General features: G+C 38.8%; 2 protein-coding genes across 3 annotated transcripts; one reads left to right on the top strand and one right to left on the bottom strand.

Annotated features, from left to right (window-relative positions):
* The first annotated feature begins 72,953 nt into the window (after positions 1 to 72,953).
* ECI2 (enoyl-CoA delta isomerase 2) lies at positions 72,954 to 103,814 on the top strand. Of its 2 annotated transcripts, XM_054591905.1 has the most exons (11): positions 72,954 to 73,171; positions 74,711 to 74,826; positions 75,054 to 75,216; positions 86,925 to 87,023; positions 87,254 to 87,442; positions 89,421 to 89,490; positions 96,240 to 96,342; positions 97,103 to 97,223; positions 101,094 to 101,183; positions 102,550 to 102,693; positions 103,282 to 103,814. In XM_054591905.1, the coding sequence occupies exons 2-11, from the start codon at positions 74,711 to 74,713 to the stop codon at positions 103,435 to 103,437; spliced, it is 1,251 nt and encodes a 416-aa protein (XP_054447880.1). In that variant the 5' UTR covers positions 72,954 to 73,171; the 3' UTR covers positions 103,438 to 103,814. The 2 variants fall into 2 exon arrangements, with proteins under 2 accessions (XP_054447880.1, XP_054447881.1); XM_054591906.1 differs by lacking the exon at positions 74,711 to 74,826.
* A 9-nt stretch (positions 103,815 to 103,823) lies between these two features.
* Positions 103,824 to 143,241, bottom strand: LOC129085561 (testis expressed protein 56-like). Its single transcript, XM_054591996.1, has 6 exons — positions 143,114 to 143,241; positions 138,790 to 138,844; positions 138,433 to 138,634; positions 129,617 to 129,815; positions 105,665 to 105,887; positions 103,824 to 103,967 (listed from the first exon to the last, which is right to left on the bottom strand). The coding sequence occupies exons 1-6, from the start codon at positions 143,239 to 143,241 to the stop codon at positions 103,824 to 103,826; spliced, it is 951 nt and encodes a 316-aa protein (XP_054447971.1).
* Positions 143,242 to 144,179: the final 938 nt, after the last annotated feature.

Genomic DNA, 144,179 nt, shown 5'->3' with positions numbered 1-144,179 from the left:
AGCCTAATGGCAAATTCTAGTTATCTTAAGTGAAGCAAGTCTAAAATCATAGCAAGGACATGACATTGTGCTTGTAACAAGGTAAGGAACCAGGTGAGGTGAATCACAGAGCAAAAGTGAGGAGAATCAAAATGCTAAGAATGCTAAGGCCAACAGATAAAGAGCATACAGCAGAGAGCAAAGTTGAGGATAACATAAGGATTTCAGCAGCCTGTTCTTATGTAAACATGCCATGTGATATGGGGGTGAGTTTAACAGCTTTAGGAAACTGAGTGTGGCAATGACAGACAAATAGAACAATGGGACAGATTAGAAAGTCTGGAAGGCCTTCTAACGTATGCACACACGTTAGTTTACTTCCTCTAGAAGCAAGTTCTGACAGTAGAATTTGGGGGCAAGCAGTTTATTTGGGAGGTGTGGGGAGCTGAGATAGGGAGACAGGCAGTCTATAAACGGTGAATAGCTAACTAAACCAGCTACAGCAGTGAGCTATGGAAAGATTTTTCATGGGAAAATGCTGTGAGATCTTACATGAGTGTCTAATCTTTGGCGACTCTGTGCCACACTAGAAGTAGAGTTGTCTTGGGAAATAAAAGAATTTTCAAAAAAGAGATGACAAGATCACAGGGATATGTCTCAATTTCAGTCCAGAACAGCTTTGGTAACTGGTGTCTCTGTGGGGTGGGACCCCTGTTTAAAGCCGCAGAAGTCAGGCAGAGCTGCCCAGCTGGTTTACTCTAGGCCCACAAGCTGGAGCTGCCAAACTCTCAGTGTGGGGAACCTCCCGTTGGGAACATAGGACCTCACTGCAGGGAATGTTTCAACTGCTGTTTCCTGCCTTAACCCCATTCCGCCTTCCCTTATGTTACCCCCATTTTTATTCCCCTAACAGCTCATGGCTTCTGCAAGCTGAGACAATTCTTGCCCCAAGTCGTCTGACACTATGTTACTCAGCACCAAGCCCCCTGTGCTGTTGCCATGTCTAGACCCTCATACCTCAAACCTGAGAGCTTTATTGTCTGTGATGGAGCCCCAGCCTGGCGCCCCAGGGGCCCACCTCTTGTATTCTGGGTTCCCTCATCTGTCCATAGGTTCTTCTGGGCACTACTCATGAGCCCTGGCTTGGGAGAAAAAACCTTCAGTTTTCCTTCTCAGTTCCTCATCCTATTAATGTGCTCTGTGACTTTGAGCATGTCACTTCACTTTTCTGGCTGCAGTTTCCTCATTCGGGAATAGAGATGATAATAGTATATTCCTTAGGGTTATTGCGAGGAACCAATAAGGGATGAGAAGTGCATATTAGTACAATATCTGTCACTGAATCTCATTGATATTATTATTAGATTTTCATTATTGTGACTGTCAGGCTTCACTTCTCGTTGCCTTCAGACTTTTTTTCCCCTTGGTTCTGTTCTGTCCACCTGGGAGGCCCTTCTACCAGCTGTGTAAGGATACATCTTGTCCATCTCCACTGCCTTCAGTTGCTCTCTTATTTGTACTGTTGGATTTTCTTTCAGGATCTGTAGCTTCTTATGGCCTCTCAGGGCCTGCAGTACTCCAAAGGGCCAAGACAGGAACAAATATTGGATTCTGGAGTCTAGTCTTTGTCCCATTGTGCCATAGCAATTAGATATCTAAGCTAGACCTTGGCCTGAGATATAACAGAAATGATGACATGCTGGTGCTGTTCTGTGAACAGTCTGGTTACCTTAAGGATAGCAAATTAGAGTAGGTGTGGCAGAAACCAAGCTCTCCGGCCACTTAAAGGAATGCAAAACGTTCTACAATGCAGAGGAGTGAGATCAGGGTTTCCCGTCCTTGACACTATCAGCATTTTGGACTAGATAATTCTCTGTTGTGGGGACTATCCTCTGCATTGTAGAACGTTTTGCAGGATCCCTGGCCTTTACCTAATAGATGCAAGTAGCATCGTTCTCCTCTCCCCTCTACCCCTCATCTCATGACAACCAAAAGTTCCCTGGGGGGGCAAAATCACTCCCAGTTTAGAAACCAACGCATGTTCAACAAAAAGAGGAGAGATGTAATCATGGGTGAAAATAAAGCAATCTAAAAAAACTCAATTTCTAAGATCTTTCAGGATCACCAAGGTTGAAATTGTTTTCCCTTTTGTATAGTCAGAGTTCCCGAGAAATACTATCACCCACACTGGTGTTTTCTTAGTTAGGAAGTTGCTGAAATAATGCACTTGGTTTACTTGGGGCCACATCAATAATGCTCTAGATCCTGGTCAAGTAAGAATGCATTTTCTTTGGTATGAATATGCTGGCTGATATGGAAATAGCTGATAAAACTCTATCATCCCAGATAATTTTCATTTTCTTGTTTATGCCCACTTGTATTTTTCATCTTTTCTATATTAAACATGTTTTATTTGTATGAGTTTTACCTTTATGATTTATAAGGCTTTCATCATAAAATGTGATTCACAGAAATTCAAGAAAAGACTATAAAAGGGGAGTAAACCGTATCTACTTTGAGCTTCAGATATCTCATTCATAATAAGTGTGTGCATTATCTGTAAGATAGATGGGTAAGCAAAAGCACATAGAGGAAGAAAAAAAGTGTTTTTACTAAATAAAAATAAATTCAAACATGTTTCTTTCTTGTGGGAAGGAAGCAGAGCATTATGCTATATAGATAGCATGGCAGACCCCTGGCGTGAACCCTAATGAGTCACAACCCCTTTCCTTAAGGACAGATGTGCCACTTGCTTTTAATAGTAGAACTGGCAAAGGTGGATGGGATATTCACCCTTTGATTAGATTACATTATATGGCAAAGATGATAGGCTGTTAACTTCCCTGAGTAAGTTACACTATTGGCAAAGATGACAGGCTATTACTCTCATAGCTACATTATATTGTATAAGACTTGGTAGACCAAGATTCTTCTGCTGGCCTTGCAGAAGCAAACAGCTTTGTTGTAAACTGCTTATGAAATGGGACTGATTCTTCATCACTCCCTGTTATCCATACCCTTTGTTATGTAGCTTTGTAATTCCTCAATACATTGTACTAGAGGGACAATGTATTTCTTGCTCATTTATATACTCAGCAAAAATATCCTTAAAAAATAAAAACAAAATATATCAATAGTGTAAAAACTGTAAGGAAAGAATGAAGTGTAAAAATTCAGGAAAGAATGAAGAACACTGGAAAAGGTATACATATTTAAAATATACATGAATATTTACCATATGAAACAATAGTAATTATGAAGTTTTAATATATCTAGAACTAAAATTCAAGATAACAAAAGTCAGGAGGAAAAATAAATAAAGTTAAAAATTCTAAAGTCCCAGCATTATCAGGAAAGTAGTAAAAGTATTTGTGTTTAGTCATAGATGTTTATTATAACCTCTAGGACAGCTACTAAAAGAGGAGGTATAACGGCAAATCAAATGTTTTAATTTAGTAATTTAAAAAAGATTAATTCAAAAGAAAGCAAAGAATAAAAGAACATAAACAGGTGGGTCAAATAGAAAACAAGCAGTATATGGCAAATAAAAACCCAAATACTTCTCTATTAGGCTGAATACCTCATTTAAAAGGCTAAGATTATGAGACTAAATTAAAAAAAAACATAACAGAGCTACATGCTATTTTCAATAAAGCCCTGTAGCTATTTTATAATAATCAAATAAGCAGACTTTATGACAAGAAGGACTGCATGCAATAAAGAAGGGTCGCAACATAAAAATGAAGTCTTGATGGTACTAGGAAGATTTCACAATTCTAACTCCATATGTATCCAGTAACATAGCTTCAGTACACATAAGGCAGAGACTGAGAAAACTAAAAGAGGAAATAGACAAATGCACAATCATAGCAGGAGATTTCTAAATTAAATTTATTGGGGTGTCATCAGTTAATAAAATTATATAGGTTTCAAATGTACAATTCTATAGTACATCATCTATATTTAATACATCTATATATAACACATTATTATGTGTTTACCACCCAAAGTCAAATCTCCTTCCATAGGAGGAGATCTTAACACATCTCTCTCAATAACTGAGAGAAAAACTGAGACAAAAATAAATATCAGTAAAACTATAAATACTCTGAACAACACAGATAATTGACCCAATGAGCATACATAAAACACTGTTCCCAACGATGACAAAATATAATGACAGTGAAACCTTCAGAAAATTCGCAATAAAACCTTCTAAACTGTTTAAGAAGAAATATTGTCAATCACATAAAAACTCTACCAGAAAATAAGAAAAGAAGAAATATTTCCCACATCATTCTATTAATACAACATAATCTTGGTATCAGAATCTGAGAAGTATACTACAATAAAGTAAAACTATAGGACAATCTCATGAACACAGATTAAAATTCTATAATAAAATATTATTAAAATAAATCCAGTGATGTGATACTATGTATATATACATATATATATATGTATATATATATATATAGAAGGGGTGGGCAAAAGTAGGTTTACAGTTGTATGTACTTGAAACTGTTTATTCCTGTATTATTATTTATTAATTATTGTATTATTTATTTGTATTATTTCCATACAAACAACTACAAACCTACTTTTGCCCACTCCTGTATCTATCCCCAGAAACTGATGAGGTTTGTCCTAGGACTAAAATGTTGGTTTAACATTTAAAAATCAATATAATTAAGCACATTAAGAGAGTAGGAGAGAAAAATCATATGATTATCTTAATAAAAAAATAAACACTAGATACAATTTAATGATCCAAAATAAAATAAGATTAAAAATAAGTCTTAGCAAACTCAGGAAAGAAGGTAATATTTTTAATAACTAAAAGTTACAGCCCCAGCAGGTGTGGCTCAGTGGATTGAGTGCTGGCCTGCAAACCGAAAGGTTGCCAGTTCGAGTCCCTTTCGGGGCACAGGCCTGGATTGCAGGCTGAGTCACCCAGTTTGGAGCATGTAAGAGGCAACCAATCAATGTTATCTCTCACACATTGATATTTCTCTCCCTCTCTTTCTCCTTCCCTTCCCCTCTCTCTAAAAATTAATAAGATCTAAATACATAAGTAAATAAAGTTACAAAAGTTCTACAGCAAACATGATATTTAACTGTAAAATATTGAAACCTCTTCTCCTGACAGAAAGAATGAGACAAACATGTCTGCTATCACTTTTATTCAACAGTGTATTAGGGGTCTTAGCTAGGGAGAAGGCCTTACAAGAAATCAAGAAAGGGGAGGAAGATAAGGCTAAGAAGAAAGAGAACTATCATTATTTGCAGACAACAAGTTTGTGTACATACAAAATCCAAAAAGAAAAGTTTATAGATAAATTATTAAAATAAAGAAATAAATTTAGTAATGTTGAAGACTACAAGGTCAATATGCAAACATTAGCTTAATTTCATTAGTACCAAAATATATTAGAAAAAATATGTAGAATAAATCAAACAAAAGATTTATAAGACCGCAATATAGAAAACTACAAAATACAACAAATTTATTCAAAACCTAAATAAAGGAAGAGACTTTCCATGTTCATAGACTGAAAGAACAGTATTGTATGTTATTCTCACTAAATTGAGCTATAGATGCAATGTGATCCCCAATCAAAATCCCCACAGAGTTTTGTTGTTTGATTTTGTTTTTGGATTGGTTTGGTTTTGCATGGAAAGAGACAAGTTATTCTAATGACATATGGAAATGTAAGGCCAAGACTATCTTAAAAACAGAAAACATACACCAAGGTCTACTATAAAACTACAATAATTAAAATAACATGATATTGTTGAAAGAATAGACAAATAAACCAAATGGGATAGTAAAGAGAGTTCAGAAACAGATCCACACATATAAATATAAGAGGGTAAGTATTCTTTTTAACAAATGATACTGGAACAATTGCCTATCTTGATAGAAAAAAATAAATCCTGACTCTTACCTTACACAAATACCTGATCCAAGGTTTGGTATTTTTGTGTCTTTTTTTAACTAAATATGAGAGGTAACACAATAAAACTTCTTAAAAAATAAAATAGAAAAGTGTCTTCATGACTCCTGGGTAGACAAAGTTTTTTTAAACAATACATTTAAAAATCAACCTTAAAAGATAAGTTTGATAAATAAGAAATGCTAAGAATTTTCTGACATTGTGAAAAAGTAAGTCATCAAAAGAAAAAAAAAATGCAGCCATGCAGCTGAAAAAAGACTCATATCTAGAACAAAACAAACTATTGCAAATCAATAAGACAGATAACCCAAGAGAAAAATGAGCAAAAATTCATATATACACTTCATGAAAATAGACATAAATAACCAAAGATGTGTAACATCATTAAGTTAGTCATTAAGTATTGAAACCACAATGAAATACTGCTATGTACCCATTAGAATGGCTCAGATTTTAAAACTGACACTATCAAGCACAGGTAAGACTGGAACAACAGAAACTTCTGGTGAGAGTGTTAGTTGCTGCATTTATTTGGAAAACTGGCAATATCAACTACAGCTGAAAAAACCCCTTCCATTCCTACATATGTGCCCAATACAAATTCATACAGTTGTACACCGAATACCATAACATAATGTTCACAATGGCTTCATTTGTACAACAAGAAAGGCATGACATCCAGGAAAGGAGGAATACATCACAGGAAAGAGACAAAGGGAATTCCAAGAATAAGAGCAAAGAAAAATCCCTGGAAAACAGGGGAACAGAGGGCAACCAGCACAGGGAGAAGAAAAAGGGTTGTCTTCGATAGGTGTCTTTAGGAAAAAAATGGAACCAATAGGTTATTTGATATGAACCACCCTGAGGAAAACTGCACTGTGAGGCCATGACATGTTGAGATGTGTACAAAGAATTAGCAATGAATGCAAAGAAAACTAAGCAAATAAAGACACTGGTAACTGCTACTTTCAGTGGGGGAGCAGGAGTGGAACAAAGGAAATGATTAAGGTACCCTACAACTGTTAGCTGTGAAAGTTATCTGCACATGTATATTAATATCTTGAATATTGTTTATGACTAGTTGAGGGACTATGTAGGGGTGCGTGGGAGGAGATTCAGAGACAAGGACCTTATAAGAAAGAAAAATCTTCATTTGCCACAATAGGCAGTCAACAGATACTGTCTAAATTTTGAAAATAATTTGATGTGCAAGAAGAGCCCGAAGAGATGGATAAAAGAACTGAAAGGAACTGTCTCTGGAATGTAATTCCAGAAGGTGTGGGGAAGGGAGAGAAAGGGAACTTCTGCATTTTCATAAGCTTTTTAGAACTATTTGATTTTTTAAAATTCTGTGCTCATATTAACTTTGATAAAATAAAAATTAAGTAATTAAACAAAGAAAGAATAAAATGAGAAGTCTAAAAGAACAAAAACCAAAATATTAGTAGAGTGTGTCTCTAGGACATATGATTTTTTTTTTCCTTTGGGCTTCTCTGGTTTTTCTACAATGGATATTTTTAGCAGTAAAAAGATACAATGAATGCTTAAGCAGAATATTTGACTTCTTGAGGTTATAATTGTCTAACCTCAAGGTTCTCCCCAAGGAGCCATTACAAGTTGCTCGGCAATAGAATCAGAGCTCAGCCATTGAGCTGGGACCTGGACAAAGGTGGCATTGCTGAACCAGGAGAGAGCAACCAAGTGGTCCCAGCAGTGCCCCAAAGGGCACACCAGGCTCAGTTCTTATTCCTGAATCAGTGAGTGCACAAGTCTGACAGTAGGGTAGGGGGCATAGGGGTAGATGGTGGCCCTAGAAGGCAGGGTGAGATTAAGCACTCAGGAGCCCAGCAACAGGCTGCCATCGTCCACAAGATCTGTCCAAACAAGAGGCTCTGTCTCTCAAGCCTTCGGTGCTCAAGTAGGATCTGGTTCAGGTACAATCTAGGTAGGAGACAGATGAAACCTCAGTCTTAAAAGGGGAAATTAGAGAATAAGGCAAGTAATCATTTTATACTAAGTGAATTCTGAAAAAGCCAACATGGGAAGCTGAGGGCTCTCCCTGCTCTCCAAATTCTAGGCTTCCTGGCAATGGAGACATTTAGGGGCAACAAAGGAAATCCAGGCATTGTGACCAAGCCTCTGGAACCTGGGCCAGAAAGGGTAAGCTCATTTACAGCTTTTATTAGTTTCTTAGGGCTACCATAACAAATTACTACAAACTGAGTGGCTTAAACAGCAGAAATTTATTGTCTCACATTTCTGGAGGCTATATATCCAACATCAAGGTGCCAGCAAGGTCATGCTTCTCTGAAGGTGCTAAAAGGATCTGTTCGAGGCCTCTCTTCCAATTCTGATAGTCCTTGACTTGAGGCAATATAATTCCATTCTTCACACAGCATTCTCCCTGTGTGCATGTTTGTGTCCAAATGCCCCCTTTTTATAAGGACACCTGCCACAATGAATTTAGGGCCTACTACTGCAATATGACTTTATCTTAACTGATTACATTTGCAAGGACCCTATTTCCAAACAATGTTATGGTCTGAGGTCATGGCAGTTAGGACTCTAACATATGAATTCTGTGGGGACACAGCCCCACATAGCTATGGATGATACCATCTGGATTTGACCTCAGGCAACAGTGCAGCACACCAGTTGGTCTGATTTCAAGATGCTGAGGAAAGCAGAGACAGGATAAAAGAGGAGAGCTGCACCACTCTCAGGCACATATGTAAGGATGGCTAAAAAGATGGCATTGTTCATTTGATTTCAGATGACATGGGAGTGTAGCACAGCAGGTTACACAAAGGAGTTATTGTCAACATTGTCATTGTGGACATTATCAAAATCACAGTTGGTAAGTGCTGAGCACTTATACAAGTGTGCTGTTTTACATGACTAGACACAGTTAATCCTCAGCTCAAAGCAATGGGATCAGTGAGACTATTATCCCCATTTTGTAAATGAGGAAAGTAAGTCTCAGAAAGATTGAGTAGTTTTGTATAAGCTCCCAGCAACTAATGAAATGACCCAGGATTTGCTCTCTATTTGACTCTAAAGTCTGTACTCACCTTTACAACTTTTCTTGTGCTGACGCCAACCAAGTGAAAGGGTTACCAGGTCCCTCATGGAAGAAAATGGTGAGGTTTCTTGGAAACTATTATCTGTGGATGTCTGCCACGGACATGAAAGTGGGGAACTACAGCCTATGTGTGTTGGGAAATGCCCAGCCTGGTTTCAGGAGCCATAACCCTGACAAGAGGCTGGAGGTCCCCAAGGCTGAAGATAATCAGGAGGCCTTGGAGAAACAGGCTCCTGAGGCGACTTGACCTCTGTCCCTGCCTCTCTGCTTTGCCTTGGGATGGTCCCTGCCAAGGACGGGTAAGATCCCTCGGGGGAGGGGCAACCTAAGACAGACATCAACCGATATGAGCAGCAGATAAGAAATTGGGGGACACAGCAAAGGGACAAAAAGGCCCCCACACCTCTCAGCTTGGCTTGGATACACAGCCGGAGTCCTCATTGCAGCCGAGAGGCAGCCTCCCTATCTCTTGGTGGTTCCCTCCCTACACCTGGCTCAGGCTTGAAACTGCAAGAAAAACAGCTCTAAATCAGATGTGGCAGGTCCTGGGGTGATCAGGCCTAAAAGTAAATTCTTTAGAGTGTGCTCTGTTTCTCCCTCAGATCTCTGGACAGCTCACACTGTGAAGAACCTTCACATTATTTACACCTCTTACCCTTTATCATTAAGCTGCTTGCCCTTATCCTCATTCTCTTTTGTTTAAACTGGTCTCCTCTCAGACCCATGTAAATCAGTGAAATCCTGTCACTTGTTTTCTTAAAGGTACCTATTCTCTGTGAAACTTAACATGCTAATGTAACAAGTGTACATATGCATTCCTGTTACCTAGCCCACTGGTAAGTTTTTCAATGAAAGCCTTGGAACAAAGTCCAGTAGGAGGGAAGTGCCCCTGTCTGCTCTCCAGCAAACAGAGAAGTGTTTGTGATGTTTTGTGTTTATTCCCCCTCATCTGCGACAACCCCCAAGGGGCTCTGCTTCAGAGCCCTGCTCCCACCTCAGCTGGCCCCAGCCGGTTTCCCTCAGGTTTCAGGGAGCGCTGCACTCTCTGTGGCACTCCCCGCAGCAGCATGCTCCTATAGCCCCCACGAAGTGTGACATGTGTGCTGTTGTCTATGCCACTCTAGTGGAAAGATCTCTGAATGGGAAATCCAGGGAGCAGGGCTCTAGGCCTGGGTCTGCTTTGTCCATGAGCTATAGGTATCATTCATCTTTCTGTGTATCAATGGCCTCATGAGATGATTTAAAATTTCCCTCCTTGCCCTAAAATTGTATGATTTCTATAAAGAAAAATGATTCAGTTATTCTTCCTGTTTCCTAAAGAACAATTTGTAAATGTGTAAATTTACTTATATGTACATATTTACATAAAGTAAAAGATTTTATTTAAAAAAATATACATTTCTCTCTGAACAGAATTACCTAGAGAGCTTGCAGGATTTCCTTCCCAAAAGATGTACAAGTTAGCCAGAGAAATATCTGTCTGGCTATTAGCAAGAGGCTGTTTTCTGGACAACTAGCACTAAAAATAATATGTGGTGGGTGTTCTTGGGTGGGAACTCTGGGTCCCCCATTAATATCTCCCTAACACATAAGAAGGGGTTCTTCCATCATTCACTGTTCAGTTTAGGAATGGGTGAGCATAGGTGGGAGACCCTTAACATTCATTTCAACTATTCAACTATATTCTTTATTGCATGGGCTTTTTTTCTTACGGATTAATGACTGTCTGGCAATTTATCATTTGTAAAGCATTTTGTAATCCTTGAAGAAAAGACACCATATACATGTAAGGTCATTGGCAGTCTGGAATAATAACCTTGTCTCTCCTCTCCTACAGAACCTGCCAATAAACTTTCTCTATATACAAATCCTGTCTTGTTGTGGAAGAATTTCAAAGAAATCCATTGGAAATTATCCTACCCTCTTCATTTGTGATTTACCATCATTCACAAAACTAGTGTGTCTTTGTTTGAAATGTTTAGATCTTGAGAAATTTAAACAAAATCTGACCATATCTTTCTATTCAGAAGTGGCTCCATCACTACAAGCAAACACCCTTCAGTCAAAAACTCTTCATGAAGAAAGGGCAGGCTGCTTCCATCCTCCTCTCTCCCACACGCTCCTCTAGACTATCCTGGGGGACAGGAGAATTCAGGTAATGTGTGAGCAGGGAGATGAAAGGGATGGTTCTGCCCCCTGAATCTCTGCCTCTGATTTAAAAATTAAAATTATCCTCACCTGAAGACATTTTCCTATTGTGTTTAGAGAGAGGGGAAGGGAGAGAAAGAAAAGCATTGATATGCCAGAGAAACATCAATCAGCTGCTCCTCATATACACCCTGACCGGAAATCAAACCCACTAGCCCTCTTATGTGCCCTGACCAGGAATTGAAGCTGCAGTCTTTTGGCCCAGGGGACAATGCTCCAACCAACTGACCCACACTGGCCAAGACTTTGCCTCTGATTTTTGAGTGGTTAGAGAACACCCTGAAGGAACTAGCATGAATAAATATCAAGACACATTACAACCCCAGACAAAAGGAATATGATGTAGAACAGCAAAAACACTATTGAAAAGCAAAGACAAACTCTACCTGATTTGAAAACTTATTTAAAATCTACAATAAATAAGACACTGCAATTTTAACGTAAAGGTAAATTGATGCATAGAACAGAAGAGTTTAGAAATGGACCCACATATATACAATCGATTGATTGTTGACACTAATACCAAGGCATTTTGATGGGGAAAGGATAAAGGGTCCTAGAAAAATTAGGTATCTATATGCAAAAGAATCAACCTGGACCATTACCAGGCATCATATGCAAAAATTAACTGGAAATGAATCATAAACCTAAATGGAAAACTTAAAACTATAAAATAAAATTTTTAGAAGAAAACAGAAAAGAAAACCTTACTGACCTTGGCCTTGGCAAAGATCTCTTAAACACAAAAGTAAAACATAAAATGTAAAAAATAAATAAATGCGACTTTTTCAAAATTAAAAAAGTTGACCTTCAAAAGGAAATGAATATGAAAATTAAAAGGTAAAGAATAGGATGTGAAAAAATATATAAAACATATATGAATAAGACATATCTTGGTTATGTAAAGAACTCTTACAATTGAAAACTAGTTTTGGTTTTGGAACTTAATATTTGTTCACACGGAGCAAAAAGGGATCTTGGAAAGAAAAACTTCTAGGAATAAATGAATTAAAACTGAAACTGGTCAAGATAGCAGAGCAAGTGGATGCTGTACTCCCCTCCTCCAATGATCACATCAACACTACTGAATTATGGAAAAATTAGCATTGAGAACCACAGGAAGACCAGTTAAACAGAAGTTCTACAACTAAGGATTTAAAAAGAAGCCACATCAAGACTGGTTAGCAGGGACAGAGACAAGAAGCAGGCTGGCCCCACGACCACATGTGGTGGTTGAGAATCAGAAAGGATATATCTCAGGTAGCAGCTGATTTTCAACAGAAACACTACAAGTCAGAAGGGAATGGCAAGAAATATTCCAAGTCATGAAAAGCAAAATCCTGCAATTAAGACTGCTTTACTCAGCAAGGCTGTCAATTAAAATGGAAGGTGACACAAGGAGTTTCCCAGACAAAAGGAGGCAAAAAGAATACATCTCTATCAAAGAAGCACTACAAGATATGCTAAAGAGACTGGTTTAAGAAGATGAAGAAAAAGCGTGAGAGAGAGAGAGGAACACAGGTACAAAGGGAAAAAATGAATAAGTCCCTATCAATAATAACTTTAAATGTAAATGGACTAAATGCCACAATCAAAACACACAGGATGTGTCTATGTTTGTTTATGGTTCAATATAAATTTTTGAAATGTCTGTTCTATGTCTGTGAAATACATCATTGGTATTTTAATAGGGATTACATTGAATCAATAAATTGCTTTGGGTAGTATGGACATTTTAATGATGTTAATTCTTCCAATCCATGAACATGGTGTATGCTTCCATTTATTTGTGTCTTCCTTAATTTCTTTCTTCAGTGTTGTATACTTTTCTGCATACAGTTCTTTTTTCTCCTTGGTTAAATTTATTCCTAGATACTTTATTTTTCTTGTTGCTTTAGCAAATGGGATTTTCCCCCTGATTTCTGCTTCTGGTATTTCATTGTTGGTGAACAAAAATGCCTTCAATTTCTGAATATTGACTTTGTATCCTGCTGTTTTACCAAATTCACTCATTAGGTTGAGTAGTTTTTGGTGAAGTCTGTAAGGGTTTTCTATGTACACTATCATGTCATCTGCAAACAATGATAGTTTTACTTCCTCCTTTCCTATTTGGATGCCTTTTATTTCTTTTTCTTGTCTGAGTGTGGTGGCTAGGACTTCCAATACTGTGTTGAATAGAAGTGGTGAAAGCGGACAGCCTTGTCTTGTTCCTGATCTTAGTGGGAAAGCTTTTAGTTTTTGCCCACTGAGTATGATATTGGCTGTATGTTTTTCATATATGGCCTTTATTATGTTGAAGTATGCCCCCTTTATTCCCATTTTGCTGAGTGTTTTTATCATAAATGGGTGCTGCACCTTATCAAATGTTTTTTCTGCATGTATTGAGATGATTCTGTGGTTTTTGTCTTTCCTTTTGTTTATGTGATGTATTACATTTATTGATTTGTGAATATTGAGCCATCTTTGCATCCCTGGGATGAGTCCCACTTGATCATGGTGGATGATCCTTTTAATGTATTGCTGGATGCAGTTTGCCAATATTTTGTTGAGGATTTTAGCATCTATGTTTGTCAGCAATATTGGCCTGTGGTTGTTTTTCTTTGTTATGTCTTTATCTGGTTTTGGGATTAGGATGATGCTGGCCTTATAAAAAGAATTTGGGAGTCTTCCCTCTTCTTGGATTTTTTGGAATAGTCTGAGAAGGACAGGGGTTAGCTCTTCTTTAAATGTTTTGTAAAATTCTCCTGTGAAACCATCTGGTCCAGAGATTTTGTGTGCCAGGAGTTTTATGATTACTGTTTCAATTTCACAAGCTGTTATCAGTCAATTCAGGCTTTCTGCCACTTCTTCACTCAGAATTGGAAGGCTATACTTTTCTATAAATTTGTCCATTTCACTGGGGTTTTCAAATTTTGGGCATATAATTGCTCATAGTAATTTCTTACAATCCTCTGTATTTCTGTGGCATCAGTTGTTATTTCTCCTCTTTCATTTCTGATATTATTTATTTGGGTCCTCTACCTTTATTTCTTGATGAGTCTGCTTAAAGGCTTGTCAATTTTGCTTATCTTTTCAAAGAACAATCTCCTGGATTGGTTGATCCTTTGAATTGTTCTTTTAGACTCCATGTCATTCAATTATGCTCTGATCTTGATTATTTCCTTCCTTCTACTTGCTCTGGGATTTGTTTGTTGCTGTCTCTCCCGTTCTTGAAGTTGTAAGGTTAGGTAATTTTTGTGAAATGTTTCTGTCTTTTTGAGGTAGGTCTATATTGCTCTGAACTTTCCTCAGGACTGCCTTCCCTGTGTCCTATAGATTTTGGACTGTTGTGTGTTCATTTTCATTTGTTTCCAGAAACTTTGATTTCTTCTTGATCTTATTGTTGACCCATTCAACAATAAGAATAGATTGTTTAATCTTTCAGTCTCCATGACTTTGACTGTTTTTGAGTTTTTTCCTTGATGTTCATTTCTAGTTTCAAGCCATTGTGATCCAGAAAGATGCTTGATATGATTTCAATTTTCTTGAATTTGTTGAGGCTTGTTTTGTGTCCTACCGTGTGGTCTATCTTTGAAAATTTCCATATGCACTTGAAACAAATGTATATTTTGCTTCTTTGGAATGAAAGGTTCTGTATATTGATCTAAGTTAAATCCATTTGATCTAAGATATCATTCAGTGCCACAATACCCTTGTTGATCCTTTGTTTGGAAGATCTATCCATAGTTGAAAATAGGTGTAAAAATCCCCTACTATCAGTGTGTTGCTGTATATATCTTTCTTGAGGTCCTCCAAGATTTTCCTTATATATTTAGGTGCTCTTATGTTGAGTGCATATAAGTTTACAATGTTTATGTCTTCTTAATGGATTCTTCCTTTGAGTATTATACAGTGCCCTTTTGGGTGTCTTTGTATGGTCTTTGTTTTGAAATCTATTTTGTGTGATATAAGTATTGCTAACCTGGTTTTTTTCTTTTTTATGTCCATTTGCTTGAAATATATTTTTTCCAACCCTTCACTTCCATTCGTTATAGGTCCTTTGTTCTGAGATGGGTCTCTTGTAGGCAGCATATGTGCAGGTCATGTTTTCTTATCCATTCAGCTACCCTATGTCCTTTGATTGGAACATATAATCCATTTAAATTCGAGGTTATTATCGATAAATACTTATTCACTGCGATTTTTTCTATACCTATTTTTCTCTCTCCCCCTATCTCTCTGTCTCTCTCTCTCCTTTTTATAGCAGTCCCTTTAGCATCTCTTGCAGTGCTGGCTTGGTGGAGACATATTCTTTAGCCTTCTTTTGTTCTGGAAGCTCTTTATTTCACCATCTGTTTTAAATGAGAGCCTTGCTAGATAGAGTAGTCTTGGTTGTAGTTCCTTGCTTTTCATTACCTAGAATATTTTATGCCAATCCCTTCTAGCTTGTAGGTTTCTGTTGATAAATCTGCTGATAGCTTTATTTGTACTCCCTTGTATGTTACATGCTACTTCACTCTTGCTGCCTTTAAGATTCTCTTTTTGTCTTTAACATTTGGCATTTTAATTATGATGTGTCCTGGAGTAGTCCTCTTTGGGTTAATCTTGACTGGGATCTTCTGTGCTCCCTGAACTTGCATGACTTTTCCCCTCCCTAAGTTATGGAAGTTTCTGTCATTGTTTTTTCAAATATGTTTTCTATCACTTGCTCCTTTTCTTCTCCATCTGATATTTCTATGATGTTAATGTTGTTGCATTTCATGTTGTCATGAAGTTCCCTTAAACTATCCTTGTACTTTTCAAGTCGCTTTTTTTTTTTTTTTTTTTTGGCTCTGCCTGGATATTTCTTTCTACCTTGTCTACCAGCTCACTGATTCAGTCCCCTGCTTCACTGAGCCTGCTTTTAATTACTTCTAGTGTATTTTCCTTTTCAGATATTGTGTTCTTCACTCCTTCCTGGTTCCTGTTCATAGCTTCTATGCCCTTTTTCATGCTGCTGTATCTCCCACTAAGTTCCTTGTAGTTGTCACTGAGTTTCTTGAGCATCTTAATAACCATTTTTTAAAATTCTATGTTTCATTGATTGCTTGCCTCAATTTCATTTAGTGCTTTTCTTGGGGATTCCCCTATTCTTTTCAATTGGGGGTTCTTTCTTTGTCTCCCCATTTAGGTGACTCTTTTTGCTATTTTCCATGTCTCAGGTTTCTCTGCTTTGTCTGTCTTCATGAGGTGGACTTCTGAGGTAGGAGTGCTGTGGGACTCAGTGGTGCAGCCTCTTTGATCTCCTGATCTGGATGCTCTAGGGTTGCCCTTTATTTAGTTTGTGTGGGATCTCTTGTTGTTCTTGGGCTTTGCTTATTGGTTGCTCATTTGTTGGTTCGTTCTCCAATCCAGATGGCTGAATGGGAGTCACAGCTCCCACCACATCTTGTATGCTGTTGTATAGATGCTGGTTAGCAAAGCAATATTACCAGAAAACCAAATCCATGCCAACATAAATACTACCCCCACTATATCAGTAATATCAACAGCAATTGAGCAAAGATTAATAAAGGTGGAGAGAGAGTAATAATATTATAAGATAGGAAAAAGGGAATATGAGTTAACTAAAGAAGAAAAAAATGATTTTGAGTGGGAAGAGGGAAATAAAAATAACGAATAGAAACAAGGCAAAGAGCCCTGGCTCAGTGTGGCTCAGTGGATTGAGCACCAGCCTGCAAACCAAAGGGTCACTGATTGGATTCCCAGGCAGGGCACATGCTTGGGTTGTGGGCCAGGTCCCTAGTAGGAGACGCTTGAGAGGCAACCACACATTGATGTTTCTCTCCCTCTCTTTGTCCCTTCCTTCCCCTCTTTCTAAAAATAAATATGTAAAATTTTAAATAAATATGTAAAATATTTTTTAAAAAAGAAATGAGGCAAATAAAGGGAGAGAATAAACTTTAAAACACAAGTAAAATAGGGCAGGGCAATGGCAAAATGGAGTAAGGAAAGGGAAGAGTATACTATGAGGTTTCAAATAATATTAAAATGGTAGTGAACCAAAGGGAACAAAATTAAAGAATAACCACAGCAGGATCAATAACAACAGCTAAGCAAAGATTAATAAAGGTAAAAAGGGAATAATAATATTATACAAAAGAGAATATGAGGTTCCTATAGTACAGAAAAATGATTTTGAGGATACAGGAGGAAAACTAATAAGAGTAAGGCATAGAATCCAGGCTAAGAAAGGGCAAAAATTTTTTTTAAAATCCTAAGTCAAATGAGCAAGGGCAAGAGGAAGGCAAAATAGAGTAAGACAGGGGGATATTAACCTCTGAGATTTGAAGTACAAAAAATAGTAAACAAATAGGAATACTGTTGAAGAAGAATAGCAATAACCATAATATCCATGCCCAACAAGTCACAATTTATAAAGATGGAAAGCAAATAATATTCTAAGAGAGGGGGAGAGAATGTGAGCTGACTACAGGAAGGAAGAATACTTTTGAGAGGTTAGAAGGAAGAGAAATAGTAAGAGTAAGGAATAGGAACAAGGCATAGTATGGGGGGAAATAAAATTTACCAAGAAAATAAGAGAGGGCAGGGAGAAGGCAAATGGAGTAAGACAAGGGAAAGGTGCAATGTGAGATTTGCAATAACAATAAAATAAAAAATATATAAAATCTGAATACAAAGAATAAAAAGTAAAAGACAATGAGTAATGAATTAGTTAAAATACAATTGAAGCAAAAGAAGAAATATTAAGAGGCTATGTGAATGGAAGAAAAGCAAAAAACCTACAAATTATAAGAAGAGCAAGGTGAAATTTATCTCAACCATTTCGTGTTCACCTTCTGACTTCTATTTCTGGATCTGCCTCTGGTTTTTTATCGGCTCAAGATCCCAGGTAGGGTCATCCAACTTCTGGCAACACTGCCTATATCCCCTTCACCTGCCTCTAGAGGAAGCTTCTGTTGCAATTGGGAGAGAGAGGCCCTTAGGTGTCCCCTGGGAGGTACTTTTCAGACTTCTGGGAAAAATTGTGGGTGTTTTTCCCCTGGCCCTGCACTACCCATCTTTGTCTGTCCCAGTTTATTTCCAATAATGTATAGTTTCTGATTAATATAGCTATCCATTTCACAGCAGTGGGAACAGTCTGTTGAGAGGGTCGGCTCTTTTCTGCTTGGTGTTGAGGGCAGCTCTGTGTGCACACTGCGGCCAGGTGGTGCCCTGCATCCCCCTTGCTGCACTGCTTCTCATGTCCTTGCTTTCTTGGCATCAGTGAAATAGGGCCCTAAGAACCAGTGTATTTTGCCTCCCTGAGAGAAGTTCAAAATAGGCCTTTTATGTATTCCTCTTGCTGTCTTTCTCTTGCAGAAATGCACCCTGCAGTGTTCATGAGCCTGCCCAGCTGGTTTTGTGGATCTCCCCTGCTCCTGTAGGAGGTGGGGGCTGGATGCAATCTTCCCTTCCCAGAGGTTCCTCCAGGGAAGGGGGCTCTGTCCAGCTTTAAATATTCTCAGGTGCACAGTCCCCAGTCCACTGCCCTTGCAGCATACACTCTCCACTCTGCTCGCACTCTCACTCTGCACAGCCATGCCAAGCTAGGGCGAAGAAATCCCCTCACTTTGCACCTTTCTGATAAATCTGCCCAGCTGCACTGAGTGGGAGAAAACTGGGCCCCCAATTCTTTCCCCTTGCTGGCAGGGCAGCTGCATGAGGAGTCCCTGCCAGGTGTGCCTCAGCTCCCCTTTTAAGTAGTGTCTCTGGGCACTCCTACTGCAGCACTGTCGCACTGTCCAGCTTTCTGTACATGCTACCTCTCCAAAAAGTCAAAGGATTCTCACAGTCACCGCTGGCCATGGCCAGCCTCCTCCACCTGACCCAGGTGCAGATAAATCCCCCCGACTCACACACTCTCTCCCTGTTGGTGTTTGCCACTGCAGCTAAGGGTGTGCTGCTTGGTGTGTATGTGTGTGTAGCCTGGATCTCCCCTACTTTGTGTATCCAAGATGTTCCTGGCCTGGATCTGGGTATTCACTGCCCTGGGAGGGGAGGGAGCCACCCTGCTGTGATCTCTGACCAGGCTTTCCATGGATGCAGGTGCCAGCTGTAGGCACTGTGGGCTGCTGGTGTCTGGCCTGGGGAATTTCCCTGTCCACCTATATAATCTTCTTACCGCCCATTGTGAAGCATCTTCTGTAGTTCTTGGCTTCCAAACTTCATATCAGCTAAGATTCTACTGAATGTTCAGTTTATTTTTCAGATGAGCCCAGTGTTTGAGTCTTGCAAGAGTGCAAGAGCAAGTGGGCTTGGCTTCCACCTGCTTGGCCACCATCTTCCAAATCCCCCTGGAAAACAGTTTTTTCTTGAAGATTAAACATATACATACCATACAACCCACAAGAACTGAAAGTATTAATGTATGTGCACAAGTTTGCATGTGCATGTATGTTTGTAGTAATGTATGTGCATGAATGTTCATAGCAGTTTTATCTGTAATAGCCCAAACTGGAAATAATCCAAATGTCCATCAACATGTAAATGGTACATTCCACAATAAATAGTACTCACCAATAAAAAAGAAATAAACTATTGACACATGAAAAAACATGGCTGAATCTCAAAATCAAAATGCTGAGTAAAAGAAATCAGACCAAAAAAAGTACATACTGTATGATTCCATTTATGTAAAATTCTAGAAAATATAAACTCATCTATAGCGACAAAAAGCAGAATAATAGTTTCTCAGAAAGAAAGGATTCCCAGGCACAAGGAAAACTTTGGAGGTGATAGATATGTTCACTATCTTGATTGTCATGATGGTTTCATGGGTGTTTATTCAAATTAAACATCATCAAACTGTACACTTTAAATACATGCCATTTATTATATATCAGTGTAATACTGTTTTTAGAAATGCTGTCTTGGCCCACTTTGAGGCCCTGGCTAAAGGCCAGTCAGTTCCCTTTTTTGAGCAGCTAATTAAGTCCATACCCCAATCACCTCTACTGGGGACTCTCAGACTCTGGGCCACTGTCCACCATTCTAATTATCCTGAACTAGGTACAAGACATCTAGGGTCAGTTCCTTTGCCCCAGAGCCTGCTGAAATTATTCAAATTGGCCAATCCTGAGCCTGCTCACCCTGCCTCACCTGTTTCCTCCTAAATATACCACAGTGAATCTCTTGGCCCCTCCTTCTGCCTTCTGACTGACTCTAGTTCTTCCCCATGTGGCTCTGCATGACAGGCTGTGTTCTCAGGGAGCTGTGAAAATAACAAAACGGTAGAACTCTTTCTGATTTCTTTCCCTTGATCTGCATCATTTCCCCATAACTTTATTCAACATAATTTGGTTACAACAGTCTATTATACTTTACTAAAGATATTTTAAAACAAAAAAAGAGAAAATATAAATATATTTAAACATACCCCCGTCATTTTACAGAAAAGGAGAAAGCCATCTTCTTCCCATGGGGGGGTGAGGGTTGGCAGGTACAGTGATGGAAGTGAGCCTGAGACAGCTCATGAGCTGCACATATGGAAGAATTTTTAACTCAAAGTGTCTGAACTTCACTTAATGAGAGTGAGAAAATACAGGCATCTCGAGAGCAGAAAGCATTTCTTAGCAAAGAAAATGACAACAACAAAACCCAGGGCAAATAGAATAGAGCTGATACACAGATTCAAGCTTGCCACGAAGGGTGAATGAATGAATAGCAGGAATAACAGGCTATTGGTGGAACCCTCAGGAGGCAGACCAGAGGGAGCTGGTGAGTACAGACAGTAATCAGAGCTTAGGACTAGCATGACAGGCCTGACTGACCAAAGAACCTTTTCCCTTAGGCGAGATTTGGGCAGCCACGTTGTCTCAGATAATGATGGTCTTAACAAGCAAAGTACAGTGAACACAGGAGCTAGGCTACAGGAGACTCACCCACACACCTGCCACAGTTGTAAGATACAGAAAGTTCTGTTTGATTTGTTCACTTCCACCAGCAGTTCAAAGCAGTCCTTCCCTCTCTTCTTGTTCCCAATCCCCTGACTTTGTGTCATTCCCAGAAGCACTTCTCTGACACACACCTTGTTCCCCCCACCCAACTTGTGCAGCAGCCCAGCTACTGCAAAGTCCCAGCTTTGGGCCATGGAGGACTGGAGGCCATAGAGGCCTCAAGAAAATTCTGCCCTCCTCCAACCTATCTCTTTTAAGCTCCAACTCAACCAAAAAGCTAAACGGAGCTTCTCTGTCTAAACTTTCTGACCTTTATCTACTAGGCTGTCACACCCTTGAGGGTACCATGCATTTCTCCAAAAATCAATTCTTCAAAACTAATTTACCAAATGGCCAATTCACTAAAAAGCTAATTCACCGAAAGTCAGTTTGTTGAGCTGTTGACTGAGGCTCACAAATTATTGATTGGGGCCCAGCAATCCAGGGCCAGAGCACCTCATGGGACCCGGGCACCGTGTATAGAGTAATACACGGAGATTGTGCTTGGGTGTCCACTCCTCCCTGTGTAACTCTCCCTATTGAGCCAAGGATTTGAACATCTTGGGTCCCCACAATTGCTATCTCTGCCTCTTGCCCAGGAGATGTGGCCTCTGGTCCCCGTAAACATGTCCCAAGTGATCTGTAGCAGCACCACGGGCCTCTAGGATGGTCTAGGCTTGCAGTCACCAATGTAAATAGACACAAAACCTTGTTTTCTGGCTCTTTTTTTTTTTTTTTTTTCATTTTAGCCTGCGATCTGCAGAGTGACACTTTGGGCCTGTTATACTTAATAGATCAGCCTTGGAGAGGTGCAGCTGTTGTGTACTGAGCTGGATGTAAGGCTTATCAGCTGAAGCTTCCCACTTCCTCTGGTCCTGTATCTCACCTCTATGTTGCTGCCACCCTCTAACCCCCACTGTATTGCATAGTCTCAATCTTGCATGAGATGAGCCTGTAGAAGCAGACCTCACTTTATTGCACTTTGCCCATGTTGTGTTTTTTTAATTGAAGGTTTGTAGCAACCTTGCCTTGAGCAAGTCTGTCGGCATCAATTTTTTAACAGCTTTTGCTCACTTCATGTCTTTGTGTCACATTTTGGTAATTCTTGCAATAGTTCAAACTTTATTATTATTGTCATATTTCTTGTGATTTGTGATCAGTGATCTTGGAGATTACTATTGTAACAGCTCAGATGATGGTTAGCATTTTTGAGCAATAAAGTATTTTTTAAATTAAGGTATATACATGATTTTTCAGACATAATGTTATTGTACATTTAATGGACTATAGTATAATATAACTTTTAAATGCACTGGGAAACCAAAAAATTGTGTGACTTGCTTCATTGTAATATTCACTTTATTTTGGTGGTCTGGAGCTAGACCCACAATATCTCTGAGGTGTGCCTGTATATAATTTAAATAATAATTTTGAAATATTCCTTTACTTCCGATGGAAATTTGTTCTGCAGACTTTCTGATGGCTTGCTCAGAACTCTGACCCATTCCCTTGGAAGCTGAAAGGAATTTGTCACTCAGAGCCATGCTGCCTAGATTTGACAAATATCTGCAGGCTACCTGGCTTCCTGCAGTCTGAGCTGCACTGAGGCTGATTCTGTCTGATTGAGATCCAGTGTCAGCTTCTCCTGACAATCAGCTCACATTCTTTGCACTGGCTCCTTTAAGGCTTCTGTAGAGATTTGAGAACCTGTTTTACTGATTTCTTTCATGGTAGGTCATTCATTACTAAGCATTTCCCCAGATTTTTTAGAGCTTATCCTAGCTGCAGTGTTTTATTAACATAGGGGCTGATTCTGTTGGAGAACCTCCCAGGCTATTTTCACTTCCCTCCTGTTCCCTCTGGCTGTTGCCTCCCTCCACTCAACCACCTCACTACTCTTCTGAGCTTGTTGAGACCGCAGAGATCTACAGGTTCCCCTCAGGCTCCTTCACCACAGAGAAAAGAGATCTGACTCCACAGTTAAAAGCTGAGCTGCATCACCAAAATACCTTGCCTCTGATCTCTCCTCCAAATGTTTACCTGCAATGTACTGAAAAGAGTGAATCTGCAAGGTACTGAATCAGGTAGGAGCCCCAGAAACAGTGCGGAGAAGGTAGAGGGCATGTTGTTAGGTTCACATCTCTGTTATTCCTCACTGTCTCCATTAAGGTACCTTTCCAGAAAACTTTTCCAAACAGTAAGACACTCCTTGTGTTTTACAATGAGAATCTAAAAGGGAACAAGAACTTCCCTGCTGGTGTACTTCTGTCTAGGTGAATATGAGCATTGAATATCTATTCAACTTTGGGCTCTGAAATGGAAGTATCTCAAACGACCTGCTGCTTTCCTGACACTTTTAGTGCCTCTAAGAGGTTTGGAGTGTGAGAGCACAGTTCAAGGACAAACAGAGTCAATACTGGTATTGAAAATAAGACTTAACTTCATTTCAACCATAAGGATTGAAATCAACACCTTTGTTGGACTTTTCTATCAACAACTGGGACTCAGAGATTTGGGAGTAAATGTCCTCCAGAGATGCCTGGACAAATCTCAAAAAGGTGAACTGATGTAAGTCTAATTTTCCCCAGACTATATCAGTCTTGGGACAATCAAGGACATGGGTGACAAACTCACCATGGTTTGGCCCTAGTAACTCCCCTCATCCCCCCACCTTTATCCTCCTCCCCCTCACCTTATGGACTCCAGATGCTTCTTTTAGCTATTTTTACTTTTCACTCTTCAGAGGATTCTTTATAATTCTTTGTGCCCTGCTGAGATTCTCCTATTCTTAAAATTCAAGGATTGCCTTAAATTGTCACAGGTCTTTTAGCCAATGAGTGTCTGGGTGGCTTGAATAGCACTAGATAGGTTGGGCCCCCTTCTGGCTCAAAGATGCCTTTAAGTTTTCAGCTTGGATATAAAAAAATCAAAACTAAAGCCCTGACCAGTGGCTCAGTTTATTGTAGCATCATCCCATGCACCAAAAGGTTGTGGGTTTTATCCCTGGTCAGGGCACATACCTAGGCTGCAAGATTGATCCACCATCAAGGCTCATAAAGGAAACAACCAATTGATGTTTCTCTCTCACATTGATGTCTGTCTGTCTGTGTGTCTGTCTCTCTGAAATCAATGAACTTGTCTGCAGGTGGGGATTAAAAAAAAGTCAAAATTAAAACAGAGAATGGTCATATGCTAGTACAAGGGTAAGTATACCTTCTAAGGCTATACTAAAGGGCAAAAGGTTGGTGCCAAGGACTGAATAACAGTAGAGAGCTCTAAGCTGGATGAGGCTAATATGATTTTCAAACCCAAGGGTAGTCTGACATTTGAGGTGACAAGGCTCATAAAGAGGCAAGGGAAGGCAAGAGTGGCCAGTGCATAGTACAAAGGCACAGGTCTCTGAACTGAGTGTCTGACAGCTTCTCCTTTGATGATTGTTAAGCAATCTAGGCTGTGTACAGCCTCCAACATGGCTCTAATAATTCAGATTTATAAATCCATCTGCTTAGGAACATCAAGCACTGCTGGAGTGACAACATCGACTGTATGCGTAGAAGTACTCCTTTATCATGTGGGCCAGCTTTTTAATAAAGAGCACTTGTCTTCGGTCTTTCACTGACTCATGGTGGTTAAGTGCACCACGGATTAGGACATTGCCTTTGTCAGAACCTTTTTGTTTGTGTATCACAGAAACCTGACTGAGAATAGTTGAAGCTATTACTTAGGAATTTTGTTATTTATTTAAAATTATTTATTAAGTAAAATTTATTGGAATGTATTAAATGCATCACTTAATCAAAGGAATGGTTGACCAGCTAGCTATAAGAAAAATGAGGATATATTTGGGTCTCAGGAACACATGGAGTCAGAGTCTGGATGCACCCAAGACTCTTCATCATTACCTCTGTCTGCATCCCTCAGTAGCCTTCTCTCTCCCTGCCAGATAGTTTTTCCACAGGTCAAGAAACATGGAGGCCAACTCTGGAGTCCCACAGCTTGTTGCTCTTACTTCCACAAAGAGTCTGTATTTCACCAACAGCTCAAAATATTCCAGGGGAGAGGACTCTCCTAGAATCAATGTGACAGTGGACCCACCTAACCAACCCACTTGGCCCACTCATAACACAAAGTGACTACAGGAGGCAGGAGAGAGAACTCCATGAATATAACATCTCCCAGAACCACAGAGCTGGAGTAGAGAAGCAGCCATTCCCAGGGGAAGAAAAGGGGCTAGGCATCCCATAACAAAGATGTCTGATGCAAGTTCAGAAAATCCTTTATCTGGATAGCTCCCATTTTTTGTCAAGACTCAGCTAAAGAAGACTTTTTCTGCCCCTAGCCTAGAGTAAGTGCCCTGCCTATGTACTTCTCAGCACCCAGCACATGTGTATCTACCTCTATACTGGGCTTCTAATCAATTGCTTGACCTCCTATCCCAGACTCTGATTTTCTTGAGAATAAAACTGTGTCCATACATCTTTGCATTTCTAATACATAACCCAGTGCCTGGCACATGACATATTTTCCATAAACATTTGTTGACTAATAAATGTATCAAAGAAACATTGAAAAATAAGGGCTAATATAATGGTGATGGGAGAAAGGCTACATACCAACCAACTATAAAACAGCTCTTGGGCCATTTAGTACAGAAGAGAAGACACTGGAGAATATCCTAAAGGCACTCACCAGTGCAGAGCAATTGCAACTGCTCAGTCATCAAGAAGTAGCTGATTTTCTTCCTTATGTTCCAAATTACTGATTTGATTCTTGGCTTCATCCACTGTGCTATTGATTCCCTGCAAATTGTTCTTTGTTTCTGTTGGTGTATCCTTCATTTCTGCCTGGGTCTTTTTTATGCTGTTGAAGTCCCAACTGAGTTCCTTGAGCATCCTTATAACCAGTGTTTTTTAACTCTCCATCTGATAGATTGTATATCTCCATTTTGTTCAGTTCTTTTTCTGGGGTTTTGTTCTGTTCTTTCATCTGGGCCATGTTTCTTTGTCTCCTCAATTTGTCAGCCTCCCCGTGTTTGTTTCTGTGTATTAGGTAGAGCTGCTTCAACTCCATTTCAACCAGTACAGCAGAAGGAAAAAGAATTTTAAAAAAATGAGGATTGTACAAGGAGCCTCTGGGCTATCTCAAACATTCCAACATTTGCATCACTGGGGATCCAGGGAAACCAGGGTCCAAGGAGCAAGGACTAACTGACCATCTGTCAGAGCTCCAGAGCTGGGTGAAGGACCTCCTAGAGCATTTCTTGTTCTTCCTTGTGACACATCAGTCATTATTTCCAAATCCTGAGGTGAGGATCTAGAGTCCCAGCCTGAATCACATGCATCTTCCCCTTAGCCAGGGGAGGTCAGAGCCTATAATTGGCAGGTCCACAATCCTGCACATAATTGTGGAGAGAAAATGTCACCTAAGGAATAAGGAAGAAGAGATTATTATAATAAAACAAGAAATCAGTAAGTATAGCAGAAATTATCTAAGGAGGACATGAGAAAGAAAGGGAGAGCTTGGCAATATTGTGGAGATACAGTTGCTTATATTATTGGAACAGAAGGTCAATGTTGTGAATGACAAGGCTGAGCAAGAGGAGTATGAGCCCTGACCAGGTGGCTCAGTTAGTTGGAGCATAATCCTGTACAACGAAGAGTTATGGGTTTGTTTCCTGGTCAGGGCACATACCTAAGTTGCAGTTCAATCTCCAGTCAGGGTGTGTATGGGAGACAACCAACCAATGTTTCTCTCTCATGTTGATGTCTGTCTGTCTCTCTCTCTCTCTTTTTCTCTTTCTCTCTTTAAAATCAATAAACATCCTTGGTGAGGATTGGGGGAAAAAAAAAAAAAGACGAGTGGGAAAGGGCTGACTCTGAAGAACTTGCAGGGCCAAGTCGCAGACTATGCTTTATCCCAACAGCCTGGAGAGGTTCCAGAAACCACTGGAAGTTTGGAGGCAGGGAGGCAAACTAGATGAGATTTGTATTTTTTTAAAAATCCCTGGAAGAGATGAAACTGGCTAGGAAGGGACCATCTGAAGGGAAGTGGGAAAAGAGTGATGAAGATACACAGCAGGATGTGGGATGGGGGGACCAAGAATAAATGAAAAGATAGAACCCCAAGACTGGAACTTGGGAAATGGGGGGCAGGAAATCAGGGATAATAGCAGAAATTTGGTTTTATGACTAAGTGTGTGGTGACAGGCAACAAAGGTGAAGCAGCTTAAGTCTCAGAAACACAATAAAAAATCTTTTTTTTTTATTTCAGTTTTAGACATGTTGAGTCTGAGGGTCTTAGGAGGTTTCCTAGGGTCTCTAAACCCTAAATATACCCTCCCCCAAGTATAAATAAACAAAAACAAAAATGGCATTATCCCTTCATTTGTTTTATTCATCAAACATTTATTGACCACCTAAAATGTGCCAGTGTTAGGAATATAGCACTTCACACAATCTCTGCCTTCAAGAACTTGCCATCTAGTAGAGATGAGCTAAGGGATACAGCACAGTAAGATAATGTGCTACATGTAAGTGTAGTAAGAGAGCTAAAGTAAATCTCTTTTACTTCTTGGCCTAAGGCGAGATGTAGGGGCAAAAAATGTTGATTTTACATCTTTTTTAATAATGACTTTAAATATTATAGTACTCCTGGAGTCACTTTTCTTGTGAGTTCCATGTATATTTCCAATTCTTCAGAGACCATCAATTTTCACACTATGAAGACATGAAATTATGCAAAAAAAAATCTTTCTCCATACATAATTTTAGTTTTTTTCAATTCAGTAAATATAAGTACATTCACACAAGTATATATAAATCACATTGATAAAACATCCAGTAACAGAAGGAAGTTTGCAAACAGCTGCAATAAACACCAAATTGGTCAAAACATAACTTAATAGAAAGCCAAGCTGTTAGATGAACCCCAGTCACTCTCACAATTGCCACATGCCCTGCCACCAGAGCTGCCCTGGGAGAGGATTCTAGGCAGGAAATCTGGAAATTCCTTCTTGGTTTCCCCACCTCCTTCCTCTTGCTGCTTTCCAGTCCTGACATAGGATAATTTCTTGTGTCTTCACAGACATACACGTCCCTGCACTTGTTTTCAAGAAATTATGGTGCCAGACTCATCCTGCGAAATGTATGCTGAAAATGTCTCTTATACCATGAGGCGTGTTGTGAAGAGTAGAAGGCAAAGGTGAAGGGAAAGCCATCTTAGCTGCCCCCGATTCAGGAGTGGTACAGGTTCTTGATTGACAGCTTGCCACTCTCTAACTGGATACACACAACTGTCTAACTGGTGTCCAACTGACAGCCACTAAACACTAAATATTTCCCCAATACCTTGCTGTGATGATTAATTCTGTCTGTCAACTTGACTGGACCATGGTACCCAGACAGTTAATTAAACATTATTCTGGATGTTTCTGTGAAGAAGTTTTTTTAACAAGTTTAACACCTAAATTAGTAGATTTCAAGTAAAGCAGATTACTCTGCATTATGGTGGGGGGAAGGGGGCACTGGGGGCTTATCCAATCAGTTGAAGACCACAACAAAGACTGACCTCCTCTGAAAAAATATAAAATTCTGCCAGCAAACCCCCTTTGTACAGGACTGCAACTCCTCCCTGGGCTTCCAGCTTCTGAGCCGCCCCACAGATTTTGGGTTTACTAAGCAGCTACAATCACATGAGCCAATTCCTCTCTCTCTCCAGCATACACATATCCTGTTGGTTAATATACTTGGCCTCTCTTCAGCAGTGGTGTCCTGGTATTTTTCCCTCATGACCTGCAGCTAGTGCCAACTACCCTAACTCCTGCATGACTTCTGGAACCTGCCAGTTTGTAGAGAAGGATGGGTAGGAAGAAGTTGGGCAGAAATAGTAAGCCTCTTCCTCAAGCTTTCTGTAACACTTCTAAGCCCCAGTGCCCACCTCAATCCGCCACTGAGAATGGAGGCTCCAACCATGCTGCATTTCATTTGAGAGAGAGGCAGGGAGGGACCATAGCAAAAGTTCCAATCTAACCCAGACCATATATAAGGGACTGAAGAGTATGCCAGTCCCTTGTCCCTTCCACATTTATCAGCATTTGGTGAGCACCTACCCACTGCAACTCAGCGGGTGTTAGAACAATGGATGCGGACATTAATAAAGCACAACCACTGCTCCTAGGGAGCCAGAATTTCATGTCCCTTTTCTTTTATTCTGTCTCATAATGGAAACATCATCCAGATATGAGTATTTTAACCATTTTTTAATCCTTTCAAGAACAATTTACAAGGAAAGCTATAGGAGGAGAAACCATAGATTACCAACTGGGGACCAATTTGTGACATCCCCTAGCATTCACAGGGCTATATTCAGGCACATAAAGGAATTTAAGTGCTGAAGAGCTAGGAACATTTTTAACAATAAATATAGCAGAATTTTTAGAGACTACTGTTAAATACATTTTGTGTCAGCTCCCAGAATTGCCAACAAAACTTTTAGGTTCTTGAAAGTGTGGATTAATCTCTTACAGTGCAAAGTATTTTTAAATATGCATAAGACTTTTTGGAGTCTGCAATTTTTAAAAAAATTATTATCAAAACAGAGTATTAGGAGAGGGTTGCAGACTTCATTTTGAAAAGGTAAATGTGGTTCAAAACTTTCTATTCCCATAGGTAAACATGGCTTACGTCCTTGCACAACCACATCAAAATTACAACTAAAATATAAAACAGCCACCACTCAAACCATCAGAAATTGAGTTGAATGGAAGTCTGACAACTATGGAATTAAAGAAACCACATCCATCCAGAATGGGAAGAGAGGCAGAGACATGGAATGGGCTGGTCCTACATCCATGTGTGGCGGATAAAAATTTGGGAGGGATATCTTGGGAGCAAGGAGTCTCAGCCTCACCCAAGGCTTCCTGCCCAGGGTGCCAGAGCCAGGAAGATAAGTCCCCATAACTTATGGCTGCCAAGACCAGCAGGGACTAAGTCAGTGGAAGAAACTGCTGGAGGCTTAAGCAGTCCCTCTTAAAGAACCCACTTATGGTCTTACTCAGACTCACTCCCTCTGAGCTCCAGCACCAGGATAGCAGCCTGAGAAGCACCAGTGGCATGCAGGGAGGAACTGAGTTGTCTGGCATCAAGGTGAGAGTGGAGGGACAGCTTTCTCCCAGACAGAAAGGCAAGTAGAGGTCATTGTCCCTTTTCTGAACACTTCCCCCAGATATGGCACAGAGCCAGCAGGTGGGTGCCATATCTGAGACTCCATCAACCTGGCTAACAGTGTATGCCCCATCCTGGAGATCACTGAGACTCCATCCCACCCAACCTACAGGCCCATCCAACCTGTTAACAGTGACTTTTCTGTATGAATAGCTGGTCTTGGCTCATGCTTCACAACTTCCTAAATCCTATCCACAAAGCAACAGCTGGCCAGTGAGCTGCAACCCCCATACCACTTGCTAAGTGATCCCAGGCCTGGCACTAGCAGCCACCAACCTACATTCATAGCATGGTTTTGCCTGGGAATCTCCAAGCCCAGCTCAAGTAGCAACTATCTCAGATTACTTTATAGCTCAGACACAGTGGCCCTGGGCAAAACACAGGTGCAGGCTGACCTTGGTCTGCGTTACCTGGGAAATCCCAAAGCCTGCGCACCCAGTGGACAGCTACAGACCACATTAGAACACTACCATCCTGCCCCTGCACAGCTGATTCTCCACAAAGGGCAGAGCTTTGTGGTCAATGGTCACAGCCAGTCCTTGCAGCTGGCTGGCCTGGGTAAATCCCTCCCATTGACCTGTCAATAACAATTAAGTTTCAAGTACAAGAAGAGGGTCCACTCAGCCTGCATGAAGGGTATAACTTGAATATCCAGCCTGGGTGATAGAGGAGGCTATGCCACCGGACCCTGTAGGACACCTACTACATTAGGCCACGCTATTAAGACAGGGTTCATAGCTGCTCTTCTAATACCTAGAAACAAACACAGGGTGCTGTCAAAATGAGGAGACAAAGAAACATGGCCAAAATGAAATAACAGATCAAAACTCCAGAAATTTAAAAAAAAACTAAACAAAATGGAGGTAAGCAATCTATCAGATGCAGAGTTCAAAATACTTATAATAAGGATGCTCAAGGAGCTTAGTGAGGACCTAAACACCATAAAGAAGATCCAGTCATAAACAAAGAATACACTAACTGAAATAAAGAACAGTTTACAGGGGAACAACAGTTGAGTGAATGAAGCTAAGAATCAAATCAATGATCTGGAGCATAGGAAGCAAAAAACAACCAATCAAAACAAGAAGAAAAAAGAATCCAAAAAGAAATGAGGACAGTGTACGCAGCCTCTGGGACCACATTAAGAAGTCCAACATTTGCATCATAGGGGTGCCAGAAGAAGAAAAGAAAGAGTAAGAAATTGGAAAAATATTTGGGGAAAAAAAATGAAAGAAACTTCCCTAACTTGGTGAAAGAAATAGACATGCAAGTCCAGGAAGCACAAAGAGTCCAAAACAAGATAAGTGCAAAGAGGCCCACTGCAAGATACATCATATATAAAATGCCAAGGTTAAAGATAAAAGAGAATATTAAAAGCAACAAGAGAAAAACAGTTATCTACATGGGAGTTTCCATAATACTGTCAGATGATTTCTCAAAAGAAACTTTGCATGCTACAATGGATGGGCAAGAAATCTTCAACGCCATGAAAAACAGGGAGCTATAGCCAAGATTGCTCTACCCAGCAAAGATATCATTAGAATTGAAGGGCAGATAAAAAGCTTCCTAGATAAGAAAAAACTAAAGAAGTTCATCATTACCAAACCATTATTATATGAAATGTTAAAGAGACTTATTTGAGAAAAAGAAAATCAAAACTATGAACAATAAAATGGCAATAAATACAAATGTATCAACAATTGAATCTTATGAACAAACTAAGCAAACTAGAAGAGCAGAGGCAGAATTACAGATATGGAGAATGTTTTGATGGTTGCCAGATTGGAGGGACATGTGGGAGAATGGGTGAAGAGGTAAGGGGATTAAGAAGTACAAATAGGCAGTTACAGGATAGCCATGGGGATGTAAAGCACAGTATAGGAAATGGAGAAGCCAAAGAACTTATATGCATAACTCATGGACATGAACAGAGGAGTGGGGATTGCCTGAGGGAGTGGGGGGTGCTTGGTGGAAGGCGGGGAAAGAGGAAAATTGGGACAACTGTAATAGCATAATCAATAAAATGTAATTTAAAAAATTTTCTGTTCCTAGAAGACACTGTACAATTATGTAATTATATTTACACTGTCATCACTAGGTATAGCACAGAGAGTTCTGTGACTTCTTCCCATTGATTTTGGAAGGGGTGGAGGAAGGGAAAGTGCAGAATCATGGACCTTTATTTTGTTGTAGATGACTGTGGTACTTTTCCTCTTGGCATTAAATAATATCAAACCACCATGTATTGATTGATATTGAACCTATAGCATCTATTGATAGCAAAAATAAGTACCCTTAAGCATATAATTGATATGAATACATCATTAATAATTGAACATGTGGGCAGAAGTTGTGAGGATAGGTGAAGTAGGGGAATTTGATAAATTTCAAACGGATTTTGTCTCACTTGTGCTTTCCTTGGCATTCCTGAATGGTAATGATATCCCAGTTTTAGTGATGTTAGTATTCTGAGTGTGTGTTTTCATAGCTCCATTGTCCCATGCACTTCCAGGTCTAGATTAGGGCTCTCTTCTGTTTTCATAGACTGCCTTCATATATCCAGGTTTATTGTCCCCAACTTCCTTACCTGTATCCCCAGAAGTCTTTCTAAAAGAATGGTGACACTGCGTTCTGTTCCCTGTGCCTGGAGATGACTGGATAACCCCCTGTTAGGGATGCTGTACAGGTGAAGAAATGTGGGTATTGGGTTAGAAGACCAAAGTCTTTTCTAAGGCTAGAATTTAATCACTTGTACAAACACTTAGCAATGACATCAAGCCAATATTGCACAAACTCCCTCAGGAGCATTTCTTAGAGATGTACCTCTGAGAGGAGGGAGGCTCTGTCTAAGCAGTAGCCACAGTGTTTACCACCAGTCTTAGGTGATCATTGTTCCTTCAGCTGGTCCCTTCCAACAGTCTCTACCACTGCAACCACCTCTCTTCTAAGGCCTTTATCACCACAATAATTTCGCATTTATTTTGTGTTTATTTCATTGATGTCTTGTTCCTTTTTTTCCCAAAAGCTACAAAGAACTGAGACCAGGTCTGGCTGTGTTCAGGATTTTATCTGCAGGACTTTGCATACCAGAGAAGCTCAGTGGTTGTGTGAAAAAAACCACATGGATATCTGTCTCAACCCCATGATTTTTTAAAGACAAAACAACCTGTAGGCCTGTGTGTCTTTGTGCCCATTTTTCAGTTCAGTGAGCTGCTCCCATCTTTTGCATCTCAACTTCACACCTGCAGGAAAACTTGGGGGTTCTAGAGCAGCAGTGACCCACTCTTTGAGGAAACCTCACTCCAGCAGTCTTTACACTTTATGACCTGTCAAAACAGAAGACTTCTCTTGGGCCTGTTCCTTTGCACTGTGATTTCAGGACCTTGGGTTGCCACTTTCATACAAGAGACAATTTTTTCTGTCTTCAGTAAACATGCAAACTTCTCCATCTTTGGTCAAAATCCATCACAACACTGCCCCTCTTGTAACGCTTGCAGAATTCCTGAAATTGGTGACTTTGTTTCAGAGGGGCAGAAGGATGGAGGACATTTACTAGGGACACTGGACAGTGCGGAGTGGAGGGTGCCAGCCCAGCATTACCTAATGTTAGTTAGGACATGACCCACGATGTTCAACTGGTTCTTTAATCACTTAGTAGTTTTACTATTCTCTTGAGTAAAAAGAAAAGGTTTGGTCAGAGAGTCTCCAGTCTCTCCAACTCCTGAAAATCTGTTATTTTGCCAGGAATGTGTGCTCTGAGAGTAACCCTATTCCAGGTGAAGTGACTTGTAAGTTCAGCTTTAGAAACTCAGAAACCTACTTTAGCAGATCTATCTCAATCACCAAAGAAACCAGATAATCATAGGAGCTATTACCTAGATTCCTGAAACTCTCATTAAAATGCCATAGCTGACTTTTTTGTGGACATATGTTGACCAAGACCTTGTTGTGTTACTTCTCTGAATGATAACAATGAAGTGGAGGTTTGTCCATTTTTAACTTAACATTAGCTGTTTTGCTTTTTTTAAAGAACCTCTGAAGGTCTACATGAGATAGAAAATGGATACTTTTCCTGGGACCCTATTTAGTCGCTTCATAGTGAGCCACTTGGCCACTAAATGGGTCAGCCAACCTCCAGCCTCTACAGAGAGAGATGGCTTTGTTTTCCTGGCTCCCCTTGGAATATTCAGCAACCATCATGAAATGACAAAAATTTTACTTCTTTGAGAAAAAGAAAAGCAGCCTCCAAGCAGGGCCAGGTCCTTATGTTAGTGTTGGAAGTTGACAAAAGGTAGTATAGCTGTGAGAAAAATAATGATTCATCCAGAAAGTGAAAGTTGTAGCCATTATAGCAGGGTCATGAATCTGGTCTCAGCTCTGGTCTCTGACAGGAATGGATTCACTTAAAGTTCTGCTTGGCAGCATAACAGTGTGGCTCAGGACAGCTCTAGCCAGGGCCAAAGCCACTCATGGAGGGAGGAGGAAAACTTTGGTGATTACATCTTGGAGTTGTGTTTTACTGTACTATATAAGAAAAATCACAGTGTGTAACAGAGATCAGAGAGTTTTTTCCATAAAGGCCCAGATAGTAGACATTTAAGGTTTTGAGGCTATACATTCTGTTATGAGCTGAATTGTGCCCCCACCAAATTAATATGTTGAAGTTATAACTGCCAGTACCTCAGAAATGTGGCTGTATTTGGAGACATTAAGTTAAATGAGGTCAATGGGGTGGGCCCTAGTCCAATATGGCTGCTGTCCTAATAAGAAGAGGAAATCTGGAGACAGACACACACAGACCAAGAGGCAACCATGTAAAGGTACAAAAAGAAGATGACCACCTACAAGCCAAGGAGAGAGGTCTCGGAGGAAACCAGGCCTGCTGACATCTTGACCTCAAATTTACAGCCTCCAGAAGTAAAAATATCATTGTTTGCATATGACATGATAGTGTACATAGAAAACCCTGTAGACTCCACCAAAAAACTCCTCAACCTAATAAGTGAATTTGGCAAAACAGCAGGATACAAAGTCAATATTCAGAAATCAAAGGCATTTTTGTACACCAGCAATAAAATAGAAGAAGAAGAAATCAGAAAAAAATACCATTCAATATAGCAACAAGAAAAATAAAGTACCTAGGAATAAATTTAACCAAGGAGGTACGAGACCTGTATGCAGAAAACTATACAACATTGAAGAAAGAAATTAAGGAAGACACAAATAAATGGACGCATATACCATGTTCATAGATTGGAAGAATTAATATCATCAAAATGTCCATACTACCCTAAGTAATTTATAGATTCAATGCAATCTCTATTAAAATACCAATGATGTATCAGAGCAATAGAACAGACATTTCAAAAATTTATATGGAACCATAAATGACCCCGAATAGCTGCAGCAATTTTGAGAAAGAAAAACAAATTAGGAGGGATCACAATACCAGACATCAAACTATATTACAAACCCAGTATACTCAAAACAGTCTGGTACTGGCACAAGAACAGACCCATGGACCAGTGGAACAGAATACAAAGCCCAGAAATAAGCCCAGGTCTATATGATCAATTAATATTTGACAAAGGGGGCAGAAGTATAAGGTGGAGTAAAAATAGCCTCTTCAACAAATGGTGTTGGGAGAGCTGGACAGCTACATGCAAAAAATTGAAATATGATCATCAGCTGACACCACACAGAAAAATAAACTCAAGATGGATAAAAGACTTAAATATAAGTCACAACACGAAAGAAGTCCTAGAGGAGAACATTGGCAGGAAACTCTCATATATCCCACGCAACAATGTTTTCACACATATGTCCCCTAAAGCAAGAGACATAAAGGAAAGAATAAACAAGTGGGACCTCATCAAAATAAGAATCTTCTAAATGGCTAAAGAAAACATCAGCAAAATGAAAAGGGAGCCACCATATGGGAAAATATATTTGCTAATGATATATCAGATAGAGGTTTGATCTCCAAAATATATAGAGAACCCACACAACTCCACTCCAAGAAGACAAACGATCCAATTAAAAAATGGGCAAAAGATGCTCAGCATCACTAGCCATCAGAGAAATGCAAATTAAAACCACAATGAGATACCACATCACACCGATCAGAATGGCCATCATAAACAGATCAACAAACAACCGGTGCTGGCGAGGCTGTGGAGAAAAGGGAACACTAGTACACTGTTGGTGGGAATGCAGAACAGTGCAGCATGGAATTTCCTCAAAAATCTAAAAATGGAAATGCCTTTTGATCCAGTGATTCCCCTGCTGGGACTATACCCTAAAAACCCCAAAACGCCAATTCAATAGAACCTATGCACCCCAATGTTCATAGCCGCACAATTTACAATAGCCAAGTGTTGGAAGCAACCTAATGCCATCAGTAGATGATTGGATCAAAAAATTATGGTACATTTACACAATGGAATACTATGCAGCAGAAAGAAAAAAAGAACTACTACACTTTGTGACAGCATGGATGAAACTAGAGATCATTATGCTAAGCGAAATAAGCCACGGGGCGAAAGACAAGTACCATATGATCTCATCTATAAGCGGAACCTAAACAATAAAACAAAGATGCAAAGAAAATATGACCAGCAACATTGAAAGAAAAAAGAACCAACAGAGTCAAGAGGGAAGGGGAAGGGAAGGAATGCAAGGGTCAAGTCAAGGAACGTATATCAAGCACTCATGGACAAAGTCAAAGTGGGGGAGGACTGAGGGAGGGAGTTGGGGGAGGAGGGTAGGGGAAAGTGGTGGTGGGAAGGCAGACACAAATGTATTTGAACAAAAAATAATTAATTAATTAATCTAAAAATATTTCCAGCCTCCAGAACAGTAAGAAAATAGATGTTTGTTGTTTAAGCCACACCGTGTGGTACTTTGTTATGTAAGTTATACATGGCCTCTGTTGCAACTATTCAACTTTGCCATTGTTGAGTAAAAGGCACCAAAGACAGTAAGTAAACAAATGGTGTGACTGTGCTCTGATAAAGCTTTATTTACAGAAGTGGGTAGCAGCCAGTTTGCCAGTCCCTCCTCTAATCTAAGCCACAGTGACCCCTGTGAACATCATTAGTTATGCAATAGGCACAACCATAGGCTCAGTGAGTGGACTAAGGCAAAAGTCAGAACAAGTTCAAGGCTGTAGGTATCGCTCACCTGACACCCTCATTTTATTTTTTTACCCAATTTTTTCAGGGGAAATACATAGGGATTTTTCTCCTTGTTGCACTGCATGTGGTTTTTGAGGAAAATGATAATTTTACATTGTATTTTTTAATTAGTAATAAGCACTGTTTGTATATAGGAAAAGCAGACCTAGTACCATACCCTATTACTGCAAAAACACTGCCTATTGGCCTCTTTCTGCTGTGGAGCCTCTTTGTAGTAGAATGCTCCTCAACAAGGTATTTCAGTAACTCACCAATCTTTGTACAGCAGGATGACTGTACACATCCTCTCTTACAAAAATATTTTAATACTTTATGACTTCCTTTATTGAGGTCCTAATCAACACATAGCACAACAAAAGGCACCAAAGAAAATATTAAAGAAACACAAAGACTGGCTACTCATAATACAGATGAAACAATCCATGAATAATCGAAAACAGTACACCATTAAGCACTATATTTCACAGCCTAGTGCCTCATGGCTTTGTGGTTACAATGAGAATCTAGAGAGAAGATAGGTAAAAGAGGATAAAAGATCACATTGGAGAAAATACCAGATAATACTTTAAATAGGGAAAGATGGGTGGAGTTTTAAACAGTGGAAGGAGGAAGGCATTTTAGATGTGAGGAACAATATGAATACAATATGAATACCAGGATGAGGGCTTACAGAGACCTGTAGAGATATGTAACAGGTTGGATGGCAGAAATTGTATCCAGAAAGACATGGAAGCTAAAGCAATGGTTCTCATTTGCCAGCTGGGAGAGAAGCAGGTGAGGGAAGTTTTCTAAGATACCGATGTCACCTCCTTCAACCAGAGCATGACATAAGGAGATGAGGTGATTTGATAGACCTTCCCAGGTGATTCTGATGCTCCTGCCCCCACACTGATGGTGAGAGGCCAGTGATTTTCAGTATGGCCTCCAAACGTTAACATCACCTGGTAACTTATTGGAAATATGAATGTGCACACCCCAATTCTGACTTACTGAGCTAGAAACTCAGCAATCTGTGCTTTAACAAGCCCTCCAAGTGAATCTAATGCATGGTAAAATCTGAGAACCCTGGGCAGGGGGCCTGTTCTTTTCCACTCTGGCTGCTCAGTAGGGTCACATAGGGAGCCTTTAAATATTTGGTTTAATTGTTCTAAGGTGGAGTACCTAGAGCATATTTTTTAAAAGCTCCCCAAGTGATGTGCATACAGGATTAAAAATTCCTGAACAAGATAGTTGTGGCAAATCTATAATGTGGAAAATAATCAAGGTAAATACAATGTTTCCACCAGAGTTAAACATAGGAACTAATACAGGCATACCTTGTTTTATTGCTCTTCTCTTTATTAAACTTTACAGATGTTGTGCTTACTTGATTTTATTTTATTTTTTTTAAAAATCCTCACCCAAGGATATGTGTATTGATTTTAGAGAGATTGGAAGGGGAAGACAGAGAAATATTAATGTGAGAGAAACATCAATCGGTTGGCTCCCACCCACACCCTGACTGGGGATTGGACCCACAACCTTATAAACTGATTATAAATTAACCTTCAATTTATAAGTTTATAAATTGAGGGTTAAGACCCTCCATTAGCAAAATATTACTCATTTTATTGCTATGGTCTAAAACCAAACTCAAAATATCTCCAAGGTATGCCAGTACTCAAATACTGTATGTAAACAAATGGATGTGTGTGACAGCATTTTCACCATAGCCAAATGGTGAAAACAACTCAAATTTTCATTGACAGATAAATTAATAAACAAGTATATACCTAAAATGGTATATTATTCAGCCATAAAAAAGAATGAAATATTAATACATGCCATAATGTGGATGAACCTTGAAAACATTATGCTAAATGAAAGAAGCCATTCACTAAGGGCCACATATTATATGCTTCAATTTATATGAAATATACAGCATAGGTAAATCCAGAGAGACCAAAAGGAGACTGATGATTGCTTAATAGTGTTCGCTTTCAGGGTGATGAAAATGTTTTGAAGCTAGAAAGTAGTGATGATTGACAGCACTGTGAATGTCTTAAATGCCACTAAACTGAACATTTTTTAATGATTAATTTCATGTTTTGTAAATTTGACCTCAATAAAAAAATAAGGATTAAAAAATATATAAACCCTTCTTAATAAGAACACACAATGAAAAAGGACTTGGGTGTATGGTTTGACCACCAACACTGAAGCATGGATTTTGAATGTTGGTTTTCCCTACACTCTCTGTTTTCAAGCAGTGAGCCTGGTTTTGCCTTTTTCAGGTTAAAGTTTGTGGCATGAAGTCAAAATTTTCTGTGAAAGCTTACGGTGTTTGCAATGGTCATTTTAAGGACTGATGAAAAACAGAGGAATTGGGAAAAAAGTTTGAGGGTGGCTGAAGAAGTATGAAAGAAATTTTCCCCCAGGCCAGGTGAAAACAGAAGACTTTGAATCCAAAATAAGGGGAGACAGACCACATTTCCTGGTGGCCCATCTGAGGTGATAACAGTGCTGAGAGGCGGTCCCACCTCTACAAAAAGTTTCCTCCTATTAAGGATTATGCTATATGTGCAGTCATGAACCCCAGCTCAGTTTAATTTTACTGAAAGAGTAACTTCAAGTGCTAGTAGAGCAAGTGCACTCAGACTGAGGAGGTTAGAGAGACATAACATCCTAAAGAAAGAGAGTTCCAGGCAAAATCTTGGTTCAATGACAGTGCCTCAATAGTCAGAGGTTAATTTTCTGTCTGTTGCTAGACTTGTCTGGCTTCACCCATGGCAGAGCTGATTTGAAGTTGATTTCTGAGTACTAATATTGACATAGGTAAGACTAATGCAAAGCTTTGTATTTTTTACTAGGAAAATTAATATTTTTGGTATAAGTGAAGAAATCATTACATATAAACCAAACTAATTCAAGCAGAAAAATTTTAATAAGCAAAAGAGTCTGGAGAATGCTAAAACTGGAAAAAGTTCATATTAATCAAGACTAGGCTGGCACACACAACGGTCAAAATATTAATTTTCAGAGCATAAGATGTGCTCAGAAATCTGGAACTCAACTTGACAGAGTCCCACCAATAGAAGAAGGTACAAAGATGATGACATTAAAAAGTCAAGAGAAAAGGTGATTTTAAGGAAGATTCATCATCCAAATAAGTTACATGTCAGCAACATATAAGTGTTCCTATTTCCTTGGAGTACAACTTGGCAATACATGATGACTGTTTTGAGATGCTGTATGCACTTTGAGCCGGTCATCCATACTGAGAAATATATTGAAAGGAAATAAACATGAAAGTCACAAATATGTGGCTGTAAGATAGTCTCATACCCTTTTTATGAAAAGGAAAACTAAAACTCACCCCAAATGTCAAACAACAGGCTGCTTATTAATGATTAATAGCACATCAATACAATGAAGTATTATTTAGCAATTATGAATAAACAACAAAGTCTTCTTAAATAAATTACATTTCAGCCATTAAGTTAAACTTATTAGTGGAAAGAATAAAATTTCTACTTCTAGACAAGATGAAATACAGGAGGCCAGATTTACTTTCTCACCTAAAACACCTGAAAAAAATGGACAAAATACATGAAACAATGGTTTTCAGGCATTGGATAACAAGCAACACAAGACAATCCTCCAGAGAGAAGCAGAAAAAATAAAGTGATGCCTATAATTACTCCTAGCTTACTACCCATATTTCAGACCATGGCACAGAAAGAGGGAACTTGGTCAAACTGAGTGGTTTCTTTTAGTTGAGGAGAACTTAGAGGAGGCCAGAGAGATCAGGGCAGCTAAAGTTCACATTGCTGAATATTAAAAAAGAGAGAAATGAACAAGACACTTTCATTTATGTGCAGAGGGTTCTCCCAATATAGCTGAACATGAGGAAACTACCCAGAGTCAGGGATATAATTTTCCAAAAGTAGTAGAAAAAATACCACCAATGATCAACTAGAGTAAGAAGAGTACCTGTTCCCACCACTCAGTCAAAAACATTTTAATTCACAAAGATTAGGCACAGCATAGATGATAGAATAGTAATAAAGTTATTAAAATAGTCGTTATTACTGTTTTCCATATGTTCAGGGGATGAGGGGACACAGTAAACATGTTAATATCAAAGTTCTAAAGATAACACAATGACTGAGATGAAAAATTTGCTGAATAGAACAAACCTCAGATTAGATATTTTACAGAATAAAAGATAAGTGAAATAGAAGTCAAAGCAATAGGAACTACCAAAAATAAAACAAACACAAAGAAAAGAGATTTAAAAATGGACAGAGTACAAGTAGATTGTGGGACAACTTCAAGCAGATTACTGTACATGAAATTGTAGTCCCCAAAGGAAAAAAGAGGGAGTAACAAAAAATTTTAAAAAACAGTTGAAGATTTTCAAAATTTGTTAAAAATTATAATTCACTTATCTAAGTAGTGCAAACACAATTTCAGCACAAGAAACATGATGAAAACTATACCAATGCACATCATAATCAACTTGCTTAATACCAGTGATAAACATCTTAAAAACAGATAGAGAAAAGATACATCTCAAACAGAGGAACAAAGATGGGAATGACAACAGATTTCTCATCAGCAATAATGAGGACAGTGAAGTAATATGTTTAAAGTGCTGCAAAAAACCTTTTGTCAATCTATAATTCTTTACCCAACAAAAATATCTTTCAAGATGGTTATGCAAAGAATAAAATAAATATACACAAGTTCATGTTAATTTTATCAGTTTTCAATGTTACAACTACCACAAACTTAGTGACTTAAAACAAAACAAATTTATTGACTTCCAGTCAAGATGGCAGCATAGGCAGACATGGCTCACCTCTTCACATAACCACGTCAAAATTACAACTAAAATATAGAACAACCATCACTCAGAATCATCAGAAATCAAGTTGAATGGAAGTCTGACAATTATGAAATCACATTGAATGGAAGTCTGACAACTACAGAATTAAAGAAACAACATCCATCCAAACTGATAGGAGGGAATGCAGATGCAGAATGAGCTGATCCTTCACCCACATGTGGTGGATAAAAATTCAGGAACGATATCTCAGGAGTGAAGAGTCCCAGCCACACGCCAGGCCCCTCAGCCCTTGGTTCCAGTGCCAAGAAGGTAAGTCCCCACAACTTCTGGCTGCAAAAACCAGAAGGGATTGAGTCAGTGGAAGAAGCTCCTGGAGCCCCAAGCAGTTCCTGTTAAAGAACCCACACATGGACTTGTCTCCTCAGACTCACTCCCTCTGAGCTCCAGCACTGGGGTAGCAACTTGAAAGGCACCAGTGGTATACAGGGAGAAACTGGTGTCTGTCATCAAGGTACATGGAGGCCATTGTCCCCTTCCTAAACCCTCCCCACACAGAGCCTATAAGCTTGTGCCATATCTGAGACTCCATCAACCTAGCTAACACTGTTTTACCCACCTTAGAGATCTCCATAGACTCTGCCCCACCCAATTTATAGACCCACTTGAGCTGCTTTTCCATATGAATGGCTGGTCTTGGCTCATGCCTCACAACTTCCTAAATCCCATCCACCAAGCAGCAGCTGGATTCAGTAAGCCCAAGGCCCAGCTCTAGCAGCAGCCAGCTTAGATTCACAGCTTGGCTTTGCCTGGGAATCTACAAGCCCAGCACAAGTAACAGCCACCTCAGATTAATTTATAGCTCAGGCAGGGTCCAAAGACAAAACACAGGGGCAGCTGACCTTGGCCTACACCACCCAGGGAAACCCCAGGGCCAGTGCACCTAGTGGTCATCTACAGACCATGTTGGAGCACCACCACCATGCCCCTGCGCAGCTGATCCTCTATGGAGGTATGGTGGCTAGTGGTCACTGCCAGTCCTTGCAGCTGACTGGCCTGGGTAAATCCTTCCCATTGATCGGCTAACAGCAACCAAAGCTCAACTACAAGAGGAGGGTGTACTCAGCCTACATGAACAGTGCACCTCAAGTACCCAGGCTGGGTGATAGGGGAGGCTGTGTCACTAGACCCTACAGGATATCTACTACATTAGGCAATGCTACAAAGACAGGGGTCATAGCAGCTGCACCTAATACATAGAAACAAACGCAGAGAGGCTGCCAAAATGAGGAGACAAAAAAACATGGCTCAAATGAAAGAACAGATCAAAACTCCAGGGGGAAAAAAAAAAGCTAAACAAAATGGACATAAGCAATCTATCAGATGCAAAGTTCGAAACACTGGTTATAAGGATGCTCAAGGAACTTAGTGAAGACCTCAGCATCATGAAAAAGATCCAGTCAGAAATGAACAATACACTAATTGAAATAAAGAATGATTTTCAGGGAAACAATAGTAAAATGGATAAAGCCAAGAATTTGATCAATGATTTGGAACATAAGAAATTGAAAACAACCAATCAGAACAAAAAGAAGAAAAAGAGTACAAAAAAATGAGGACAGTATAAGCAGCCTCTGGGACAACTTCAAAATGTCCAACACTCACATCACAGGAGTGCCAGGAGGAGAAGAGTAAGAGCATTAAATTGGAAATCTATTTGAAAACATAGTGAAAGAAAAGTTCCCTAATTTGGTGAAGGAAATAGACATGCAAATCCAGAAAGCACAAAGAGTCCCAAACAAGATGGATGCAAAAAAATACCAGGACAAACCTGGTATTACAACTCAATTGTGGAGAAATCACCTGGAACAAACAACTGAACAACAGCAAGAGAGGAGCCTTGCAACCTCAGAGACAAAAGAATCAGCTTTAGCCCAATCTAACTGGTAAGGAGTGGACTAGAGACTTGAGAAGGTGGGAGGTGTGCCCATGGGAGGCAGAACCAGGATATTGAACAGCCAGTTGGATTCCCCTGAGAAGACTGGGGTCTAAACCAAGTGGGGATATCTAGCTTACAACACCAGAACCCTAAAAGTACACAGAAAACAGCCAGCTGGGCAAAGCGGCAGGTTTGCTCTCTGCTAGAGACAGGTGGCTGGAGACGCAAAGAACCATTTAAAGGGCCAATGCATAAATTTTTATTTGCAGCCACTTACCCTGGTCTCTGGCAAAGAAGGCGGCAGAGTGGGCTACAGACACCTGAGAAGAGACTGGGGGAGGAGACTTTGGGGAGCGAACTAAGAGAGTAGCTGGTGGGATCTTGGTACTGACTCATCCCCCATGCAGCAGCAGCCATCCTACTCAGGCAGAGAGCACTCCCCAAGTGGTTGAAACACTAAAGGACCCAATATCCCCACCCCCAGGTGGGATTCCACTTCGCCCTTTGCGGTATAAGCTGCTTGCTGGATGCAGAGATGCAACCACGGATAGTATATCCCTGGGTAAAGGGAGCACAGAGAGATCTGGAGACACTTGAGGACAAACTGGAGACGGAGGCTTTGGGGAGAGAATGTAGAGAGTAGCCGGCGGATACCAGTGCAGATTTCTCCCCAATATGGTAGCCACATGAGAGGACCCAATAACCCAGCCCACTGGAGGGAATCCGCCCCGCCCTGAGCTGTCGAAGGTGGCCTGCTGCATGCAGAGTGACTGCACTCTGAAAGTGAAGGAGACAGCCACAGACAGTAGATTCCTGGAAGTCCTGAACAGCCTAACTAAGGTCAGACAGGGACAACATCTGACATCATCAGAGGCAGATCAAGAAAGTAAAAACAGCGGTCTCCTACCATAGAAGTTCACACCACAAAGTCAGGAAATCAAGACAGATCAACTTAAGAAGCAGAAGCAAAAGAGAAGAGTCTCACAAATAATGGGAAGACAAAGAAATACTCCCCCAACACTCGAAAGAAGGAGGAATCCCCAGAAAGAGAACTACATGAAATAGAGGCAAGTAAACTAACAGATACTCAGTTCCAAACAACAGTTCTAAGGAAGCTCAATGAACTCAGTGAGCTCAGAGAGAATTACAAAAAACTACAAACTAAGAGGAACTTACTGCAAACTATATCAGCATGAAAAAAGACATAGAAACTATTAATAAGAGACAAGGGGAAATAAAGAATACAATTTCTGAATTAAAGAACACAGTAGAAGGAATCAAAAGCAGGCTAGATGAAGCCGAGTATCAAATCAGTAAGCTGGAGGATAAGGTAGAAAAAGCTCCCAGAAAGAGCAAGAAAATGAAAAAAGACTCAAAAAGAATGAAGAGGCATTGAGAGAAATGCAGGACAACCTGAAATGTAATAATATCCGTATAACAGGGATATCAGCAGGAGGAGAAGGGGAGCAAGGGATAGAGAACCTGTTTGAAAAAGTAATGATGGAAAACTTCCCTCATTAGAGGAGAGAAAAAGTCACACAAGTCCAGGAAGCACAGACAATCCCAGTCAAGAGGAACCCAATGAGGCCCACTCCAAGACACATCATCATTAAAATGGCAAATATCAAAGACAAACAGAATCCTAAAGGCAGCAAGGGAGAAAGAGGTAGTAACATACAAGGGAGCCCCGATAAGGCTAGCATCTGACTTCTCAACAAAAACACTGCAAGCCAGAAGGGACTGGCAAGAGATATTCCAAGTAATGAAAAGCGAAGGCCTGCAACCAAGACTGCTCTACCTAGCAAGGCTCTCAATTAAAATGGAAGGCAAAATAAGATTCACAGAAAAAAGAAGGCTAAAAGAATACACCTCCACCAAGCCAGCACTGCGAAATATGCTAAAGGGACTGCTTTAAGATGAAGAAAAAGAGTCTATGAATACCCAGTTCCTTTCAGAGTTGCCAATACTTGATATTACCAATATTTTTTAATACATATTAATCTGTGACAATGATGTGTTATTTTAATTGTTCCTTTATTATTTGTGGAAACTAAACCTGTTTTAGCATATTCCTTGCCTATTTCTATTATTTTTAAAAAGCTTTAAATGACTTTTTGGTATTCTTTATCCATTTTTTGATTAAATGTTTGTAGAATTTTTCCCCTAAAAAACCAAACACACCATTAATTCTTCTTTAGATGTGTTGCAAATACTTTCCTATTCTATTACTTGTCCTTTAACTTTTTTTATATGTATGTTGTTGTACAGTCTTAATTGTTTAATATAGTGATATTGTCAATATTTATTTTATAGCATCTGGGTTTGAGTATTTTACTTCAGGTCATGGAAAATATTAGTTCTATTTTCTTCTAAAACTCCTTACATTCTAAATATTGATTTTAACTCACCTGAATATTTCTTGTATAATGTGTGAAATAGGGTTCTATATTTGTTTTATTTCAAGTAATAGTGGTCCATACACCTTATTTATTGAATAAGCCTTATTTTACCCATTGATTTGAAATATCAATTTAATCATATATGACATTGTTAGACAGATATATACTTTTGTTTCTGGAATGCTCATTATATTTCATTGATCTACCTGATTATTTCCATGCTGGTGTCATGTTGGTTTAATTGCTGAGACTTTATAATGGTCTTAAATTTTTTAATATTTTATAATTAACTTTGACATTAAAAAATAAATAAAATCAATCTGCATTTAAGAAAGAAAGAGAGAGAGAGAGAGATGGAACTCCTACATTTTGCGGCAACATGGATGGAACTGGAGAATATTAAGCTAAGTGAAATAAGCTGGTTGATGAAAGACAAATACCATATGATCTCACCTATAAGTGGACTCTATTCAACACAATAAATGAACAAAATAAACCACAGGCATGGAAACATGGAGCAGACTGAAAGGGACCAGAGGGGAAGAGGAAGGAGGACAATGGTGGAAAGAAGGGGAAGGGACTAGACAAAGAACGTGTATGAATGACTCATGGGCATGGACAACAGAGTGGGAATTCACTGTGGAAGGGAGTGTGGGGGTTGGATGGGTGGAGGAGAGTAAGGGGGGGGAAATTGAGACAACTGTAATAGAATAAACATAATTTATAAATTTTAAAAAATTAATTAATTTTTTTTAAAAAGACCTCCCCAAACCAAAAAAAAAAAAGAAAAAGAAACTTTCCAGTTTAGAAGGGATTGGGAAGAAATATTCAACATCATGAAAAGCAGGGAACTACAGTCAAGATTGCCCTACCCTGAAAAGCTATAATTTAGAATCAAAGGGCAGATAAAGAGCTTCCCACACAAGAAAATACTGAAGGAGTTCATCATCACCAAACCATTATTCTATGCAATGTTAAAGGGACTTATTTTAAAAAAGAAGATGATGAAAACTATGGACAATAAAATGGCAATAACTATATGTCTATCAATAATTGAATCTAAAAAACAAACTAGACAAACAAGAACACAGACAGTATTATGGAAATGGAGAGAATTGTGATGGTTGCCATATAGGAGAGATATGTGGAGGAATGGATGAAGATGTAAGGGATAAGAAGTACAAACACGTAGTTATAGAATAGATGGGGGATGTAAAGTACAGTATAGGAAATGGAGCAGCGAAAGAACTTATATGCATGACCCATGGACATGAACAATGGTAGAGGGATTCCCTGAAGGAGAGGGGAGTGCTGGGTGGAAGAGGGCAAAGAAGAAAAAACAAGAAAACTGTAATAGCATAATTAATAAAATATAATTAAAAAAACAAATTTATTATCTTATCGTTTTGGAGATTAGAAGTCCAAAGTTATCTTACAGTTCTGGAAGTCAGAAGGCTAAAATCAAGGTGTTGGTTGGGTCAGCATTCCTTCTGGAGAATCTACTAGAAAATCTTTGCCTTTTCTAACTTCTAGAAGCTGCCTGTATCACTTCAATCTCTGCTTCCATTGTCTCTTTCAATAATTCTGACCTTCTTTTCAGGACCCTTATGATTACATTGGGCCTACTCAGATAAACAGAATAATCTCCCATTTCAAGACCTCTTAATTAGTCATATGGCAAAACCTCTTTTACCATGCAAATAGGTAACATATTTACAGGCTTTAGGACTTGGGACATCTCTATGTGGCACTATTCAGCCAACAATACTTTTATAAATAAATGATAACATAAGTTTTTAAATGGGAGAGAAAGGCAAGTTTTCCTTATAGAAAAATCTACAAATAATTTACGTAGATACTCCCTCTCCTACTTCCTTGAGCATGGGTTGAACTTAGTGACTTGCTTCCAATGAACAGAGTATGAAAAGGAAAAAATAGTCATTTTACAGTGGAGAAGCCTTACAAACACTACCTTAACCAAGTGATTAAGGTTAACATCACCGAAGAGAGGTCATGTTTATATAATGTGTCCCTTATACAAGGTGACAAGAAGGGCACTTTATCTCTGCGGTAGCCTTCCCAAAACTTATAACCATAGTCTAGTTATTTAAAAAAATCAGACAAATCCATATTGAATAAGATTCTGTGGAATACCTGTGCAGTACTCCTCAAAACTGTCAAGGTCATAAAAAACAATGAGAGCCTAAAAATAGTCACAAACCAGAGGAAAGACTAAGCATACATGATGACTAAATGCCGTGTGGTTTCCTGGATGGGCTTCTTGAACAGGAAGAGAATATTAGAGGGAAAAACAAGTGAAATCTGGATAAAAATCTAGAGTTTAAATAATGGTAATGTATATATGTTTTTTTCTTAGTTTGGCAAGTCTACCATGGTAACGTGAAATAAAGACTTCTTCAGACATACAAAAAGCTGAAAGAATACATCATCAGCAGACCTATACTACAAGAAGCATTCAAGGAAGTCTTCCAGGAAGAAGGAAAATGACACCAGATAGAAACCTGGATTTACACTAAGGGACTTACAGTACCAGAAATGATAACTACATGAGTAAATATAACTCTTTCTTCTATTATGTGTATCTCTTTAAAATATAATTAATAATAATAATGTCTTGTGGAGTTTATAATATATGAAGAAGTAAAAAAATGTGACAACAAGGGAGATGGAGGGGGTAGAAGAGGTTAAAGGGGGAATAAATTGTTATGGAAGGACTTGGGGTGATAAGCACACAATACAATATGCAGATGATGTATTATGGAATAGTACACCTGAAACCTATATAATTTTATTAACCAATGTCACCATAAATTCAATAAAAATTAAAAATAAATAAAATTTAAAAAATGAAAACAATAGCATTAAAGTTGAAAACAGGGCAAAGAACTGGAAGTATACAGTTGTAAGATTCTGATACCCTATGTGAAGTGATGTAATATCACTTGAAGGTAGACAGCGATAAACCCTAAAGCAGCCACTAATAAATACAATAAAAATTATAGCTAATAATAGCTAATAAACCAACAAGAGTATTACAAAAAAGATTAAATATAACAAAAAGTAAAATATAATAATAACCCCCAAAAAGGGAAAAATGCAAAGAACAACGAAATAAAAATATATGGGAAAAAATTTTTTTAAGATTTTATTTACTTATTTTTAGAGGGGGGGAGGAACGGAGAAACAGAAGGAGAGAAACATCAATGTGCGGTTGCCTCTTGCACACCCCCTACCAGGCACAGGACCTGCAACCCAGACACATGCCCTGACTGAGAACTGAACTTCCGACCCTTCTGTTCCAGGCTGGCACTCAATCCACTGAGCCACAGCAGCCAGAGCGGGGGAAAAAATTTTAAAGCAAGATTGTGTATTTGTATTCAACCATATCAACAATCATATTAAAAACATGGTCTAAGCATATCAATTAAAAGACAGAGACTGTCAGACTAAAAAATTAAAGAGGCTCAACTATAGGCTGCCATCAAGAAACTTACTATAAATAACAGACAAAAATAAATTAAAAGTAAACAGATGAAATAAAGATGTATCATGCTAATACTAATCAAAAGAAAGCTAGAATGGCTATATTAATATTAGATAAAGTAGATTTCACAGAAACAAATATTACTGAAGATTAAAATGGTCATTTTATAATGATAAAGGGGTCAAGATAATGATTAAGAGGATATGAAAATCCTAAATGTTTATCATGTTATAACAGGTCTTTGAAATACAGGAGGAAAAGCTGATAGAACTAGAAGGATCAATAGAAAAATTCATAACAATAGTAAGAGATTTCAATATCATTCTTTCAATAAGTGATAGAACAAATAAACAGAAAACCAGAAAAGCTAGATTAGACCTGACCAATACTATCAGCCAAGTCAACCTAATTAATTTATAAGATACATCTTGCAAAAATTGTAAAATATACACCTTTTTCAAGTGCACACATAATATTTATCAGACAGACCATATTCTGGTCACAAAGAGGCTCAACACATTTTAAAGGATTCAAGTCATATTAAATACATTCTCTGAACACAAATATCAACAGCAGAATAGCAAATATTTGGAAACTAAATAATATACTTCTAAATGGGTCAAAAAATAAATCAGAAGGAAAATTAGAAAGTATTTTAACAGAATTAAAATAAAAATACAACATATCAAATTTGAGAAATGCAGCAGTGAAAATCAATTTATAGAACTGCACACATATGTTAGAAAAAAGAAAAGGAAAGTCTCAAATCCAATCACCTAAGCTTCTATCTAAAAAACTAGATTGATTTCGAGTCAAGATGGTAGATTAGGTAAAGGCTGTGCTCACCTTCTCTCATGAACACATCAAAATTACAACTAAATTATAGAAAAACCACCACTGAGAACCATCTGAAATCTAGCTTATCAGAAGTCTAATAACTAAGGCTATAAAGAACTAGCCACATTGAGACTGGTAGGAGGGGTGGAAACACAGAATTCATAGATCCCACAACCATCGTGTGGCAATTAAGAATCAAGAGAGCCCTGGTCAGGTGGCTTAGTTGATTGAAGCATCATCCCATGCACCAAAAAGTTGACTGGGTTCAATTCTCAGTCAGAGCACATCTATAGGTTGGGTGTTGAACACCCGGGTCAGGGCACATACAGGATGCACCAAATTGATGTTTCTTTCTCACATCGATGTTTCTCTCTCTCTCTCTCTCTCTCTCTCTCTCTCTCATCAATAAACATATTCTTTGGTGAAGATTTAAAAAAATTAAAAATCAGGAGGAATATCTCAACTGTACAGTTACCACCTGAGGAGAGAGACCCAGACCCATAACTGGCTATCCAGCCCCGTACACTAGTGCTGGAAAGAGGAGTTTCCATAATATCTGGCTGTAAAGACCAGTAGATATGGCATCCGAGTGAGAGAGAGGACTATTGGAGTCCTAGGCATTTCTCTTGAGGGGCCCAAGCATGGATTTGCTTACTTATGAACTCATTCATTGTGGGGTCCAGAGCAGGGGCAGCAGATTGAAAGAAGTCACAGGGAAGAACTAAATTGACTAGCTTCAGTCAGGGCTAGAGGAGCAGGGGTCAATGCAGCTCTTTCCAGGGGCAGAAGCATTAGCATTTGCCTTTGCTCCTTTGTTGAGCCCTTCTCCCACCCAGCTGGCCCTGAACAGGCAGGTGCCAATTCTGATTCTGGATTAACCTGGCTAACACCCATTCACCCTACCCTGGTGTTTTCCTGAGACCCTGCTGCACCTAAATCTGACACCTGCTTTGAACTGTTTCCAGTGACATTTGCACAAGTGCACTGCCTTGGCTTACACTGCAGACTTTCCTAAAATCCCTTAGTAAGTCCACAAATTCAAAACAAGTAATGGCTACCTTTGATGTGCCCCATACCTATTCCTAAGCACCCCCCAAACTTGGCACAAGCAGCAACCAATCTCAATTTGCCCCACAGGGGCAAATTCTCAACTCCCACAAGAGTTACAAGAACTAAATAATAAAAAAGTAAAATAAACAATAACAAAATCACTGAAACCAAGAGCTGGTTCTTTGAAAGATAAATAGAATAGATAAAACTTTAACCAGACTCAACAAGAAAAAAAAAAAATGACCCAACCACATGAAATCAGAAATAAAAGAAGTGAAAACTGACACTACAGAAATATAATAAATTATAAGAATCTGCTATGAACAATTATATGCCAAGAAATTAGACAGTCTAAAAGAAATGGATAAATTCCTAGAAACAAGCAATCTTCCAAGACTAAATAAAAAATAAACATAATCTGAACAGACTGATAACTACTAAAAAAATCAAATCACTAATCATAAAACTCCCAAAAAAGTCCTGGGAAAGATAGCTTCACTGGTGAATTTTACCAATCATTAAAAGAAGGATTAACATCTATCCTTGTAAAACTTTCCAAAAAATTCAAGAGGTTAAAAGGCTCCCAGTCTTATCCTCTGAGACTAGAATAACGCTGATTCCAAAACCAGACAAAGGCATTACAAAAAGAGAAAATTATAAGCCAATATTCCTAATGAATATTAGCAAACCAAATACAGAAATACATTAAAACAATTATTTATCATACTCAAGACAAATTTATTTCCTGAATGAAGGTAGGTACAATATCCCTAAATTAATTAATGTGATACACTACACAAACAAAATGAAAGAAAAAAATCATGTGATTATATCAATACACGTGGAAAAAGCATTTGACAAAATCCAGTCCACATTCAGCAAAGAGGGAATGGAGAGAACAGAACTCAACATAATAAAGTTATATATGGCAAACTCATAGCTAAACCATACTTAATGAGGAAATGTTAAAAGTGTTTTATTTAAGATCAGGAAAAGAAACAAGGATATCCACTTACATCTCTTTTATTCAACATAGTATTGAAAGTCCTAGCCACAGCAATCAGACAAGAAAAAGAAATAAAAGGCATCCAAATTAGAATGGAAGAAGTAAAGCTGTCATAATTTGCAAATGACATGATACTATAGAGAGAGAACCATAAAGATTCCACCAAAATTACTCATTAGAACTGATAAAGGGATTTAGTAAAGTAGCAGGATACAAAATGAATATTCAGAAATTGCACTTTTATAGACTAATAATGAACTATCAGAAAGAGAAATTTTAAAAACATTCCCATTTACAATTACATGAAAAAAATACCTAGGTATAAATTCAACCAAGGAGAAAAAGACTTATACTAGGAAAATTATAAGATCCTAAAGAAGGAAACTGAAGAATGAATGGAAGAATATACTGTGCTCATGGATAGGAAGAATTAACATTGTTAAAATATCCATTATACCCAAAACAATCAATAGATTCAATGCTATTTCTGTCGAAATATTGATGGTATTTTTCACAGAACTAGAAAAAATAAACCTAAAATTTATATGGAAACACACAAAACATCTGAATATACAAAACAATCTTGAGAAAGAACAAAATTGAAGATATCATGTTACTTGATACCAAACTATAAGACTATAGTAATCAAAACAGTATGGTATAGGCATAAAAACAGACACATAGATTAATGAAACAGAATACAGAGCCTGAAAATAACCCATGACTACATAGTCAATCAATCTATAACAAAGGCGGCAAAAATATATTGATACTATGGGGTTAAGATAGTTTATTATAAATGGTGTTAGGAAAATTAAACAGATGTGTGCAAAAAAATGAAACTATACCATATAGAAGAATAAACTCAAAATGGATTAAAGACTTAAATGTAAAACCCAAAACTGTAAAGGTCCTACAAGTAATCATAGACTGTAAACTCTTTGACATTCTTCTTAGTAATATTTTTATGGACATGTCTCCCCAGCCAAGGGAAACAACAACAAAAAAATAACAAATGACACTACATCAAACTTAAAAGTTTTATGCACAGTAAGGAAAACATCAACAAAACAAAAAGATACCCTACTGAATGGAAGAAGATACTCACCAATGATACATCCAATAAGGGGTTAATACCAACAATTTATAAAGAACTCATACAACTTAACACCAAAACAAACAAACAAACCAAGAATCCAATTAAAAAATAGGCAGAGAGCCTTGGCCAGTGTGGCTCCATCAGTTGAAACATCGTCTCATAACAGAAATGATGCAGGTTCAATTCCCAGTCAGGGCACATACCCACAATGTGGGTTCAATTCCTGGCTGGGGCACATATGAGAAGGAAACCAATTTGTGTGTCTCACTGGTTGATGTTTCTCTCTCTCTCTCTCTTTCTCCCTCTCTGCCCCCCTCTTTCTCTCTCTCTAAAGCAATGAAAAATGTTCTCAGATAAGGATTTTAAAAAAATAGTCAGATAACCTGAATAAACATTTCTCCCAAATAGATATAGAAATGACCAAGAGACATATAGAAAGATGTTCAGCATCTCTAATCGTCAAAGGAATGCAAATTAAAACCACAATGAGATATAGCTTCACACCTCTCAGAATGGCTATCATCAATACATCAATAAAAAATAAGTGTTGCCAAGAATGTGGAGAAAAGGGAACCCTCATACACTGTGGGTGGGAACGCAAATTAGGCAGCCACTGTGGAAAGCAGTATTTTTCCCCCAAAACCTAAAAACAGAACTACCATGTGACTCAGCAATTCCACATTTGAAATTATCTTAAGAAATCCAAAACACTAATTCAAAGAGATATATTCACCCCTGTGTTTATTGCAGCATTATTTACAATAGCCAAGATATAGATTCAACCCAAGTGCCCATTATTAAATGAACATATAAAGAAGATATGGTACATATATACAATGGAATATGACTCAGCCATAAAACAACAAAGTCTTTCCATTTGTGACAACTTGGATGGACCTACAGGGTATTATGCTACGTGAAATTCAGACAGAGAAAGACAAATACCATATGATTTGACTTATATATGGAATCTAAAAAAACAAAATAAATGAACAAAAAGAGAAACAAACTCAGATACAGAGAATAAACTGATATTACCCATGTAGAAGGGATCTTGGAGGACTGGATAAAAAAGGTAAAGGGACTAAGTAGTTACAAAATAGTCATAAGGATATAAAACAGCATAGGGAATATAGTCAATAATATTATAATAACTCTGTATGGTGTCAGGGGTACTAGACTTAGGGTGATCATTTTGTAAGTAACATAAATGTCTAACCATTATGCTCTACACCTGAAACTCATACACTATCGAATGTAAACTGCAATTGAAAAAAGTTTTTTTAAATCTAAAGAAAAATGAAAACTAGAAATAAATAAATAAAAACAATCAAATAAAGATACTATGAAAATAAGAGTTTAAAGTAAGCAGGAGATAAGAAAAAACAGAGATCAGAGCAGAAATCAATGAAACAAACAATAATTTGTGGGAAAAATATAATGCTCTATGGAAATGTTTATACTAGATAGGTAATAGAAAAAGGATTATAAAACAGTATTACAGTAAAATTCCATTTTTAAAAGATAAAAAGCTGGAATGAGATACACAAAAATGGTTAACAGTGGTCATCTATAATTGGTAGAGTAATTGAAACTTGCGTTTTCAGTAAGTCAATATAATATATTTCCCCAGAGCATCAGTGAAAGCTATCTGGCATCAATATTCGTATGTCATTAACCACTGAGGTGCAACTAATCTGGCTGTAACTGCAGGGACACACTCAACCCTCACACTCCATTCATGTTCACCCCCAGGGTGGCGTGAGCTTCTTTGGGGAGGAGGGTACAGTTGTGTCAAGAGCGGCCTCCTGCCTGAGACATCACATTCCAAAAGGTTGTCCATGCTTCTTGCTTTATTTCTTTTCAACCAGAGCTGCTACTACCAATTATTGACCTAAAATAAAACTGACTAGTGGTCCTGACCACGCGTAGCATTGGCAGAAATAAGAGCACAGATATTTTATCGTTTTCCTCTTTCTAGAGCCAGTGTCATAAGCAGAAATTGGGGTGTACCTCCAGGGCTAAAATACCTGTGTCTTTGTGAAAGCAAAACTGAAAATCCCTACCAGTCAGGGGATTAACCTTTTAATTATTTGACAAAATAGACTGGGCAGCTTCTATGTACTGAGCCCTGCACCAGCCACTAAGAATTCAAAATGAATGGGCCTTGTGGTTTATGAGGTGGTATCAGGTAATTAAGAAAAATTTAAACAATGTAATAAGTGTCATGGCAACATAAATACAAAATACTGTGGGAACACTAGGTATTTAGGATTGAAAGAAATTACAGAAATAATCTCACCATAAACAAAAAACTAGGATTGAGATTTCTATTCATTCAGAGCCCAGTACAGCGATGAGACAGATTATTTAAATATTGAAACAACTCAGCATGACATTACTCAGTGTAGGCAGGCACTCCTCCTCTGTTTTGTTTTTCTAATGTTGGTGGAGGTGGTGGTAATGGTGGTCGTGATGAAATTTATTTCAGTACCTGAAATAAATCAGAACTTTTTCAGTTGTATTAAAAATTTACATGGGTAAAACTTTGTCAGATCCCACTTTAATTATAATTTTAGAGATGGTTTTCCACTAACATATGTTAAAACAAAAATGTATAAAGAGTGTGCCTTAAAGCAGATTACTCACAAGAAAACCTGGAAGTCCTTTTCATCAGAGATGTTTTCTCACTCTTAGAGGTCGATTTACTACAAAAAAAAAAACCCTGTTTGCAGTGGTGGAGGCTAAGGACCTTTCTTTTTTTTCCCAACCTAATTGCGCCCATGTCAGAAGTCACAGAAATATAACTATAGTACATATGGTGGCTCAGCTGTGAACAATGCCTACATAATCCCAACAATATCTGAATATTGATTTAACCAAAAACTGTGATAAAATTCCATTGAGAGGATGGAGAAAAGGGAAAATTAAATAAAGGGAGAGGAAAGAAAAGGGTAAAAATCTTGATTTTATACAGAATGAAATCAATCACTAATCTCTAAAATTTATATATTAAAATTTTTAAATTCAGATATAATTTAGAAGTAAATGAAGAAATGGTTAAAGGAGCTTAAAAGCAGTACCTCTGAGTAGTTTTTATTATAAGCTTTACAATACTATTGACTTTTTAAACTTTGTATAAATATTAAGTATTACTTTAATAAAATTTTAAATATTTTAGGTACAAGAAACAAAAATTTAAAAAAGAAAAACTGCCCGGCCTTGGCTGTTCCCACCATTTTATAGACTAGAACTTGGGAAAAGTTCTTTTTCAACAGTAGTTTCCTACCTGAAAAGTTTTTTAGATGTCACAGTGATCAGTAATAGCCCTGCTCCCAGGAATTACCTGGTTCCATTTCCACACTTTAGGACGTCTGGCTACAGGACTGTTGGCTAATCCATAGAAAACCAGATTTGAGATGCAAAACATGCACAGTGACAGGGAGCATTCCAATTTTGTCCATCATATATTACAGTTTGTAGATGTGTGAGAACTATTGAAGACTCTGATGATTCCTGAGGCTTTCAAGATATTTGCTAGATTTCAGCAAGACATCACAAAAAGGCATTTTTGTAAAGAATCATTATGTGATACATAGTTGTAGAACAAAATTATGTCAAAGAAACTGAAAACAAAATTACATGTCACAGGACTGAAAGATATGTTTGATGTAGCAGTATGGTTCATTTTCATTATCTTACTGGTTAAGCTTTGAGTTTGATCTTTTGTATTATTCTGAAGAACTTAAATTTAATCAACCTCTCGCCACTCTTATCTTGAATTAGTTATGTTCTCTTCTACAACTATGTAGACCGCAATCTAGGACTTCCAATTAACCATTCTCTTTACAGGCTTCCAAACTTTGCTATACATTAGAATCACCTGGAGAGTTTTAAATGCTCCCAATGCCCAGATTTCACATCATACCAATTAAATAAAAATGTTAAGGTGTGGGAGCCAGGCATAAGTACATTTTAAAGATCCCCAGGTGATTCCAATGCACAGCAAAGTCTGGAGACTATGACAGTACCATAATTACTTCACGGGAGTCAATTCTGCAAATATTAAATTGTGCCAACATACACACAAGGTGCTATTCTCATTTTCGATTTGAGTGCCTGATTTTAGGGAAACTTTCCTTTATATATTATACTTAGCTGATAGAAGTCTTCATGACCACCTTTGAAATATGCTGCATATTCATGTTTTATAGAATAGATCTTCATGACCTCATGTTAGATGATCCCAGAACTGTTTTCTAAGGAAAATCTGGATTGGGGAAAATATTTGGTTGGCCCACTGTGAGAGTCCTGTACTAAGGCCCAACTAGTACCCAGCATAATGATGATTCAATGTGAAATTTCAGAACACTGGGCATAAAGGGATCTTACAAGCTTCCAGAGAGAGGAAAAAACAAAAAACAAAGAAAAAACAGGTTCCATATTAAAAGGTCAGTAATCAAAATATCCTTTCTTTCTTAATAGTAATGCTGGTAGCCAGAAGATATAAAGCAATATGCTCAAAATTCTGAGGGAAAATAATTTCTAACTTGCAATTCTATACCCTGCCAAACTATTAATCACATGTCAAGAAGAATGAAGACATGTTGAGATGCAAACAGTCTCAAACTCTACCAAAAGAAGGAAGTAAATCGAGAAAAAGAGTGACACATAACATAGGAAACAGGAAATCCAAAACTGGAAAGAGGCAAAGAGAACATTCACCATAATGGTGAATGAAGAGGCTGCTTGACAGTTGGCACCAAGACCATGCAACAAGTACAGACTGGAACAGGTGAAAACATTCTAGGAGAGGCTTCTTTTGGAAGATAAAATAATAGACTACCTCATGCAAATTCTTCATAACAGTATGGTTCACTTTCTTTACCTTACTTGTTAAGCTTCAAGTTTGATCTTTCATACTCTTCTGAAGAATATAAGCTACTGACAGAAAAGGGTTAGTAGAAGGGAGAGGAAACAAGATAAAGAGGAAGGCTGGACTACAAGTCAGCTTGTGCAATTGAGCCATGAAAGTGATCCATACCACACATCATACCATTCTTTGTTCTCCTTATAATTTACATCTAATTATCCCCATTCTTGCTGTACATTTGTAAGTCCTTAGTCTATATTCAGTATTGGCATTTTTCCAATGTTAGACTCTACCATAGCATGAAAACCAGTTACATTTCAGTTTAAAATTTGTTTCATTCAACCTCATTCATCCTTCAGTAAATTAAAATGTTTTCCTCCCTAAATTAACCTTTCTACTTATTATAACTTTATAATCCACTTTTAAGAGAAAAAGAATATAATTGCTTACATTTCATTGCCTGCATTGTGTACATGTCCTTCATATGATCCTTGATTCTTCTTTCTTGTCAAGTATCATGAACAGAAGTATCAATGATCTGTCATATCCTATACTGCAAAGTTATTTATTGAAAGCAAACTGTTAACTAGAAATTGCCTGATAAGAAAAATTTCACAAAGGAAGTTATATATTCATTTACACACACAGGCATGTGTGAGCACATAAACACAAAGAGAAGTATTCAAAATATTCTCCCAAACCAGACAAGAAAGAAGTGAACAAAAGCTCTAGCAAAGTAACCTAACTTCTCCTTCTGTGCCAAGTCACCAAGAAGGGATCCAAGACCATGGATTTCATCATGAATGTAGCCTTACATGGCTTAAGTCCCTTAGACCAAAAGATAAATTAAAAGTAGGAACTCAATAAATACATGGTACTAAAGTCCATATTTTCCCTTACATCTCCTGAAAACTATATGCAAATTGTGTACATGTGAATACATACATTCTCAATGGAAGATGTAGCATATCCTCTAAGATGTTATTAGGCTCCCCTTCTATCACTGTAAATGGACAAGGAATTACTAGCATAATATAAAAATAATTACACTGAGCATTGAAACTAGTTTAAAATGTAGCATTAAGTTAAAATAATCATCATAGAGATCCTAAATTGACTACAAAAACAATTTTTTAAATATTTCAATGAAAAATTGGTAATACTATAATTATTTGATGGACTGTACATGTTTTATGTACTTTTCTGCAATTACAGTGTATTTACAACATAAAAAACTTTTAGAAAAACCATCTATCCAGACAGAAAGAGAACCCTGCATTGATAACCTCTGAATAAATTTTAAAAGACTAAAAATTGAACAAGAAAGGATTCGAGGAATAAAAGCATGATAAAGATGTTGTCAAACAGAGGGATGGGTTTAAAATGCGGTTTTATTCTTGATTTTGTTATCTCAAGAAATGCACATTTAAGTATATATTTAACAAACTTAAAAGTAACCATCTATCTTTGAAATCACCACAAAAGATGAAAATAAACCAAAATATAGTGTACGCACAAAACGGAAGGAGGGGAAAAGCAAACAAAGGAAATAACAAATATGTCTGATAGAGCAAACCAACCACAGGAAGATTAAATGAACTCTTCTCGTGGGACAAAGGGGACTTTAAAATTGCTGACTTTCCGGACGCATGTTACCACGCAGTTTGCACTTATTGGTCTCGGGCAGGAGGGACCTCAACCGTCCTTCCAGATAGGGCTGTGTGTTTCCCAACCTGAGAAACCCGGTAGTCCGCGCCTCCCTTTCAGAACCTGGAAGAAAAAAAGACCAAAACTTGCAGAGGCTGCAGAGAGAAGGCAGAAGGAGGCAGTATCTCCCAGCATTTTGGATGTTCAGGCTCTGGAAGAAAGAGGAAGAAAAAGGAAAAAATAGAGAAACAAATTGCTTCATCTGGCCCCCGACCAGAGGGTGGACTTAGATGGACAGTTTCATAAGATAGTATAATCAGCCTGCTGCCAACAACTAATATCTGCACTCAAATGGTCATCCTCAAGTTAATTTCTTCTCTTGGAATAAATGAAGATTCAGACTTTGTAGTTTTAGTGCCCTTAAATGGAGTGCTTTTTCAATATTGAAACTGCTTTTGATTTTCAGACTTAGAAAAGGCCAGAACTTTCAGTGAATACTTTTTTTCCTTCACTTACTCTTTTGCAGGTAATGGGTAATTGCCATTTTTAGTAGTTAAATCTAAATAGTGAATATATATACATTACATGTAAAAATTTTGCATACATCTCAACTATTAAAATTTGCAATTTCATTTTTTCCTTCCTAAAATTGTCTACTTATGTATAGCTGTGCTGTTTAGCCTTACATTTCCTTTTGTTTCATTATATAAAAAGACTTTTCCTTAAACTTATGGACTTAGGGCCTTTAAACTGATAATCCAGGAAAACCTCGAAAAATCATTTGAAGTGCTTATATGAGGGGACATTAAGTTTTTATAACTCATTAAGTAAGGACTTTGTAAAAAATATTTATTTTCTCTTAATTTATTTATTCATGTAGCTTATAAACCTAATAAACATTACAATAAATTTTTTTGCTTGCTGAATTTAAAATTACATATTAGTGGTAACATCAGAGGGCAGTGATGTGCTATTGTACAATAAGATTCAGCTCTATGAAAATCTTTGTAGCAGCTGAATGAGTTAAACTAAGAATCTGGATGTGTTGAGTGGTAACGTATTTGTCCAAATTTCATAGATGTTTTTATTCTTTTGTATTTATTAAAAAATGGTCATAAGATTTATACAGACATGAAATTTCCAAGGCAAGTGTGAGTGTAAGAAAAAGAAATGTGTAGGTACTATATTTAAAAAGTACTACCTTTTTTTTCAGTTGTATACTTTTTTTAATTTTTAAATCATGTTTATTCTATTATGGTTGTCTCAATTTTTTCCCCTTTACCCCCCTCCACCCCTTCCACCCCCACCCCCACTCTATTGTCCATGTCCATGGGTCATTCATACATGTTCTTTATCTAGTCCCTTCCCCTTCTTTCCACCATTGTCCTACTTCCCCATCCCCTTTGGTCACTTTCAGTCTGCTCCATGTTTCCGTGTCTATAGTTTATTTTGTTTATTAGTTAATTTTGGTGAACAGATTCCACTTACAGGTGACATCATGAGGTTATACTGTGGCGTGTGCCACCTGGGGGAACACCACCACGGGTTGCCGCTTGTCCTGGTTGGGCAACTGCCGTGGGGTGACTGGGCATGTTGCAGGGAGTACAGCGCTCTGGGATCTGAGGGTTACTGTTCCGGCCAGCTGAGATGGGAGTGGAGACTCTGAATCCCACAGAGCCCGTTCTGAGGGTGTCACGGATGGTGGGAATAAACACAAGTTGTCCCAAACACTTCTGTTTGCCAAGAGAGGGGATGTGGCACATCCCCCTATTGGCGAAGGCTCAGAGTCCCTTTGTTCAAAGGCTTTTATTGAAAGGGTTATCAGTGCGACTACATAACAGGAATGCACAGGTTATCTCATTAAATCAGTATGTTAATGTTTAAAGAGAATGGGTAATTTTTTGAAGAAAACAAATTGCAGGAACACACCAATTTACATGGGTCCAAGAGGAGACTAGTACACAAGAGATGACTAAACAGGAGAGTGTAGTAAACATAAGAGTGCCCAAGGGTATAGGGTTAGGGTCTGTGAATAATGTAAATTTCCTTCCCAGCATGAGCTGGCTAGAGCTTCTGAGGGAAGAACAAAGCACACTTTAAAGAATTAACTTTTAGGCCTGATTTCCCTGGGAACTGTCAGATCTGGTTTAGGACTGTCTCCAGTACTGTTTCAAGCCTGAGCCAGGCGCAGGGAGGGAGCTGCCAGGAGACAAGGAGACTTCTTTCTGATAGAATGAAGACTCCAGCCATATCCAAGCCAAGCCAAGGAGTGCAGGCCTTTTTGCCCTTTCTCTATGTCCCCCAATTTCTTGTCTGCCTCCCATACAGATCTATGTCTGGCTAGGTTGTTATCTCTGCATTAGATAACTCAGCCATCATCAAAAAGCAATCATCACAGGGCAAAGCAGAGAGGCAGGAGCTATGCCCCTGCCAGGTAGGACAGGTTCTGTTTCCTCAGGAGCCTGTATCTCCAAGGCCTCCTGCTTATTTCCAGCCTTGGGGCCCTCCAACCTGTCGGCGGGTTACAGTTCCTGAAACCAGACAGGGCGTTTCCCCACATATGGTATTTGTCTTTCATCGACTGGCCTATTTTACTCAGCACAATATATTCTCCAGTTCCATCCATGTTGTTGCAAAAGATAGGAGTTCCTTCTTTTTCTTTCTTTCTTTCTTTCTTTCTTTCTTTCTTTCTTTCTTTCTTTCTTTCTTTCTTTCTTTTTTAAATGTAAATTGATTTAATTTTTTTAAATGTCAAAGTCAATTATAAAACATTAAAAATTATAAAACCATTATAAATTCTCAGCAATTAAAACATGACACCAGCACAGAAATAATCAAGTAGCTCCATGAAATATAATGAGCATTCTAGAAACAAATGTATATATCTGTCTAACAATGTAATATAAGATTAAACTGATATTTCAAATCAATGGATAAAATAAGGTTTGTTCAACAAGTAAGGTGCATGGACCATTATTACTTGAAATAAAACAAATGTAGAGCCTCATTTCACACATTATACAAGAAATATTCAGGTGAGTTAAAAATCAATATGTAGAATCTAAAGAGTTTTTGAAGAAAATACAAACTAATATTTTTCTTACCCTGAAGTAAAATATTCAAACCCAAAAGCTATAAAGTAAAATATTGACACTATGACTACATTAAACATTTAAGACTATATAGTAATACAAAAATAAAAGAAGTTAAAGGACAAGTAATAGAATGGGAAAGCATTTGCCACACATCTGAAAAAGAGTTAGTAGTTGTATTTTTTTTAGGGAAAAAAATTCTACAAACCTTTAATCAATAAATGGATAAAGAATATCAAAAAGTCATATAAAGCTTTTTAAAAATAATAGAAATAGGCAAGAAATACACTAAAACAGGTTTAGTTTCAACAAATAATAAAGGAACAATTAAAATAACACATCATCGTCACCATTAAATTAATATGTATTAATACTGGTAATATCAGGTATTGATGACTGTGAAAGGAACTGGGTATTCATGGACTCTTTTTCTTCATCTTAAAGCAGTCCCTTGAGTGCTGGTTTGCTGGAGGTGTATTCTTTTACCCTTCCTTTGTCTGGGAAACTCCTTATTTCGCCTTCCATTTTAACTGAGAGCCTTCCTGGGTAGAGCAGTCTTGGTTGCAGGCCTTTGCTTTTCATGACTTGAAATATTTCTTGCCAGTCCCTTCTAGCTTGCAGGGTTTTTGTTGAGAAGTCAGATGCTAGCCTTATCGGGGCTCCCTTGTATGTTACTACCTCTTTCTCCCTTGCTGCCTTTAGGATTCTGTTTGTCTTTGATATTTGCCATTTTAATGATGATGTGTCTTGGAGTGGGCCTCATTGGTTCCTCTTGAATGGGACCCTCTGTGCTTCCTGGACTTGTGTGACTTTTTTTCTCCTCCAATGAGGGAAGTTTCCCATCATTACTTTTTCAAACAGGTTCTCTATCCCTTCCTCTTCTTCTCCTTCTCCCTATTATATGGATATTATTACATTTCAGGTTGTCCTGCATTTCCGTAAATGCCTCTTCATTCTTTTGGAGTCTTCTTTCATTTTCTTGATCTTTCTGGGAGCTTTTTTCCTACCTTGTCTTCCAGCTCGCTGATTTGATCCTCAGCTTCATCTAGCCTGCTATTGATTCCTTCTACTGTGTTCTTCAATTCAGAAATTGTATTCTTCATTTCCTCTTGTGTCTTATTGATAGTTTCTATGTCCTTTTTCATGCTGATATAGTTTGCAGCAAGTTCCTTGTAGTTTCTCTGTAGTTTTTGATAATTCTCTCTGAGCTCACTGAGTTCATTGAGCTTCCTTAGAACTGTTGTTTGGAACTCAATATCTGTTAGTTTACTTGCCTCTATTTCATGTAGTTCTCTTTCTGGGGATTCCCCCTTTCCCTTCCAGTGTGAGGTATTTCTTTTTCTTCCTACTATTTGTGAGACTCTTCTTTTTTGCTTCTGCTCTTAAATTGATCTGTCTTGATCTCCTGACTTTGTAGTGTGAACTTCTATGGTAAGAGACTGCTGTTTTTTTCTGTCTGGATCTTCCTCTGATGATGTCACATGTTGTCCCTGTCTGACCTTAGGCAGCCTCTTTGAGACTTCCAGGAATCTACTGTCCGAGGCTCTCTCCTTCAGCTGTTAATCAAGTCATTCTGTTTCAGCAGGACTGCTTAGACAGCTCAGGGCAGGATGAAGTCCCTCCTGGGGGCGGGTTATTGGGTCCTCTCAAGCTGCTGCGCTCAGGGGAGTGGACTCTGCCTGAGTCAGATGGCTGCTACCGCACTGGGGAGGAGTCAATACCAGGATCCCGCCAGCTACTCTCTCAGTTCTCTCCCCAAAGCCTCCTTCCCCCATCTCTTCTCAGGTGTCTCCAGCCCACCCTGCCCCCACCTTTGCTGTAGACCAGGGTAAGTGGCTGCAAATGGAAATTTATGCTTTGGCCCTTTAAAATGCCCTTTGCATTTCTGGCAGAGGGTAACCCTGCTTTTTGTCATTCAGGTTTCAACTTAAACCTGACGTCTTCTGCAAAGTCTTTCTTAACAAACTCCTTCCCAGCACCTTTTAAAATCAGTACCCTGTTGTATCTTCTATACAGTATTTAATATCTGATATTATTTTATTTGTATACCTATTATTTTTGCCTCCCTCCACTAGGATGGAGCTCCATGGGAGCAAGACCCTATTGGTATAGTTCACAACCACCCCTCTGGTGCCTAGGACAGGCCTGGCACATAGTAACTGCTCAATAAGCACTTCTTAAAGACATAAAGGAATGAACTCCAATCTTCCATACCTGTAATTTAGCATAGAAGTAAAGACTTTTCTGGAAAAAATTTCAATAAGAAGGAATAGTTACCCAGGATACAATGTATATTTTTTTAAAGTCTTAAGACCAGCAATTAGTGTCTTATATGAAATTTAAAAAGTATAGCAGTGACAAATTTGATCCTGGCTTCTGAAAATTAATAAAGCTGAGTACTCACAAGGTTTAAGAAACCATAGACTAGAAATACACAATTAAGCAAATTAACTCCAGGAACATTAACAAGATTTGTGGCTTTTGATCTGTCTTTCATTACTCTGAGTTAAGGAGGAATTTATTGCCTTTAAATACGCAGGATCAGTGACAGAAAAGCTGAAACAGTTCATGAGTCATCTCAAGTTTTATCAACTATTTCTCTTTAAAAATATACTATTCTAGTGAGTCCTTATTTTTTGAATATATTATATAGTAGACACCTACCTGTAGAGCTAACTTCTATGTAGTTCTTAAATAACTTAACAGGGATAAAACAAGACAACACATAATGATAAATAGGTCAATCCATCAAGACATAAAATCATTAATTTACATGCACCTTACAACAAAGCATAAAGCAAAAACTGAAAGAACTGAATGGGAAATAGACAAAATCACAATTATATTTGGTAACATCAACATTCCTCTCTCAGTAATCAATACAACAAGCAGACAATATCAGTAAGTGGCTTTTAAAGAATATCACCTGACAATAATAGAACACACACTCTTCCAAAACACGTGGTACGTTCACCAAGATAGACAATATGCTGGGCCATAAAACAAACTGAACAAATTTAAAAGAATTGGATTCATACATACTATGTTCTTGGGATAATAATGGAATTAAATTCTAAGGCACATATTCTTCACTGGCTCCTAGAGTTTGCCTGGTTGAGCTTCAATTGCCCACAGAGGTCAATTGCTTGATAAATGACCCCTTATTGGCTGCCTTTGCCTTCCTGCCTTATTCCCCTACACCTGCTCCAATATATCCTTGGATTATTTCACAAGCAAACTACTTTCTTGGGGTTTATCTCTCAGAAATAAGACAGCTGAATATACAGTTAATTCTCATTATTGGTGGAAGTTAGATTTTCTGAAGTTTCAGTCAATGCTAAGTTAATGAGTACCAAACCATTGCTCCTAGGGAAAATACAGGGTTAGTTTCCTGAGAGCCTCTGGTCACATTTTCATGAACTAGTCACTACATTGCTTTATGTGTGTTTCTGTTGAAAGATATCAATTTAATATATAATGAATCAATATATTGATTCAATACAACTGAACCCACAGGCAGTAGCACTACAACTCAGGCTAGAAAGCATCTTATCAAGCACATGTATTTTTTCCATAAGGCATGACATACCCTTCTTGCCCTTGGGTATGCTAGGCAGCATGTCAGCAGTATGCATGGAAGCACTGAAATCACCAAAGACACGAAAATGTGGAAAACCTGATACTAAATAGAACATGAAAAGGACACTTGTTTACAGTATGAGCCAGAACAAGAAAGCAGAGCATCATCATGATGACCTCAGCTGGGAACATGCATATAGAGACTCAAATTTTTCCAATCTCTGCACACGTCTGTAAATAACTGCAAAAGGCCTGAAAGCAATTATTTTGAGGTTATGAACACATTTTAGCAAGTAGGTGAATTCTCAAATACAGAATCTGAGAATACTGAATATTATCCATATCTCTTTAAAGTCTTAATTTTGTTATTTATGAATAGAACTTTTAATTTACTTCTTTCTTATACAGAAAGGAGAGGCTGGGTCACTTTTGCTGGTCAACAAGGATCCATCACCCATGGATGCCATTCCCTGACTTCCTTCTTAGCCTGGAATCAACTTACATGACATTGGGCTGAACGCATAGCTAATGATTCTTTGTGGGTTCTCCTCAGCTAATATTTACTGCAATCATTGTTTTTATTCTTTTCTAAGCCCTTAAATTGGTTTTAATTAAGCTCTAGTAACAAGAAAAACTGGAATGACTCTGGGGGAAAAAGGCAGCCATTTCTTACACAATAATATCTATCAGTTTCAATCATTCTCAGAGGAGGATGCCTGAGAGAGATTTCTTCGCTACATAAGAATAGCTAAAAAGTAATCCTTGAGAATAAGGTGGGCTTAACGTTTGTGCAACACACACACACACACACACACACACACGCACAGGAATGTGCATAAAATAGGCTTGGGTGAATGAACAAATCCTGCAGGTACAGAAAACGGAAGCTAAGGTGATGCAGTGAGTCAAATGTTTACTTCTGAAATGTCTGCATTCTCCAAATTATAACAATTAGGAATGAGAACACTCAAAAGCATATAATATTCCAAATGTTATTTTTAGTTTCTCTGACATGAACATAAAACACTATATAGGAAGATGACACAAAGCTTAACTTGGTAGGGGACAGATAATTTGGTAAAGAAAGCATAATAATACACAATTTTAATTAATCTCCAGCAATGTGATAGAATTAAAGCACAAACCAGTTATAAAGAACACAGAACGTAGACTCATACCTTTAATGACTAACAGAAGAACACATTTTCCCTCAGAAATTTACAGAGTTAAATAATACCATAGTTACCTTAGTACCACTTTTTCTAGTTTGTTGTAGTGCAAGAACATGGCAATAGTCAAATTCCTTCTCCTCAAGCCATCCTCATTGAAAAAAAAATTTTTCCAAAGCACAAAAACACTGATGTTTATTCCTTTTGACAACTTAATAAAAAGATGACAATTTACTCATAACTTATGACTAAACATGGAAAAACATGGCTTAGATAGAAACTTTCAAAAGCACATTCACCATTCCACACACATTCACAGAATATTTTATGTCAATTAGTGTGTCAGGAGATGGGAAATGGGTAGACTGTAAGGGTAGGATTCCTCCCAGGGTGTGCCCTTGGGTCACTAATGAGACATATTACTAACCAGATGCATACATAGTGATAAACGTACTATTAGAAAGAGAAATCTGTGGAGATTAAAGGAACTCAGAAGAAGAAAACATACCCAGTGGGAGGTCAGGGGGGCTCCCTGGATAAGGTAGTGCCTGAACCGAAAGAACATGGAACTACAGAGATTTAGAGAAGCTGAGCATCTCAAGTCTACCTGAAGTGGAAGGTTTAATTATGAAACTTGGTGAGGAATGAACTAGGCAGGAAGGCAAGGACCAAGTCTTGAGGGCCTCATAGGTCAGGCCAAGAAGTTTAGATTCGTTCAAAAGGCAAAGAGCCCCAAAACAAAATTTTCTATCAAAGGGAAAGGATTATAAGTGTAATGTCAGGTTTACAATTTAGTAAGTTTAGTCAGGAAGCAGGTAGAGAATGGACTGTAAATGTGGGGCTAATAAGTCAGAAAAACTGGTAAGTGGCTATTTGCAACGAAAGTAATGATAATTCAAGCAACTAATCCAATCACCATGAGGACCTGAATTGGGACAGTGGTAGGGGAAAAGAGAAAAAATGAGGAAATATTTAGGAGACAGAATCACTAGGACTTGGAAACCGATAGAAGTGAGGTTATCACTGTGTAAGAAGGAGTCCAGGATGCTTCTGTTAGCAAAAAAATGGTCCCGTGGAGGGGTTGCCCAGATGCAATTACCGAAACGACTCCCCCTTCCCCGGGGTCCCTCTCTTGTAGGTCCTTTGCCCGCTGCCCTTGGAATTATGGCTCTCAATGGCAGAGTTTGGAGAGGAGGAAAGGAACTATTTATTCAAAAGTTATACAGGTTTGATTAATGGCTAAAAGTTGCTCTTAAATCTCAAAATCCCTTTAAAGCTCCCACCATTTAAAACACCCACCAACACACACAGTCCTGCCTTACCACCTTTACCCAGTTAGGCCAGTCAGGAGTACCGTCCTTCAGAAGAAAAAGAACAAAAGTCCGGGGCTCAGCTAAGCAGGCCTCTCGCGGTTCTCAGCACCATCCGCTGCATTGCTGAGATCTCCAGTTCTTAATCCAAAACCATGTGGCACCTTCTCCTGGCCCACTAGCAAGAGTCCTCTCTCCCCTTTTCTTCCCATGTGACCTTCCCTTTATTCCCCACAGCCTGTGTCCCTCGGTCTCTCCTCCTTCCTCTCCCAGTTACATTCAGTATTAAGTCTTTCAAACCTTCCAGGTTAGCCTTGTTGAAATGCAAAATAATCCTCTTTGCATATTGAGGAATGAAGCTATCCTGTTATTGACATGCAAAATAATTCTCAATGGCCCTGCTCCACTTCTGGTGTGATGCTGGCCCATTACTGGTAGGCAAAGTAACTCTCAATGGCCCTGCTCCAGATCTCCCATCCCCCATGGAGGCCTGTCTGAAGGTGAGGAGAATATATTTTTCTTGGACACCCCAATTTCTGGACACTTTGGGGGGCCCTGGCTGTGCCCCATTACACTTCCAGGTTCCTAGCCTGCACTATTAATTGGACAATGGTGCCTAAATAGTTCCTCATGACTGAATATGGCAGACCTTTTATGTGTTATAATAACAGTATCTGATGATATTTAAGTATCAGCAATAAAGGTAATCATTATGTCTAACAGAAGTGTCACAAATGGTAAATTCTACTTTGTGTTCATAAAAAGTAAACATTTAGCCCTACCACTGAGCACAGTTGTCATTACAACAGGGGACAGCTCCTCCTGGGCACATGTGACCACTCAGGGATTCTGGGATTCCCTGTACAGACAACAACATCAACTCCCATTCTAGGTACCCCTCCCAGCAATCAGTACCCTAAAACAAGATGTAACTGGATAGGATAGTGCCCTCCCAAGGCCTTCATTAGAACCAAGGAAACTGATCATGTCACAGGGTGGAGATTAAAACTTTGGATGAGGTCTTGACTGGGTTTCTGCATTTCTTACTTTTACCTGAAAGAATTTTACTCTGAGAATACTGCAGGAGTATATGATTGCACTAAGAACTGGATAACCAGACATACCACTTACAAGGGAGGACTCCCCCAAAAATCAGAATTTATTTATTAAAAATTATGCATTATTGCTTATACATTTAAGTTTCAGTCACCTTCAAAGTACTCTCCCTTTGATGCAATACACCTATAAGATAATTTTTCCACTGTTCAAAACAGTTTTTGAACTCATCGATTTTGATGCCTTTTAGTGCTTCTGCCATTTTTTGTTTCACTTGTTCCACATCTGCAAAATGTTTCCCTTTGAGGACTTTTGTCATCCAGGGAAACAAAAAAAAAAAAGAAGTCACGGCAAGATTGGGTGAATAGGGAGGGTAGGGCACAGCGGTCAAGCTGTTTTTGGTGAAAAACTGTTGAACACTCACCACAGTGTGAGCAGGTGTGCTCATAAATCATCCATCATAAAATGGACAAACACATTGAGTTTTCCAAAAAAATTCACTGAAGCTGAACACAGTCTATCACAACACCATCTGGTACACTGATACAGATAGGTTCCTTGAACACTCACCTAGTGGGGAAAGCCTGTACTACATGGTGCCCAGCTCCAGAAGGTAACATCAGTTTTTTGTGGGGGAGGGTCCCCCTTATATTTCTTCAATGGCTCTCCATTGTTCTTAACACAGAATCCAAAGTCCTTAACATGGATACAATGAACTTCATGCTCAGGTGGTTTCCTGTTACTGAGATCTCATCTCTTCACTCACAAGGCCATGGTAACCATGTTTAAATGGCATAGCCTGGACTCCTGGTGATGGTTTAAAGACCAAGGGGGACGCAAAATGAATTATCTGCCACGATTGTCTTTGCAACACTGCCATCTAATTGGTCTTTAGTAAATGACAGCTGGTAGAGATGAAAATAATTTGCCCATTAGGGGGAATAATGCCCCAAAGGTTATGGTTTTCTTGCTCTGCAGGACAGTAATCATTTGTGTATCTAACCCTGCAATCTATCCCAGCATTCTTTTTTTACACTGATTACATAAACCAGTCTTTCAGATTCTCTTTTTACTATCCTGGCGGTTCCCTAATTAGTAAGTTAGGTAAATTATTGGCACATGCTCCTTCTGTATTTGTTAAATTATACTTTTGATAAAGACAGCTAGTTTTCCACAGCCCACTTTTCTGTGTGAAATACAGTAGGTATAAGCCTGAGAAGAGTTTCCTTACATTACAAAAAGTTGCTCAACCCAAACCAGTAAAGGACTTTTTAAAAACATTAATAGTATTTCTATGAGAGGTGTTTCATCTTCTGGAGCTTATTGAATTTTCCAATATCGCAAATTCTGGCTAGTGTATTTCCATTACCTCGGGTCACCTAACAGCCTGGGAGGGGCGTCAGGGTCTTTGATTCGCCTCAGCCTACCAACCATCGCCTTGAGAAGCTGAAAAAATATTTAGAGTAAGTCCGAATTGTTCTACTTGGCCTTCCATCTTGCCCCCACCTACACTGTTACCCTGATCTGCCTGATGAAGTACAAATAATAATGGGCTATGAGCACAGAATAAAATTACTTGGGACTCCGACTTAGAGCACTGGGTTGAATTAGGACTCTGACCACTTGCAAGTCTCGAATCTTTGAGACAATCAGCTAACTAATGTCTCCGGACTTGAATACCCACACCAGCGAAACAAGACAACGACCTACTGCGTCCCTGCCCATCCGCTTCCTAGACCCCGCGCACCAGATCCGCCCCGGCCTCGCCCTGACCAATCGCGTCCCGGTTCTGCTCACAGCTTCGCCCCCACCCCCCACTGGCCCTGCCCACCCACTCTCCCTTCAGCCCCTACACCGAGCGCGCTAGCCCCACCCCAGCTTCGCCCCGACCTATCACGTCCGGGCTCTCCCTCCCCGTTCACCTCCTCCTCCCCTATCGTCAGACCCCCTCCTATCCTCAGACCCACCCCTCCCCGCCCTCGGCCCTGTCCCCTGCATTCTCTCTCCCAGTCACGTATCGCGGTGGTCCCGCACCGCACCGTCCGAACTGAACTTATTGGGTCCCTTCCCGCCTCACGAACCCCTCACCCGTATAGTTCCGCCCATCTTCCGGAAATCTGTATGGCAAGGCTGGCAGTAACACTGGTTCCTCCCTTGTGCTATAGAGCTCTTTCCAGAGACAGGTAAGTGCTGAGCCCAGCGCCCAAGGTTCCCCAGGAGACGCCGCCAGCCCGAGGGAGCCGCCCCGTTATCTCTGTACCATGAGGATTATGCTTTAATAGTTTTCCAAATTGAAAAGGGCCTCTAGTGCCATTATGAAATGCGCAGCCGCTCCTCGTCTGGGAGGCTGGAGCTGCGTCACCCTGGAAGCTTTTAGGTTGCAAACGTATTCTGAGCTGGCTTTGCTTATTTGCTAAACGCTTTAGAAACGCAAATCCGTTGTCAGTGTGGGGTTAAACTGTTTGCTTTCTGGAGAATAAGTTTGCATTATATTGTGAGAACTTGCACATTTAAGATCTTATATGGACACTTTTAATTTTGCTTCGTTTTCTACTTGGAACATGCCAGGTGCCAAATTCGTGTAGGATACAGAGTTTTTCCAGAAAGAAAAAAAAAAAAACCTTTAATCAAATATTTAGAATAAAACTTATTGAAGACCAATTTTATTGAATTAGACGCTAATATTTCAAAGTTTGAACCTAGACTTCACACTCTTTGAAGGTTACATTATTGTAGAGGAGTTAATACATTTGCTATGTTTGGGCTTTATTCGTTACTATTATTTTACTCATCTTTGATGCTACTAACTTTATTATTCAAGATCATCATTGTGAACATCCTTTTTTTTGCTTGTGTCCTCGATATTGTACACCCAATTTAATTCTTCCCTCTGCTAACTGTATGTGTTTAAAAACTGACTTACCTGGCTGTGCTTTGTTTCTGCTGCTGGCAGGCTGGTTAAAACATGATGGGGTTAGAAGTGAGTCTATGTCTGCTCAGCAGAGCTTCATTTTTTTTTTTCTTTTTTGTTTTTGTTCTGTTTTGTGATTTTCTTTTTTTATTGAATCTATTGGTATGACATTGCTTAATAAAATTATATGGGTTTCAGGTATATAATTCTACAACACATGGTCTGTACATTGTAATGTGTGTTTACCACCCCAAATCAAGTCTCCTTCCATCACCATTTATCCCCACTTTACCCTCTTCTACCTCCCCCCCCCACCTCCCTTTCTGCCGCTAACAACCGTACTTTTTGTCTGTGTCCTTGAGCCTTTTTCCTTTTTTTTTTTTTTTTTTTTTTTTTTTTTGCTTAATCCCTTGACACTTCTCACCAAGTCCCCAAACCCCTCCCCCCAACAGCTGTCAGTCTGTTCTCTGCAGCTGTTTCTATATTGCTTGTTACTTTATTTCGTTCATTAGGTTCCACATATAAGTGTAATCATATGGTACTTGTCTTTCTCTGACAGGCTTATTTCACTTAGCATAATACTCTCCAGGTCCATCCATGCTTCATTATTAAATCAGAGAGTGCAGAGGCTGTTTCTGGGCCTTGGGAGGCAAACTACTAAATTCTTTCTGTGCACTTTACCCCCTTAGATCAGTCTCTTGCTCTATTAGGTCTTGTATGCCTTTCATGTACCTTTTGCCTGTGGCAAAATTTACATGGCTTTTTGGGCTTAGGCACACGTCATTTTATTGCATTTTATTGTGCTTCACAGATGTGTGCTTTTTACAAATTGAAGACAGGACTCTCCACTAGCAAGATTGCAACTTGCTTCGATGTGAAACTCCCTTTATTGCTGTGCTCTGGAACCAAATGTGCATTATCTCTCATGTATGTTTGTATGTAATTTAAATTGCTCCAGGCAACATGCTGGATAGTAGCTTCCTGTACCTTTATTTTAAATTGCTGCAGTTAGCTTCTGTATTGATTTCTTATCTAGGGATCATTTTGGAAACCATTAACCATTTGCAGCCAGCTTGCTTGGGACAAGTATTGGGAAAATATTTATAGGGAAACATAGGTTGGGAATAATTAGAAATCAGTCTGCCTGTTTGCAGTCCTCTGCAGGTCATTAGCTTCCCAGCACTTCAGTTGCACAGGAGTGGAACAACAATGAGAGCCAGTCAGGAGGAGTTTAAAAATGCAGTGAATCAGATAAAGCTGTTGAAGAAGGATCCAGGAAATGAAGTAAAGCTAAAACTCTATGCACTGTATAAACAGGTAAATGCCTAAGGTCTGATATAATTTAGACACATTTTGAGTAGATAGCTCCTCAAATAGATATGCTGTATGTTTTACTGAAATTCAGCTTTAATATTTTTAGGATTTGTTTTGCTTCCATTCCTTTAAAAAGTGTATTAACCTAAAAATAAAATGTCAAAGTGAAAGGCAACAAGTATTTATTTGAAGTCACAGAATTGCGTTTCGGGGTACAGATTCATGCACAAGCCCAAATTGTGCCCCAGTTACAGGGTGAAGGCAAGGGGTTTTTATGAGAAAAGGAGGGGAAGTGATTACATGAATAGAGAAAAGAAATTTCTGTTAGTGTTGACAGATAGAGTTACTGATTTTGTCTTCAGAAAGAATGTCTATAATCACTAGTCCTTATGGTCAGATGTCTGCTGTGCTATTAGGTTTACAAATAATTGCTTTGTCCAAGTCTAAATGTTATTTTACCAGTACAAACATTCCAAAATTTAATGTGCAAGCAGTTCCTTTACTTTGGCTCTGTTTTAAAATGGCTCCACTTACGTCAGCTTCTCACAGATGTATGTTACCAAGCAAACCAGGGCTCTGCCACCGGGCACCTTGACATATGACCCAACAATTAGTATTAAAGGAAACAGATTTTTATTAATAGGAGTCCAACCTTGGGGGTGGAGGGGCTGCCAAGAGCACTCCTGCTCAGAGTCCTCCTTTCACACAAGACCAGAGTCTTCCTTGCTTTCCAAAAGGCCACAAGCCAAAACCATGCCCAGAAGTTCCCCATATCCTTACCTGCCCTTAAGCCAGTCACGCAAACAGATCTCTATCCCCTCTGGAAGGTGCACTTGGAGGTTTCAAAGTTGCCATCCTCTGGCAGCAGCTCCCACCTTCAGGACCTGGTATGCACTGTTCTCAGTCTCCTTGTAAGTGGTCCAGGAAAACGTGCCATGTTACACTGGATCATGTTGGAGTCTAGGGAGGCACACATCCCAAGAGAGTGACTTCTTTGTACGTCCTTCAGAGAAGCAGAAGTACGTCCTCTCTCAAGTCCTTAAGGTTTACATTGTGCCTTACGGTTCCTCCTTGCCATCTTTCAGGAAAGCAACCTTCGTTCCTTCCCTGGAAAGACTGCCATGAACCACACAACCAGCCAAGTTACCAGGCTTTTTCTTGTGGACATTAGCTTTAAAAGTCAGTCTCAGTTCCTCAAGGCTTTCTAGTAACAACCAGAGCCTGGATTTGCCTCCTTCAGACATCACAATCCAGCCAAATTCTTGGTTAGTAAAACCACCATTGGCAACTGATCTTACTGGTTTTTTGCAAAGAAACCTTATGTCTTCACTCCCTCCCTCAGAATGCCAAGTTCTGGAGGGATCAGGTAGGGAGAAAAATATATATAAAGTGTGAAGGAAAATCCATGTCCTTCTATCACTAAAATTGTATTTCCGATGTCCTTTCAGAGTAGAAACAGCAAAATTCAAAGCAAAGACAGAGTTCCAAGAGAAGAAGGGGTCTGGAACTAACTTTAGAATCTTGTCTCATTTCTCACTGGTCCCTCTAATTGGTCACACAGGCAACCTTTCCTCGGTCCCACGTGGCCTGAAGCCTCATTGGTAGAGCCAGTGTCTCATCTTCCAACTCCTCCATGGGTCTTCTGGCAGAGATATGGCCTCCTCCCACTCAGTCTCTTCGCAGAGACATGCTCTCTTGCCCCAGGCTGGGTTCCACCAGCGCGACGTGAGCCTTCCTAGGTCCCACGTGGCAAAGTCATTCTCTCCAACTGGTTTTACAGTTGACGTCTCCTAGGTCTCACTGGCGCAAAACCAGAGACAGGATTCCTGATGTATCCAAACCAGCAAAAGTTCAGATCATATCTCCCTAAGACCAGAAAACAAGCACATAAAGAATGACCACACCCAAGAGCTGAGGTTACCTTCCTCCAGGTTTAAAATTTTCACAACCTTTTTATATATTTTTAGTCATTCAGATTTAACCATAATCCACTTTGAATCCTTGTTCATTTCCACAATGGGAAGGAGCATATTCAAAGTCAGTATCTGGCAGCTAGAAGTCCCTAGCTTTACAAGCACATGAATAAAGTAAAAGAAATATCATCCTGTGTTGGAGTTTACTGTTCTTTTCAGAGGAGAAATTTCAGTTTCCTTCCAGAGTGCTGGTCAAGCTTTCCCTTTCAGCATCAACCACATCAGCAGGGTCTGCATCCTCCTCAGGCGGTGCCCATTTTATCCATGTGTGGTGGATCAAGGGCTTGATTCCCATCAGCTTTAGGGAAGAATGCATTGTCAACAGGGCATCATAGAGACCAGACCATTGTTTGGGCAGCTGTTGGTCAGGGCCTTGAGTCTTCCAGGTCTTCAGTAAGACTAAGTCCCCTGGCCAGAATGGCTTCCTCAGGTGGGTGGGTAAGTGAGCCTGCAATTAGCAAACTTGTGCAAAATGGTTAGTGTTTGACCTAAATGTTGCACATATTGCTTAATTCTTGACCCATGCTCCAAATCTAAAGGGGGCATTCTTAAACCAGAGATTTGGAGGGGTCTCCCATAAACTATTTCAAAAGGGCTCAATTTAAGCCTGCTTCTGGGCACCACCCTAACTCAGAACAAAGCAATGGGGAGTGCCTGGTCCTACTTTAAATGTGTGTCCCAGCCGATTTTTGCCAGGGTTTTTATCATATGGTTCATTTTCTGTCTTTCCCGTAAATTGAGGTCTCCAACATGCATACAATTTCCATCGCATTTGCAGGGCCTTTCCAACCTTCTGGGAGATCTCTAAAGTGAACAATGGTCCATTTCCATTGTCACTTTGAATGCTGCGAGGAAGTCCAAACCAAGAAATTATTTCTTTAAGTAACAGTTTTGTCACCTCAGTTGCCTTCTCAGTTCTAGTCAGGTATGCCTCTACCCATCCAGAAAAAGTGTCCACAAAGACTAACAAAAATTTGAAATTCCCCTGGTTTTAGGCATTTGTGTGAAGTCCACCTCCCAGTCCTTAATTGGACACACCCCTTTATATTGTATTCCCTTTTCCATTGGGGCGCGCTCTGTCTCAGGATTGTTCTTGGCACATATTTGATAGGCTTGGGTAATCCTCTGAACAGTCCTTTGCAAATGTGGGCCTTTCAGATGTGGCCTAATGAAGTCCATTAAAACATTCCTTCCATAATGGGTTCCTTCATGTAGATGTTTGAGGATGGGATACACTAGAGCTTCAGTGAGTAAATCATACCATGGACATTGGCCTTCCACATAGAATTGGGATCAGTGTTAATGCATTGCCATTCATGGCCCATTCCTCATCCCATTCTGTGTAATGAGGTTTAAACTGACAAGTCCAGCCCTGGCTGGTGTGGCTCAGCGGATTGAGTGCTGCCTGCAAACAAAAGGGTTGCTGGTTCAATTCCCATCAGGGCTCATGCCTGAGTTGCAGACCAGGTCCGCAGTAGGGTGCACATGAGAGGCAACCACACATTGATGTTTTTCTCCCTCTCTTTCTCTCTCCCTCTCTCTAAAAAAATAAATAAATAAAATCTTTAAACTTTGACAAGTCCAAACAGGGAATCAAAGCCCGTAGGTGTGGCAGCCCTGTGGCTGCCTGTCTTGCTGCTTTATCAGCAGTTTAGTTTCCCTGATTTGTTTCTGAACCAGCCCTGTGGTTTCCTGGGCAGTGAATTATGACCCCTTGGACTGATAGATTCACTGCCTCCAGCAATTGTAAAATCTCTGCATGTTTAACATTCTTGCTCCCTGAGGTTAAGAGTCCTCTCTCTCCATATTGCTCCATGGGCATGGACTTACATGAAGGCATATTTGGAGTCTGTGTACATGTTAAACTTTCCTTGGGGCAGTATTAAGGCTCTTGTGATGGTTATTCAGCCTTTTGTGCTGAGGTTCCTGGTGCTAGGGCTTGGGCTTCTGTTACCTTGTCTGTGGAGGCTAGCACATACCCGGCTCATCGCTGGCCGTTGTCCGTGAAGCTGCTCCTATCGGTATACAGCTTCCAGTCTGCTGCTGCCAGCAGCTGTTCCAGCAGCTCTGGCCTGCTCGAATAAACTTGGTCATAATTTCCAAGCAATCATGCTGGAGGGCTGAGTCCCCCTCCATATCAGGGAGTAGGGTGGCCAGGTTCAGAGTTGTGGTGGTCTGCAAGGTGACATTTGGGTTGTCCAGGAAAATGGCCTGGTATTTCCCCATACGCCCTGCTGTCAGCCAGTACCGTCCTTGTCCAATGGAGTCTGGACCTGGTATGGCACCACTACTGTAGCGGGCGTATGGGATGCCCAAAAGTAAACTTCTTAGCTTCCTACAAGATGTCACAGGGAGCTGCTCCTGCCCAAATGCATGGTGGCCATCCCTTTGTTGTGTGATCCAGCTTCTTTGAGAGATAGGCTAAGGGTCGGGAAATATTTCCCAGAGTCTGGGTTAGTACCCCCAGTCTAATCCCCTGCTTTTCATGAACATACACTTTGAAAGGCTTCTGTAAATTGGGCAATCCTAGTGCAGGAGCCGAAACTAGCTTTTCCTTCAAGGTATCAAATGCTACCTGACAATCCCCTGTCTATTCAAAGGGTTCAGAGCCCAGTCCTTTCAAGGAATTATACAGTGGTTTTGCTATAAGTCCAAAATTTGGGATTCAAATTCAGCAGAACCCTGTAATTCTTAAGAATCCACGAAGCTGCCTTTAGTTCTCTGGGATTTTGAATATACCAATGGCTTGCCTTCTATCTGCTCTCAAGCTTGTGGTACTTTGTTTCAGTTGAAATCCCAGGAATGCCCCTTCCTGTTTGGAAATCTGGGCCTTATGAAATGACACCTTTTTGCCAAATTATTAAGGACTGTGATGGTGTTACGCAAACAGTCCTTGTAGGTGCTGATTGCTAATCAACATGCCATCGACCTATTGTAAAAGAACTGATTTTGATTGAACATTCCTTAAGTCCTTTGCCAGCATTTCCCCAAATATAGATAATCAGGAAGTTCTTAAGTCCTTGTAGCTGCATGGACCAGCAGTATTGGAGCATGGCTTTAGTTTCTGGGTTCTGCTGTTCATACAGTAGCTGAGCCTGTTCCAACTATTGGGATGCAGAAAAAAGCATCCTTCAAGTCTAGGACTGAAAACTGTTTGCTGTCCCCAGGCAGCATGGTCAACAGAGTGTAGGGACTGGTTACTGTAGGATGAATGTCCTGAACGATGTCATGTATGGCCCTAGGATCCTACACAAAACGATATTTGTCAGAGAGGCTTTTTGACTGGTAAAATGGGGGTGTTGTTGTAGGGTGACTGGCATGGCTGAATTAGTCCAGATTTAAAAAACTTCTGGAACACTGGCTGGACCTCCCCTAAAACTTCTTTCTTGAGGGGGTAAAACTTCTGTGGGACCCATGCCCCTTCTGTTAGATTGACTTTTATGGGTTGCACGTTAACTGCTGTTACCTGGGGTTCCATCACCTCAAACAGTCTGATCAACCTGCTCATAGATCTCAAGTGGAAAGAGGTCACCTCCGGAACCTTCCAGACAGGTCAGGAACACCTAAAGCTGGAGGGCATGTTCCAGTGGGACGTCCACCCATAATTGCTTCTTCTCAGGAGAAAAAGTGCATGCAATTTACAAAGTAAATCTCGGCCCGGCAATGGAATGGGGCAATCTGGGATGTAGAGAAAAATATTCATAAGCTTTTGATCCCCAAGCTGGCATTCCAGGGCTTACAGGAATGCCTGTTTTTGTAACTGTCACTCCAGTAACCGTTACTGCATCCAACTTTTCTTGGTTACTTTTGTACTCAACACTGAATATCTGGCTCCCATTTCCACACGAAAATCAATTGGCTTATTCCCCACGGTCAACTGTATCCAGGGCTCCCATGGGGAAATAGTAATAAGTCGAGAAATATCCAATGGAGCCTCTGAGCCTCCTTATTCATCATCACACTCCCCTTTCCTTTTCAGCGTTTGTCAGCGGGGTGGCTCATTTCTATTTTCCCTTTGAATTTTGGACACTCATTCCTCCAATGGCCCTCCTCCTTGCAGTGGGCACATTGGTTGATGCCTATTGGGCCTCTCCTCCTTCCTTTAGGTCCTGCTTCTTCCTTTGGCCTCCCTAGCCTACTTCTAAAAACACTGTGGCCTGTTTTGTTTTCCTTTCTTCCCAGGCATTGTAAACTTTAAATGCTATGCCCACCAGCTGAGAGGGACTCATTCCTGATGTCCCATCTGTACAGTGGAGTTTCCTTCTGATACCTGGGGCACTTTGCCCAATAAAAATCACGTTCTTCATCGACACAGTCTCTGGTGCCTGTGGATCAGCATCAGTGTGCTTCCTATAGGCCTGATAGATCCTCTCCAAAAATTCAGAAGGATTCTCATTCGGCTTTTGCTGAAGGGCCTGTATCATATTCAGGCTCTTTTACTTGGGCGCCCCCTTCTTAAAGCCCTTCCAGTATACGTTTTTCATAATGTTTCAGAAAGACTAGGTCCCCACCATTTGGGTTCCAGTTAGGCTCTGTCAAGGGGATTGCCTCAGTTGGGTTCAGGGTCCCATCAAGATTCTCTTGTTGAAGATGTTGGGCCTCTTCATTAGCCCTATTTATTACCAACCACCTCTTATCCACAGTTAACAAGATATTTAGGAGGGACTGTACATCTGCCCAGTTTGGATGGTGAGTGGCAAAAATGGAGGTGATAAGATCTGCCATTCTCTGTGGATCATCCCTATATAAGGGATTAGAATTCTTCTAATCCACTAAGTCTGAAGTGGAAAACAGAGTATGTTGCATTGTGTGGAGGGCAGACAGGGCACACCTCTGCGGGGAGCGCCGCTCGGGTCGCCGCTCCGGTCCCAGGCCCGGGCAGCAACTACGGCACTGGAGGGATGGAGCTCGCCGCAGGGAGTGCGGCACTCCTGGACCTGAGGGATACCATCCGGGGCCAGCTGAGATGGGAGGAGGGCTCTGAATCCTGGAGAGCCATCCTGGGGTTGTCACAGATGAGGGGAATAAACACGAATCATCACAGACACTTCTCTGTTTGCCAGGAGAGAGGACGTGACACATCCCTGTAGTGGGGAAGACCCCAAGTCCCTTTGTTCAGAGACTTTTATTGGAAAGGTTATCAGTGCAGCTAGGTTAACAGGAATGCACAGGTTACCTCGTTACATCCGTATGTTAATATTCACAGAGAATGGGTGTTTTGAAGGAAACATGGCAGGAACACACCGATTTACATGGGTCTGAGAGGAGACTAGTAAACAAGAGACAAGTAAACAGGAGAGCATAGTAAACATAAGAGTGCCCCAGGGTATAGGGTTAGGGTCTGTGAATAATGTAAATTTCCTTCCCAGCATGAGCTGGCTAGAGCTTCTGAGGAAAGAACAAAGCACACTTTAAAGAATTTACTTTTAGGCCTGATTTCCCTGAAACTGCCAGACCTGGTTTAGGACAGACTCCCGGTATAGTTTCAAGCCTGAGCCAGGTGTGGGGAGGGAGCTGCCAAGAGACAAAGAGACTGCTTTCAGATAGAATGAGGACTCCGGCCATGTCCAAGCCAAGCCAAGGGGTGCAGGCCTTTGTGCCTTTCTCCGTGTCCCCCAATTTCTTGTCTGCTGCCAATATTCGATCGGCATCTGTCTTAGGTTGTATCCCTCAGCTCGAGATAACTTACCCGTCTTTGATAACCGGTCATCCATGGCAAAGCAGAGAGGCAGGAGCTATGCCCCTGCCAGGGGCAACAGGTTATGTCTCCTCAGGAGCCTGTTTCTCTAAGGCCTCCTTGATTATTTCCAGCCTTGGGGCCCTCCAGCCTGTCGGCAGGGTTACAGCTCCTGAAACCAGGCAGGGCGTTTCCCAGCAGGAGTATGGGCCCAATAGTGGCTGGCAGGCTGGATTTCCGATTTATTCCACCTATAGGATATTGCGTCAAAGAGAATTGGCTTGCTCTGACTTGGGAGGCTCTCTGGTTTAATTGGGTACTCTGACAGGTCTTTGGTGGGGAGACCTCTCCCTCAATATACAGGAGTAGAGCCATTGACTCTGTGGTCTCCTCTTCAGGGGTGGTGGCAAGGAAGGGGGTGGTGGCAAGGAAACTCCTCCTGCCACCAATCTTGGTCCCCTAGGTTCAGAACATTGATTTAAGTTTATCTTCTCATTCTTCTTTTCTTCCTGTGTTTTACTATTAGGGAGATGTTTTGGGGCCACTTCCCTTCTCTGTACCATCAAGCAATTCTCTGACCTTGACAAAATCCTATTATACAATGACATAAATGCATTGAAATAATGGATTTCATCCCATGTACAACCTTTGGCAATACTGTTCCAATTGCGTAATAGTACAGTAACTTAGGAAACCATATATGGGCCACCTTTCCCCACAATCCAAAACAGACGTAGGCCAAACAGTATTACAGTAATAAACCAATACCTCCTTGAACTCTGGATAATGGCAGTACATACTTCAGGCTTCCAAAATTCTACCCAGTGGGTTCCCCCTAGGGGCCAGCATAGAACAGCCCCTATTGGCCTGGACGTATGGGCCCAAACCTATAACCAAAATAATGCAGGCCAACTGGCAACATATAAGCAAAACGTGAACCCACAACTCTTATTCCAAACAATACTCACAAGCAAACTTTCTGCCAAACAGGGTCACTTCTCAGAGCCTGTCCCCTTCTCAGACCTGTTTCCTTTCTACCTGCCAGGCAGGTTTAGGCAGCCAATGTCCTCAAGAGGTGCGCAGAGAAATTCTCAAGAGACCGGGGAACTGCACAGTCCCACACTCCTGCTCCCAAGGGGGCTGACCTGCTGCAGGCAATTATCAACATCCCTTTGTGGTCCCTGTTACAGAACCCCACCAGTACTGTTGTGGAACAGTTGCAGGATTCAGTTGCCTACGCCAACAAGCGTGACTCCCACTGCAGGAGTTTGGTGATAAAAGGAAAATGGCTGTTTATTTAAAGGTTTTGGAGATTTAGAAGAGTGGCAGACTTCTGCTGTTAAGTCCCACTCCCTTTGCCAAACCAGGCCAGTTTCAGAACATGCCAGTTAGAGTTACTGTCTTTCAGAAAAGCCTAGGTCTACAGATGAGCGTTCCCGTTCACAGTTGAGCTCCAAGCACACCTCATGAACCCAGGAGGCCAGGTGAGCGCTCCGCCTAGCTCCACCAGCGGTGCTGCTGTCTTCTCCAGGCACACTCGAGCTGGGCAGGTCCTTCCCCAGCTGCACTGCCAGCTCCAACAACTCATGGGACTTCAGACTTTCCAACCTTCTCTCTCTTATTTCAGACCTCATGGCTCTTTTTGTTCTTCTTTCAGCCTGCCCTCCTTTAAATACTCGGCGAAGAATTACATATGTGACCTCATATCTGGCCCCTCCTATCATGTGTTAGTGTCTGCCATTTTTGCCAGTTCCCCATATCTTTTACTTTCTTTTGCTGCCATCTTTAATCAGGGCAAAAATTCCAAGCAGTGCACGGACATCCGAGGTGGGCATCTGCCCCCTGCCTCTCACACAGGTGCTCTATAAGCTCTCCCTTCCCCAGCTATGTCACAAGCCGCTGAATGTTCTCAGTCGTATACAGAACTGGCCCTGAGCAGCAGCGCTCTTCCCTTCAGAAAGGCACAGTTATTAACTTGCCCTTGTTAAGCAATGTATCTTAAAGGCAGTATCATCCACTCCCTCTTCCCCCAATCAAGGACTGTGGGGGATATGCTCTGCGCCCCATTGCATACATACATGTGTTTGTATATTATATTTTCAAATCCTGTTAAGGCAAAAAGTAGCCCCCTCCAGATCTTTCCAGAGTAAGAGACTTGAAAGATGTGACAACCAAATGTGTAGACCTTATTTTCTGCATATTAGAATAAATCAACTGAAAAAGTTGTTTTGAGAAAATTGGGGAAATTTGAATATGGACTGAGTAGTAGATGATACCTAGGAACTGTCATTAATGGTATCATGGTTACATAAGAAAATGTTGGGGGTTTTTTCAGGAATGCATACTAAGAGTGCAGGGGTGAAATAGTATGGTGTTTGGGAGTTACTAAAATAAAAAAAGAATGTAGGGAGCAAGTATGGCAAAAATGATAGTTATTGAATTTGGGTGATGAATATTAGGAATTCATTATAATATTTTATTTTTGTACATGAAATTTTTTATAACAAAATTTTAAAATGTAAGTTTAAGTTGCAGTATCTAAAGATTAGATATTGCAACCCTGGGAAGTCAGCCCTTCTGGGCTCCTGTGTGTTACCTCTTTTTCTCTTTTTATGATTGCTTTAAGCCTTTCCTACTTTCATATGAGTGTATTATGTAAAGAATTTAACTTTGCCCCAAAAGAGGACTGGCCTTTGCCCTTGGCTTTGGGACAGAGTTATCTTAGATTACCTAATATCTAAACCTAGAACACCTAATATCTTAACCCTTGAAATGCCTTGCCTGATAGGAGTATCTTTGTTTGCCTGCAGTCTTAACAGGTTTGTTTAGAGGGGAGCTGTCCACAGGGTAACAGCATTGTGTTTTGGGGGAGGGCTTCATATACATATTTAATGAAATAGGCAGTGGAGCTCCAAATGAAAACTCTGAACACCAAGCCTTGCGTGAGCTTTCCTGGTGGATGACACTTCATGTGCATTGTCACATCAATTCTGGGAGAGGTACACTGCCCTGACCTCCCCAGTGGGAGCGGGAGGAGGGCACATCCCCAGACTTCACCATATACTTCTCCTCCCTTGCTGATGTTAAACTGTATTCTTTCCTGGCAGTAAACTATAATCACGAGTTCTGTGAGTTACTTGAGCAGGTTACTGAACCTGAGGGTAGTACCACAAGCTCCCAAACCTTGCATTTGGCATTGGAAGTAGGGGAAGTCTTGTGGACTTTGTTGCCTCTAATTTCTCAGGTGGTTAACTCTTGCAGAGTCACTTTTGTCTGTCTTTGGTAAGTCTTAGCTTTGTTTACTGCCTTTGTTTTTCAAAGCTCTTCTTTCCTCTTTTAGCTGATTGTATTATACAATTTAACATTTTTAAATGTGGTTATTATGTGGCATTTTAAATTTCCATTTTTGAAAAGTAGTTAACTAGGATATTTTATTCCTCTCAAAACTCACTTTACCTACTCTCAAACAAAGTCTAGTTGCTTTTTGCTTTCTACTCACATGTCCTTTGGGTCAGTTTCCTCAGGGACATTGTTTCTGACAGCCTCACTCTGCTCCCTCAGCTACAACTCTGTTGCTCAGTTACTGGAAATCCACCACTGAATTAGTGGTAGTATTTTGTACCTTTGGGCTTTCAGAAGAATATACTATGGGTTTCTAAATGTTTGTTAACTAATTACCTTTGAAGATTGTTCGCTTGAATATTTTAATTGTATGTGAAAAATGTGATCATCAATTTAAAACTAATGAACTGGTAGAATTTTTGAAAAGTGCTTTCCCACAACCTTTGCAATATTTTCATATGTAGGCAGCTATAACTTATGTTAGGGACTTATAGCCAATGGAACATCTTGTCCCTCCAGTCTTTTTTTTGTTGTTTGTGCCTTTGTAGCAACAGCATCAAAGAGAAGCAAGGGGATTGTTCAGGTCAGTTTATCTACCTTGCGCCAGTATTTGGTAGGGAAGGTGCATTCAGCCTAGCTGTGTGCTTTATGGATCTTAAAATTTAAGGTTCCAATTTGCATGGACATTCGTCTAATAATTGTCCCTCTCCTTTTCACAGGCCACTGAAGGGCCTTGTAATATGCCCAAACCAGGTGCATTTGACTTTATTAATAAAGCCAAATGGGATTCATGGAATGCTCTTGGCAGTCTTCCCAAGGTAAATTTATTTGTTACTTTACTTTTATTTTACTTCTTTTACTCCTAAAGGAAGCTGGGTGTTTCTCATCAGCCCATTATAGATGGAGCCTTCAAGATCTTCATGTAACTCTATTGAATCAGAACCTCTGTTATTTCTTCATTGCAAGGTGCTGTTTATTAGTGTAGTAAGTTCCTCAAAATGCTTATTCATTGACCATGGGCTTAAGTTATTTACCATCTTCTCTTCAGGAAACTGCCAGGCAGAACTATGTGGATTTGGTGTCCAGTTTGAGTTCTTCATCTGCATCCTCTAGCCAAGTGAAGCCTGAAACAGACAGGAAACAACAGGAATATGAAAACCTGGTGGTGACCTCTGAAGACGGTATCACAAAGATCATGTTCAACCAGCCCACCAGAAAGAATGCAATCAACACTCAGGTGACATTGCCTTCCCTGGGGGTTCTTCCTCCTGTTTTTCTTCTATTAACCTCAGAAACTAGTGTTTTAGCATTGTTCCTATTTTTGTGATAGCTCATTTGATTTGTGTGGAAAGATGAGTAATTGTGGTTACTTCTATATACAACAGAGCTAGGCCTTCATTGTTTAGAATTTGTGAGCTTCAGGTAGGTTCTACATGCCCAAAAGGAACTACAATTTTCCCAATGATGGAAGCACAGATAAACTGATATAAATGAAACCTACATTAATATAAGAGAATGTGCGTAGAGGTTTTCTAAGGTTGGTGTAGACTGTCCCCAGAAGTATCTTCATGCCAGTTAGACTTGAGAGTGAATACTGTTCTACCTGCATGGATCCTTATCTCATATATATAAGTAGAAGGAAAAAGGAGAGAAGGAATTCATCTGAGATAGATCATAACCCATCTCTGCTTGCAATGTGCTACTTCATAAGAGCAACTTTAGTTTCTGAATCCGTCATCGAACTAGAATGATAATTTTAAAAAGCACTTTATTTCTATCATCTTTAAAAAAAGTATAAGAGGGTTAATTGGATGTTTGGTGCTGAACTAGGAGTAAAATTTGAGAGGGCTATAACCCCTTTCGTTGGGTTTATCATCTACATCATAGTAGAAAGGGCATACTAACTTAAAATAGTCTTAAATAAGAATTCCATGAAGTTGGATGTGCCATTCGGCTAATAAAATATTTGGTTCTCAGAACTGTTTTTCCTTTTATCCTGAATCATTTCTATATTATCATGGTAATAATAATAATTCCAGTTACTCTTTACAGAGCCTAATATGTGTCAGCCCTTTTCACGCAAAGGTTTGTTAGATTCCCACAAGGAACCTACTGTTATTATTTAACAATAAAATAATTAGATTAAGTGGTAATTTGGTCAAATTCACATGACTAATATACAGGAAAACCTGAATTGAAACCCCAATATATCTATCTCCTAATCCTGACTTTCACCAATTACCCTGTTGTGCCATGTCATCATAACTTTAATAATATTGACCCATTGGTTTGCAGGCTGGGGCTCAGTCCACTGAGCCACACCAACCAGGGCTCTTTAATAATATTAAAATGACTTCCTCATTCCCTCCCTCAGTGGAAATGATTTTACTATTACTCATATATTTTGAAAATTTTATGTATTTTTTTCCTCAGTGTCTGTGTATCTGTAAATATCAGCCCCCATCCTCATTCTCTCCCACATTGAAATCGTGTCTAAGGTAGAAAGTGCACCTGTTTTAAATGCATTAAAAGCTGTAACAACTACACATCCAAGATTTTCAGAATGTTGCCTATTGTGCTTCACCATCCTTACAGTGTCTTAGAAATCCCAGCCTTTTAATACTCATTAACATTTCCCAGACTGCCTGGGATACTTGTACTCTTCCTTGATGTTGCAGTTTAAAAACTGCTTTGAGGAAATCTTACTCTGGCCACCTCCCATTCTATTTCCCTCCATAAGTATCAGCTGAGCTTCCTGCTACTTTGTACTTTCCACGCATTTTAGAGCTATCCCCTCTATTAATTCCAAAGGCACAAGGATTTTGTCTTATTTGTTCACTTCTGGAAAAAAGTGGAGCCCTGGCTGGGTGGTTGAGGAGGTTGAAGTGTCCTGAAGCAACCAGTCAATGTTTCTCTCTTTTCCTCTCTCTCTAAAATCAATAAACATATCCTCAGGTGAGAATTTAAAAAAAAAAAAAAAAGTGGATATATTTCCCCAGCATCTACTATAGCACTTGGTACAGAATACAAATAATTGTGAAAGGAATAAAAATTCTTTCAAGTATATTGGGCTGGCTTTTTGATCCTTTAAATACAACCAACATAAATGTGTGGCACTTTGCAGAGAACAGGCTTGCAGACTGACATTTAGGGGATTTACTGGGTGATGGTTATCATTTCAGGTTTCTTTTCCTATTCTCCCCCCTTTCATACAGATGTATCAAGAAATCATTCTTGCACTTAAAGCTGCAAGCAAGGATGACTCAATCATAACTGTTTTAACAGGTAAGACATTTTGTTAGATTTTTTTTTTAAATCAGAAGATAACCAAAGTTTAATATATGTGCATGGGGAATCCATGTAGACATAATAAATCCATGAAAATTTCAAAGACGGTGAGGCAACATTGGGTAAAGGACACATTTTGGACAAAGGAGCAAACGGGGGTAATTGCGTATTAGATTTCAGAAGTGGGAATGGGCGATTTACAAGTAGATGAAGCGCAGAACCTTTCTTAGATTTCGTAATTAAATTCCTATTTTGAGGTATTTCCATAAGAAAAGAAATTGAGTATATAAGCTGTAAGAACTTTTCCGTTACTAAGATACTCTAATTCCTAAATATATGAAAAATTTAATATGCACAAAATTGATATCTGTAAAAAGCAGATACATATTTTTAAGAAAAGTATTATTGGTACTAAAATTGGGTACTTACCAAAGGGAAAAGTCTTATGCCAGAAAGATAATCTTTTCAGCATTACTTAGAGTTGTGAAAGTGTGAAAACATTCTAAATTATGTTGCCATAGTAGAATAATAAAGCTAATTACAGAACATGTACTACTGTGTATTAGACAAGCATCAAAAAGTATAATTGTATAAAGACCAACAATATAGGAAACATTTAAGATATAATAAAAAAATTAGAAATTATTCAGTGCTGTGATTATAACTGGAAAATATGATGGTTACCTATGGACCTGGGATGGACGAGAATAAGGAAAACGAAAGTCGGGATTTGGAAGGGGCACCATGCGTAGTGGGGACTCAGATCAACTTGAGGTTAAATCCTGGATTCACGCCTTACTACCTATGGGTGACCTCTGCTTCTGAATAGAGAAAGCAGTGTTTTATTAACCCCACTGAATGGTTGAGGTGATGACATGAGATAATGCAGATAAGAGGCCTGGTGCACAGCAGAAACTTGTTAGAAGCTGGCATAGCAGAAGCAGAAAAATTAATTTTTATTTTCTTTTCATTATCATTAAAACTTGTAAGTATTATTTAGAGGTATCAGATAGCTTTTATTAAAAAGCAGAGGGGAAGAGAGAGAAATCTAATAGCTGATTCTAGGGAATGAACAAAAGTGAAGGGTTGAAGATAGCCATCATAGTATACATGAATGCCCAGGTAACTCAGGAGAGTGAAGATGAGAAAAATAGTAGTCTACAAGTAACTTTTGTTTGGTACAGGAGAAGAATGTTTTATATTTTTTTAATTAACTGTTTTTTAATACCCCTATAATATAGGCACATGGTTTTTAAAAAACCAAAGAATATGGAAAGTACATGACAAAACTAAATTTCAGTCTCCTTGGAACTCCATTCCTGCACCCCAGAAAAATTCAGTTTTCCCTGATGCCTTATAGAAAGCGTCTACGTATATCATGTACAAGCATGTGTGTGTTCATTTTCCTCCACTTTTTTTAAAAACAGAAAAGGAAGCATACACACACATATTATACCCACCTTCCTTTCTTAACATTTCCTGAAAACCTGTTTTATCAGTACCTACGCATCTAAGTTTTTCTCTTCTAGACTACAAAGTATTAACATTTTTGGATTTTATAATTGATTTCATCATTCCTCTATTGTGGAACATGTAGATTATACTGAGTCTCGCTATTAAAATGCTGTTGCAGCCCTGGCTTGTGTGGCTCAGTTGGTTGTAGTATCGTTCTATAATCCAGCGGTCCCCAGCATTTTTGGTACCAGGGACCAGTTTCATGGAAGACAGTTTTTCCACGGAACGGGGGGGATGGTTTCGGGATGAGTCAAGCACATTGCATTCAAGCTCACCTCCTGCTGTGTGGCCCAGTTCCTAACAGGGTCAGGCCAGTACCAGTCCATGGGCCCAGAAGTTGGGGACCCCTGCTATAATCAAAAGGTTGTGAGTTTAAGCCTGGGTCTGGGTGCATATAGGAGGCAACCAAATGATGCTTCTCTCTTGCAATGATGTTTCTCTCCCTCCCCTCCTCTCTCACCAAAACAATGAAAAATGTCCTTGGATGAAGATTAAAAAAATAAAATAAAAAGGTGTTACAGTGAATAAACTTGAATGTATGTCTTAATAACAATGGAGAGTTTAATAACAATAATAATAATGTTTAATATTTTTTATCAGTAATACCTTCTGTTTGCCAGGCACTCTAAGCACTTTAATTCTCTTTAAAATTTTCTTTTAATTTCTTAATTTTTCTAAGCTTTCTCACAACAACCCTATGAGAGTAGGCCCTATTATTACTGTAATTTATAGGTGAGAAAATTGAAAGATTAAGTTTTGATAAATAGTGTTCTTACTAGTTATTTTCTATATATTCTTCTCTTTCGGTTTCTATTTCCTCTTTGGCCTAAGCATTACATAATAATAGTTCCTTTAATTTCTAGAAGGTTTCCATTTCTCTTGTTAATTCCTAACTATTCATTATAATCAGTGGTTATCACTTTGACTAATTGTACTTTTTTAGAACCTATTAAAATTTTGTATATATTGCTATCTGTTGAAATCTGTATCTTGAAGAAAAAGTAGAAAATGACCAATTTTTTTGATCATCCAGGAGAACTTCAAAAGTAAGTTCTGTGCTCTTTTATATATGTGATCCTGTACAGTGTAATAAATTATATGAAAATTTTCTTAAAAGTAAGTTATTCTTTACTTTTAAAGTATATAGTTTAAAATACGTCAGTTGGACTTACCTTTCTAATTTATATTATTTAGATTCCCCAAATTCTGCTTTTTCTTCTAATGACTGTTTTGGACTAAAAAAAATGAATTAAAGGCATCTATTACTATTGTGTTTCTGTCAGTTTCTCTTTTGTGTTAAAAAAAAAAAAGCTTTTGCTTTAAAGCAAGTTTTTATCTTAATTATACTAAAAGATTTATGGTTAGGTCTTCACTGTGGAGTTTATTCTTTATCACCAAGTGGCCATCCAGCTCATTTAATGCTTTTTGTATTGAAACCAGCTTTGTCAAATATTAATACCATAACACCTGCTTCAGTACTGTTTGCATTTGTCTGCAAACTTTTACACTTTAATCTTTTAACTTTACGCTTTTCTGAATTATTTTTTATTGGCTGTGTTTCATGCAGTGTATTTTTGGGTTTTCCTCCTTTGAACCAGTCTGAGTTTTTCTTGTAAAGGTGCATTTACCTGTTTAGGTTTGTGTGTACGACAGAAATGTTAGATTTTAGTTCTAGCATCTTACGTGCTTCTGATTTGTTATGCTTCATTTGATTGTTATTTTTTATTTCATAGTCTGTGTTTCTCTTGTTTTGTGTTTTATTTCTCATAGTTTGGAAGCTTTTTACTGCTTTTAGCAATTACTTTTATAGCTTTATGTTGTCTACATCAACAACTCTATCTTGTATTATTCCTTTTGGACAGTATCTGTTGGTTGTCTCTGTGAAGGGCAAGGAAGTGAACATGAGTTCCCTGACATCCCTAAACCTCTTCCAAGTGTATAGTTTGTTAAATAGAGCCCCATTATTTTCTGGCACTGAATGTTGCTGGGGAAGAGTTTGAGGCTACCATTAATTTTTAATCCTTTAAGATCAATTTTTCCCCTGCATGACTGTGGGATTCTTTCCCTTTTTTATGATGTTTTCCTAGGCAGTGCACATCCTTTTTAAACTGACTACTAAGGACTTATTTTTATAAAGTTTTCTTTGATAATATCTCTGAATATTTTTGTTTCAATTGATTTGTTCTCTTTGCAAGAAATTCTAGTTAGAGAAAAGAAGTGCTGGGTCTGTTACCTGTTATTTTCTCTGAATTCCTAACTCTGTTGTCCTCCACTTATTTTGCTCAATTGTCTCAATCCTGTTCCAGTACCCTAATTGCATTTTAGCAATGTCCCTTCTCCTTTTACTGCTTCTAATGGCATAATTCTTTAATGGTTATGGTTTTCTCTTTTATTTTTTTCTGAACTCTGAGGCACCTTTTCATTTCTTTCTGTTGTTTGTCACTTCTATTTTGAGTCCAGTAGGACAGTTCAACTCTTAATGTTTTGTATATATATGAGGGATCACCATAAAATTATTTTGAAAAGGATTATTGCTCATAAAATTATTGAAAATACTATTTATTACACTATTTGCTCTTGGTGGAAACAGGAAAAAAATTGAGGAACAAATTTATTATGTAATATTACTACCAAAATCAAACATTGTTCTTTGCTTCTCAGTACCCCACATATAACTGTATAAAGCCCTACAACCAAAAGAAAAAAAATCATTCTTTAAATCTTTTCTTTGAAACTGGGCTTTGAGCCCATTCCAGTGTAATCTCCATTTTTTGCTTTGGTCTCCCCTGATATTTGTATATTTAAATCCATGGACATTTTTCAGGCTTCATCTGACTTTCCCTCCTTAACCTCTGTCTTCCCTAGGCTCCAATGGCAATAGCCTGCCTCTGGTTTTCCTGCTGTCCCTGGTTGCACACTCTAATCTCCTTCACTGATTCATCTTCTATGTGGTCATCAAATAGGAGAGTTCCTGAAAGTTTAACCCCAACCCTTGGCATTCTTCTTTTCACACTCTGTGTTCTCCCTGGACCCTCTCATTCATGTCCACACCTGAACAAAAGTTTTATACATATGCCAGTGATTCCCATGTTAGTATCTTCAGGACACTCCACAGGGTTCCAGACTGGTGTATCCACCTGGTACTTCCTAATGGGTATTGCTTCCCACATCTCTCTACCTGGATCTTTTTCATTTTCCCAAATCACAGCAGTGGCTCTACATCTACGCTGTTATATAGATCAGAATCCTAACATTCAGTATTGACACTTGGTCCTTAACTCACCTCCCTGTCCAGTCTAATCTCATTTCACTTTATCAGTATCTTTGGGATCAGTTGTTGTTTTTTTTTTCTTTTCTGTCTTCTCTGCACTAGCACAAGCCACCATGGACTCTTACCTGAACTGTTGAGTCCCTGTCTAATCTCTCTGATCCTCTTTTGCCTTCCTCTCTCCCATGCCCAGTGCAGTCTCTTCACTATACTCAAAGCTCTTGAAGTGGCACCAAGGCAATTCAGTGGAGAAAGATTAAATCTTTTAATACATGGTGCCAGAACAACTTTGTTTCCATATGGGGGAAAATGAACTTCAATCCCATCTTACACCTTACACAAACATTAATTTAAAAGTTATCTAAACATAAAACACAGAAACATAAAGCTTCTAGAACAGAACAATATTTTGTGACCTTGGTATAGGCAGAGATTTCTTGGAGAGGACAGAAAAAGCATTAACCATAAAAGAAACAATTTATAAATTAGACTATCAAAATTTAAAATGTCTGCTTATCAAAAGACAATTGTAATAAAATGAATATAAAGCCACAGGCTGGGGAAAATAAATAAATATTTGCTATGCATAAATCTGATTAAGGACTAATATTCAGAATACATAAACAACTACAAATTAATGAGATGAACCACCAGATTTAAAAACTGAAGACACTTCATTAAAAAAATGAAAAGGCATTCAATATCATTAATCACCAAAGAAATACACATTAAAACTACAATGTAATATGTCACTCACTAGAATGGCTAAAATCCAAAAACAAGCAATACCAAATATTGGTGATGATGTGGAGCAACTGGAGTCCTTAGACATTTCTGATATGAGGACACTTTGGAGTATTAGCAACTTGTTAGAGTAACACATCAACTCAGTGACACACCGATCCACACCTGGGCAATTAGTGAAGGTAAAGTAAGGCTATATCTCAAAAAAAAATTGTACAAGAACAGTCATGGTACCCTACTTCACAATAGCCAAAAACTGAAAACGGCAAAATGTCCACCAATTAGTGGATAAATGAACACATTGTTGACTCTTCATACAATGAGTGCTACTCAGCAGTAAAAAGGAATGAATAACTGATACACAGAAAAACATGGTGAATCTTTAAGGTATGGTTGGGCAAAGAAGGCAGACACTAAAAAGTCCATATTGTATGATTTTATCTAAATAAGTTCTATATAGGCAAAACTATGGTGATTGAAGCCAGAGAGCCTTGGGACAGGGTGAGGTAGTACTGTCTGGAAAAGCGCTTAAGGGAACTTTTCTGGAATGATGGAAATGTTCTGTATCTTGTTTTCGACTATGATCACACAGGTATTTACAATTAACAAAAATCATTGAACTGAATCTTTAAAATTGGTCATTTTACTGCATGTAAATTATACTTCAAATAAAAATACCACCAATGGCTCTTCGAATGAAGGAGCTACAGAGACTCACATGCTATATCCTGCCTGTCCTCATCCTACACCGGCTTCTTCCCCCTGGCGTCTTCTGCTCTGGCACAATGGCATTGCTTTGAACCCGTCATAAACACGGGAGTTACCCCCTCCACAGAACCTTGACGTGTGATATTCCCTCTGCATGAATATCTTCCTGCACCGTTTTTTCTAGCTAACCTTGCCTGTCCTTCAGATCTCAGTTCAGTTGTTCCTTGCTTGGAAAAGTCCCTTCCCTAAGCTCCCCTATTAGACCAAACTCCCTGTGATATATACCCACATCATCATCATCTACTTCTCCTTTGTATCATAGTTGCATGGCTTACATTTATTAGTGTGTTTTAAAATCAATGTCTGTTTTATTCACTAGTCTGTACATTGGGGCAAGAACCAGAGCTGGTTCACCAGTGTGTTTCCAGTGCTTGGCATAGAGCCTGGTACATAGTAGATACTCAGTAATTACAGACTGAATAAATGGTGAATTTGTGATTTTTAATTACAGGAAGTGGTGACTACTACTCTAGTGGGAATGATCTGACTGCCTTCACTGATATTCCCCCTGGCGGAGTAGAGGAGAAAGCTCAAAATAGTGCTATTATGCTGAGGTAAGAGTACCATTTGTCTGATCCTAGAGGGCTTATCTGTATTCATCAAACTGGTATTTCATTGAGCAAAAGTAAAATAAATACTTCTTGTGTCGGTGTAATTAATTGTGACTTTGAACCTGCATATTTCTCCAACTGCCTCTATCAGTAGGTAGGCTTTCATTCTGTCACTTTAACTTTGGCTACCTGTTCATCCTGCTATTCTACATGAGATTTGATTGGAAAGCATAAAAGTAAACTATAGTAAATAAAGTAAATAAAGTTCTCTCACATTGAGACAGAGGAATTTAGCAAACTCTCATCCAATTAGTTAGCTAGAGGAATGCACAACTTCCATGATTGCTGGTAATAGACTTTAAAGTAGTCTCAAAAAACACAAGATATGAGACTTCTCTCTGCCTGTGTGTTTATCCCTGCTGAGTCTCTAATTCCCCCTTGGTTCTAATATTGTGGTGTATGCTCAGTCAGCCATCTTAATAAGTCTATAGCTGAGTTACAGTCCTGACCTAACTGCAGAGAACACAAGATTTGAACAGAGGTTCAATTATAGGAATCACTGTGAGCTTCCATCAAGTACCATTCAGCTGTGTGTCCTGGATGAATCTGGCATGGCAAGACAGGGAGGCACTGCCGGGTGATCAGAAACACCCAGCCTGGCCAGAAGAATTTATTATTACAGTGCCCTGCTCTCTTGCCTATACTTTTCAGTAATGCTGCTTTGGAACATTTAAACATGCTTTTGTTTCTCTATTTTTTGTAGGGATTTTGTAGACAGTTTTATAGATTTTCCTAAGCTGCTGATTGCCGTGGTAAACGGTCCAGCTGTGGGGATCGCTGTCACCACCCTTGGGCTATTCGATGCTGTGTATGCCTCTGACAGGGTAAGTCAGTTCCCAGAAACTTGGCAATGCAAGTAAAAATGAGATCCTTTGAGTTATCCTTTATTGTTGCTCATAGTAAACAAATTACATATTGTTTGTGGACAATGGACTCAATTTGTTTTGGTTAAATGGATTAAATTTAAATTTTTCCCAAAGAATTAGTCTGAGTTGACTCATTTTATCTTGAATTTTTAAGTTGAATTTTTCTAAACATCGATATTGTATTGTCTCAACTGTTGTGTTTCTATATTTTAAAAAGTATACAACAGTAATTTAAATTTCATATTACTGTAAAATAGTCCAGAGACCTTGAAAGCTTGTTGGGGGAGGGGAGAATAGCATCTTTGCAGTTTATTCAAGTGGATTATTTGGTACTTTTTTTCTCTGAGTAAATGCATTCTAGAATTTAGAATTTTAGAATATGAAGGTGACCTTTGAGCATTATCTACTCTTTCTTCCTCCTTTGCAGATAAGAAAACTGAAGCTCTGAGAAGTTACTTGCCCAGAACACAATTCAGTCTTGTGTTCACCATTGAATTATGTAGATTTTAATTACTGTTCTTAACTTCAGTAACAATATATGTCACAGTAGAAAATAAAATTTTGAAAAATATGGAAAAGTACAAAGAAAAAAGTTAAAAATCATTTCTTATTTTACATCAGAGATAACCAGTACTACTAACATTTGAGTTATTTTTTTAAATTTTTAAAATATGTTTATTGATTTTAAAGAGAGAGGAAGGGAGAAACATTGATGTGAAAGAGAAACATCAACTGGTCACCTCCCATACATGCCCCAACCAGGGATCGAACCCACAACGTAGGAATGTGCCCTGACCAGGAATCGAACCTACAACCTTTTGGTGTATGAGGCCACTCTCCAACCAGCTGAGCCACACTGGCCAGGGCAACATTTGAGTTATTTAACCAGCCTCTGATGGCTGGAACCCTTGACTGTTTCCAAGTTTTGTCATTATAAGCAAATACGTGATGGACATTTATCTTAGAACTCTTACCCTAGAACTTTTACTGTGGACCTAATAACCAGTTGTAGGGTTATATGATTTTTAGAGTGACACTTGCTTCTGTGGTAAGATTTGCTGATCTGCAACTTGGTGGGAAACTTACAGTTTTTACCACTGATGAGATTCCTCGTTGTATTTGGAAGTGTTTTCCTCACTGATTAATAGACGAGACTGTATAATAGGGTCCTTCACTCTTTGGTTTATGTTTTACTGAATCTCATTTAACCAGATTGGGCATGTTGGCAGATCTGATTCTTATTATTAGTTTTCCCGTAATGGGGCAAATGAAATTGTTGGAGCTTTGTTGCCTAACTTTTACAGGTGGTAGTTTCTGCTCAAAGGCAAAATCAATAATGCTTGGTCACATTCTTTGTGTTAAATGACCAATTAATTGACCTGCTTTGAACAGGGATGACATGGAGAGTACCTGGCCTGAATTTGAGGGTCTCACTCTTCACTATTTAGAGGGGGAATATTATATTTGAATCTTGTCCTGATTCTCCCACTGTATTCAAAATGACTATCATATACATTTTTTAAAAGATTTTAGGACTTCCATTATATGATATAAATTGGAATTAAAATTGAAATTAGAGAACATATATAAATATATTTAAAATATACTTAATATATTAAATATAAATATAAACGTATACATGTTTTTAATGCTAAGAGATTTGGCAAAGTAAAATATCTAACAAATAGTGACTACTGCTGAGAGTTCACCCAACTGAATTAAAACAGGTTTTAATTTTAAATTAGGGAAAGGCACAGAAGAACGAACCAGTAGAGAGGAATTCTTTTTGTAGTATTTATCATTATTAGCTGCATGAATAAATACCATATTAAATGTGGGTTAACATTTAACCCATATGACCAAATTATTCTTTATTATGGGTAATAGGGAATTCCTATTAATTTCTCTGTCATCAAATGGTATCTTTATTCTAAAGTTAATAAAAAAGTTGAAGTCATAAAAATAATAAATACTTGAGTAGTCACTCTATAATAAGCATTCTGTTGTTGCACATTGTAATATTCACTTGATGCCCACAGCAGTCCTGTGCAGTAGGTACGCATCTCCAGTTCACAGATGAGGACACTGGCACAAAGAGGTTAAGAAACTCTCAGAGTCACTAAGCAGTCTGACACCAGAGCATTAGACTAAACCCTTAACTGCATCTACTGCTCCATTTCTATAGATTTGCTAAGCTTACTTATAATATGCTTATAAATAAGTTAAATGCTGCTTATCGTCAGCTTTGTATGTACCTGTTTGTGGTTTTCTTTTTTACGTTTACTGCTATGTTCCTTAGGCTGTGACTTCTCAGTATAATTTCCTGAATAAGCTTTCTTTTGGAGAAAGGGGGAGAAAAAACACTAGTAACTTTTTACTTTATATTTTTATTATTTTGATTGCTATGCTACATACATTATATAGTTACATCTTTTAACAATATTCATTAAAATAAAAACACCATATATGATTATGGGAAATGAAGGCTAAATATTCAGTTTACATATTGTCAGTATTCATCAAGAAACACAGAAATATTTCTGAAACATTAAAAAAAATGACTAAATTTTAAATGACCAATTTTGAAATAGTTTCTGGTATTAAAGCCAGTCAAAAAACCTCTGGGTCAAAATTTAGACAAATGACATTGAGGAAACAGGTTGGTTTGTTTTTTAACTCACATAATAAAGGCTAATCTCTCTAACATATTTTTTAAATACATCTAAAAAGTGATAAGTCAACAACTTAATACAAAAATGGGCAATGGAGAGGCATAAATAGCCTGCAGAAAATAAAGTATAAATAGCTCTTAAAAACATACGAGAAAGTCACCATTGAGAAAATGATTTTTAACCAGAATATATAAAGAATTCTTACAAATCAATAATAAAAAGATAATCTAATTTAAAAATAGTGGGCAGAGTATTTGTAATAGTTACTTCACCATAGAATATGTACAAATGACTAATAAGTACATGAAAAGATGCACAACATTAGTAATCATTAGGGAAATGTAAACTGAAACCATAGCAAGATACCACGACATACCTATTAGGACAGTTAAAGTTACAGACTGATAATAACAAAGTTTTGCGAGGATGTGGAGCAATTGGAACTTATACACTGCTAGTGGGAATTTTAAATGGTACAACAATTTGGAAAATAGTTTAGCAGCTTCTTAACAAAGTTAAACCATATGTTTACCACATAACCCAACAATTCCACGCCTACGTATTTACCCATGAGAACTAAAAACATCTTCCTGCAGAGACCTGTACACAAATGTTCATAACAACCTTATTTATAGTAGCCAAAATACTGGAAATACCCCTGATAGCTTCTGCTCATGAAAGGATGAACAAATTAAGACATTCCTGTAATGGAATACTACTTGAAATAGCAAGGGACAAACTAGTAACATATACAACAGTAATTCTCAAAAGCCTTATGCTCAGGACAGACTCCTACAAAAGGACAAAAGGCTATGCAGTGTATGATTCCATTTGTATAACTTTCTAGAAAAGTCAGAGTGTTAGGGGAAAATATATCAGAGGTTGTTTAAGGGTGAGAGGAATGGGTGACTGTAGAGGGACACAAGGGAACTTTTGGGGGGGATGGAAATGTTCTGTATCTTGATTTTGGTGGTGCCTACATAACTGTCTATTTGTTAAAACTCATCAAACTGCATACGTTAAGAGTGAATTTTGTAGGTATATAATATCACAATAATCCTAATTTTTTTAAAAAGTTTCTCAACTAAGTAAATGATGATTTTTTTTAAATCACCTACAAAAATTATTTTCTTTCTTATTTTTTTTCTCCAAATAGGCAACATTTCATACTCCTTTTACTCAGCTAGGCCTAAGTCCAGAAGGATGCGCCTCTTACACTTTTCCGAAGATAATGGGCCCAATCAAGGTAACCTTTGGAAACCTTAAAAAATAAATGACTAATCTCTATTCCAAAAGTAATATCATACTCTCTCTTCTTTTCACTTGATAATACAAACAAGAGAGAAGCAAATTAGCTGCTTCTCAACTCTTAAGAATTTTAAATACAAAGAACCAGGCTATGGGAAATGTCTGAGGAAAAATTAGAAACTCTGCAGCTCCCAAAATCTGGGAAGCTGATTTTTCAGCTGGCTGCCGAGGACCAGAGGCATCTCAAGTGGCACAGGCCGCATCCTCCACCGCTGTTCTTCAGGTGAAAGACGAGGGTTGTGCCAGCCTCCCTCAGTCTGCTGGGCTGGTTCCTGCCCTTAAATTTTTTGTGGATAAGCATCATCCACTGGAAGTGACACAATGGCATCTTTACTTTCAGAATCATGTGAAGTACCAGCAGATGTGAGACCCCAGGGGGTTTTCCACTTCCAGTCATTAGCTGGTTTTACCAAGGTATCAAGGCTCCTACAGTGGCTAAGTGGCTGCTCAAATCTTTCACTGAGTTTATGGAAACATAATTGCACACACTCTGTGTACATGGCTCCAAAGGGATCGTGACAAGACCAGAGAGACGGTGAAAGGGAAAAGCGTAGCAGATGTTCTTCAAGCTCTAAAAGGGGGAGTAGAAATTGAGCCTGTTTTCATTGCTACTAGGGTTTTGTTGTAAATATATATATATTTACATATATATTTTTTATATATAATCTCTTTATTCTTTATTCAGTGTATGTCACATACCCTAAATTGTTATAGAGATTTTAACTTTGGAATGTTGGGCAGAACTAAACCTGAGGCTTAGAGCATTGGGCTGTGAAATAGTCTTACTTTTCTGGAAGAGAAATTGCAAATTTGAAGAAGGATATATACTCAGTGACTTCAGTTTTGTTAGAAATAAGCATTAGTGTTACTCACTTTCCCTCAGTCAAATGGAACTAATTTGAGTACCTGTGCAGGTAAAAGAAGACTGTCAGAGCTTGACCACTGGATAGAATTTTCAGGGAAGGGAAGTTTGAAAGAGTTTGTGAAGGTTGGTTTGCATTTCCTATGGCAATTTCTTTTTTAAATAATTGTTTATAGTGTATAAAACAAAATCATAGCTCCCATGGGTTATAAAATCATTACCTGCTTCAAATCATTTCTGTCCCCAGTTCCCTGCTCTTGCACCTCCAACATAGACACACACAGAAGCAGCCAGTGGTGGTCTCAGTACACAGTTTGCAAACCATTGCCTATTTGAGGTCATCAGTTTCTTCCTCTGAGAAACATTAGCAACCTCCAAAGACCATAAGTTAACTGAGCCTCATTTCATTAAGTTAATTTCTGGGTCTTGCATTTCATTTCAGGCAAAAGAGATGCTTCTTTTTGGAAAGAAGTTAACAGCAAGAGAAGCGTGCGCTCAAGGACTTGTTACTGAAGTTTTTCCTGATAATACTTTTCAGAAAGAAGTTTGGGCCAGGCTGAAAGCATATTCAAAGCTCGCCCCAAATGTTAGTAGTCTTTTTTTTTTCCTTGTATGAACCATGGAAATAAATTGTTTACCTTAAGAGAATAAGCAATCAAAAAAATAATAATAAGATATATCTTGGTTGGCTTTAAGTACATCTAAATTTGAGACTAAAAATAACTGTAATAATGGTAGCAGTTCTGATTTTCACAAAAACATATCAAATAGGCATTCCATTTCTATGATATGAAGGCAGAGGTGCATTTCTTTCTGGGGATGACTTTGAGGAAAATGATAAGCAGTATTTGCCAAACAGTTTTTAGGTGAGAAAGCAGATAAGATAGGTTGACTTTTAGGAGATTCTTAATGTAGCACTTTCATTTTCACATGCACTAGCTAGTGCTGATTGCTCTTACATTTTTGTTACTCAAAATTGCAGTCTAGGAACTAGAAGCTTTAGTATCTATCTAAAGTGTGCACATTCAAGTTTGAGAAGCACTGTCTTATATTACACATACATCTTAATGCATAACTGGATTAAATGAACAATGGAAAAACAAGAATCAGAATTTTATAATAAACCCACTCTGTTAGAATACGTCTTAAACTAATTGTTTTTTGTTTTTTATAGTCCTTGAGAATTTCAAAAATGATCATCAGAAATGTGGAGAAAGAAAAGCTACACGCTGTTAATGCTGAAGAATGTAGTACCCTCCAAGAAAGAGTGCTTTCCGACGAATGCATAAATGCAGCCATTAACTTCTTATCCAAAAAAGCAAAACTGTGATGACTAGTAGAGCAGAGTTAAGTATTTCAAAGGAATGATGTGCTACAATTTCTGATTTTCTATACTTGAACTAAACGAACTTCACTGTGCCTTTTTTCACTGATGAATTATTATTTATGATGATTATATTCTACTAGAGCCCGATGATAAACAAGTTACATAAAACAAGGCTTAAGAATTTACACAGGTTTGCCCTGGCTGAATAGCCTATTTGCTTAGAGCATTGTCCTGACATGACAAGGCTGCAGGTTCGATCCCCAGTCATGGTTACATACAAGAATCAACCAATGAATCCATGAATAAGTGCAGCAATAAAATCGATGTTTCTCACCTCTCCCCCTTCCTTCTTTTTTCTCTGAAATCAATAAATTTTAAGAAAAAATGTTTTAAGAATTAACAGAGGTTTGATGTTGAACTCCTGACTCCAGTGGAAGTGTGGGAGCTGCGTTGGGGCCGTAGTCCTCCACCCCAGGTTGCTGCCCCTGCCTTTCCATGTGCGGGGCCTCGATGCTGCCGCTGCCACTCCTGCCCTGCCCAGGAGTCACTAGGTCATAGAATTTGGTGACACTTTACTAGTGGTTCTCCGCTGAAGTAGGGCTGTCACTTAATGGTGTTTGGGAATGCTGGCCATATTTTTAGTTTTCATGTGTATTTAGTGCCCAGCGCCAAATATGGTTAACATCTTGCACGCTACGGACAGTTGCACCCAATGAAGAATTTCACCCAAAGTAGCGTCGTTCCTTCATTGAGAAACGTGTTCAACCTGGCAGTTTTAGAATTCTACATCTAATTTTTATTTCCCATACAGAATTACCCAAGTCAAAAGATGCATTTTCAGAACTACAACTACTAGACAATCTGAATTTTGTAGTTTTGTTACACTTATCTTAAATCATCATATGTGGAAATGGTTTTCCTTCCCCATTAGAATGCTGGTGGAAACTGAATCAGCTAAATTAACTCTCCTGCTATACTGATACCACAATAAACTTTTTTTAAAAAAATCACTGAGGTAGCCACAATTCTGCACAGTAGCCAGGTTCATTTAAAAGGTGCTCTTTTCCTAACAACCCTTTTTTGGCAAAATCACTATTGAATATTTCACATAAATAACCAATGGGAAGAGGTTGGAGGGCCGTAGCATACTTGTTTTTGATGCTCTGGAACTGTTGAGAGCTGGTTTTTAGCCTGTGATTATTAGGATGCAGGAGATTTGTTACACTTTAACTCCAGCTGAGGGGATTCAAACTTGACCCCATAAAAATCAAGGAATTTGCCGGGGGGTGCAGATCCAAAATGACTTCTATATCACTATGATGTAGGTAACTTTCAGGGTTTTCACTGGAGTGTAAAATCTTTTCATGAAAGATCGTTTTAAAACTTACACTGAGTTAAACATTGATACTTTAAGAATATTAATACACTAGATTTGTTGCAGCCTTTTGAAATTAGTGCCTCATTATATCACACACAAAATAGAGAATTTTTCTATAGTCAGGTACCTCTTGCTGCTTTTGAGTATGACTGTTCTTGCTTAGATTTTAAGCACTGCCAGAAAGAAGAAACTGGTTTTTTTTTTACTGTTGCATAGCCTAATAGCTCTAGATGCAGCATTTCTGTCTTGAAAAATGAGTGTCTACCAGGAAACCTAGAGACTAGTTTTGTTTCCTTGGATTCCAAGGTGTAGTTTGTACTCTTGCCTGCGAGGAGTTTTCTGGCATATGATTATTTATTGTACTTCAAACTAAAGTTTCAAGCACCTACATTAATTATTTTATGTCATGTGCAGAATAATTCTTAATGTCAAATATAATACACTGCACATATTGCTATTGCACTATTTTAAACTTTTTTTACTAAACAAAATATATTCTTTTGTGAGCTTTAAATAGATGGCATTATCACTTTATTCTTTTTTAACAGTTTTTTTCTCATTTGTCCTATTGTAGTGTTATTCTGAGTAAATCCTATGCCAAAATCTTGTCTAGTGTTTATATGGAAGATTAACTTTTACTCTTGCGTAGTAGGACTGCTCAGTTATTGACTTCACAGTTGGAACTTGGTATTCCAGCACAGGGTCCACAATGTATTCAGAAATCCAAGGACATGTCATACATTTCATTCAGATGTGAACATTGCTCTCCTTTGTTTTAAGATTCCATTTCAAAATAAACATTTTGACAACTTAAAAGAATTTATACAGGTTTTTGGTAACAAAGAGTCTTACATATTTTGACATGAACTGTTGTTGCCAAGAACACTGGAACATTGTGCCCGGAATCCTGCTTTGAAAAGCATTCACAGCCTTGCAAGCTGAAGTCATGTTCTCAAACACCACAATAGCACTTTGCCTTCCACAAAGGTTGACTGACTTAATTGGCCCAAACAAGGACAGCCTCTCAATGATTGAATGAAGATCTTCAGTGGGCTGCATGTTCTTTTTCAGCCATCTAGCAGAAGAGCAAATGGAAGCAATAGTATTACCAGAAAATAAATAACCTTGGTTTTCATTTTTTTCCCCATAATAAAAAGGCATGAAGGGAAAATTGGGTTATTTCACTGGAAAGCAGTGTTCCGTATCAGTAATTATTTCCTTACTATAATCGGCAGAACAAAAGTAGATTTACAGTTGTTTATAAGAAAAATTATACAATAATTAGGGAGCTTCTGGCCAAGATGGAAATGTAGGTAATACACTTCACCTAGTCACACAACCACAAGAAGGATAACAACCAATTTAAAAAAACTGCCAGAATACTGAACTGGATTAATAAAGTCTGGCAACCAAGGAGTTAAAGAAGAAACATTCATCCAGACTGGTAGGAGGGTTGGAGACAGGCAGCGGGGGCAGAGAGGACAAGAGGCAAGGCAGTGTGTGGCAGACTGGGCAGTCCCACCTTTGTGTGCAGATAAACCAGGAGGAACAACTAGGGAGTGAGACAGACATCACAACCCAGAGTCCCAGCACCAGGCAAACAAAGCCTCAAAACTGGCTGTAAAAATCTGGGGGGTTTTGACGGTGGGAGAAACTGCCGGTCTCACAGGAGAATCCGTTGGAGGGTCCCACGAGGTCCTAGAACATATACAAGCCCACCCACCTGCGAGTCAACACCAGGGCAGCACCTTGAGGGCTCAATTTGCTTGTGGGAAGTGGGGGAAGTGACAAAGCGGGACAAGAGCTGAGCGAGCAGCATTCCATTCTGCCACATAGAACACCACAACCCAGTAAAGTGGGTTGCCCTGCCCTGAGGAATACCTAAGGCTCTGCCCCCTACAACATAACAGGTGTACCAACACAAAGAAATATGGCCCAAATGAAAGAACAGATTAACACTCCAGAAAAAGAACTAAGCCAACCTATTAGATGCAGAGTTCAAAACATTGGTAATCAGGATGCTCGCAGAAATGATTGAGTATGACCACAAAATAAAGGAAGAACTAAAAGCTATACAAAGTGAAATAAAAATACACAGGCAACTAGCAGTGAAGGGAAGGAAACCAGCACTCAATGATTTGGAACAAATGGAAGAAATAAACATTCAACTGGACCAGAACGAAGAAACAAGAATTCAAAAAAAGGAGAGGCTTATGAAGCTCTGGGACAACTTTAAATGTTCCAACATCTGAATCATAGGGATGCCAGAAGGGGAAAAGCAAGAAATTGAAGAATTATTTGAAAAAATAAGGAAAGAAAACTTCCCCCATCTGGTGAAGGAAATAGACATACAAGTCCAGGAAGCTCAGAGTCCCAAAGAAGTTGGACCCAAAGAGGAGCATGCCAAGGCACATTCTAATTAAGTTACCCAAGATTGAAAATAAGGGGAGAATCTTAAAAGTAGCAAGAGAAAAGGAGACAGTTACCTACAAAGGAGTTCCCATACGACTCTCAGCTGATTTCTCAAAAGAATCCTTGCAGGCAAGAAGGGGCTGGAAAGAAGTATTCAAAGTCACGACAAGCAAGGACTACATCCAAAATTACTCTTTTTTTTTTAAACCTAGTTTTATTAAATATTGCTTCTTTGGGGTGTTTTTATAACAGCTCCTAGAACATTTTCATGTAAGGATTCAAAGCAGTCATAGAAAATACAGCTTCAATATAAAGTTTATCACAGTTTACAGTATTCAAAATGACAGGCCTGCCTTTAAAAAAAAAAAAAGGACTATTACACCCAAAACATAAGAAAACAATTAAACAAGTTTGGCATTTCTGTAACTTTATAGTATAAAACAGAATATTCACTCCATGATTGGCAAGCGGACACTGATGTATTACCTAGCTTGAAACGTGTCCGATTTAAACACACTATACAAGTTCACTATACAAAAGATTGTACATCCAAGATTACTCTTCAGTAAAGCTATCATTTAGATTGGAGGGGCAGATAAAGTGCTTCCCAGATAAGGTAAAAGTTAAGAGTTCATCACCACCAAGCCCTTATTACATGAAATGTTAAAGGGACTTATCTAAGAAAGAGAGGATCCAAACTATGAATAGTAAAATGAAAACAAATTTACAACCATCAACAACTGAACATTAAAAACAACAACAACAACAACTAGAACAGAAACAGATTCACAGAAATGGAGGGTTCTCAGTGGTGGGGGTTGGGGAGAATGGGGAAAAAGGTACAGGGAATAAGAAGCATAATTGGTAGGTACAAAGTAGGGGGAGGTTAAGAATATTATAGGATCCAGGGAGGATGGGGAAAGAGGACAATGGTGGAAAGAAGGGGAAGGGACTAGACAACATGTATGAATGGCCCATGGACATAGACAACAGAGTGGGAATTTGACTGTGGGAGTGGGGGGTGGGGGTGGGATGGGTGGAGGGGGGTAAAGGGGTAAAAATTGAGGTAACTGTAATAGAATAAATGATTTATAAATAAAAAAATTTTTAGGTAGACTATAAGAAAAAAGAATAGGAAATATAGAATGCAAAGAACTTACATGTACCACCCATGGACATGAACTAAGGAGGGGGAGGGAATACTTGTAGGAAGGGGCTGCAAGGGAGAGTGGAATAAAGGGGAGAAAAAAATGGGGAAACTGTAATAGCATAATAAAATAATTTTAGAAATATATATAAATAAAAGAGCTAAATTTTGCTGAAAAGAAAAATAATAATTAATAGCCCTGGCTAGGTGGCTTAGTTGGTTGAAACATTGTTCCATACACTAAGAAGGTTGCATGTTTGATCCCCAGTCAGGGCACATACCTAGGTTGTGGATTCAGTCCCCAGTTGGGACGAGTACAGGAGGCGATCAATTGATATGTCTCTCTTACATCCATATCTCTCTCTTTCTCCCCCTGCCCCCTTTCCTTCCCTTCCTTCATCTCCAAAGTCAATGGAAACATATCCTCAGATGAGGATTAAAATAATAATAACAAGAATAAAATATGTTTTGTGTACTCACAACTGTAAACCTACTTTTGCCCCACCTTGTAAGGTCTTCATTCTCATTTAACTTGGTATTTTATAAAAGGCATACCTGCAACCTGCTTTAACTGTCCTTGAAACTCTGTGTTTTGATTACTGCCATAGGTATCAATTGAAAAAGAGGGTATAATTCCAGTGCCTGAAAATTGGCATAAAAAAAAATTTGCTTTTCTAAATATTTTCCTCCCATTTGAACTTTCCAGCATCAACATCAAGGTAGCCAACCCAACAAACCTCTAACTTCTTAGTTTTTAATTTTTTTATTCTAGTTATCCCAATCCACAATGTTCACTCTTATGGAACATACATAAACAGTAATAACTATTAATGTTTATTGAGCACTTACTACTGCCTGTTACCAGTGCCTAATGCCCATAATCATATTTTATTCTAAAAATAATGCCAAAAATTAACAATGAGGTAGGTACTGTCGCTATGACCATTTTAGAGCACTGAGATTTAAGTCGCTTTTTCAAGGTCAAACTCCCAGTAAGTGTTGCAGAGTTCCAGTTCCATTATGTCACCATAAGCCAAGGACTGTCTCTCTTTCTCCCACTGATTCCAACTAAAATCTCTTTGCAAGAATATGAAAAAACTACTTGAGGATGCTGAAATTAAAAGCAGATGGATTGCGCTGGGATATCAGTATGGTGAAACATCTGCACAGGGAAGCATCAGACTGTAGTAAATAAGGAAACAATTGCTGAGGTGGCTCTCATGAGCATATGACATACTTCAAAGGCAGACCCCCCCTGTATGAGCATTGCAGTGGTGGCCATGTGTGGCTAGCTAAATAAAATCTGAGATTAAGAAACCCATCTTTCTCAGAAAGAGAAGGGTCCCCTAGGAGGCTAAAGTGAGAGAGAATCCCACAGCAGAGAAAGAAAGAGACCTCCTAATTCTATGGAGGAACCCACAATAATATTTACGATGTCCACGACAATCCAAAGTTACTTGACATACAAAAGACCATAATAATATGAACACTCTCAAGTGACAAAAAGCAATACATGTGAATCCTGAGATGACCTAGTGCTGGAATTGTCACATGAAGGCTTTAGCAATTCTTATAACTGTGCTCCACAGAAAAAGAGAAACACACTTGAGGAAAGTGATGTAAGCATCATAGTGGAGTGGGAAGAATTCTTTACCCTTAATTTTACAAGTAGGACATCTGTAATCCAACAAAGGCTCATCTCAACACACAAACACTCCTGAGAAATCCACACATGAGTAATCTGCAAGTGGGTGCATTTAAATGTGCAGGGGAGGCAGGCAGGACTGGGATGGTGTCAACAGAGACAGTTTGGCAGCTGCTGCAGTAGCAGTGGAGGAATCACAGTGTGGCCCCCACACTGCAGCCCACACACTATGGCCCAGCAGAGGGTAATAGGGGCAAAAGCCCAAGAAGCCACACACACCCCCCACCCCCAACCGTTGTGAGAAAACCTGGTAACAGCACTGGAAAGGACTGAACAGCACAGAGGTACTAGAAGTCATTAGTAACAAGCAGGCAGTGCTACAGGCTCATGAGCTCTCCCCTGCTTTCCACATTCCTGCACCATTGAGGTGGTGCCCTGAAACCAAGATGACCTGCACACAGTGGGGAAACCCACCACCCAGTAGTCAGTTCCCATGACAAAGGCAACACCTCTCTCACCACAACCCTGGCAGCACAAGTAACAAGTAAGAGAGGAGAAGAATTGGCACTATAGTGTTATATACTAGAAAACAAAAGAAAAATCTATAATAATCAACATGCTGAATTGTTAAAATCAAAACAGTACTAGCAGAAGAACAATACATCAAGTATCGTGATAACCCAAAAAGGAAATGACAAGTCGCCATAAACCAAACTCAAACTCATGAAAGAAACTGTGATCTCAATGACAGAGAATTCAAGATAGCAGCTTGAAGAAACTCAATGAGATACAAAATAAACTCAGAATGGTGATTCAATGAACTAAGAAAATTAATGAACAAAAGAAATACTTTACCAAAGAGACTGAAATTATAAAAAGAGCCAAACAAATTCTGGAGCTAAAGAATGCAATAAATGAGATAGAGAGTGATTAAAAGCACTGGAAACAGCAGACCAGATGGAAGAGACAATTAATGAGCTTAAAGACAAAAATCTAGGATTAATTTAGGTGGAAGAAGAGAGAGAACTAAGATTTTTAAAAACGAGAAGAATTCTACAAGAATTATCTGACTCTGTTTGAAAAAACAACAAGAATGCACATTCTTCTCGAGTGCATGTGGAACATTATCAAAGATAGAACATATGTTGGGATGTAAAACAAGTCTCAAAAAACTCTGGAAAATTGAAATCATACCAAGCACCTTCTCTGACCACAATAGCTGAAACTAAAAATCATCTACCAGAAGAAAGGTGGAAAAATCAGAGATATGTGGAAAGTAAACAACATCTTACTGAAAAACTACTGGGTAAAGGAAGAAGTAAAAGAAGAAATAAAAAAATAGGGACAAATGAAAATAAAAATATGACATACATACCAAAATTCTGGGGATGCAACATAAGCATCTAAGAAGAAAGTTTATAGCAATATAGTCCTGCCTCAAAAAACAAGAAAAATCTCAAATAACAATCTAACATTTCACCTTAAGGAACTGGAAAAAGAAGAACAAATGAAGTTCCAAGTCACTACAAGAAAGGAAACAATTAGAATTAGAGAGGAAATAAATGAATAGAAAATAAAAAGATAATAGGAAAAAATAATGAAATAAAGAGCTGTTTCTTTCAAAAGATAAACAAAATTGACAAACCTCTAGCTAGACTCACTAAGGAAAAAAGAGAAAAGATTCAAATAAAATCAGAAATGAAAGAGGGCAAGGTACAATGGATACAGCAGAAGTACATAGGATTTGAGAGGAATACAATGAAAGGCAATATGCAACAAAATTGAACAACCTAGAATAAATTAACAAATTCTTAGAAGGATATAAACCTCTCTAGGCTGAATCAAGAATTAGAAAACACTGATCATTATTAAGGAAATTGAAGCAGTAATCAAAAATCTCCCAACAAAACAAAAGTCCAGGACCAGATTACTACACTGGTGAATTCTATCAAACATTCAAAAAAGATTTAATATTTGTCCTTCTCAAATTCATTCAAAAAATTGAAGAGGTGAGAACATATTCTAACTTACTTTATGAGACCAACATTACTCTGATACTAAAACCAGGCAAGGACATCACAAGACATAAATTACAGGCTAATATCTCTGATGAACATAGTGTAAAACAGCTCACAAAATACTAGCAAATACATACAACAATACACTAAAAGGATTATACACCATGATCAAGTGGGATTCATTCCAGGGATGCAGTGATGGTTTAACATCTGCAAATCAATCAACATTTACACAATAAAAGACAAAAATCATGTGTTCACATCAATAGATGCAGAAATAGCATTTGACAAAATGAAACATCAATTTATGATTTTAAAAAACCCTGTCCTGATTGTTGTGGCTCAGCTGGTTGGGTGCTACCCCGCAAACCAAATGGTTGCTGATATGATTCCTGGTCAGGGCTTATCCCTGGATGGCAGGTTCAGTCCCCAGTGGGATATGAATGAGAGGTAACTAAACAATGTTTCTCTCTCACATAGATGTTTCTCTACCTCTTTTTCTCCCTCCCTTCCCCTCTCTCTAAAAATAAATAAAATATGTTTTAAAAAACTCGATAAAATGGGTGTAGAAGGAAAGTACTTCAACATAATAAAGTCCATATATGACAAACCCTCAGCTAACATCATACTTATTGATGAGAAGCTGAAACCTTTTTTCTAAGATAGGGAACAAAACAAGGTTGCCCATTTTGCCACTATTAGTCAATATAACATTGAAAGTTCTAGCCAGAGCAAATAGGCAAGAAAAAGAAATAAAAGGCATTCTAATTGTAAAGGAATAAGTAAAACTGTCACTATTTGTAAATTACACGATTTTACATACAGAAAACTCTAAAGACTCCACCAAAAACTATTAGAAAAAATAAGGAAATATAGTAAAGTTGCAGAATCCAAAATCAATACACAAAAATCTGTTGAAGACTTCCAGTCAAGATAGCAGCATAGGCTGATATGGCTTGCCTCTTTGCACAATCACATCAAAATAACAACAAAAATATAGAATAATCATCACTCAAAATCATCAGAAATCAAGTTGAATGGAAGTCTGATAACTACAGAATTAAAGGAACAACATCCACCCAGACTGGTAGGAGGGGGTGCAGATGCAGAATGAGCTGATCCTTCACCCACATGTGGTGGATAAAAATTCAGGAGGGATATCAGGAGTGAGGAGTCCCAACCCCATACCAGGCCCCCCAGCCCAGGGTTCCAATGCCAGGAAGATAAGTCCCCACAACTTCTGGCTGCAAAAACTAGCTGCAAGTGAGTTGGTATAAAAAACTTTGGGAGCCCCCAGCTATTTCAGTTAAAGAACCCACACATGGACTCTCCTACTAAGATTCACTCCCTTTGACCTGCAGCACCGGGAGAGCAGCTTGAAAGGCACCAGTGGTACACAGGGAAAAACTGAAGTGTCTGGCATCAAGGTGAGCAGAGACTACTGTATTGTCCCTTTGCTAAACCCTTCCAGCAACAGAGTCAGCAAGCTGGTACCACATCTGAGACTCTATCAAGCTGGCTAACACTATTTGACCTGCCTTGGAGATCCCCAGAGACTCTACCCCACCCTACTTATGTACCCACCCAAGCCGCTTTTTTTCCATATGAACAGAGCTTCATATGGAGCTGGTCTTCCCTCAGGCCATCCTAAATCCTCTCAAACAAGCAACAACTGGTCTTGGTGAGCCCCAGGACCAGCACTAGCAGCAGTCAGCCTGTTTTCACAGTGTGGGTTCACCCGGGAATCTCCAAGCCTCGCACAAGAAGCAGCCATCTCAGATTGCTTAATAGTTCAGACAGGGAGGCCTAGGCAAAACAGAGGTTGGGCTCACTTGGACTGCACCACCCTGGAAACCCCAGGGCCAGTGAACCCAGTGGACAGCTACAGACCATGTTGGAGAACCACCATCCTGTCCCTGCAGAGCTGATCCACCACAGAGGATGGAGGTTGGTGATAAGTGGTTACAGCCAATCCTTGCAGATGAATGGCCTGGGTAAATCTCTCCCATTGATCTGGCAACAACAACCAAGGCTCAACTACATAGGAGGGTGTACTCAGCCCACACAGAGGGCATACCATGAGTACCCAGCTTGGGTGATAGGGTAAGCTGTGCCACTGGACCCTACAGGACACCTATTACCTTAGGCCATACTACCAAGACATAGAATCATAGCAGCTCTACCTAATACATAGAAACAAGCACAGGGAAGCTGCCAAAACAAAGAGACAAAGAAACAGGGCTTGAATGAGAGAACAGATCAAAACTCCAAAAAAAAGAGCTAAATGAAATGGAGATAAGAAATCTAGTCATGAAAAATTCAGTCATGAAAAGCAGGGACCTACAGTCAATATTGCTCTACCCAGTAAAGCTATCATTTACAATCAGAGGGCAAATAAAGAGCTTCCCAAACAAGAAAAAAACTAAAGGAGCTCATCATCATTAAACCATTATTATATGAAATGTTAAAGGAACTTATTTAAGAAAAAGAAGAAGATAAAACTATGAACAATAAAACGGCAATAAATACGAATCTATCAACAACTGAATCTAAAAAACAAACCAAGCAAACAAGAAGAACAGAGTCAGAACCATGGAAATGGAAAGCATTTTGATGGTTGCCACATGGGAGGGGCTGTGAGGAAATGGGAGAAGAAGCAAGGGGATTGAGAAGTGCAAACAGGTACTTACAGCATAATCATGGAGATGTAAAGTACAGTGTAGGAAACAGAGTAGCCAAAGAACTTATACACATGAACCATGGACATGAACAGTGGTGGGCAGATGGCCTGAGGGAGTTGGGGGTGCTGGGTGGAGGGGCAGCAAGGGGGGAAAACTCAGGACAACTGTAATAGCACAATCAATAAAATATAATTTTAAAAAATCTGTAATTTCTGTCTCCAAATAATGAAATATCAGAACAAGAAAAATGAAGAGAACAATCCCACTTAAAATCACAATGAAAAAGAATAAAGTACATAGGAATAAGTGTAACAAAGGAGGTAAAAGACCTGTACACTGAAAACCAAAGGACCTTGTTGAAAGAATTGAAGAAGGCACAAAGAAATGGAAAGATAATTAATGCTTCTGAAGTAAAAGAATATCATCGTTAAAATATCCATGTTATCAAAAGCAATAAGCAGATTTAATGCAATCCCAATCAAGATCCAAATGGCATATTTCACAAAAATAAAAAAAAAAAGAATCCTCAAATTTGTATGGAACCACAAAAGAGCCCAAATGCCAAAACAACCCAGGTGGGGTGGGTGAGGGGTAGAAACCCAAAGCCAGAGGTATCACTCCCTGATTTCAAAATATACTCCAAAGATACAGTATTCAAACTAGTATGGTTTTAGCAGAAAAACAATGGAACAGAATTGACAGCCCAGAAATAGACTCATACTTGCATGGGCAACTAATTTATGACAAAGAATACACAATGGAGAAAGGAAAATCTGTTTAATAAATAGTATTGGAAAAACTGGGCAACCATCAGCAAAAGAATGAAATTATCTACTATCTTACACCATACACAAAAGTTAACTCAAAATGGATTAAATATTAGAATGTAAGAACTGAAATAATAAAATACATAGGAAAAAACACAGACAAAAAAGGTTCTGGTCATTGATCTCAGAAGCATTTTTGTGAATTTGATTCCAAACGCAAGGTAAACAAAATAAAAAATCAATAAATGGGACTACATTAAAGTAAAAAATTTCTGAATACCTAAAAAATCATCAATAAAACAAAAAAGCGACCAAATGAATGGAAGAAGTTATTTGCAAATGATGCTTTGGTAAGAAGTTAATATCCAAACATGTAAAGAACTTATACAACTTAACAAGAAAAAAACAAATAATTTGATTAAAAACTGGGCAGAAAAATATGAACAGACACTTTCCCAAGGAACACATACAGAAGGCCAACAGGTATATGAAAAAGTGTCCAACATAACTAGTTATTATAGAAATGAAAATGAAAACCACAATAAGATATCACTTCATACCTGTTAGAATAGTTATTAGGAAAAAGATAAGAAATAACCAGTGTTGGAGAGGATGTGGAGAAAAGGGAATTCCCATGCACTGTTTGTGGAAATATAAATTGGTGTAGCCACTGTCAAAAACAGTATGGAAGTTCCTTTAAAAATTAAGAATGGCCCTGATCAACATGTCTCAGTTGGCTGGGCATTGTCCCGCAAGATTCCTGGACAGAGCACATGCCTGAGTAGCAGGCCTGGTCCCCAGTTGGAGGCACGCAAGAGGTAACCGATTGATGTTTCTCTCACACATCAATGTTTCTCTCCCCCTCTTTCTTCCTCCCTTCCCCCTCTCTAAAAATAAATAAATAAAATCTTGAAAATTAAGAATGGAACTACCATATTATCCAGAATTCCTCTTCTGGCTATTTATCTGATATTATGGAATCACTAATTCACAAAGATTTTTGTACCTTTATGTTCATTGCAGTATTAATTCCAAAAATTGGAAACAACCTAAGTATCCAGAGAAGGTTGAATGAATAAAGAAGAGATGGTATATATGTATAATCAAATACAACTAAGCCATAAAAAAGATAAAATATTACCATTTGTGACAGCATGGCTAGGTCTTGAGGGTATTATGCTAAGTAAAATAAGTCAGACAGAAAATAGTATTTCACTCTTATATGCAATATAAAACAAAAAGTAACAGGAGAAACAAAAGCTCATAGATACTGACTACAGAATGATAGTTACCAGAGGGAAACAGGAACAGAGTGTGAGTTGGGTAAAGGGGTAAAATACATGGTAACAGAAGGAGACAAGGCTTTTTGTAGTGAGCATAGATACTGAATTACAATGTACGCCTGAAATTTATGCTACTAATATTACTTCAATAAATTTAATTTTCAAAGAAAAGCACACTTGAAATGGTTAATACTATATGAATTCTCAGTAGAGAAATACAAACTACAAAAAGAGAGCAAAATAAAGATGATTAGAACTGGAAATCTGAAATTTTAAAAAATTCTCTAGAGGCACACAAGAAGACTTGATGAAAAAGTAAGGGGTCAATAAATCTACAAGGTAAAACAATAGAAATTAAGCAATATGAAGAATAGAGAGAAGAAAATGTTGAGTAAAGATAGACAGGCTGACATTAGCAAGGTGGGAAACAAGAAGTTTTTTTCTTTTTCTTTTTTGAGACATCAGTGTGTAAGAGAAACATTGATCAGTTGCCCCTCACATGCCCCCATCTGGAGACCTGGGCAGGCCAGTGCTCAATCCACTGAGCCACACAAACCAGGGCAACAAGGAAGTTTCAAGCCTCATTCCCCCAGAGAAACATAAAATAAACAATGACAGAAATGAGTCAAACATCTATAGCAACTAGTAAATTTCCAATCAAGAATATTCTTGTATTAAGAATAAAAGGAAATTTGTGGCATTTTTATTTGCTTTTGGACCACCCACTGCTCTGGATGGTGTGGTCAGAAGGAATTAGCCTTATTTGCAGCTCCCTCCTTTGGGATAGAAGGAGAAGAGTGGAACTTGTTTGCAACATTCTGGCCTGTCCGTGAGCTGCTTGAGGGACTGGTTACTATCTTGCTTGACTCAGTGTTCATGTGGGAAGTATTAGCATACTTTGGTCCTTAGAGTAGAAGCCATGGGAGACAATGGAACACATAAAAAGTACAAGCTTATTGCAGACCTGTAGATTCGAGAAAGATGTAATACACAGATGAATACAATAAAACATTTTAGGCCCCAAGAAGAAGCTGGAATGAAATTCTGTGGGAAATTAAAAATTTTAAAAGCATCCAGGGAAATTTTTTTTTTTAACCCAGAAATAAACTATATACAGAGGCCCACACAGAAAAGAACTGAGAAGGTCTGGGCTGGTCTCAACTTATTGGCTCACTAAATAGAAAAGATGATACACAGCATTGTGCAAACATTGGGAGAATTGGCTTTTCTTAAATGCCCAATATTTAACAAAAGATTATAAGGCATCCAAAGAAACAAGAATTTATGGCCCACTCAAAGGAACAAACTCTCCAGAAACAGTCCCTGAAGTAGCACAGGCATCAGTCTTACTATCAAAGACTTTCGAACAACTGTCAGATATGCTCAAAATAACTAAAGGGAAACATGAACAAGGAGCTAAAGGGAATGAAGAAAAGCATATAGAAATAAAATAAAAATATTAACAAAGAGATACAAATTATTAAACAAAATTCTGGAGCTAAAAATTACAGTAACTAAAGTATTCACTGTAAGTACTCAACAGCATACTTAAACAGATAGAAGAAAGAATCATCAAACCTAAAGAGAGGTAATTTGAAATTATCAAATTTGAGAAACAAAAAAAGAAAGAATAAAGAAAAGTGAACAAAGCCCAAGGAACTGTTAAAACGCTATCAGGCAGGCCAGCATACACACATGGGAGTCCCAGGAGAAGGAGAAAGGGAGAAAAGGACAGTTATTATTAGAAAAAAAATAATGACTGAAAACTTAACAAAATTTGAGAGAATATATGGATATATAAATCTGAGAAGCTCAAAAACTATAGGATAAATACAAAAAATCTACCCTGAGATACACTATAATCAAACCTGTAAAAAGCAAAGACAAAGAGTGAATCTTGGAAGAAGTAAGACAAAAGCAACTCATCACATATAAGAGATTATAAATAAGATTACCAACAGATTTCTCCAAAGAAAATTTACAGGCCAGAAGGCAGTGGGATTTAAAGTGCTGAAAGAATTAAACAATTGTCAACTAGTAACTCAGCATCTGGAAAAAAGCTGTGCTTCAAAAATGAGGAAGAAATTTAAGACATTCTTATACAAAATTTGGGGGAGTTTATTGGCACTAGACCTGCTTTACAAGAAATACTAAAGTGAGTCAAAGTTATGGCTATACATGCTCACAATTAAAAAAAAAATTCAAATTAACAACACTGTTTTACATCCCAAACAAACTAGAGAAAGCATAACAAACTAAATCCAAAGCTAGCAGAAAAGAAAAAATTAACATTATAGCAAAGATAAAACAGAGAATTAAAAAATGCTAACTAATAACTCAAAGCCATATGAAAATAAAAGTTCTCCAATAAAGAAAAACACATGCACAAATATAAAATAGTAATTTTGCAATTTTGGTTTGTAACTTCATTTTTATTTTCTAAGTGATTTAAAAGATAAATACATAATAAATTATTGTAAATCTATGTTAATGGCTATACAAATACATAAAGATGTAATTTGTGACATCAGAGGGGTGAGGCTGTAAACGAGTAGTTTTGTATGCAATTATATTTAAGTTGGTAACTTTTAAGACAGATTGCCATGACTTTAAGATGTTATGTGCAATCTCCATGGTAACCACAAAAAAATAACTATATAAAACAAGCAAAACAAATAGAATGAATAATAAAAATAAAATAGCATTCTTTACTATAAAAAAGAAAATGAAAAGAGAAGGGACGTGAAATGTATTGCTACAAAAAAATTAACAAATATCAAAGAAAGCAGTAATGAAAGAATTGAGGGACAAAAATAATATATATGGAATCCAAAAAACAAAATGAAAAAATGACAAAAGTATGTGCTTCCCTATCAGTAATTGCTTTAAATGTAAATAAATTTAAAAATGTAAATGAATCAAAAAGCAGAGATCAACAGAATAGATAGAACAATCATGAATCAACTAAATACTACCTATAAGGGTCTCACTTTTTAAAAAATATATTTTATTGATTATCTTGTTACAGTTGTCCCATTTATTTCTTCCCTTTATTCCCCTCCACCCTGCACCCTCACCTCCACCAGCATTTTCCCCCCTTAGTTCATGTCCATAGGTCATACATATAAGTTCTTTGGCTTCTCCATTTCCTACACTATTCTTAACCTGCCCCTGTCTATTTTGTACTTACCGTTTATGCTTCTTAGTCCCTGTACCTTTCCCCCCTTCTCTCCCTCCCCCTCCCCCTCTGATAACCCTCCATGTGATCTCCATTTCTGTGGTTCTGTTCCTCTTCTAGTTGTTTGCTTAGTGTGTTTTTGTTTTTGTTTTCTTTAGGTTCAGTTGTTGATAGTTGTGAGTTTGTTCTCATTTTACTGTTCATAGTTTTGATCTTCTTTTTCTTAGATTAGTCCCTTTAACATTTCATATAATAAAGGCTTAGTGATGACAAACTCCTTTAACTTTACCTTACCTGGGAAGCACTTTATCTAAATGATAGCTTTGCTGGATAGAGTATTCTAGATTGTAGGTCCTTGCCTTTCATGACTTTGAATACTTCTTCCCAGCCCCTTCTTGCCTGTAAGGTTTAGTCTTATGGGAACTCCTTTGTAGTTAACTGTCTCCTTTTCTCTTGCTGCTTTTGAGATTCTCTCCTTACCTTTAATCTTGGGTAATGTAATTATGATGTGCCTTGGTGTGTGCTTCCTTGGGTCCAACTTCTTTGGGACTCTCTGAGCTTCCTGGATCTCCAGGAAGTCTATTTCCTTGGCCAGATTGGGGAAGTTCTCCATTATTTTTACAAATAAGTTTTCAGTTTCTTGCTTTTCCACTTCTCCTTCTGGCACCCCTATGATTCGGATGTTGGAACGTTTGAAGTTGTCGCGGAGGTTCCTAACCCTCTCCTCATTTTTTTGAATGCTAGTTTCTTCATTCTGTTCTGGTTGAATGTTAATCTCTTCCTTCTGCTCCAAATCGTTGATTTGAGTCCTGGGTTTCCTTCCCTTTACTGTTGGTTCTCTGTGTATTTTTCTTTATTTCACTTTGCATAGCCTTCACTTTTTCCTCCATTTTGTGACCATACTCAACCATTTCCATCAGCATCCTGATTACCAGTGTTTTGAACTCTACATCTGATAGGTTGGCTATCTTTTCATCACTTAGTTGTATTTTTTTTTTTTTTTGGAGTTTTGATCTGTTCTTTCATTCGGGCCATATATCTTTATCTCCGTGCATCTGTTTCATTGTAAGGGGCAGAGCCTTAGGTATTCGCCAGGGCAGGACAACCCAGGTCACTGTGTTGTTGCGCTGTATGTGGCGGAGGAAACTATGCCACGTGCTTATCTCTCCCCCTGCTTTCAGTCACTTCTCCCACCACCCACAAGCGAATTGGGCCCTTTGGGTGCTGATTCCCAGGTGGATGGGTTTGTGTATGTTCTAGGACCCCGCGGGTCTCTCCAATGAACTCTCCTGTGAGGCTGGGAGTTTCTCCCACTGCTGTAACCCCCACGGGTTTTTATAGTCAGAGGTTTTGAAGCTTTCTTTTTCCATGCTGGAACTCTGGGTTGTGCAGCCTGCCTCGCTCCCCAAGTGTTCCTCCTGGATTATCTACATGCAAGTGTGGGACCACCTGGTCCACCAGCTGCCTCCTTTCTGTATCCTCACTGCTCTGTTTGTCTCTGCCCCTCCTACCAATCTGGATGAATGTTTCTTCTTTAACTGCTTGCTTATCAGACTTCCAAACAGTTCAATTTTTTGGCAATTCTGGTTGTTTTCTGTTTTTAAATTTGGTATTGTTCTTCTTTTGGTTGTGCAAGAGGGCAAAGTGTATCTACCTACACCTCCATCTTGGCCAGAAGTATTGCAATGTCTTAAAAAAAGGGGTGACATGATCCAACTTGAATCTCCCTAGGCCTTTAGGGGAGCAAGAGTAGAGGCATAAGAGGGATGGTTGGCCTTAGACCAGGTGGTAACAATTGAGGTGTGGAATGGTTGGATTCTGGCACTCAAAATTAAGCTGGTTCCTTGACAAATTATCTTTGTTGGTATACTTCCTCCTATAATTATACCAGACAGAGGGTGTTTCTGTTTTTGTTTCTTTAGTTTTGCCACATGTATTGCTGTGCAGTACATGACTAATTATTCCTACATTTTGACATACATAGCAAGTATTCAGAAATGTAGACTGGCTGATAGGTGAAATATTTAATTTCCTATAAGGACAGAATCTCCTGTTTTGAAGGTAACAGACAGAGCAAGAGAATTCCAGGTCATGAATTTGCTTGTACTGGAAGCTTCCATTGGAAACATTGCATTAATAAAATAATTTTCTTGAATTTTTTTCTCAGTACCTTCAGTGGCATAACTTGACAAGTTGATTTAAAAAGTCATATTCAGCCCTGACTGGTGTGGCTCAGTAGGTTGGGTGTCATCAGTTTGAGAGGTCACCGGTTTGATTCCCAGTTGGGGTGCATGACTGGATTGTGAGTCTGATCCCTGGTTGGAGGTGTATGAGAGGCAACCTGATCAATGTTTTCCTCACACATTGATGTTTATCTACCTCTTTTTCTCCCTCTCTTCTCCTCTCGAAAAATAAATAAATAAAATCTTTTAAAAATCATATTCACACTCAAAGAAGTCAAAGACAGCTACAAAAGAATTAGAACTATCATGTCTTCCTCTTGGACAATGCAAGGCATTGAATTTTTGTCCATTTTAACGGTAGGTATTAAGTGATGATCCTGATTACTTAAGATTATTTGCTCATGCTTTGTAGACCTATAAGAAAAGGAGAAGTGGATAAGGTTTGACAACCATGGGACATTTATATACCTAAATTTCAGGCCATAATGTCATCATGTGAATAAATATATCTCGCTTTACATCTTAGTTTGGCTTCTGTAAACACTGTTAGGTTGTTAAAACATAGGAAATGACACATTTATTCATATTTTCTTCTACAAACATTTATTTGCTTTCCTTAAAAACTGGGATTGATAAAAGCAGGCATCCTCGACTTGTTCTCAGTTTCAAGGAGTAATAATTCAGTATGATGTTCACTTTAGGTTTTTATACCCTTCCTTTATATGTCTGAAGAAATTCACTATTACTGTTAGTTTGCTTAGTTTTTGTCATGAATGGATATTAAATTATTTCAAATGCTTTCTCTGTATCCATTGAATTGATTACACCTATCTTTTCTATTGAAAAGGTGAATGGTGTTGCTTTTTAAAAATATTTTTATCATGGTAAAATGTATATAACAAATAAAAGTTCCCATTTAACCCTTTTTAAGTGTACAGTTCAGTGGCATTAAGTACATTGACAAGATAGTGAAAACATCACCACCATCCAACTCCAGAGCCTTTTCATCATCTCAAATGAAAATTTATATTCATCAAACAATAATTCCCCATTCCCTCACCCACCAGCACTTGGCAACCATTTTTCTACCTTCTGTCTCTATAAATTTGCCTATTCTAGCTACCTCAAATAAGTGAAATAATACAATGTTTGTCCTTTTTTGTCTGTATTTTTTCACTTAGCATACTGTCTTCAAGATTTATCCATGTTGTAGCATGTATACTTTTTCAGGCTGAGTAATATTCCATCTTGTGTATATACAACATTGTTTTATCCATTTGTACATGGATATTTGGGTTGCTTCCACTTTTGGCAATTGTGAATAATGTTGATATGAGCATGAGTGTACAAACACCTGTACAAATGTTTACTCTCAATTCTTTGGGGTATATACCAAGAAGTGGTAATTTTGTGCTTAACTTTTTTTGAGTAACTGCCATACTGTTACCTACAGTAGATGCACATTTTACATTCCAACCAGCAATACTTGAGGGTTCCAATTTTTCAATTCCTTGACAACACATGTTACTTTATGGGTTTTGTTTTTGATAATATACATTATAATGGGTTTGAAATAATATGTAATTGTTTTGATTTGAATTTTCCTAATGATTAATGGTATTGATAATTTTTATGTGCTTATCGGACATTTGTATATCTTCTTTGGAGAAACGTATTTAAGTTCCTTGCCCAATTTTAAATTGGGTTGTTTATTTTTCATTGCTGTTGAGCTGAAGGCATTTTTATCTATTCTGGATTTTAATTGTGTATCAGATATATAATTTGCAGATATTTTCTTATATTCTGTGGGTTTTTACTTTGTTGATGATTTTATTTAATGAATACAGCTTTTACTTTTGATAAATTTCAATTTATTTTTTTCTCTTTTTACTTGTGTTTTTGGTGTCATATCCAAGAAATCATTTCCAAATCCAATGTCATAAAGTTTTTCCCTGATGTTTTTTGCCAAGAATTTTAACTTTAGCTCTTAAGTTTAGGCCTTTGATCAATTTGAGTTAATTTTTGTATATCGTGTATATTAAGGTTCTAACTTTATTCCTTTAAATATGGATAGCCAATTTTCCTGTCACCTTTAATTGAGAAGACTGACTTTCCCTACTGAATGGTCTTGGTGCCTTTGTTAAAATAATTTGATCATATTTGCAAAGGCATATTCTGGATTTTCTCTTCTATTCCATGGGTTTATAGTTGTGCCCTTATGCCAGTACTACACAGTTTTGATTACTATAACTTTGCAGTAAGTTTTGATATCAAAAAGTGTATCTACCAACTTCTTTTTCAATAATATCTTAGCTATTCAGGATTCCTTGAAGTTTTATATGTGTTGGGAACCATCCCACCTGGTTTCAGGGGTTGTAACCTCGCTGACATGTGAGAGGGTCCCAAGGCTGGAGCTGAGCAAGGAGACCTTGGGAAAATAGGCCACTGAGGAGACAAAACCTGTACCCCTGGCCAGGGTGCAGCTCCTGCCTCCCTCACATCACCCTGCTTGACCCTGGAGGATGGCTGGTTAGTCAATGACGGGTAAGACTTTTCAATGGAAGGGGCAACCTAAGACAGGCACAGTCACATGGGGACCATCAAGGAAGGACTTGGGGGACAGGGAGAAGGGGCAAAAGGCCCTCATCCCTCAGCTTTGTCATGGCCAGAGTCCTCATTCTATCTGAAAGAAGTCTTCTTATCTCATGGCTGCTCTGCTCCACCCTCTTGGCTGAGACTTGAAAAATACTAAAGGCAGATACAGCCCTAAACTGGATCAGGTGGTTCCCGGGGACAATTAGGCCTGGAAAAGGAATGCATTAAATCTTATGAAATTTACTTTGCTAAGAATGCCCTTGAATTAATGAGTACTGATGTTTGGGGTTGAACATAGAATGTGATCAGTTTCCCAGGTTTCAGGGCTAAATGGGCACCACCCTGTCTACCAGACCCTGACCTGAGGCAAATCTCTTGTGTTCCTTCAATTGTTATCTATGATCTCTATCTGTTTTCTGTAAACATAGCCTTTTGGCATTGATGAGATTTGCATTCACGCTGTATACCCCTGCACATATCCTTCTCAATAAAGGCCACTTCAAGAGAAGGGCTTGGGGCATTCTCCACTAGAGGGAATTGCCACCCCCTTTTCCTGGCAGATCGAGAAGTGTCTGGAATGACTTATTTTATTTTCCTCCCTCAGTGGCGACCTGCGGGGGGGCTCTGTGCAGGACGCGGTACCCGCCATTATCCGGTGCCCAATATGGGATACCCCATATATATGAAATTTGGATGACTTCTATTTTTGCAGAAAAGAAAACACCATTAGGATTTTTATTGAAATTGCATTGATTTCACAGATCACTTTGGATGGTATTAGTATCTCAACACTATTAAGTCTTTCAATCCATGTACATGAGATATCTTTCCATTTATTTAGGTCTAATTTAATTCCTGTCAGCAATGTTTTATAGCTTTCATTGTAAAAGCCTTTGGCCTCCTTGGTTAAATTTATTTCTGAATATATTCTTTTGATGATATTGTAAATAGAATGCTTTTTCTCAATTCCCTTTTGGATTGTTCATTGCTTGTACATAGTAATGCAACAGACTTTTGTATAGATTTTGCATCCTACAATTTTGATAAACCTGTTTATTAGCTCTATCATTTTTAATGGAATTTTAATGATTTTCTACATATAAGATTGTGTTGTCTGCAAACAGAGATAATTTTGCTTCTACTTTTCCAATTTAAATGGATTTTATTTCTTTCCTCTGCATAATTTCTCTGGTTATAACTTCTAGTACTCTGCTGAATAGAAGTAGTGGATGCAGGTACCTTTGTCTTGTTTCTGTTCTTAGAAAGAAAGGTTTCAGTCTTGGAAAGATATAATCTCATTGGGGTGCTTATTTCTAGTTTTTTCCCATTGTGATTGTGAGAAGTACACTGACAAAAATCTTTTGATAGATATATTTAAAGCTCCATGGGTGGTATGTGCCAAAGGTCCTGAATGACATGGTTGACCTTGAAATAATTCTCCCTCTGAATTCCTTTCTAGACTTGAGGTTGCTCACTGATAAAGTTCTGCATTAAATTTTTAAAAATTAAGCGTTAAGTAGGTTTTTATTATATGGCCTACATTATGTTGAGATAGATTTCTTCTATTCTTAGTTTGTTCAGTATGAAATGGTTTTGAATTTTGTCAAATGTGTTTTTTTCCTTCTATTAATGTGGCACATTACATTGATTGATATTCACATGTTGAACCATCCTTACATTACAGGAATAGCTCTTACTTGGTCATAGTATATAATCCTTTTACTATGTTGTTGTATTTGGGCTTGCTAGTACTTTGTTGAGGATTTGACTCAATGTTAATAAGAGATATTATTGTAGTATGTAGGTGTTTTGTTGGTCAGTTTGTTTTGGTAGTGTGTTTGACTTTGGTATCAGCATAATGCTAGCTTCATAGAATGAGTTAGGAAGTATTACTTCCTCTTCAACCTTGTGGTAGAGTTTGAGAAAGATTGGTGTTAATTCCTCTTTAAATGTTTTGTAGGATTCACCAGTGAAGCCATCTGACCCTCAGCTTTCCTTTGGGAGGTTTCTGATTACTGATTTGATTTCCTTATGAGTTATAAGTCTATTCAGATTTTCCATTTCTTCATGATTCAGTCTTGGTAGGTTGTATATCTAGAAATTTGTCTGTTTCATTTATCTTATTCAATTTGTTGGCATATAGTTGTTCATAATAACCCTTTATATTTCTGTAAAATTGGTAGTAATGTTCCCTCTTTCATTTCTGATTTCAGTTTCTTGAGTTCTCTTTTTTCTTAGTCATTTCTTTATTGTTTTTTGATTCTCTGTGTTATCTTTAAGGTTTATTTTTTCTTTCTTCTGCTAGTTTTGGATTTATTTTGTTATTCTTTTAAAATTTGGGTATTAATTTAAGATTTTTCTTTTTTAAGGTGAGCATGTACAGCCATAAACTTCTCCTTTAACACTTATTTTGCTTCATCCCAAAAGTTATGGTATGTTGTTTTTTCATTTTACTTGTTTCAAGATATGTTCTGGTTTCTCTTGTGATTTTTTTATTTGACTTGTTGATTGTTTAAAAGTATGTTTCCTAATTTCCACATATTTGTAGATCTACCATTTTCCTTCTGCTGTTGATTTCTAGTTTCATTCTATTATAATTAGAAAAAGTATTGTGTATGATTTTAATATTTTAAAATTTATTAAGACTTGATCTATGGCCTAACAAAATCTCTCATGGAGAATGTTTCATGTGCTTTTGAGAAAAATGTGTATACTGTTGTAGTCAAATGGAGTGTTTGGTATACATTTGTTAGGTTCAGTGAGATTATACTGTTGTTCAAGTCCTCTATTTCCTTATTGGCCTTCTGTTTGGCTTTCTATCCATTATTGAAAGTGGGGTGTTGCATTCTCTGACTATTATTGTAGTCAGAGGTATAAAAACCTCTGACTATAAAAACCCGTGGGGGTTACAGCAGTGGGAGAAACTCCCAGCCTCACAGGAGAGTTCATTGGAGAGACCCGCGGGGTCCTAGAACATACACAAACCCATCCACCTGGGAATCAGCACCCAAAGGGCCCAATTCGCTTGTGGGTGGTGGGAGAAGTGACTGAAAGCAGGGGGAGAGATAAGCACGTGGCATAGTTTCCTCCGCCACATACAGCGCAACAACACAGTGACCTGGGTTGTCCTGCCCTGGCGAATACCTAAGGCTCTGCCCCTTACAATGAAACAGATGCACGGAGATAAAGATATATGGCCCGAATGAAAGAACAGATCAAAACTCCAAAAAAAAAAAAAATACAACTAAGTGATGAAAAGATAGCCAACCTATCAGATGTAGAGTTCAAAACACTGGTAATCAGGATGCTGATGGAAATGGTTGAGTATGGTCACAAAATGGAGGAAAAAGTGAAGGCTATGCAAAGTGAAATAAAGAAAAATACACAGAGAACCAACAGTAAAGGGAAGGAAACCCAGGACTCAAATCAACGATTTGGAGCAGAAGGAAGAGATTAACATTCAACCAGAACAGAATGAAGAAACTAGCATTCAAAAAAATGAGGAGAGGGTTAGGAACCTCCGCGACAACTTCAAACGTTCCAACATCCGAATCATAGGGGTGCCAGAAGGAGAAGTGGAAAAGCAAGAAACTGAAAACTTATTTGTAAAAATAATGGAGAACTTCCCCAATCTGGCCAAGGAAATAGACTTCCTGGAGATCCAGGAAGCTCAGAGAGTCCCAAAGAAGTTGGACCCAAGGAAGCACACACCAAGGCACATCATAATTACATTACCCAAGATTAAAGGTAAGGAGAGAATCTCAAAAGCAGCAAGAGAAAAGGAGACAGTTAACTACAAAGGAGTTCCCATAAGACTAAACCTTACAGGCAAGAAGGGGCTGGGAAGAAGTATTCAAAGTCATGAAAGGCAAGGACCTACAATCTAGAATACTCTATCCAGCAAAGCTATCATTTAGATAAAGTGCTTCCCAGGTAAGGTAAAGTTAAAGGAGTTTGTCATCACTAAGCCTTTATTATATGAAATGTTAAAGGGACTAATCTAAGAAAAAGAAGATCAAAACTATGAACAGTAAAATGAGAACAAACTCACAACTATCAACAACTGAACCTAAAGAAAACAAAAACAAAAACACACTAAGCAAACAACTAGAAGAGGAACAGAACCACAGAAATGGAGATCACATGGAGGGTTATCAGAGGGGGAGGGGAGGGAGAGAAGGGGGGAAAGGTACAGGGACTAAGAAGCATAAACGGTAAGTACAAAATAGACAGGGGCAGGTTAAGAATAGTGTAGGAAATGGAGAAGCCAAAGAACTTATATGTATGACCTATGGACATGAACTAAGGGGGGAAAATGCTGGTGGAGGTGAGGGTGCAGGGTGGAGGGGAATAAAGGGAAGAAATAAATGGGACAACTGTAACAAGATAATCAATAAAATATATTTTTTAAAAAGTGAGACCCTGCTATAGGCTCCTATTTTTGTCAATGTAAAATGTGGCAGACTAAGAATAAAACCAAAGTTTACCATTCATACTATAATATCCTATTTCCCTGGTTGTGCTAAAGATGGGCTGGTGCTTCCTGACTCATAAAGCATGAAAGGCCCACAGTTCAGGGTTTGGATCCTTCTCCACGAATCCCACTCCAGCCCTGATAGATCTCTCCTCAAAAACCAAGAACTCAATGATCCATGGGGGAGCCACACATCTGCCCCTTTCTCCATGAGTTTTCTTTCAACGAAGCCTCTTCTAGATGCTTGGGGTGTTTGGAAACGGGGTTCATGTGCTTCTATACAGAGCAATGCTTGTTTTTATCCTCACCATATATCTTAAAAACCACATTAGGTCATTTTTTAGCAAAGGTGTAAACAGAGTTTGTTATCACCCTGTATATCTATAAATGTGTCTACTTAGGACAAAAATTAGACACCTACCTGACAACTATAGTTGACATTGGAGGATCCTTTATGTTTTTACTCAGCAAGTGGCATTTCTTCCACCCATAATTTGCATTGTTGATGGTTTTTGTTTTGCACAGGGACATACTGCTTGGATTTGGGGTCAGATTAATCTCTTCTGGAAACTCATGTCTTGCTAAGATCCTTTCTAATCCAGAGAGTTCAGAATTCTCACCTAGTAACAGGGTAAACATCACTTTAAGTCAGTGTTCCTCTCCATTTTTGCATAGCAAAAGTAACATGACATTAATTTGAGAAATAATACTTATGCCACTAAGTAACTGCTATTTATCTCTTCCACTCCATCACTGCAAAAATATCACTGAGCAACATCTATATCTTAGCTCGGTCCTAGACATCTAATAAACACGAATGAATGAATTAATTAATGAATTAATGAACAGATGTTCTCGTACTACCATAAATATTGAAGGCTATTTATACAATTTGTGCATGATTCCCAAACTTATGGCAAGTTAATGTACAATTATTTTTATTTTTAGAGATATTAATGACATTTTGTATTTGCATAAGATCCATTGCTTCACATTGACTTCAATTAGCCCCTAACCAAATTGCCCATCTGCAATGAGACAAAGAGCTTTGCCAGAATGCAATCCAATACACCGCTTCCTTCATCAGAACAGTCTTGCTACAAAAAAAATAAAGAAAACAAAGGAAAGGGAAAGAGAGGGAGAGAGGAAAGGAGGGAAGGAGGGAAGGAAGGGAGAAAGGGAGAAAAATAATCGGTTGAACTGCATAGTGTGTTTAGTGACATAGTTGACTGATATTGTAGTGTAAGGTTATCTCTTTGCCAACTGCTAACAGTTTGAGAACCAAAGCCAGTTTTCAGGCTATACTATGAGTAACTCAGCAATTCATTTTGGTGTATTACAAAATAAAAGAGCTGTCATAAACCTAATGCAGAAACAGAAGCTGAGCTGTGGAGAAAATCACGGTGACCCTGCATAGGAATTAGATCGGAACTCATCCAGGCCCTGTTATTTCTCAGGGCCTGGATGACTGATGATCCCTCACAGACAGGGCAATTGGTGGAGACCCCAAAGAACCAAGAACTGGCTCAAGGGGCATAACTCAGCAATTTGACTAAATGATATATTAACTGGATGGATAGCTTGATCCTTAAGGGCCCCAGAACTATTCCAAGTAAGTCAAGAACAGGATTGGACTGAGGCTCCTGTCAAGGCCTGGCTCAGCTCCTACATACTGCTCTTAGCAGTTTATTAGCTCAGTGATCACACAGCTGGGGCATGCAGAAGCTCTCACTGGCACACTTGAACAATAGGGAGAGCATATGGCTTGCTCTCATTGTCAGATTTTCATAGTTAAATTTAATACACAACTAAATTAATTAACCAAATTCAGGTATTTGATGACATCCAGTTAAAGTAAACTTTTTGCCTCAAATGAATTTTTGATTGTCTTGTTATATAGACAGACATATTTTAATATTGTATACTGCCTCATATTCTTTTTGTAAGCAACTAGGGGTAAGTGAGAGAGAGAAAATAACATTTACAAGTTCTCATATTCTCCAGTATGAATAATGATATTTAGTACTGCACACACACCAAAGTTAGATGAAAACTCAGAACTCAGTTTCAATATTTAATTGGATCTTACAGACCATTTTATTTAAAATTATAAGCAAGTGTCCTGGTTTTAAAAGAAAGTATGATAAGCATAGGGACACCTCAAGAAATGTTTGGAAGTAAAATAATATTGTAAATTCATAGTTGAAATTTTGGAGATATTGAACTGTGAGCTACCTGAATGTTTAAAAAATTTTTTTATTTTAATGTGTGGAATCCAATACATGGCTGATTGATGGATGGATGGATGAATGAATGAATGGATGGATGAATTAGTAATCATGGTACAAATCAGCATAGATAAGGTATACAAACCAGTAAACAAGCTCTTTCAAGTGTGTGAGTATGTGTACATGTGTGTATTTACCAGAGACAGTAAAAATAGGTAACTTAAAACATCAGTCTTTAAGGTGACCTTTTACTTTGTTTTAAACTTTAAATTTCTGAAAACTAATATATAACATTACAGTTGTCCCAATTTTTTCCACTTTGCCTCCTTCCACCCAGCTTCCCGAACTCCCTCAGGCAATCCCCACAATTTTATCCATGTCTGTGGGTCATGCTTATATGTCTCTTGGCTGCTCTATTTCCTATGCTGTGCTTTACATCCCCATGACTATTCTGTAACTACCAATTTGCCCTTCTCAATTCTTTCACCCCATTCGTCCATCCCCCCAACCCCTTCCCACCTGGAAACCATCACAATGCTCCCTATATCTATGATTCTGTTTCTGTTCTGCTTGTTTGTTTATTTTGTTTTTTTAGATTCAATTATTCATAGATATGTATTTGTTGCCCTTTTTGTTCATATTTTTTATATTCTTTTTCTTAAAGAAGGCTATGTAATATTTCATATAATGCTGGCTTGGTGGTAATGAACTCCTCTAGCTTTTTCTTGTCTGGAATACTCTTTTTCTGTTCTTCAGTACTAGATGATAGCTTTGCTGGGTAGAGTAATCTCAGTTTTAGATCCTTGCTTTCCATCACTTTGCATACTTCTTGCAAATCATTTCTGGCCTGCAAAGTTTCTGTTGAAAAATTAGGTGACAATCTTATGGGAATTCTCTTGTAGGTAACTAACTGCTTTTCTCTTGCTGCTTTTAATATTCTCTTTGTCTTTAACCTTTGACATTTTAATTATGATGTATCTTGGGGCAGGCCTCTTTGGATTCATCTTGTTTGGGACTCTGCACTTCCTGAACTTGTGTCTATTTCCTTCACCAAGTTAGGGAAGTTTTCTGCCATATTTTAAAATAAGTTTCCAATTTCTTGCTCTCTCTCTTCTCCTTCTGGCCCCTCCCCCCCCCACCCCCATGATGTGAATATTGGTATGCTTGAAGTTGTCCCAGAGGCTTCCAAAATATGGTGTCCTTATTTTAGGGGGTTCTTTTTTTTTTCTTGCTGTTTTGATTGGTTGTTTTTTGTGTCCTTACATTCCATTCTGTTTGGTTCTTGGCTTCACCCATTCTATTGTTGATTCTCTATAAATTTTTCTTTATTTTAATTGGCATATCCTTCATTCCTGACTGGATTTTTTATGCTGCTGAAGTCTTGACTAAGTTCCTTGAGCATCTTTATAACCAGTGTTTTGAACACTGCATCTGACAGATTGCTTATCTCTTTTCACTTAGCTCTTTTTCTGGAGTTTCTCTTCTTTGATTTGGGCCATGATTCTTTGTCTCCTTGTTTCGGCAGCCTCCTTGTGTTTGTTTCTATGTAGTAGGTAAAGATGATTTGACTCTGTGTCTTGGTAAGTATGACTTAATGTAGTAGGTGTCCTATAGGGTCCAGTGACACAGCCTCCCCTATTACTCAAGTTAGTTATTCGAGGTGAATCCAGTGTGTGAGCTATGTGTGCCCTCCTATTGTAGCTGAGTCTTGATTGCTGTTGGCATGTCTAAGGTCAGCCAATGCCTGTGTTCTGTCCAGGGTCACACAGCATAAGCTACAAAGCCATCTGCAGATGCCTGCTACTTGTGCTGAGCTTGGAAGTGCCCAGGTGAGGCTAGTTGCTCCTAGTGCCAGTCCTGGGGCAACTTAGCAAGAGCTATCAGGCTTGTCGAAGCCAGATGCTGCTTATTGAGAGAATTTAGAAAAATCTAAAGCATCAGCCAAGGCAAGCCATTCATATGGAAAAGTCATTGGAAACAGCTTGAGTGGGCCCAAAATTTGGGTGGGGCTGGGTCTCAGGGATTGACTAGGGTGGGGAAAATAATGTGAGCAAGTTGATGGAGTCTCAGATATAGTGCCTGCCTTCTGGCAGTGTGGCTCCTTTTGAGGAGGGCTCAGGAGAGGAACAATGGCCTCTGCCAGCACTTCTGTCTGGGGGAGAGCTGTCCCACAGCTCTTGTCCTGATGCTGGGCAATTCATTCCTCTTTATATGTCTCTGATGCCCCCATGCTGGAGCTCAGAGGTAGTGAGTCTGAGTTATTTTGTGTGTGGGCCCTTTAAGAGGAACTGCCAGGGAGTCCAGCAGTTTCTGTCTTCCACAGCCTCAATTCATGCTGCTTTTTATAGCTAGAAGTTATGGCAACTTCTCTTCCTGGCACTGGAACTCTGGGTTGGGGGTCCTGGTTTGGGACTGAAACCCTTTTGCTCTGTTACTTTTGCACCTTATAATGGTCTTCAATGTATGAATGGAAGTCATGGATTTGGTGGACTGTCAGCACACAAAGTTTCCCCATCTGTTTCCTCTTCAAGCCCACTTATTATGTGGGAGCCACTTGTCCTGCCTTTGTCGCCTCCCCCTCATGTCCCTGCCCTCCAGTTAAGCAACCTCTCAAAGTATTTGGGGGGGGGGGCAAGGAAGAAGTGAATTAACCAAGAGAGGTACTTTCTTAAACATTAAAAACAAAGAAAAGCTTTAAACTTCCTCCCACCCCCTACTTTCTGGTTTGGTGCCAGTTAGTCATTTAAGAAACTGGTATGGAAAACGTACTAAACATCATAAAGCCAGTACTAAGCAGATCTCAACATAACCCCATACATTGTTGGTACTAGGGATGAGCGGGAGGAGGAGGAGGATCTCTTGCTGAGTCTTATAATGTTTGGAGACAATTATCTGGACAGCAGTGTATCTGAATCCCTATAGTTCAATGGATCCTCATTTCTCAGTTGTATGTTGTTCCTATGATTTAACTTCATTATTATTTAAAATATAGGGGGAAAAAACCTGGGTTTTGAGCAATAAATCTTTAGATTTTTTTCTTTCTTCTTTTAATGGCCCTAGGTAACAAATACAGGTTAATAGAGGCAAAACTTCCCTGCAGGTGAAGAGGCATGTGGTGGGGGAGGGATAAAACCTATTTTCAAGGTCAGGTGAAATTTCTACTAAAAATAAGGCTTTAGACACAGTGACAGTGAGGCATTGGTATCCATTATTGAATTCATAACCTGATGGATGAAAGTGAAAAATAGGGTCATCACTTCAGGATGCACCTTCAAGGCAATCACTATACATTTGGAAGTGGCATTTTGGAAATGCAGCAGCTTTTTAGTGAAGAACTCAGGGCCTCAAAGGCTAATGTCCCATCAGTGACTGGATTCTGCCTCAGGTGCAGTTCTTCAAGGCACAGACTCAAGACTCAGAGGAAACATTTCTTTCCCCAGAATGCCATTCCCCTCCACTGCATTGCGTGCTCCTGTAGACTGGCTTCCAGAATGACTGCAGCCAAACACCAAACAAAGACACAGGAACAGCAACAGGCAGCCGTTTTACATGGTAGGAATGCAGCCAGTTGCTAAAGGTGTATCAATATTTATTAGTGTCTACACTGGGAGGCTAAGGGAAAAAAAGCTAAGTCACTTCTTCAACATCACTGCATTTTCAATTTTAAAATTACTTTTTCATTGCAAAAATATATAGAGAAATTTCCAATGAAGTAAATAAAATCAAACAACATAAAGACATACACATACATAGTCAAAGGAAAAGTCCTCCCTCCTCCAGTCTCTATCTTTTCTCCAGAGGAAGCACCCCATCTGAATTTGGAGTGTCTCTTTTCAGAACTCTTTTCTCTGCCTTTACATACATATTTGTACATACAAATATATGGTCTTTTTTGGCATGAATAGAAAACTTGTTTTTTTAAATTTTATTTTGCGACTTATTAAAACTCTACAGTGTTTTTTGTAGATATTTCGATGTTAACATTCTTTTTCACAGATTCCACAGTATGATCATGACATTGGGCTGTTTACAGTTTTCATCATTATAAACAATGCTTTAACGCATACCTTGTTCTTGCATCTGTGTGCACAGGTGAGAGTATTTCTCTAGGACACTAACTAGAAGTGGAATTGCTAAGTTGATGGACAGGCTTATAAAAAGGGATGTTAAAATATGAATATTTCTGTTGTCTCTATTTTGTTCTAAGACCACACCATCTAAGAAGAAAATTCAGCAGGCCCTGAATGGTGAGGCTTAGTTGGTTGGGTATCATCCTTCAAAGTGAAAGATTGTGGGTTCAATGTCCAGTCAGGGCATATGCCTGGGTTGCAGATTCAGTCCCCAGTCAGGGCACGTACAAGAGGTAACCAACTGATATTTCTCTCATATCAGTATTTCTCTCTCTCTCTTTCTCCACCCCTTTTCCTATCTCTAAAAATAAATAAATATAAATCTTTAAAAAATATCCAATAGGTGCCAGATACCCACCTATGTACAACATACCTATCTATATGAGAAAAAGCTAAACCTTCTTTACAGTACATGAAGATTTCTTTAGGCAGAGTTACTGTAGGGCTGTGTACTGTAGCATCTCCCCCCTACCCTGGCAAATGAAGGTACTGGGCTGTGTTTTCTAACATCTAATTTATTAGATTTTAGGGCTGCCATATATAATACCACCAACTAGGTAGTTTAAAAACACACATTTATTGTCTTATAGTTTTGGAAGCTAGAAGTCCAAAGCCAAGGTGGTGTCGTCAGGCCTATGTTTCCTCTAGGAGAGAATTTGTCCTTGGCTTCCCTTTGTTTCTAGTGTCTGCTGGCTGCCCTTAGTGTTCCTCTGCTGACAGACACATCACTCCAATCTCTGCTTCTGCTGTCACATGGCCATCTTCTCCCTGTGTGTCTCTGTCTTCTTATAAGAACCAGTCATATTGGATGAAGAACCCACCCTACTCCAGTATTTTATCTTAACTTAATTACATCTGCACCTCTATAAAGATCTTATTTCCAAATAAGTTCAGATTCTGGAGCGCTGGGAGTTAGGACTTCAACATATCATTTGGGGGGACACAACTCAACCTCAACTCCTAGAAGTTTCTTGGTAAATGTCTCGGACCACAGCTGCCTGTGGCCACAGAGAAAAGAGGTCAGTGTTGGAAGCCAGTGTACTTTCACCAACCAAGTAAAGACATGGAGGACAGGGGTACAAATTTCCTATGAGGTATGTTTGAACCCCCTGGGGAAGTAGTTGGTTTTGAGTCACCTTTAAAAGCATCTCAAGAGGATTTTGTCCTAAGGGTGAGGCAGTCGATGGTGAAATAGAATGAAAGTATATCATACAAAACATGGGAGGGGTGGATGTAAAAAGGGAATATGTCAGCAGAAGGCAGTCAAGTGAGATACCTCCAGCAATGAAAAATCGCCAAGAACCCACACAAATACCAGGAAAGAAAAAAGGTCAGATTTTGAAAGCTGCCACCCCTAGAGAGCACAATGACAGTCTGATTTTTCGCCAGTCAAGAAAAAGCTTTTCAGTTCCTCCCAGCTTCATGCTTGACAATCTAACAGTAGCCAGGGAGCGAGAGGGCAGAACAAGAAGTAACCTGCTACACCACCAGGCTTACTCCCAGTTTCTGAGTTTAAGTCAGGCCTGAGCAGTGGGAAGCAGAGAGGTTTTAACTTGGACAAGGGTAAGGAGTTTGGATATGAGTGCACTTTTTACTATTTGAATATGAACAGGAAATATGAATAGGAAAGCTATGAGAACTGTTTATAATTTCATACAAAAATGATGAGTGAAGATCAACACAGTGGGTGAAAGGGGTAGTTTTGAGAAAGAAAAGAATTATTTTCTGCCTCCTCTTTACCAAGTTCAACTCATTCAATAAGTCAATACCATACATTTTAATTTTGAGAAAGACTTTGGAATTATATTTTTAAAAGACAATCCATTAACATGCCATCAATTGTGAGAGTATTTATTTCTCCACGTTAATCATTATTGATCTTTTAAATTTGACCCATATGATGGCCTAAGAACATCTCCATGGTTAATCTTTTGCTTTCTTGATTACCAAAGTATTTGAACACTTTCATGCTTGTTGAAAATTTGTATTTAATTTGTGAATTGCCTGTCTATAACATTTATCTATTCTGTTGGGTTGCTTATATTTCTCTTGATGATTTTTAGGTAATCTTCAGTGAAATCTGGATAGTGCGATTGATTCATAATACTATGGATTCAGGAGTTAAGGACTGATCAGAATACAAATAGCTGAATTTGTCATAATGTTTTAAAATAATTACCCAAAAACTCTACATTTCTACCTAGGATTTGTGTCTTAATCAGTGAGAGCTGCTATTTTGCTTTCTAGGCTCAGGGGCACAGGTGGCTACTACCCACATTTGTCCTTCAATTAAGCATGCACAATCCAAGAGACAGGCTCCACCCAGTTCTTCAAATCAGTCCAGTTATCTGTCCTGATGGAATTTCAGAGTGGTGGGCAACTCCAAACTGCAAGAAATGAAAGTTGCCTCTAATCCTCAGGGAAAATATTCAGCTTCCTGGAATGGTACAATCCTGGCAAAAGGAGGAAGGAGTAGTAGGAAATAGAGCAAAGGAATAAACTTCCAAGTTTGAAATCATTAATCTTAAAATCAAATCTAAAGCTGGAATTGTAAATTTAGTGATATTTCCTGCTTAATCCCCTTTCCATCTTTTCACGGGTTTGCTTTTCCTAGAGAAGAGTGACAGACCTATCAGACCTATCTCGATTCATAAAAGGAACGTGAAGAAGTGATGGTAGAGTGAGTGCATGAGTCAGCTCCACAGTAAGCTCTGAGAGCATGGGCCCCTATGGCATGATGAGTATGAATGCAGCCTTGGATTCCAAGGACTGAGCAGACCTGTAATATAAAAATAAGGTCTTACTCATGGCTAAGAGAAGAGGCAGCTGGCACTAAAAACTTACTATAAAGAGTTTACACTCCCCCTGTACCCACATACATTTTTGTTTGTCCTGTTCACTGTTGTAGGAATAAAGTGTCTCCATCAGATGATTTGGAAGCAGCTTGTGAAGTTTAGACAGGTTCTCAAAGGTGTGACGCAGAACTTCAGGGTGGTCATAGCTTTTAGGTGTGTTGCATTTGTCAAGAAGTGGAAGCTTCAGCACAATTTGATTGTTTTTGGCCGTTCTCATGATGACCCACTGAGTTACAGAGAAGAACAAATAGAGAATTTGAGGAGTGAAGCCCCTTGAAGTTGTTCTTTCTCCAAGCTTTTCTCCATCTCCAAGAAGATATCATGCACTCTATTTTCTAGTCTCTGATTGCTTAGCATTCTGAGAGTCACAATGGCCCAGACCTTAGTCTGGAACTCTGAGTGCTCATCCTGAATCTTCAGACCCAAAGAAGTCAGCCTGTCAGAAAAATATCTTGTCAGGGGATTTTAAGCAGAAACTCCAGTTTTCTGTCTGGACATGGACAGTATCTGAGGAAAACAGTGCTTTCCCAAAAAGAAGAGGGAAACGGGTGTGTGTACACATCCAGTGTTATTTTCCCATCTGGTCCTTAGAAGCTGTAAAACTTGCGTGTCCACAATTAAGGCTCCACAGCCCTGAGAAAGAGAACATCAACACAGTTCTTGAGCAGAACTGAGGAAAGAGCTTCATCGTCCAAAACTGAAGAAATGTCCAGATTAACACAGGTAAGCCACCAAACTGCTTCTTATTCTCTTACCCAAATTAACACAGGGGAAACAAAGGAAACAAACAAAAATGCTCAAATCTAGCTTTACTGGTAGAAGTTATTCTTCATTGAGGATAAAAAAATAGGACAGTAGAAGTATTAAAAATTGTCACACTTGATAGTACAATCCCAAGCAATATAGTGGCTGCCAAGAACTCCCAGATTTGGGGCAAAAATAAGAATAATAAGATTTGTTTTAGCTACTCCTTAATCTCAGCACACTCCATCAACTCATCCAGTTCGCCATGACTGCCCTAGCCTGTGAACTGGCTGGGTGATCACAGTGCAGCACGGTGAGAAGTACAGGAGCCAAAGAATCAAGCATGCGACTGCAAAAGCTGCTCATGCTGGCTGGCATTTTACCTAATGAAACCCCTTGGCCAAAACTGTAACAACTTCATGATTATATCATAGCATTAATGCCAAGAGCAGGAGATAGACAATTTCACTTCTTAGTTTTCAACTTAGAATCCTCCTAAGCCAGCACTTCTTTTCTTATTGTGACATGAGTTGCTATAAAGAGCCAGTAGCACCATTTAGATCCATCCCTCGGCATAGCAGCTGCAGGACTCTGAGCTGTTTTTCTATATAGGCAGATCTCTCATTCATGACTTATAGATAAACAGCAATTTCTTCCTTCTTTCTTTTTCTTTTCTACCTCCCTCCCTCCCTTCATTTGTGTTCCAAAGAGGGGTGTTTCGTCCCCTGAACACCTTCCACTTTCCCTCTGCCATGGTGAATGTGACAAGATCAGCTGGATCCCAGAAGGCAAAGTATTCAGTAATGTTCAAAGAGAAAAGATCATCTCCAAGTTTCTCAAAGAAAGTGTCCTAAAGAGAGTGTTCCGTTCAAAGCAAATGAGGTGGGAGGGTCCCAACTACCAGAAAGAGGAGTCAAGCTACTGCTTTCCTGCCACCAGAAAGTAAGTCCTAATCCTGAAACTTAAATCAAAATTCAAAGTAAACTCATAATACAAGGCTAAGAAAACATAATTATAGAGGTAGGCATCAGAAGGACTGGAAGAAGTTTTAAGCAGTTTAAACAGTAGAATCAAGTCTCTCAGACAAATATAAATAAAGGTGGAAATATGATTGAAAATTCATTCAAAAGCACTAACTGTAACATAGGCAGACAGAATTTACTGATGTGTTTATCTTACTTTTGGAAATATATTCATATACATCGCTATCATATTCATTCTAAGAAGAAAGAAAATTTAAACAAGATTCCTTATATTTTTGCAACAGAAAGGTGGTCTCTCAAGTAAGGGAACAAAGTATTAAAGGTTAATTTTTCAAACAAAAACACAGCTTTTAACAAAACATTTTATATTCCTAAAAAGGAATTATACAAACACAAGAAAGTTAGGCTAGTTGAGGTAAATTCTCATAGAAATGGAGTCCAAAATCGAGGATAAATGTAACTGGCCATGAGTGAAAGACAAAGCAGAAAAGGGAACAAAAAACAAGTTAGCTAAATCAGCCACTAAATACAAACTGCTCATAATTGAAATGTTCCCCACTCATTTGGCATCCATCAGAAAACAAAAATGCATATTATTAATTAGAAAATAACAATCTTACTTACTGAAAATATACACATAATTACACTGAATGAGATTCTATGATCAGCCATGACCTTGGCAATAATGTAGGGGACAATAAAAGGAGATGGAGGCAAATGCACAGTCAGTGTTAAAACAAAAGAGGTATTGAAAGAGGTAGACTGAAACAGAAGAAGCCTTTCCCCTTCCGAGTAAACAGAAACTAAACAATGTTGTCATTGACATTTCTTAGCATAACCATGGAGTATGAAAAAAAAACATACATCAAAGTGCTTTCCAAAATAGTTATCTGGTGGTCAATATGTTACCTTTGCCATAGTAGGAGAACTTGAAGTGGGCAGTAAGGCATGCTTACCTACTAAGCGATTCACTCAAAGTTTTCCTTCTTTTCCTCCAATTCAGACTACCTTCATTGTAATTAATGCAAGGGCTTGTTGAATGACATGAAACAGAGAATATTGGTCTTGCCCTACTCCATTGGATTAGCTAAAGAGGTACAGGTTCGAAGTAAGGCAAGCCTAAGGCTACCACTGAAAACTGAATTCAGAGCACCTTGGGATGGCCTAGATGGATGGTGTGCTCTTTTGGGCCAAGGACTAATGTTAAAGCTGGACCAGACCCACTGCAGAGAACAGCCCACTGTCCAGATAATCCCCTCACTCTCAAGGCTGGATTTGAGCCAAACCAGACTCAAGGGTTTGGATAGGGCATCGTTCTCTTAGTTGTTGCCCTTATATTTCACAGGACGACATTTCACATTTAGTTCTTCTCTCTCTTAGCCTTGTCTCCTCACCACTTAGTATGGGTGCTCCCCTGTAAATACTGTACAGGGACTATCTTGACACTATAGTTTTAAGCATATAATACTAAAGTCTTTATCAATTCAACAAGTGGGTGGGTGCATGGTTTTGGTGCTAATGCCAAAGGGTTTGAAGGTCTCCAGAAAAGGGAAGTGGAGGCAAGTAGGGATAAAAGAAAAGGAAGGTTTTAGAAATATTTCTGTCAAGGAAAAGAAAGGAATCATAGAGGATGCTTTAAATGGAATACTGGACTCTATTCTTTAGGCATTAGGAGGGTATTTGTTTTAGATCAGAGCTGTGGAAAACAGTGTGAAGCAGGAGAGTGCTTAGGAGGGAGGTGTCCAAAGAGGCATAGGCTAATCTTATACTTATTCTCCTATAGTTATTGTGCTTTTACTATGTGCCCAGCACAGCTTAAAGTGATGGGAATTCAGCAATGAACTAGACAGGCAAGCCCCTGCCCTCATACAGAGTTATATTCTACTGGGAAGACAATTTAAAAAGCAAACAAGACTAAGAAGATCACAAGGAGTACAGACAAGAAATTTTAAAAAAAAGGTGTTATGAAATAGAATAATGTGTGTGGAAAAGGCTTTTTGAAAGTGAAGTCAGGAAAGGCTTTTCTGAGAGGAAAATAAAAATGCAGAGCAAGGAGACAACCACCTGAGGGGGTGGAGATGGGGGTCAAATATCTGAGAAACCCTTGAATTGTGTTCAACATCTGGTATATATTCTTATGTGCATTTTCCTGGGAAGATACTCAAAGGAGCATGGATCCCTTTCCCCTAAATGTTGAACCAGTGCATTTAGATGCTTAACAAAACATTTTGGGGGTAGGATCTAGAGCTCATGTTCAAGCTAACAGAATGCAATAGTTTCCATCAGCAAAAGATGGCAAAAAAAAAAAATTCTTCCTCAAATGTCAATGCTTTATTGTACCTGCATCTGACAAATATTTTTAGTATTTACTTACATATACAAATATATGGCAGTCACAAAATGTGTAAATATTCACTAACGTATTTACTTACGTATAACAATATGTCCACATTCTATAAGTGTTTATATACATGTAGTTTTTCCTCTCCTCCCCCCACTCCAAATAATTATTTCATGGAACTGAAGTAAGAGATATGAATTTGGAGTGCAAAATTGGGCTATCAAGATCTAAATGCATCATAGAAAAAAAGAAATCAACGTCTGTTCTTCCAGTTGTAATACCAATGACTGAGCTGGACCTGACCGGAGTCGTGCAGGCTGGGCTCTCAGCAGGGATATTTCCTCCTTCTACTTAAAGTATCAGTATTTATGACACTACACGTTATAAGCATAGACAGAACTTTACATATATCCATGCATATACATAGATTAGTCTTGTCTAGCCGGGTACAGCGCAGAGCTCCGGGCTTCATGTGAACCCGCGATGGTGTGGAGGCGGGCGGGTGCGCAGGGTGGCGGGCAGTCAGGAGGATAGTTCAGGGTCAGGGCCGGAAGGCTGCGCCTGAGTGCGGGACACCGGGGGCGCTGAGGCCGGGATCCCCGCCGGTGTGGAGCCCCGCCCCCAGCGGGCCACCTACCCACGGCGGCCCACGAGGCCGGGACGCCCTCGAGGAAACCCAGAGGGGCGCGTGGGTGGGAGCCCGAGGCCCGGCGCCCTTCTCGGGCAGCGTCGCCCGTTTGGCGGGGTTGGTGGCCTGGTGCCCATCTGATGCCCCGGGCCTGGGCGGCCGCTGCCAACCCCGAGACCAGGGACACCCGTGGGCCCGAGGGAGCGCGAGGCCGTCGGGGGCACTCGCGCTCGACGGTGGTTGCCGGGAAACCGGGTCGCGGGAAAAGCCAACCCGCGGGCCTCGCAGGCCGTCCGCCGCCGGCCGCTGCCCGCCCTGTCCTCCCGCTGCAGGAAGGCCAGGTCGGAAGGGGCGCCCGTCCAGCCGCCCGCCCCGCAGGCGGAGGGGCCGGGGCCTCGGGGCCGCAGCGCACCGGGAGACGACGCCGGGGACAACACGTGGGCCGGCGACGCCGCCGTGGGGTAAGAGGCCAGGCTCCACCTGCCGGCCGCGGTTACCCCACCGAGCTGTGCGCAGGCTCACTCCGGGCTTTGCACCCCCCAGCGGCACCTTTCGGCAACCACCCACCTCCTGCCTCTCCGGCCCTAAAGCTCCTTCCCGGAATCCCAGTCACAGAGACCGCCGGGTCTCTGAGCCCCTCCCCCAGGTGTAGTGGCCCTTTCCTGGCCCCAGGTGCCCTCCTCCACGGCGCACACCTGGCCGGCCCCGGGCAGCAGCCGCCGTCCTCCTTCAGTCCTCCACTCCAGTGTCGGGCATAGAGTAGGTGGATCAATATCCACTGATGAAAAACTTTCCTGAACTGTGTTTTCCATTTCTTCAGGATACACCTTCCCCTCTAGGAGACAATAAAATGTAAACAATTAGCAAATATGCTGATTACTGCAGTAGGCTTTGGATCCCAGCCGTGAGAGTTTGGTATGGAAAATAGTGTTTGGTCCTGTGGACCTTTTAGTGTCTCTGAAACGTTCGTGGGGCCCTTGCTCTGCCAGTTTGTGAGGTTAATCCTGTTTCGAATGGAGCGCTTGTTTTGAGTGATTAAAAACAGCGTTTATGACCCTGCTTTATAGGTTCCAGA

Source organism: Pteronotus mesoamericanus, unplaced genomic scaffold (genome assembly GCF_021234165.1).
Source record: "Pteronotus mesoamericanus isolate MK-2021 breed Mesoamerican mustached bat unplaced genomic scaffold, CSHL_Meso_final scaffold_31, whole genome shotgun sequence".
NCBI classification, from domain to species: domain Eukaryota; kingdom Metazoa; phylum Chordata; class Mammalia; order Chiroptera; family Mormoopidae; genus Pteronotus; species Pteronotus mesoamericanus.
The sequence above is the reverse complement of the archived record's forward strand: the minus strand, read 5'-3'. Positions and strand labels throughout refer to the sequence as shown.

Excerpts from the sequence above, each read along its gene's own strand:
- LOC129085561 (XM_054591996.1), bottom strand. The coding sequence starts at position 143,241 with ATGGGCACCAGGCCACCAACCCCGCCAAACGGGCGACGCTGCCCGAGA. Across the intron at positions 138,635-138,789 it reads ACTCAGAGTTCCAGACTAAG|TGGGTCATCATGAGAACGGC; the intron begins GTCTGGGCCATT and ends TCTGTAACTCAG. Across the intron at positions 103,968-105,664 it reads AACAGTTCATGTCAAAATAT|GGCAGGAGTGGCAGCGGCAG; the intron begins GTAAGACTCTTT and ends ACTCCTGGGCAG.
- ECI2 (XM_054591905.1), top strand. The coding sequence starts at position 74,711 with ATGTGTGCTTTTTACAAATTGAAGACAGGACTCTCCACTAGCAAGATT. Across the intron at positions 75,217-86,924 it reads TCTATGCACTGTATAAACAG|GCCACTGAAGGGCCTTGTAA; the intron begins GTAAATGCCTAA and ends TCCTTTTCACAG. Across the intron at positions 102,694-103,281 it reads ATTCAAAGCTCGCCCCAAAT|TCCTTGAGAATTTCAAAAAT; the intron begins GTTAGTAGTCTT and ends TGTTTTTTATAG.